The 115,306-nt window shown below is 48.9% G+C and overlaps 2 protein-coding genes across 4 annotated transcripts; one reads left to right on the top strand and one right to left on the bottom strand.

Moving 5' to 3' along the window:
* Positions 1 to 2,971: 2,971 nt before the first annotated feature.
* Positions 2,972 to 111,713, top strand: DLG5 (discs large MAGUK scaffold protein 5). 3 transcript variants are annotated; one of them, XM_037497071.2, is made up of 32 exons: positions 2,972 to 3,302; positions 50,178 to 50,237; positions 55,908 to 56,058; positions 58,228 to 58,371; positions 59,060 to 59,243; positions 71,631 to 71,890; positions 73,796 to 74,108; positions 78,806 to 78,990; positions 80,189 to 80,314; positions 83,467 to 83,599; positions 84,046 to 84,173; positions 85,107 to 85,282; positions 85,616 to 85,719; positions 86,722 to 86,814; positions 87,016 to 88,035; positions 88,826 to 88,949; positions 89,349 to 89,493; positions 90,397 to 90,509; positions 91,097 to 91,186; positions 91,463 to 91,613; positions 92,963 to 93,125; positions 93,252 to 93,385; positions 94,025 to 94,171; positions 95,455 to 95,638; positions 96,154 to 96,302; positions 97,661 to 97,831; positions 98,708 to 98,904; positions 105,299 to 105,442; positions 105,628 to 105,755; positions 107,003 to 107,112; positions 107,824 to 107,933; positions 109,270 to 111,713. In XM_037497071.2, exons 1-32 carry the CDS (start codon positions 2,999 to 3,001, stop codon positions 109,371 to 109,373), a joined length of 5,745 nt encoding a protein of 1,914 aa, XP_037352968.1. In that variant the 5' UTR covers positions 2,972 to 2,998; the 3' UTR covers positions 109,374 to 111,713. The 3 variants fall into 3 exon arrangements, with proteins under 3 accessions (XP_037352968.1, XP_037352969.1, XP_054546530.1); XM_037497072.2 differs by having other exon boundaries at positions 87,028 to 88,035; XM_054690555.1 differs by lacking the exon at positions 94,025 to 94,171.
* LOC119234063 (60S ribosomal protein L11-like) lies at positions 17,174 to 17,733 on the bottom strand. The gene has a single exon (XM_037496830.2). The coding sequence runs from the start codon at positions 17,726 to 17,728 to the stop codon at positions 17,174 to 17,176; it is 555 nt and encodes a 184-aa protein (XP_037352727.1). The 5' UTR covers positions 17,729 to 17,733.
* Positions 111,714 to 115,306: the final 3,593 nt, after the last annotated feature.

A 115,306-nucleotide genomic window follows, 5' to 3' on the forward strand; every position in this document is an offset into this window, starting at 1 on the left:
GTGTCAGCAAGACTGGTTCCTCCTGGAAGCTCTAAGAGAGACTCTGCTCCAGGCGTCTTTCCCTAGTTTCTCATGGATGCCGGCCATCCCGGGTGTTCCTCGATTTCTGGACACATCACTGAAGTCTCTGCTTCCATCTTCACACTATCGTCTCTTCTGCGTGTATGTCTGTGTCCAAATTTCCCTCTTTTTATAAGACCATCAGTCAATGGATCAGGGCCCACTTTATTCCAGGATGACCTCATTTTAATTTGATAACATCTACAAAAGATCTTAGTTCCAAATAAGGTCCTATTCACAGGTGCTGGGAGTTAGGACTTGAAACATGGCTTTTAGGGGGACACTATTCAACCTAGAAGAGGGTACACAGGAATAGTGTGTAGGGAGGTGCCCCGAAGGGTATAAAATGCTATAATCATACAGGATTATACCAAGGTCATTGAATCCTAAAATTGAGTATGTTTATAGAATACACTGTCTCCTTCAGAATCTGTTTTGCATATAACCCCAGAGTTTCCAATAAAGGGTTTGCTGAAGGTAGTGTCCATCCCTGCCCAGCTCCTGGGAGAAAGTGCTCTTAGCAAATGGGCTTCCTCACTGTTTCCCGGGAAGTTTTCCAAGAACAGACACACATGTTTCCCACTAGCCTTTTAGGGGTTACTGAGAGATGGTGCCTCCCTCTGTGTCAGGCACCCTTTGAAATTGGGATTTACTCACAGTTGGTTCTAATCGTAAACCTAATTAGTCTCCAACTTCTCTTCCCCCCACTTCTACCTTCCTCCCACCCCCTAGATTTCTAGTTAATCAAGCTAAGAATAGAAGTCCATCTCTCGGATGTATCCTGAAGGCCTTTGTGGATGATTTAGGCTCCGCAGTTACTATAAGGGAAGCGATGCCCAAAAGCGGGAGCCATCTCTCAGGGGCAAGAGGGGGAGTGATTATCAGGGATCCTGTCTAGAACCTGGCACTCTACAACAGCCAGTCTTCCCCTCCCTTAGAAGCTTGCTGAGCCACAGAAGCCCAGACTAGCTCAGAAGGCCAGCTTCTTTACACTTTACTCTTGCCATTTTGGGTCACGGAGACCGTAAAGAGTTTGATTAAAGCTACAGGACCTCTGTCCCAGAAAAACACGCACATGTTCACAAAAAAAGTTCAGATATTTTCAAAACTTTACTGTTACCCTCAAACTTATTCATGAACCCAAGGCTAGTTAATAACCCCGAATAGAACATGCTCTCCCAGCCTATTTTCCTGAAGAGAAAACTGAGTTCAGCTCGGGTAATTGATTTACTCCCACATTGTACAGCTATTTAAAGGGAAATCCAAAACTAAAGTGCAAATTCTGTCTGGTGCTCTTGTTCTACCACTATATTTAGGTTTTGTTTCCATTAAATAAAAGTGACTCCTCCCTTTAAAGAAGCAGACTCTTAAAGCAAATTTTGCCTTCTGGGGGAGGAGAGGAAGTGGTATGGGTGGGAGTGACAATGCCAGTTAAAAAAAAAGCATCTGTGGCCCCCCAGTGTTTGCAAATGAGGTTCAGTCATTCCAACACTGACTTGGGAACCCCACCCTAGGAGGGTGAGGTTTCTGAGAGCAATCAGCAGAGATTCCAGCGTTTAAAGGTCCTCATCCTATAGTCAGGACCTAAGTGGTGTGTGTCCACAGAAGGTTGCAATGGAAGGCGAATGTTCCTGAACTTGAAGCCTGACTGTCAGTCCTCATGGAGGGCATCAGGGTGGGTACAAGGCTATTAGAGCCCATTGATTTGCCTCCTCCTGAGACTCCTGGAAATCTGGAGGAGACACCTAGTAGGAAGAGCATCTTTCTTGTCAGAAAAGATAAACAGCTCCCGCGCAGACCCCCCGCCCCCCACTCCCCCGGCAGCACATCCCCTCCTCCTCCCAACATTCAAATCCCTTGAGGACTCTGGACACTAACCCGTCTCAAAAGGGGCCTAGGGCAAAGATCCTGATTAAACGAAGTCCCAGAGGATTATATTGGGAAATCCTCTATTTAAGAACTCCTGGGGTGGGGAAGTCTTTAGTAGAGATGTCTAAGTTGAGGGGACTCCCCTTTCCATTGTCTCTGGGTCTGGTTGTGGAGTGCGCATATTAGGAGGCTCTGGATCGGCGCCAGGGTTTTGTTAGGGGGGGGTCCCCCATAGCTTGGGGGCTGGCTGGCAGGGTGCCCAGGCGAGGGGGGGCTGAGGTTCCGGGCCGTTTCCCGCGGGGCCCCTAACTCAGCAGCCCTCATCCTCGGCGGCGCCTGGGCCTCGGGGACCGGGAGGGCGAGCGAGCGAGCGCGGCGTCCCCGCCTCGCAGGCGGGCCGGGCGCGGGGACCCCTCCCCTTCTCCATCCCCTCGGGGCCGGCCGCCCGGGCGCCCGGAGGGACGCCGGGGGGAGGGGAGCGGGCGCAGGGGCGGGCCGGCGGCGGGGCTCTGGCCGTGGCGGGGCGCGGGGCCCCGGGGAGCCGGACCGGGGCGCACGAGCCAGGCCGGACCGAGGCGGCCGCGGCGCGGGGCCTGAGCCGTCGGGGCCGGGCGAGCACCGCCCGGGCTCTTTCCCCGCGGACTCGCGCTCCTCCCCGGGGGGCGGCGCGGGGGTCGGGGCGCGCGCTCGCTCGGGGCCCCGCGAGGGAGCGGCGGGCGGCGCGCGCGGGCGGGGGGAGCATGCCCGGCTGGAGCCGGGCCTCGGGGCGCGCCCCGGCCGCCGTCCCCACTCCGCCTCCTCCTCCTCCGTCTCCTCCTCCTCCTTTTCCAGTCCCGCCGCCGCCGCAGCCAACATGGCTGCGCTCCTGAGCCCGGGAGGCGGCCGCTGCTGAGCGCCGCCGGCCGCCGGGCCCCCAGCGCGCCCAGGCGCCGGCCCATGGCCCCCGCGGCGTCGCGCTTCCCGGCGCGCTAGGGCCCCCGGCGCCCGCAGCCCCTCGCCCCGATCGCGCGCCCGCCGGCCTCGGGGAGTCCGGAGCCGTCCGGCGGGGCGGGGCGGGGCGGCCGCCACCATGGAGCCCCAGCGTCGGGAGCTGCTCGCCCAGTGTCAGCAGAGCCTGGCCCAGGCCATGACGGAGGTGGAGGCCGTGCTCGGGCTGCTCGAGGCCGCGGGAGCGCTGAGTCCCGGCGAGCGGCGGCAGCTGGACGAGGAGGCGGGAGGCGCCAAGGCGGAGCTGCTGCTCAAGCTGCTCCTGGCCAAGGAGCGGGACCACTTCCAGGATCTGCGCGCGGCGCTGGAGAAGACGCAGCCTCACCTGCTCCCCTTTCTCTACCTGAACGGCGTCGTCGGGCCACCGCAGCCCGCCGAGGGCGCCGGTGAGTGTCAGATCCCTGGCCGGGCCTCTCGACCCTGCCTGCTAGGACTCCGCTCGCTCTCCAGCTCCCCGAGGGGCTCGAGAGAGCCACTGCTCTACCCGCGCTGGCCTGGGGTACACTCTTTTTTTTCTCCTCGAGCCCGCCTGGGGAGGGAGGGTGCGTAGACCCCTCTGCACACCTCCTCCCCCAGCCCCGTCGAGGCTGTCAGCAGTGCAGGGCACGAAGGCCTGGATCCAGGTGCCACAGCCGCAGGTCCTCTGGAGGGATGGCCTCCAGCCCCTTTTCTAAGGCTCTTCATCTTCCCCCAGTTCTTTAGGAGTCTTGGCTAACCTTTCATCAGTTTCGCCAGTTGCAGTCTGGAAGAGTGGAACCTGGACCAGGACCTGCACTCTTGAATTTTGGTGCCTGCCACCGCGTTTTGGGACCACTGGTGCCTTTTCACTTTCTGACTTTTTAAGCTCCCTCTGCCCAGAGCTCAATCTGCTCGCCCTTGTGGTTGATTATGCACAATGCCTGCTAGGTTTCTTTGGAAACTGTGGGCCTGGAAAAGTTGGGGAAGTTGCATTGCACCATGGGAAAATCCTAGTAGTGGCTGCTGGGGCTCAGAGCCCTCTCTGCCTTTGCTGAGTCGACTGAGGAGGAAAGACTGGTTCCCTGGGGTGGTGGGTCACAGATTTGTGTGTGAGGTGCTGCTGGAAGTTTGTGACAAGTGGTAGACTTGACCTGGCCTGGCTGGGGAATGCGGAAAACGAGCCTTTTAGACATGGGAGCTGGAGGAAGAAGGCACAGCACAGAGGAAAAGCACCAGCGTTTATTAGGTACCTGCTGTTGCAGCAGACACTCTGCGTTATTGCTTTTAATTGTTACCCACGAAGTAAGCTATTATTTCTGCTTTGCTTTAGAAGAAGCACCAGCTCAGTGGTTAAAATCCTCAAAGTATCGGGCTCCAGGAATTGTGAATTATGATTTGTTTCATGTCAGAGCCAGGGACCACCTCGTTTCAGTCTTGTCCTTGTTTTGAGGGTGAATGGAGAAGGCTGAGAAATGCCTTTAGCAACTTGTAGGCCAAAGGCTGATGAGACCCGTTTATTTGGTTGTTAAAAGCCTCACTTGTTAAGGGCGTGATTTTATAAGCTGTTCCTGGTAACAGCTCCCCATGTATATTGGCCATCTCAACCTCGCTTTTTATGATGAAGGAAACTTACATATAGAAACTAAACTGATGGCCACACAACAAATCATTCATTGGTGGCCCTTCTGTCTCCACTTTGGATTTCCAACTCTAGCCTCCACATTCTTCAAACCTGCATTCTGTCCCCACTTTATGATTTTATCTGAGTTGCTGGGCAAACACAGTCCTGGAATGGTGCTTTGGAAGATGCAAAGAAGGACATCAGATGTGGCTTTGGGGATAAGGACCGAGTGAAATCTCATCAGGGTGTTTTTTCTTTTGAATTGCTTTTATCTATCCATTTTTGGAAGGAGAAAGTTTGTCAAGGAAGTGCAGAAGTTCCAGTGTGGACTCAGTTCCCCACTGGAATGTGTTTGAATCAGCACTGGCTTTAATCTCTGAAATAGATGGATAGATGATCCTTAATTAGGTCTCCTACCCCCTCTTTCTCCTCCACACCATTTTGTATCCCTAGTAGAAAAGGTGAGGCCTGAAGTTCTGGGAGGAGGTCCCTAAGCAAGAAATAGAATAGGGTTAGATTTTATCCTCTAACAGTGATTTTAGAACCTAGTTTTACTTACCGCATTGTGGAAGTTAATCTCATTTTAGTTAATACTTTAGGAAAAAATTAGGACGACATTTACTATGACAAATTAGTGCTTCTGGAGGAGGTGTGCAGGTAAAATAGTAGCTTGTTGGAGTCTTTGTGCAGTGGTTTTCCAACTTTTTTACTTTCATTTTTTTTAAAGATTTATTTATTTATGCATACAAGAACTGGGGTACAGGCCAGAGTGTGTGTGGGGTGTGTGTGAGAGGATTCACCAGAGACAGAGTGAGGAACAGAACAAACAGGCAGACTGACTGAAATACACTGCTGAGGGGAGCAGCGGGCAGGACAGGAGAGGTCTGCTGCTCTATGTGGGTTGCTCCCTGCCCAGCCGGGAATCGAATTTGTACTGTAGAGGCTCCGGATAGCTTCATAATGCTGTGCTTAACCCCTTGTGACACTAGGGAGGCCCCCGACTTTTTTACTTTTAGCCAAGGGAGATCTTCTTTTGAGACCAAGCTCAGTGCATGAAAGAGCTATTCTAGCTGCAGAGTTAGAGACAGCTGTCCCATCCCTGAGAAGCCAATGCCAGGGAGACTAAGCATTGGGTCCTCCCTGCTTGCTCTCCCCAGTATTTTGCGCCTTGCACACAGGTCCACAGATCTACCGTAAGCTGGCTTTTGTGCGATGCTCTTGTGGGAGTCTGAGAGAGCAGCCATGTGGCTTCCCAAGGCAGGCCCATTTGCCACCCTCTCTACATTGGAGATACTGCCATCACTCAGGGGCTTCTTTGATAGATTTCACACATGGTGTGAACCCCTGTCCAGAATGCCCACCCTCTGGCTGACAATTGTGTATTGTGCTACAGGTAAATGATAACCAGCAACCCCACCTCCTGGGTCCTGGGACTGGGAGAAGTTGGCCTGGGTGGTTATGGGCAGGTGAGCAAAGCAAACTTACCTGTTCTGCTCATGCTCACTTATAACCCCAGACATTTGCAATCTACTATGTTAAGGTTTGGGCTGTGCAGGTAACTAAGAAATAAATTGTGTTGTTTTATTTGGGACTGTGAGGGGACTCCTGAGTCTGTGTCTCTTCAGCACATTGTATTTTACAACATATTTCATATCTTACTTAATTCTATGACAGCCCCAGTGAGATGAGTGAGCTCTTTCTCTGTGTTACATTGGGTAAAGTGTGAGGACATGCCTGTAAAGTGAGGACAGCCAGAATTTGCAGAGCAGAAAGGAGCAGAGATGAGGCTCCGTCCTTATTCTGAGTTTTACCTGTTACCTGATTAATCCCTCCCACTATAGTTTCAGGTCATTTCCTGAATTGGGGAACTCTGTGGAATTCTGTAGTCTTTCTTTGTCCCTATACATGGATCTGTAAGGAAGAAGTGATCCCCTATACCCCCACTGAGAGAGACAGTTTTTTCCTGCTCTGAGCAAATCAGGCCTCTCCAGTTTTTCTGCGGTTGTACCAGACTCTTATTGCTCGAAACCCAGGCAGTCCTTTGTTAATCCTCATGGATTTGGTTACTAATACCTGATTTTGCTCACTTGAAGACCCTTGACTGCCTCTCCCTGGAGTGAGGCCCCTTCCTTGCCGTGAACCTCAGTCTCTTTATCTGTGAGATGGGACTAAAGGTGGCTGCTGGGCAAATGTGATCAGGGAAGAATGGAGTGCTGGTCTGTGCTTTGCCCAGGACAGGCTGGGGTGTAGACAAAGATGGGTGTGCAGGATGAAATTCCAGCCCGCAGCTTGCTGCCTGGTTGGGGGAATGGGACATTCCAGAGAGTGACATTATAAAACAGATCAATTAAGTGATATAGATATAAGCAGACTTTTTCCTTCATTTAAAACTATATATGGAAGCCTCCCTGGTGGCGCAAGGGGTTAAGACACAACCTATGAAGCTATCAGCAGCCACTGTAGCACGAGTTCAATCCCCAGCCAGGGAGGAGACCCACATGGCTCAGCAGACCTCTCTTGACTTGCCCGCTGCACTGCTCAGCAGTGTATTTCAGTCAGTCTGCCTGTTCTGCTCCCCACTCTGTCTCTGGTGGATCCTCTCACCCTCTACACCTCTGGCCTGTACCCCAGTTCTTGCATGCATAAATAAATAAATAGATCTTTTAAAAAAAAATAAAACTGTATATGATATGCTTTTCCCAGATGTATTTCCCCACCTCTGGAGGCTCTATTACCATCTAAATGTGGAGGCTTCCCAAATCATTTCACACCAGGCCTCACTTGTGAGGCGGAAGTGACAGAACTTGGTGATTGCCTGCAGGCCCTGTCCTCTCGGTGCTCAGACCTGCGTGTCCTTCTCGTCCCACCCTGTGTCCTCTTAGTTTCTCCCAGGCTGGCTGACTTGGCTTTACAGTAACAGAATAGAGGTAGCGGTGGCTGCTGGAGAAGGGTGCCTGGACCTGGGGCTGGGTATTGAAAGGGTGCTGTCAACTCAACAGAGGGAAAGTTCTGGGCAGGAGACACAACAGCAGCAGAAGCCTACCATGAGAGAAGCAATGTGTTTTCTGGTTGCAGAAATTAGACTAGTAGAGCAGGGAACTGGCCTTGGCTCTGTGTGGAGCAATAGCTGGAGAGCTGTGGTGGCTGATCTGAGCGGGGGGTTCAGATGCCCCTGGAAATTTAGGTATAAATATTTGACAGAAGTTTCAGTTGGAGGATTTCTTTATTAAGGGAATCCCCCTGCCAGGCTTTTTAGTAGGACAAGTAGAATTGGTTGCTGAATACTAAGTATGGATTATTTATTATTCATTAGAGGTTACCTGGGCCTTTTGTTCTCTGCCTACTCTCTTCAGGTACCAGCCATCTTTTCGTCATCCACTCAGCCCTAAAGGGTTAGCAGAGACAGTGATATAAATAAAACTTCATTTCCATTTTTCTTTTGGTTGTTTTTTTTTTTTTTTTTTTTTAAAGATTTATTTATTTATTTATACAAGCACTGGGTACAGTCAGAAGCACGGGAGGGTGAGAGAATTCACCAGAGCCAGAGCGGGGAGCAGAGCAGGCAGAAGGACCGAAGTACACTGCTGAGGGGAGCAGCGGGCGGCAGGAGAGGTCTGCGCACCATGCAGGACCCTCCTCCGGTGGCCGGGAAGCAGCTGGGAATCGAACTGGCGCTGCAGAGGCTGCGGGCAGCTTTGCAACCCAGCGCTCAACCGCTGCGCCACCGGGAGGCCTTCTTTTGTTTTTTTTTTTTTTTTTTAAAGATTTATTTATTTATGCACACAAGATCTGGGGTACAGGCCAGAGATGCAGGGGGTGAGAGGATCCACTCTGGGGAGCAGAACAGGCAGATCTACTGAAACACACTGCTGAGGGGAGCAGCAGGCGAGATAGGCGAGGTCTGCTGCGCCATGTGGGGTAGCTCCGTGGCTGGGGATTGAACTTGTGCTGCAGTGGCTGCCGATGACTTTAGTGCTGCGACTTAACCCCTTACTCCACCAGGGAGCCCCAGTTAACCTTTCTGAGCTTATCTCCTACTCTACAAAAATAATTAAAACTATAACTACTTAATTGTGCTATTTGGCAGTCAGTGGTAGAAAGTCAGAGTATTTTCTTTTTTTTTAAACTTTCTTTTTTTGATTTATTTATTATTTATTTATACATGCACTGGGTACAGTCCGAAGTGCGGGAGGGTGAGAGAATCCACCAGAGCCAGAGCGCAGCGCAGAACAGGCAGACGGACGAAGTACACTGCTGAGGGGAGCAGCGGGCGGCAAGAGAGGTCTGCACGCCATGTGGGACCCTCACCCAGTGTCCGGGGATTGAACTGGCGCTGCGGAGGCTGCGGGCAGCTTCGCAACCGAGTGCCCAACCGCTGCGCCACTGGGGAGGCCCGAAATTCAGAGTATTTTCTTAGTGTTGGGGGCAATGCATTGCTGGACCCAGCAACCTGGGGTTCTCCTGATGTTTCTGAAGGTTATGTGAGAGTCCTCGTAAACTATGCTGAACAGATGTCAGGTTGCTTTTACTTTGAGTATAGGTTCTTGGAAGTAGAACATAATCTTCAAAAGCTGAGCTTGCTACTATATTCCTAATGCCTAGAATAGAGGAATGCTGTCCCAGGACATATGTTCAGTAAATTTCTATGAAGTGAATGAATAGTCATCTGTTTGTAGAGTGAGTGGTGTCTCCCTGTTTAAGTCCAGCTCCCCTTCAGAAATACATGCAGATTCCTAAGTGGTGACTCCACAGTGGCAGATGGCTGTGGGAGTACAGGAAGTCTAAGGGAGTCCCAGATGTCTATATAGATGTCGCCACCCACAGCATGTCTGCTATGGAAGCAGGTGATTTGACATTGGTGTCTGAAGTTCCCAAGGTCACCCATCAGGTACCGGCACTGTGAGGCTGGCTGCCAGCAGCCCTGTGGAATGCTCACATGGCCTGTTACAGGATTGGAGTTTTTCCCTTTCTGCACTTAGAATTTGAATGTTAGCTGGTTGTCCTCGAAAGAGTCTTGGGTGGGCATCTGCTCTCAGCTGTGCAACTTCCTGACCTTGGATGAGCCTCTTAACTACCTGAGGTTTGACGTTTTTTCTGTACAGCAGTCAGAGTAGCAGAAATTTAGCATTGACTGAGGACTTGCTCAGTCCTATGGGATTCTCAGCACTTCCAAAGTAGCATTAAGTCCAGAGAAACTTGATAGGGTTGGACTAGATTTCTGAGACATTATTTCAGCTCTGTGCCATGATTACTGTTTTTTGATTAAGGGTTAGCATTGAGTAACTTCTTAATACTCTGGCTTTCTAATTTCCTGAAAAAGTAAGCAGTGTAGGCGAATTATTTTGTCTTAGTTTTTGTTCTGCTTCATTCCCACCATACTCTGCAGACCAGCGGAGGGGTTCTTCATTAATTTCCAATAACCTTGGGAAGACGGGAACCACAGTCATAACAGGAGGGCTGAGCTGCTTATCAGTCTGTGCACTTAGGGATGCGACGTGTTCAGTAGAGGAGACTTAAATGAGATTCAGCAGGAATATTGTATCCTTTTTCACTTTCGCTTGGGGCAGATTGCATATCTCTAAATTATAAGGCTCTATTGATCTTTCTGAGACAGAGTTCCATGTAAGTGCTATAGAAACTTTTAAAACTAAAGGAGCTGTCTGGAGTATCTCTTGTTCACCATTCAGCTCTAATCCCCTGGTGGATAATTGCAGAGGTTACTGTTGACCTTGATGCTCATTTCACACTAAGGGTTATGATTTGTTTGCTTTGAGTTTATTTTTATTGTGGTAAAATATGCATAACATAATATTTATCACTTGAACCATTCTGCTTTTTCAAGTGGTGGCAAAATCATGCATAACACAAAATGTGCTACTTTAAAGTATATAGTTCAGTGTGAAGTAGCTTCATATTGTTGTGCAAACATCACTGCCATCCATCTCCAGGATTTTTTTTTTTTTAAGATTTATTTATTTATGCATACAGGAACTGGGGTACAGGCCAGAGGTGTGGGGGTGAGAGGATTCATGAGAGATAGCATGGGGAACAGAACTGGAGGATTGACCTGAAGTACACTACTGAGGGGAGCAGCGGCAAGACAGAAGGGGTCTGCCTCGCCATGTGGGTTGCTCCCTGGCTGGCTGGGGATCGAACTCGTTGCAGAGGCTGCGGATTGCTTCATAGTGCTGTGCTTAATCCCATGCGTCACCAGGGAGGCCCCCTAAGTCCCTCATTTAAGCAGAATCACAGTCTTTGTTTTTTCGCCCCTGCTGACTTCACTTAGCATAATGTCTTCAAGATTTGTCTGTGTTACAGTTTGTGTCAACATTTCCTTCCTTCTTTAAAATTTTTATTTGATTAAAACATTTGAATTGTAAAGAACACGTAATATAAAATGTCTCACCTTAACCATGAGTGTGTGGTTCAGTGGTGTTAAGTATATTCACTTTGTGGCATAAGAGACTTCCGCAACTTTTTCATCTTACAGAACTGACGTGCTACACCCATTAAACAACTCCTGTCTTCCCCTGTCCCCATTTTTTAACCACCGTTCTGCCATTCTCCTTTGTGCTTATACGATCTTGACTACTTTAGATCCTCGTATAAGTGGAATCATATGGTGTTTGTTTTGTTGTGACTGTCTTTTTTTTTTTTTTTTAAGATTTATTTATTTATTTATACAAGCACTGGGTACAGTCAGAAGCGCGGGAGGGTGAGAATTCACCAGAGCCAGAGCAGGGAGCAGAACAGGCAGATTGACGAAGTACACTGCTGAGGGGAGCAGCGGGCGGCAGGAGAGGTCTGCGCGCCATGTGGGACCCTCCTCCAGTGGTTTGGGAGCAGCCGGGGATCAAACCAGCGCTGCAGAGGCTGCGGGCAGCTTCGCAACCCAGCGCTCAACCGCTGCACCACCGGGGAGGCCCTATTGTGACTGTCTTATTTCACTTGCCATAATGTCCTAGGGTTCATCTCTGTTTTAGTATGTGACAGGGTTGCCTTTCTTTTTAAACATGAAGGATAATCCCTTGTCTGTATAGACCATACTTTGTCGATCCATTCTTTTTCCAGTGACACTTGGCTCTCTTCCACCTGTTAGCTGCTGTGAATAATGCCACTATGACCATGGGAGTGCAGATGTTACTTGGAGACCCTGCTTTCAGTTCTTTTGGGTATATATCCGGGAGTCGAATTACTGGTGATTTTATGTTTAAATTTTTGGGGGGAGCCACTGTGCTGTTTGCTTTGAGTGCTCACTAAGGAAATCTCTGCTGTCTACAGCATCTTGACTTGGGAGTGAGTAGCCTGACTGGAGTCCTCGTTCTAGCATTTCCTTTTCTTTTTTTCATCTACAAATTGTGTACTTTTTCCTCAAACCTGTTTTGGAAAGCCTCAGGAGCGTACCATTGGATTTTAAAGAGGGATTTTAGTTTAAAGAGTCATGTGTGCCTCTTTTGAGGCCAGAGTTGCTAAGCGTACAGTCCTGGCAGCTTTCATATCTGGAAGGGCAGGGGGGGTTCACATGTTTCCTGTGTGTTTTCCGTACTAATATCTTCATCCCCAAAGGCCTGGAAGTATGTTAGTTATTTCTGCTTTGTAGAGCCTTCCCCCATCTTTCATTCAGGCTTGGTTTTTCAATCTTGAATCCGGGGTAATTGGCTATCTAGGTTTTCTTTCAAAAAGTGTGGATCGGGGCCTCCCCGGTGGCACAGCCGTTGAGCGCTGGGTTGCGAAGCTGCCTGCAGCCTCTGCAGCGCTGGTTCGATCCCTGGCTACCCGGTGAGGGTCCCACATGGCGCGCAGACCTCTCCTGTTGCGCCAGCTGCTCCCCTCAGCAGTGTACTTCAGTCTGCCTGCTCTGTTCCCCGCTCTGGCTCTGGTGAATTCTCTCACCCTCCCGCGCTTCTGACTGTACCCAGTGCTTGTATAAATAAATAAAAATAAATCTTAAAAAAAAAAAAAAGTGTGGATCGGTGTTTCCCAAGGAAAACCCTTCCCGACACTAGCTAGGGGGATGTCGGTGCTGGAGCTCACTGAGAGGGTTCTGTGGTCAAGTGCGTAGGAGCAGGGCTGGTTTGAGCGGTCACACAGGCCCCTTTATTGGGAGCCTCTCGAGGGCTCTTAGACGTCGTTTTGCTTTGGGACTTCACTAGAGTGGGTTTACTATGCAGCATTTCCCAAACTGATTTGACCACAAAATCCCTTTCCATTGAGTATCTTGCGACATCTGTGTTCTGAGAAGTGTACTTTCGGGAAGCCTAAGTGCACTAAACTGGAACATCAGTGTATGCCACCATTTTTTGAGTTTTCCCCAGGATACCAAAACTTTCATGCAACCATTCTTTTAAATTCTGGTATCAGCTGAACTAGGCACATGCAATTCTGAGGTCAGTAGATTTTTACAATGTGTTGGTTATTTAGGTATATAGTTGATTCAGATGTGTAGTAGATTCTGGGGCCAGGAGTTTTTGGTTGTGTGACCTTGGGTAAGGTATGTGACTTCGGTGCTTTGGTTTCCCCATCTGTCTCAACAATGATGATGTCTGGTTTTGTAAACATCATTTTTTGACAGAGTTAAACCTCTTTTCATCATAATTGAGTATGGCCAAGCTCTACTTCATGAAAAGGGTTTCTGGGGATGTTTGGAGACTTGTCAAGGTGATTTGCCTACTACTGGGGTTAGTTAACTGATGGGCAGGTCTTCCTGAGTATGGGGAGGTTCTGGGCTGGGGAACAGAATGATTGTCTCTGTCTTGAGAGTGTTAAGTTACATCTGGGAAGATGGGTAGCATGGGTGAATGACCAGGTGACCTGCACATTGGTGTTTTTGGAGCCAGGGAGTGAGGCCACAAGATCAGAGACAACTTGAGTGTCGTGAACACAATCTTGGGGACCCCTAGAAACTGGATTTTATATCTTGGCTCTTCTACCTTAAGCTGTATGACTTCAGCAAGTCGCTTAAGCTTTCTGGGCTTCATTTTTCCTCATTTGTAAGGAAAATCTCTTCCTAGGGCTTTGTTGAGTGTTGAAATCATTTATGTAAGGCATGGGCAGGCTGCTGGCGCCACAGAAACTGTTGGGGTGGCCTGCCCTTGAGTAGCGAGTCAGTACCTTGCCTGTGCTTGAAATGAGGAGGTGTCCCAGGGCACAGGCTATACCAGGAGTTAGAGAGATGCCCCAGGGAGAGTCTAGGGTGTGTGTGGACAAGGAGCCCACATTCGCGGAGCTGCTCACAGCTTTGAGCACTTTTACAATGCTTTGATCCTGGAGTCCGTGTTTTAAAGAAGGCATTTCCTTGTGTGGTCAGGAGGTTCCTAAAGGATCTTGGGAAGTTTGTTTTGGAAGAAAGGAGACTTAGAGGGACACAGGTACCTGTTTTCTAATGGATATAGGGCGGTGATGAGACCTGATTCTCTTTGATCCCAGATGATGAACATGCAGAGACTGGTGGAAGATACAGGTGGTAGAATTGAGCTCAACTTACGACATATCTTCCTCTTTCCCTTTATTTTCTTTTATAATTTTTTCAAACATAGGCAGAGATGGATAGGATAATAGAAAAAATACACAGTTCCCCAGCAACTTCTATTTTCTGTAGTATTTTAAAACAAATCCCAGACAGCATATCACTTCTTCCATAAATGCTTAAGGGTATGTCCCTAAGAGATATTTATAGAACACCATTTTTACAACCAACAATATTAACAACTTTAAAAAGAATTTTTTTGTGCATACAAGAACTGGGGTATAGACCAGAGGTAGAGGGGGGGGTGAGAGGATTCACCAGAGACACACTGGGGAACAGAACAGGTGGATCTACTGAAATACACTGCTGAGGGGAGCAGTGGGTGAGACAGGAGAGGTCTGCTGCACCATGGGGGTCAGCTCCCTGGCCTGAATGGAGCTCATGTCACAGTGGCTGGCAATAGCTCTGAGACTTTAATCCCTCTGCCACCAGGGAGGCCCAATATTAACATCCCATACCTAGTTGATACTCAGCTTTACTTGCCTAGAAATGTGTTTTTATAGATGGTTTATTCAGATCAGGATTTTAATCAGTTCTTTCTTCATGTTGTGTTTAGTTAATATGGAATTCTGAGTCTCTGCTAATTCACAGCAATCCCCCTTCCTATGCCTTTTGTTTAAAAGTAAGAACTTGTCTTCAATAATCGGTGCCATCTAATGATGGAATAGACTGTTCTGTCCTGGTAGATGTTCTGTCCTGTTCTGTCCACATCACCCCTTGCCTGAGAGTCCGCAGATTCACTGGGAAAGCACAGGGTGGTTGCTGAGACAATGGGTGCAGGAGTGTGGCTATAAATCTCTTCAGCTTCAGTTTCTTCACAGAGCAGCAAACATTTAAATGAAATAACTTGTGAAGTATAAATATCCTTTATGATTTATTGATTTAATTAAAAAAAATTTTAAACTGTGGCACCCTTTTTATTTACTGGACTCTTACATAGAGCCAGATGTGTAAAATAGGCAAACAGGCACTATGGTGTTATGGGAGGGGAGGTGTGGAGCTTGTCCCTTGTAACCTGCCTGAGGCATTTCACAGTGTTCTCCAGGGTTCCACAGAACACAGTTTGAAAACCATAGGCTTGGGTGCTTTTGTTTTAAAATCCTTCCAGACAGAGAGAGCAAAGGTACCTGAAAGATTCACCTTCCTTTGCTTGAGCTGAGCTGTGAGTGATGTGGTGAGACACAGCTGAACCCAGAGTCTGCATTGGTGCTTGCTGTGTTTCCACGGGATACTCCTATCTTCATCTGCTTCCTCTGTTTACCTTTGTAGGTTTCCATTCAGGGTGAGCCAAGCTTTTAAAAATGACAAGTGGTCACAGTGTGGCTGATTAAAAAAATCTACTCCCTGGGCCTCCCCTGGTGGTGCAGGCGATTGAGTGCAGCGCTGTGAAGCTGTCCACAGCCTCTGCAGTGCGGGTTCGGGTTGGATCCCTGCTGGCCAGCAAGAATCCCACATGGCGTGGCAGACCTCTCCTCTCTCGCCCGCTGCTCCCCTCAGCAGTGTATTTCAGTCAGTCTGCCTGTTCTGTTCCCTACTCTGTCTCTGGTGAATCCTCTCACCCTCCCACGCATCTGGCTTGTACCCTGGTTGTTGTATAAAAATAAATAAATCTTAAAAAAAAAAAAAACTACTCCCTGCTGCCCAAGACAGTGAGTTGGAGGAACAGAGTGAATCTGCATCCGATTGTCCATTGCATTGAGAAGTGGTTACCTTTTTTTAAGTTATTTGTTTATTTTTTAAAAGATTTATTTATTTATATAAGCACTGGGGTACAGGCCACAGTTGCGGGAGGGCGAGAGAATTCACCCGAGACAGCAGGGAACAGAACAGGCAGACTGACTGAAACACACTGCTGAGGGGAGCAGCGGGTGAGACAGGAGAGGTCTGCTGCCCCATGTGGGAATCTCCCTGGTGGGCCAGGAATTGAACCGGCACTGCAGAGGCTGTGGACAGCTTCACAGTGTGGCACTCAACTGGCTGCGCCACCAGGGAGGCCCAAAAGTTATTCTTTAAAAACAGGTTTTGGGGGCCTCCCCTGGTGGCGCAGCAGTTGAGCGCTGGGCTGCGAAGCTGCCCGCAGTCTCTGCAGCACAGGTTCGATCCCTGGCCGCTGGTAAGGGTCCCACATGGTGCGACAGACCTCTTCTGCTGTGCCCGCTGCTCCCCTCGGCAGTGTATTTCGTCAGTCTGCCTGTTCTGTTCCCTGCTCTGGCTCTGGTGAATCCTCTCACCCTCTCGTGCTTCTGACTGTACCCAGTGCTTGTATAAATAAATAAACAAATCTTAAAAAAAAATTAAAAAACCAACCAACAAACAAAAAAACCCATATTTTTGGTAGTTGGCCCTCTTATTTGCATAAGAGAACTCTTCACCATTGATGTGTAAATAAGCGCTTGTGTATGGGCAACCTGTATGTGGGGTCTGTGGAGCTCCTGTGAGGGGAGCAGTGGTCTTCGAGGTAACTCCTGAGACTCAGTTCTGCTGCTTTGGTGACTGGCTCTAAACAGGGTGTTTTCTCTGCCCACCATATTTTTCCATATGTGGCATGTTTCACTGAGGCAGCTTGCAGGCTCCTTTCTGAATCAGCTTCAGGTTACTTGTCTGAATGGCATAAGACAAGTTCCTTAAAAGGTTACTTTCTGACTCCTTGAGATGGTGCTGGGACCAAATGAATTTCCTGTACATCATTTTGACCATTGCAAACCTGCTGTCCAAAGGGTGGTAGAAATCTCTCTGGTAGGTGGCAGATGCTGTGATAATAAAACAATGGGGGGCCTCCCCGGTGGCGCAGCGGTTGAGCGCTGGGTTGCGAAGCTGCCCGCGGCCTCTGCGGCGCCGGTTCGATCCCCGGCTGCTCCCTGGCCACCAGAGGAGGGTCCCACATGGCGCGCAGACCTCTCCTGCCGCCCGCTGCACCCCTCAGCAGTGTACTTCGGTCCTTCTGCCTGCTCTGCTCCCCGCTCTGGCTCTGGTGAATTCTCTCACCCTTCTGCGCTTCTGACTGTACCCAGTGCATGTATAAACAAAACAAACAAACCAGCAAACAAATAAATAAAGCATGCCTCTATAAAAAAAAAAAAAAAAAAAATGGGAAGAAACTTCATTTTATTTATATATACGTATATTTTATTTTATTATTATTTTTTTACATTTCACTGAACAGACTTTATTAGTCTTTTTGGATATTTGCCAGGAAGGATGATCCCATCATACTTCTGCTGGAACCAGTGCATGGCCTCCTCTTTACTGATTCTGTGTTTGGCCCCAATGCAGCCTGTCCTGTGTTCCTTGTCTGCGATGCTGAAACCCAGCGCCTCATAGAAGTCCAGGCCGTAGATACCAATGCTTGGATCATATTTGATTCCCAGATTGATGTGTTCCTGGATCCCAAAACCAAAGTTTCCAGTATCTGAGAAGTTATTTTTTCGTAACTCGTATTCTCGCACCTTTAGATCTTTTTCCAAGATTTCTTCTGCCTTGGCTCCACGGACTGTGCAATGAACAGCAATTTTTTTATTTCTCCTGATGCCAAAGGATCTGACGGTGTATCTAGCTTTGGAGAACATGGGGATCTGACCTGTGAGCTTCTCCAGCACCTTGGCTGCCCGGGTCAGTCTGTCTCCACTTTCCCCCACACAGATGTTGAGGCAGAGCTTGCGGATGCGAAGTTCCCGCATGGGGTTCTCCTTTTCACCCTGATCCGCCATGATGGAGAACAGAAAGAGCTATATACATATATTTTAAAGATTTATTTATGTATGCATACAAGGACTGGGGTACAGGCCAGAGGTGCTGAGGGGGGAAGGGGGTGGTGAGAGGATTCACCAGAGACAGAGTGGGGAACAGAACAGGCTGAGGGGAGCAGCGGGCCAGTCAGGAGAGGTCTGCTGCGCCATGTGGGTTGCTCCCTTGCTGGCTGGGCATCGAACTCATGCTGCAGTGGCTGGGGACAGCTTCATAGGTTGCGTCTTAACCCCTTGCGCCACCAGGGAGTCGCTATTTCTGTATTTTAAATGTAAGAAATAATACTTTAAAAAATACTTTAAAAAATATAATGACTTTTTCAGTTCTCATGGTAACCTCTGTTTTCTCCTCATTCAAGGTAACCTCTATTTCTTATCTGTCCAGAACTTTGTTTTCCTGTTTATGTTTCTTCGGCAACTTAAGATTCTTGAGTATCAGGATGGAGACATTCTAGACTAATTTGGCCCAAACTGCTTATTTTACAAATGAGAAACAGCAGTCCAGACACCCTGAGGACTCAGCCAGAGTAATGCATGCCACTGGCAGAGCTGGATACAAGGCCCAGGTTTCTTCCCAGGCTGGGATTCCTGTCAAGGCTTCTCTGCCAGCCCCAGGCTGGGTGGGGAGCCTTGGGAACTTTGGCTGGTTTTTTCTGATCTGGGCCTCACTTTGCAGGCATTGACCTTTCCGGGGAAGGTGCACAAGAAGCAGTGCATCGCAGCTCACCAGTCGTTGCTGATCCTTGGAAGAAATCTTATCTACCCATGCAATTGGCATTTTCCTTTATAGAAGGGAAAACTGGGGCAACAGAGGTTCAGCAGCTTGCTTGGAGTGTCAGCTGCGGAGAGGCTGGGCCAGCCTTGGAGTCCTTGTCAGTTTCTTTATGAAGACAGCATTTGTTCTGCACACTGGGCCATCCAGTTAAGGTTCCTGTTGAGATGTGTGTCCTGAGCCTCCGATGCCCTCTACCCTCTCGTGGTCACAGCACTCATTCAGCAGACATGTTCAGAGTGCCTGTGACATAGGAGGGACCCTTTGGAGGCATACATAGGACATGACTTCTAAGTTTAGTGCCAGGCCGGGGAATGGGTCTGATGTTGGCAGGCAGTACCTCTGTGTCTCATTCTTTTTGTGACACAGCAAAAACTTCCAGTTCTGACTACCGTGGCTTCTTGCTTAGTCACAGGACAGAGTTCAAGCAGGAAATTGACGCTATTGAGCCTCTGGTCCCATAGGAAAATGTTTTTAATAAAAATAATAGGGTAAAGACCCTGGGGACACTCAGTTGGGGCCCACCCCCACAGCCAACCTCAGTGGGAACTTGATCCAGGGAAAAGCAAGAGAGTAAACAAAACCAAAATGTGCCGGTCCTGAGTCCTTCCCCTGGAAAAAAAAATAGCTGAAATAGCTGCAGCTCAGACAGCTTAGAGTTTAGGAGTGTGTGTGTGAGTACCTATATGCCTGTGTATTCTAACTCATCATCTGATAGAAAATGGGAGACCATCTTTGTAAATCCTGCAGTATTTTCTCCCCCAATTTATGAGGCCAGGAGAGGAAATAAACAATGTCCAGCAGCTCTTCCTTTCTGTGGGAAGTTGTGAAATTTCATGTAAGCTTATTTTTCTGCTCCTGACCACCTTCATATTAAGAGTTCTCGTGGAAACTCGAGGGAGGGGTCACAGTGTCTTCTTGCATGAGATCACACAACCCTTGGATTGGAGCCCACACAGGTTTGCCTCACATTTTATCTGTCCTTCTGTCTGTCCATCCACCCGTCCATCCAGCATGTTCAGAGTCAGTGCTGTGCACCAGGGTCCGCTGTGCTGAGCTTGCAGAGGTGAAAACAACAGCATGAACACACTATAGACCCACCTCAAATACCTGATTTCCACCTTTTCTTTAGATGTGCCTTATATCCTTTTGTCACCCATCAAAAGTTTTCCTTTTCAGTTGCTCTGTTTTTTCTGGAGCTTTAAAAAATGCCAAAAAGTAGTCATTCTCACTGACTTCCTACTCTTTACTTTCCATCTTGTAATTTATGGTAAATAGCAAGTGTTTTTGATGCAAAATCAAGAGTTTCAGAAGGGTGACAGAGATGATAGCTCCCACCCCTTAGGAGTTTATTGTCTCAATGGAAAGCCCGAACCTAAAGGAGCAGGTGTCCCTGGTAGATTGTGCAGGACATATGAGGCCTTTTGAATGTAAAGTGCCTAAAGTCAAGTCTACAATGGGCTGGGTGTAGGCAGGCTGCTGGGAGGCTGGTGAGTGCTGGAGATGGGCAAGGCTGGGTGGGCAGGCCCAGTGAAGGCAGTGTGTGCAGGTAAGGCAGATTATTAGGGGACATTTGGATGAAAATCAATGCGTGAATAGTGAATCTTCATTGGAGTCCTATGTTTCTGTTTGGTGGTGTGCTCAGTAAGCACTGGGAAAATTAGGCCAGGCTCCTAAGACTCTGGAAGGCACAGGGTGCGTCTGGCTGCTGCTTCCAGTCAGTTCTTTGTGACACTTCTTAAGCCTAGGGCTGGAGAGAGGAATGGGTAGAGTTGGCATGGGTAGGAGGGTGGTCTGCAGGGAGGACAATATGGCCAGAGCTGGGCGAATGTGAGGGCTGTTGCCAGAGGCGTCTGACTGACTTTCTGTGAGTTTTTCGATGGATTGGAACGCCGTTTTAACTGGGGTGTTTAGAAACCAGAGTCTGAATTTTCTGTTAGCCGTTCCCACCTGCTGATCTCTTTGGGAAGGAGAAGGGGATGGTTGAAAGGGGATGGTTGACGAATGAGATAGCTTGAGGGGCGATGAGTGACACTGATCTCTAGTAAGTAGTATCCTTGTGGCCACCTCTCCGAGTCGCTCCAAGTCCTACTCTCTCTGATGGGTCCGTGACACTACACCATTCCCAGAGTTGTGAAAAATAGGTAAGTAGGGCCTCCCTGGTGGCGCAAAGGGTTAAGCACAGCACTATAAAGCTGTCTGCAGCCTCTGCAGCACGAGTTCGGTCCCCGGCTAGCCAGGGAGCTATCTACATGGCGCAGCAGTCCTCTCCTGTCTTGCTCGCTGCTTCCCTCAGCAGTGTATTTCGGTCAGTCTGCCTGATCTGTTCCCCGCTCTGTCTCTGGTGAAGCCTCTCACCCTTCTGCACCTCTGGCCTGTACCCCAGTCCTGTATGCATAAATAAATAAATCTTAAAAAAAAAAAAAAAGAAAAATAGGTAAGTAGGGCCTCCCTGGTGGCACAGGCTGTTGAGTGTAGCTCTGAAGCTGTCCGCAGCCTCTGCAGCACAGTTTCGATCCCAGCCAACCAGGGAGCAACCCACATGGTGCGGCAGACCTCTCCTGCCTCACCCGCTGCTCCCTTCAACAGTATATTTCAGTCAATCTGCCTGTTCTGTTACCCTCTCTGTTCCCCCTCTGCACATCTGGCCCAGTTCTTGTATGCATGAATAAAATAAATCTTTAAAAAAAAAAAGGAAAAGAAAAATAGGTAAGTAGAGCAGGGAAGCGATTGTGTGCACCTGGATGGCTGTGTGCTGTGCAGTGGCAGGCCTTTTGTAGTGCACAGTATACTTTGTCTGCTCTTTTTTTCATCTCATTAACAACCTTGGAGGGGAGGGTTCCTTACTCAACTTTACAAGTGAAGGAACAGGTCAGGGAGACTAGGTCACTTGGCAGTTAGCTTAGTACAGTGGATAACTTTTGTTGGGTTCGAATTCTGGATCTGCAATTTACTGTGACCCTAGGCAAGTCACTTTCTTTCTTTTTTTTTTTTTTTAATAAAAGATTTATTCATGCACACAAGAACTGGGGTACAGGCCAGAGGTGTGGGGGGTGAGAATTCACCAGAGACAGAGTGGGGAACAGAACAGGCAGACTGACTGAAATACACTGCTGAGGGGAGCAGCAGGCAAGGCAGGAAAGGTCTGTGCTCCATGTGGGTCTCTCCCCGCTTGGCTGGGATCGAACCTGTGCTGCAGAGGCTGCAGACAGCTTCACAGAGCTACGCTCAACTGCCTGCGCCACCAGGGAGGCCCGGCAAGTCACTTTCTCTGTGCCTCAAATTCCTCATCTGTGAAATGGGGATTATAGTAGGACAGGTATCATGAGGATTAAAGGAGTTATTGTTTATAAAGAGTTCAGACACAGCAGGACCTGGCACACAGTGAACACTCAGTGAGTAAACATAGCTGTTATTTATATTGTTATCAGTCAAGTACCCCTTTAACTGTGACTCCCAGGCAGACTCGTTGGCTTTTTCCCCCACAGACTAGTGCTGGTCTGCAGGTCCCTTGGTTCCTGATCTGTGATGAAGCAAGCACAGGGGTTGAGAGTAAGCATTAGCAACCTTTAGAGCAACTTGACCTTGTTGGGACTCATTGAACAGGTATAGACCGCTTCAGGTGCTGTCAGATCACATGGGAGTCACATGTGTGAGCTGAGAGTAGCAGTCATCGGGAATGAAAAATTGGAGTGGCCTGAGAGCTCTGCTGTCCACCTCCCCCCAGCCACCCTCCCCAGTCTGCTTCCTTGGGAGGAGGCTCCCCTGACTGACTGACTGACGCAGGGGAGATCTACAGCGTTTTATGAGCCAGTGTGTGATGTTTGTGCCTCAGCTGTCTGTCACAACTCAAGGCATTTTGGTCCCCTGATGGGATTTTATTAAAGAACAATTGTTTGCATTTAACGCCACTGACGCTTAAGGTGGCACATGCCTTTCTTGCTATTCTCCTAGAAGGTGTGGTTCTGGCAAGTTTGGTAAGAATCTACAATGAACTCTATCTTTTTCCACTTCTTAGGCTGGCAGAAACTAGAAAGGGTGATGTCAGTGGGCTGCAGGGTGTGGACATGCGGGAATTCACTCCTGCTGGTGCAGCCATCCAGGAGCCTCTGGCTGGCCGCCAGCAAAGCCCTGACCCTGAGGTCCCTTTCCTGCATGTGAATCCCCCAGGCTCTATGCTGTATGCAGGGGTCTGTCCTTGGAGAGCTGGGGGCTGCAGTGATGGAGATGTGCCCCGGCAACTGTTCAAGTAACTGGTGACATACAGAGACACACATGGCCATGGGGCAGATCATACAGTGTAGTGCTCAATGGAAACTAAAGAGCTGAGTGAGGTGGTAATGTAGTGCTATTGCATAAATTAATTATATAAAAATTGTTCATTTTGCAAAAACACAAGGAAATATAAACACAAAGGGATGGTTGCTCTAGGTTTGGGGAGGTGAATGGAATGAGAAGTGGAATTAAAGGGAAAGGCAACAAGAGAGCGAGGAAAGATATGTCACTTTTCTGTCACTCTGCTGTCCTTGGAAAGGTATCTCATCTGCTAGGCTGTGCCTGATTGTGCAGCCCCTGGTGGTGTGACAGCTCTGTTGCCTGGCTGAGCTGGTAACCTCAGGCAGATTGTTTGCCTCCAAAGGGCATCTGTAGAGTTACCCATGCTGCTGCAGGCCATGGAGTCACTGGTGGAGCAGGGGCTTCTGTAGTTCAGGGAACACTGGGTGATTGTGGCAACAGGAGGTGAACAAGGCTTGACTTAAGTGTGGTGTTGTGAGTGTCCATTAGCAAGACTAGCAAAAACCCACATTCTATCTTGACTGTCATGGAAGAGTATGGTGGTCATCCTTTAAGTCAATTAAAAAAAAAAAAAACCAACCACAAAACAGCTCTGCTGAATGAAAAAAAAAAAAACAACAAAAAAGTCAATTAAAAAAAAAAAACCAAAACAGCTCTGCTGAAGCCTATGATGCCATGTACTGCAAGCTGTATTATGAGATGGGGGTTTTAGCTTCAGGAAGGTAGACACCTGCTCTGGATAAGGAGTACCTTTTTAATTGCCAGAAGGTACAGTGGGTCCTCAAATAATGTTATTTGGTTTGTCCAGTGTGGTTATACTTCCTTAACAGTGAGGAGAGAAAACAATCCCTGGTGAGGACAAACAATCCTGCTATTCCAAAGGGACTGTTTGGTGATGGGTCTTTTCTCTTAAAGTTGCAGCTTCTGAGCACTTGTCCATGGTGTTCAGTGAGGGCTTACTGTGCCGCTTGAGGAAGGCAGTGGGCTCCTTTCTGCTGGAGTTATTCAAGCAGAACCTTATGCATGGCACAAAGGCGTGCTGTCGTGTTCAAGGTCCAAGTAAATGTCATCTGCAATCCTTCCTGCTCTAAGTGAACCAGGCTTCAAGTTTTGATTTGATGCTGGTAATTTAAACAAAAAAGTAACTTGGTTTAAAAAAGTAATATATAGCTATGTTTTTGCATAGAGGGTGTAGAAAAGGCAGATCATCCAAATAAGCTACCTGTCATCTAACTAACGGCAGATAACCATTCTAAAGTGTGAACAAGTGCTCTAAACCCTTTTCTTTTTTTTTTTTTTTTTTTTTTTTATAGAGGCATGCTTTATTTATTTGTTTGCTGGTTTGTTTTTTTTGTTTTGTTTTTTGTTTATACATGCACTGGGTACAGTCAGAAGCGCGGGAGGGTGAGAGAATTCACCAGAGCCAGAGCGGGGAGCAGAGCAGGCAGAAGGACCGAAGTACACTGCTGAGGGGAGCAGCGGGCGGCAGGAGAGGTCTGCACGCCATGTGGGACCCTCCTCTGGTGGCCGGGGAGCAGCCGGGGATCGAACCGGCGCCGCAGAGGCTGCGGGCAGCTTCGCAACCCAGCGCTCAACTGCTGCGCCACCGGGGAGGCCCTCTAAACCCTTTTCAAAGAGTGAAAATGGGGCCCCCCTGGTGGTGCAAGGGGTTAAGCACCGCAGTATGAAGCTATCCGCAGCCTCTGCAGCACTAGTTCAATCCCGGGCCAGACAGGGAACTACACACATGGCACAGCAGACCTCTCCTGACTCGCCTGCTGCTCCCCTCAGCAGTGTATTTCAGTCAGTCCACCTGTTCTGCTCCCCACTCTGTTTCTGGTGACTTCTGTCACCACCCCCCTGCACCTCTGACCTGTACCTCAGTTCTTATATGCACAAATAAATCTTTAAAAAAAAAAAAGTAAAAATGGGGGGGGAGCTATTGAAAAAAGAATAATTTTTTAAAAAGATTTATTCATTTATGCATTTATGCATGTGGGTATCTCCCTGGCCGGGGATCGAACTTGTGCTGCAGTGGCTGCGGACAGTTTTATAGGTTGCGTCTTAACCCCTTGTGCCACCAGGGAGCCCCAAAAGGAATACTTTTTAATGGGTGCCTACTACCGCCCAATCATAATACATGTTGTGGAAGAAAATAAGTGGAAGTCGGCATTGTTAGGACATAGAAAAAGCTCCCCGAGGCCCCCCGCCCGCCCCCCATCACCTAATGCCGAGCAGTCTGTGAAGAAGCCCTGTAGGCTGCCCCAAAGACCCAGCTTGTTGTGATTCCACATCCCTGCTCTGTGCTGCTGCTGTGGGAAGGTTAACAACAAGGCAGTGTCTGACCAGACCCACTTAGCCACAGGACACCCTTTCAGATAAAGATTTTATGACCTAGTTCTTGCATTGTGCACACAAATTGCATCTGATTACAGAGATGATGACCCTCTAAGTGTATACAAAGTGCTCCCCACCTCTTGTCTTTACCAAGGGATGCTAGAAAATTGCTAGGTACCAGATTCCAAAGCAAATACTTAATTGAAAGGATAATACTGATAGAATTAATGAATAGAATAAAACAATTAGTGTTGTCTTTCTACTGCACCCCGATTTCCACAGTGGTGTATAAGCTGTAACCTACCTAGGAGAGGGAGCAAGCTAAGCAGACACTTCTGGCTCTGCTCCCTGGGCTGGCCCTCTCTTTGACTCTGAAAAAAAAAAAAGCCCCTTCACTAGCCTTTTCACGGTGGTGATTATTTCACTCAGTACTGTCCACTTTTCAGTTTAAATCGTGTTGCAGTGAAGATCCTTATGACTCAATCTCTGCAAGTCTTTGTTTTCTTAGATTAAATTCCTGGAAGTGTTACTGTTGAGTCAAAGGGTGTGGATTTTTAAGGTCCTTGATACAAATTTCCAGGCCGATGGCATTCCCTCTGAGTCACTCCTAGGTTTCTTCAGGTGTGATTTTTGGACAGGCATCTTCAGAATCACCTGGGAAGCTTCTCCAAAGTGAAGACCCATGCAGGGTCTCCTGAGAGAGAACGTGGGCTGGGCTGTTTTCACCAGTGTCCAGGAGCTCTGGGGAACTGGGAACCAGGAGCGGGAAGTGGAGAAGTGTGTCTGTGGTGTCTCATTTGAGGGAGAATGATGTTCATGCCAGGGAGCAAATAGAGAGAGAGGAGCACAGTGCAGGACCTACTTCTGGGTGCCGCTGTCCTCGCTAGCAGAGAGTCTGTGGGTTTGATGACCTCAAAGCCATCTCTGTATGAACAGGTATGCGAGGAGTTCTCTGATGTCATAAGGTGGTGAGAAGGATCTTTATTGCTGGACTGGGCCAGATCTGGGAAGGGAACTTTGGGAAAAGTGGGTCAGGACAGAGAGCTCATTTTTCTGCCTCTCCCCAAGGGGACCTTCAACTGATAAACTGTTGGAGCCAATGCTCTTGTGGCTGAGGTCCCTTCGAGGCCCTGGTGTCTCACTGGATAGTATCTGCTTTTGCTCCTGAATTGCTGCTTCCTGTGTCTAGGGTGAGAGTGCCAGAATCCAGGGGCTAAGCCCTATGTGGCCTCCCAGCCTTGCTGAGGGGTGTGGAGAAGCCCACGGTCCCTCCCCAGCAGCATGGCACCCTGAGGTCACTCATGTTGCCCCTTACCACAGCTTTGCCACTTGGACGTGCCACTGCCTAACACTGGCGTTAGGCGTCCCAAGGGGTTGCTCAGCTGTCTCCGGCCAAAGATGAACTGTTTGCCAGGTGTAACCTTCAGGAGGCTATTCTAGAAGGGCTGTTTACCAATTGTTTCTACAAAGGTCAAGTCTGCCTCTGACTGTCCTGTTTCCTGGTCTGTAAGTCTAGAAGGGAGATCATTCATTCACTTAGATGAACAAACATACTGACAATTTCTGTTCTGGAGCTGCTGGCCGGGACTGATAGGTTGTGTTGTGGTATGGGTAGGGATGAGGCGCCTGGGCAGCACATCTAAGGAAGCTGCTGGTTTTGTCTTGCGCAAGGCTGAATCAGGCTGAAGGTTAGCCTCATGGAAGAGGTAACTTGAGAGCTGGGCTTTGAGGGCTGAGTCAAAAGTCATCAGGTCGTGGATGGGTGTGTTTCAGGTGGGTAGAACCAAGGAAGAGTTGTGAGGCAGGAAGGAGCCAGGTATGCTGGGTGACTGTGGGCACCGTGGTGACCGAACAGTGACCTGATCAGAGAGAGGCTTAGAGGAGAACTGGGGAAGGAGTTGGAGTCTGGGCTGTTTGCTTCTGAGGCCTATGAGTGGTGTGACTTTAGGTAAGGTGCTTAATGTTTCGGAGCCTCTGCTCCCTGCCCTGCGAGATGCACTAGTAAGACCAGCCTTAGTGGGAATTAAATGGTGTAATATTTGGGGTATGCAGCCGAGATCTTGGCATGGCATCAGATGCTCAGTCAATGTTTGTTTCCCTCCTTAAATGCTCGGGTGAGACTGACTTTATCCTAATAGACCAAAGGGAGCCATGGAAGAGCATGGAATTGATCAAATTCTATTTGCTGTTGTGCTTGGGTGTTTGTGTGTCCCCCCCCCCCAATATTTATTTATTTATTTATACAAGCACTGGGTACAGACAGAAGCGCGGGAGGGTGAGAGAATTCACCAGAGCCAGAGCGGGGAGCAGAGCAGGCAGAAGGACCGAAGTACACTGCTGAGGGGAGCAGCGGGCGGCAGGAGAGGTCTGCGCGCCATGTGGGACCCTCCTCTGGTGGCCGGGGAGCAGCCGGGGATCGAACCAGTGCTGCAGAGGCTGCGGGCAGCTTGGCAACCCAGCGCTCAACCGCTGCGCCACCTGGGAGGCCTGGTGTTTGCGTGTTTTTAAGACCACTGGTGGTCTGGTGGAGGATACTTTTGGCGTATAGTGTGGTGAGGCTAGAGACATGGGCCCAGACCAGGATGGGTGAGAAGACTCCTCCTGGCATGGTTTTCTACAGCATTTCTTGTCTGCCAGCACTGGTGGGCTGCTGGGATGGCAAGATTTGAATTGGGTCCCCAGCAAGCCAGCTACCCCTAAGGGAGGCTACAATGTGGACACTTGCCAAGAGCAAGTCTGGTCGTGAGGGGCAGGAGTATAGGAGAGCTGCACAAGGCTATGGAAACAGGCCTGTAGACAGTCATGTGGTGCAGTAAGCGTCTACTGCATGCTGCACACGCCAGGGAGCTTGCACGGCAAGCTTCATCCCAGCAACATCAAGATAAAGGGATATTATTCTCCCATTTTACAGATGAGGGAACTGAGGCACAGAGAGTCACTTGCCCAGAGCCCCAGTTGGTGAGCCAGGATTTCAGTGCTGGTGGTTAGAATCCAGAGGGCACACACTTTTTGAGCTGTGCTGGGAAATTGGAGCTGCCAGATTTGCAGTTTTGGCTACCAGTTTCTGCTGGCAGATTTCAGTTGCCCACAAGGAAGAGCACTGGGCACAGAGAACTGGTCAGTGATGGGACAGCTGCCTTGACAGGTGGTGAGCTCTTAGGTCTGGGATGGACTGCATGACTGCCCGTCAGTGGTGTTTGCAAGAACAGGAAGAGGAGTCAACACCTCCTACTAAGAAGACGGGTTACATATTGCCCATCCCTGCCAGTCTTGAGACGTCTTGGCCTCTCTCCTACACCTTCTCTCTACATCCTCTACAAGCAGTTTTTGTATTGGTGCCAGAGATGTGGGTGGGATACAGATGTTTTCAGAGGCAGGCACGTAAGGTCCCTTGCTTAGAGGAGGAACAAACTCACTGAGCCTTACGGAATGTTGCTGTTATATCCTGGGTGACTGCAGGAACTTCAGAAATCAGCCATATGGGTGGGCACATAACTCTCCTGCTGGCCTGTGTGCTGTCAGCATGTGTGGCAGGGTGCCAATGTAGGGCAGTGCCCATTTTCTTTCCTTACCGATCAGGATGCTCTTGCCTGCCAAGCCTGCCCAGGGCCTAGAATCTCAGGCAGCCTGCCATGGCCAGTTGATAACAGCTGTTGTTGAGCTATAGACTTCTTTGCTGCATCTGGGTGGAAGGAAGCTCCTAGGACTGCTGCCTCATGCCGGGGCCTTGTCAGCTTGCTCTGTGCCCTGGGTCAGTCAGGGCCTTCCCTTGTCGGGTCTTCGCATCTAGTGCTTGGTGACCTTGCACAGCATGGCAGCTTCCTCCATTTCCTCATCCACTGCCTTGTCCTCCCAGGCATGCACAGGCCTGTCACAGGCCAGGCCTTGGAGGGGCAGGGGCCCCTTCTCTTCCTTCAGAGCACAGGGCAAGCCCCAGCCTGAAGGGACAGACCCAGGGCGCAGCCTCGTGATTTGTGTGCCCTCAGGAGCTGCTCTGGTGCAGGGGCCAGATGGTGTCATCTGGGGTTGGATTAAAAGATAACTATTGGCAGGAGGAGCAGCATTTTCCTGGCTTTAATAACCAGGCCCATGGCAAGCTCTGTGCTGACTCCCCTCTCCTTCCCCTCCAGTCTTTCTCTCCTGCTCCCCCACCCCTGGAACCCAGCCAGGATAACCCTCATCAGATGGTGCCTCACCTCTCTTTCCCTCACCTTGTCAGCCAGCCTCTCCGCTGCACAGATGTTAAAATGCTCATGAACAACTCAGCTAGATTTGCTTTCCTTTTTCCTCCTCCCAGGAACTGCAAATTGAAGGGTGGTGGGACAAGGTGGAGATGAAGAAACTGAATCTAGGGCATGGGGTGGGATGGGCGGGGAGGGCAGGTTGTTGGGGGAAGTGCAGGGTCACCTTTGGGCTAGCTCTGAGCCATGTGTCACTTTGCCTTGTATGGAGGAGGGTGTTCTGGCACCTTGGGAAGCTGTAGAGACCTGGGAGGAAGCTGGGGTGGTCAGGAGTTGTCTTTGGTGCTGGGCCCTGAATTGGTGATCACAGGACTTCAGGGTTTCTGGGCAGCTCGAGTACTCCTGTGGGCAGTAGAGCTGGAGGGGAGAACCCCTCCTGGAAACTCTACCACTGTCAATGCCCACAGGCTAAGGCACAAAACATTTTGATAGACTGTTTCCAAGCTTCTTTCCCAAGTCTCCTGTCTTTGCTCAGGCCTCCTTTTGGAAGTGCATTTTCTTTTCTTTGTTTTTTTCAATTCATTCTAACACTAAGAAATGGTCCAGTTGACTCCTTTATATATTTGCTTAAACATTACTTTTTATTGAGGTTATATGGTTTACAAGACTGAACAGGTTTCACTTGTGCATTTTCTCATCACAGCAACTGTATATGTCACCCCATGCCCAACACCGCTCCCTCCCCTCTAGTCACCACTCTATCATTGTCAGAGTCTAAGCTTTTTTTCTGTTTTATTTATTTGGTTTGTTTCTTCATCTTTCACAAATGAAATGAAATCATATGGTATTTGTCCTTATCCGGCATAAACTTTAGTTTCTTTAGAGTAAGTTCCCTTACGGTATTTTCCCTTTTGGGTAGATAAAAGGTGATGGCACACACATAACATGACTCATCTATTTTTTATTTTATTTTTAAAAAAGGTTTTTATATAAGGGGCCTCCCCAGTGGCGCAGCGGTTGAGCGCTGGGTTACGAAGCTGCCCGCAGCCTCTGCAGCGCTGGTTCAATCCCCTGTTGCTCCCCGGCCACCGGAGGAGGGTTCCACATGGTGTGCAGACCTCTCCTGCCACCCACTGCTGCCCTCAGCAGTGTATCTCAGTCCTTCTGCCTGCTCTGCTCCCCGCTCTGGTGAATTCTCTCACCCTCCCACGCTTCTGACTATATCCAGTGCTTGTATAAATAAATAAATAAATAAATAATATATCCAGTGCTTGTATAAATCAATCAATCAATCAATCAATCAATCAATCAATCAATCTTTAAAAAAAAAAACAACCAAAAAAAGGTTTTTATATATTTATGCATGCAAAAACTGGGGTGTAGGCCAGAGGTGTGGGTGGTGAGAGGATTCACCAGAGACAGAGTAGGGAGCAGAACAGGTGGGTCTCCTGAAATTTACTGCTGAGGGGAGCAGTGGGTGAGACAGGAGAGGTCTGCTGAACCATGCGGGCTAGCTCCCTGGCCGGGGATCGAACTCAGGCCGTGATGGTGATAACACTGAGACTTAACCTCTAGGCCACCGGTGAGGCCCAAAATATCAACAATTTTAAAGAAATTATCTTGGCAGTGGGATTATGAGCCACTTTATTTTTCCTCAAAATTCTCTATTTTATTTTTCTAAAAATAAAACAACAAACTGAGGGTTCTTGATAATCAGTGATTGGCATACCTTCTTAGAACACATTGTTATAATATAGATGCATATGCACACAACTGATGGACAGCCCCTAGGCTGTCTTTAAAGAATCTGAGCTCAGAATGATTGAGAGACCTTCCCAGTGTCCTAGCATTAAGTCTGCATATGTGTTCTGAATTTCTTTGGCTTATGAAACCTACACCTCTAGGTTTGGACCTTTTAAACTACCCTGCTAAATTCTTTTAAGTATCCAGGGCTCAAATATACCATTGCCCAGAGTGTTATAAGTCATTTAACATAAAACCGAGAAAAGCCAATAGCTTCTTCTTCTTTTTTTTTTTTTTTAAAGATTTATTTATTTATTTATACTGTACACTGGGTACAGTCAGAAGCGCGGGAGGGTGAGAGAATTCACCAGAGCAGGAGCAGAACAGGCAGAAGGACCAAAGTACACTGCTGAGGGGAGCAGCGGGCGGCAGGAGAGGTCTGTGCGCCATGTGGGACCCTCGCCCGGCGGCCGGGGATAGAACCAGCGCTGCAGAGGCTGCGGGCAGCTTCGCAACCCAGCACTCAACTGCTGCGCCACCGGGGAGCCCGAGCCAATAGCTTCTTTTATAAAACTCAAATCCTCCTTCTCTGCCTTTTCTTAGTGTGGGGCTGCTGGCCTCCTTGCTCTGTATACCCTCAAAAGGACTGGTTGTCGCATTGGGGCCACTGAGGTCCAAAGTCCAGGCAGGGGAGGAGGAAAATCCTGGCGGGGAAGGTGGAATGGGTATGAGCAGTGAAGTAGGAGTGGAAGGCAGAGGTCAGAGAGGTGCTTGTGCAGCTGTGCCCTTCTGGAGGCAGGCGCTCAGTTGGTGGAAGTCCTGAAGTACACCTCCTTGGGGAAGCAGCATGAGGAATGACCTCTCGATTGGAACTGGTCAGACTGGCTTTAAGTTCAGCTATGGGACTAGTTCATCACTTCCCTGGACCTCTTGTCCCTGCATAGGGCTGCAGTGAGGCTTTAAGAGAGAAGTGGCATGGGTGTTTTGAAATTCAGAGGAAGGGAAGTGGCCCTGCCTTCAAGACTATCCATCTGGAGGGTTGGCAAGCTTGGTCAACCCTAGAACTGTCAGAGACATAGTGCAAGATTGGTTGGCTCTAAGGGAGACTGGTGCCAAGTAGCAATGGCAGAAGTAAGGAAAAGAGGTGTCCTAAGGAAGAAAGTTGCAGGGTAGGCTCCTGGGAGAGGTCAGGCTTGAGTCTGACCGGGTGGCTAGGGTTGCAGAAAGTGGGTCAGGGAGCAGAAAAGTCTGGGACTGCCCTGGACGGTGGAGCCCCCTGCCTCAAGGTCGAGAGTCCCCCAAAACCAACCCCAGAAGAGAGAGCTACTTTAACACTGTGTTTGGAGGAAAGGGTTACGTGGGACTCTGTGGTGTTCTTCCTACCCTATCAAAAAAAAAAAAAGAAAAAAGCTTTATTCTTTGGTGACAATAAAGCATGTACATTCATGTAGAAAATTCAATTAATGAAGAAGAAAAAAGAAAAGCATACAATATCCCAGCAGCAACCCTATTAACATTGTGCTAGGGGAAAACGGAGCTTTCATTGTATGCCAGCCTTGAGCCAAGTGTTATCTCATTTCATCCTCCAAAAAACCCTGGGAGCTGGATACTTTCTCCTGTTTTATGGGTGAGGAAGGTGAGGCACAGCGCCAGGCAGAGAGAGGTAAAGGACTGCGCCCCTCACTGGAACTCGCATGAGCAGGCTGGCTCCAGATCTCACACAGGTAACCCCTCTGGAATACTGTCCACTCCTGACGCCAGCTGACCATTTTTGTAAGTGCACTTGGCCTTACACACGCTCACAGGCTAGGGTTCAGATCTCGATGGCTGATAGAGACTTTCACCACCAGGCAGTGAACTGGGCAGACAACATCTTCCACCTACCGCTCCCAGCGAGGAGACCTTTGGTTGCTGGAGTTAGAAATAGGTTTTGCTTGCTTGCTCTGCCTGAGGAACACAGCGGTCAGCCCATCTATGGAATTGACCCAAAATGGCTATGTTGGTAAAGGAGTAAAGGAGAGGATGTCCTCAGCTCGGGTCCAGGGGGATTGGTGGGGTCTAAAACCCTCCTACTGCCCTCATCCGCTGTCAGTGTTTCCTCCAAGGAGAATTGGAAAACCAGGTAATAGTGTCTGTGGTGACTTCTAGGTCACAGGGTGTGATTATTCTTTGGTTATTTTTTGCTGGGTGACTTGAGCTTCCTTGGACTTCCGTCCTGCCCGAAGCATGAGGTGGCCCAGTGACTGACTGACTTGGCAGGTCACAGCCAGGATTTGCTGCTCATTGAGACGTGGTGTTGGTGAGTGTTGCTGTCTAAGGGGCAGGCATGCCTGGAGCCTTCCTTGGTCCCCCCCAAGCCCTGACCAAACGTGTGGTTAGAGCAGGAGTGGCGCTGGGTTGTTGGGGCACTGGGGCACTGGCATCTGCACAGTGGGGCTGACCTGTTCTCACTACTGGGAGGGTATGGGAGCAATAAATGAGCCTGGGACAAGGGAACATGCGGAGTTATGGGGAGCTCTACCCGCTCATATTGTCTTCAGTGCTCTCCTCACTCTGATACTGACTGGGAGGCAGGGTGTTGTTTATTTAACCTCCATTTGAGAAGAGAAGGAACCGAAGTTCAGGGAGGGCAGCTTCTGTCCATGACCCGCATATGTGTCCAAGAAGCAGGTCTGAGCAGGTCTGGCCCCAGGCCAGTGCCCTAAGCCTGCAGCACTCAGCGTCCTGGTCTTGCCATCCTGAGGTTTAGTGTTCTTTCACTCAGTTTCCCAGCACCTCCTGTATTCAGCTTGAGAGGAGAGCAGGAAGTCAGAGCTCCAGAGGCAGCTTTGTCCCTACCTGTGGCTTCAGGAAGCCCCTGGGGGTTTTGCTTGTTCATCAGTTGTTTATCAAGCGCTGACCTATGCAAGGTGCTAGGGCTGCAGAGATGAAAGAGGTAACACTCTGTGCTCAGAGAACTCAAGTCTGGTATGGGGAGGAATTTGTAAACAGTCAGTGCCAATACAGTGCACAGGTGCAGTGCCATTTGGGAGGATGGGGTGGAGCTCTAGGAGCACAGATGTGCAGTCCTGATTCTGCTGAAGCCTCAGTTTCCCTCTGTCGAAAGAGGGTATTGGGCTCCTTGATATTTGGAGTCTCTTCAGTCTTTCACATTTTGAGTCTTTATGAAAAATGTTACCTTGGGGGTTAAAACTTATCTAGCCTCACCCAAAATCTATGTTTAAAGTGCTCACAAATTAGATGGAGAAAAAGTCGTCGTTATGTTCTGTAGATTTATCGTTTTGCAAGCAATTACTTTCTCTGATGGGCTAAGTACATTTGTTTTGTACGCCCAGGGAGTGTTTTTCTCACAAGTTGGCTTGGCTCATGGCTGTGTGCTGGTGCCAGCAGGCTGCTTAGGGGTCACGGGGAAGGGAGGGATTGAGGGCACGTGTCAGATGTGCTGCTGCAGATGTGAGCCAGGATTAAGTGTGATTCCATTAGCTGGGGCATCTGAAGCACCTTGGTTTCGAGGGCCACTTCTGGCCTGTGGGGGTTTCCCTACTAGCCTGGGACTTGTGGGCACCACACATGGGCTGCGTGCCAGGTCACTGAGCAGCAGGAGGGGATTGCGCTGGGCCAGGTCTTAGGAGGGGTGGAGGGAGGGGGAAGGTTGGAGTGTGTTCCTGTATGGAGGGCTCCCCCTTTATGGGCTTGGTGGGGGTCAGTGTTCTGTAACCAACAAGTGGCAGAGTTCTCTGACTCTGGAGTCAGTGCTCTTGCATCCTGAAGTTCTGTAGGGAGTGAATAAAACATTGTTTCATTAGGATAAAGCACCAGTACCCTTCCTCTTGGTAACCACCATGGTTCTTACAGGGTCTAAGAGTTCTTGCTATCTTTGCCTGTTTCCTTTGGTTATTTCTTTTCTTACATGAGTGAGATCACTGGTTATTGTCTTTCACTTTCTGACTGATATCACTTGCTATAATGACTTCAAGTGCATCCATATTGTTGCAAAAGGAAGCTTTCATCTTTTTAAATAGCGGAGTATTTCATTGAGTATGTGCCAATAACTTCTGGATAACTTCTTTATCCAGTCCTCCATCAAATGGCATTTAGGTTGATTCCCTGTCTTGGCTATTGTGACTAGTGCTGCTGTGAGCAGAGTGGTGCATATATTTGTGTTAGTGTCGTCTTCTTCATATTCAGATAAATATCTAGGAGTAGAATTGGTGAAGGGAAAGGGGTGATTCAGTGGGTGGAGGGTCACTTTGATAGCATGATGGCAATGGAACCTTGCTGGCAGGTGAATGAGACATACACATATGAAGGTGTGAGGTGTGGTCCTTGAGTTACAGTTTTGTAAATGAATGCTAGATCAATAAATTGTGGGGGTAACAAATGAGGAGGCACCAAAATGCATTTTCAGTAGGGCTCAAGTATTTTTTTCATGGTGTCTTTTGCAGTGCTGTGTTGTGGGGAGTGGGGGTGGATGTGGGTATAGGGCATGATCTGAGGTGAATTGTGTGTGTGTGTACACATGAGTATGTGTTTTGGGGGGAGGTAAGGTTGCCACATGAATGCTGGTCAAGGTGGCAGTGACTTTTATTAACTTCACATGTAGGGCCTTCCTGGGGGCGCGAGGGGTTGGGATGCAGCCTATGAAGCTGTCCACTGCCTCTATAGCACGAGTTTGATCCCCAGCTGGGCAGGGAGCAACCCAATGGTGCAGCAGACCTCTCCTGACTGGCCAGCTGCTCCCCCCAGCAGTGTACTTTGGTCCATCTGCCTGTTCTGTTTCCCACTCTGTCTCTGGTGAATCCTCTCACCCTGCACGCCTCTGGCCTGTACCCCAGCTCTTGTATGCAGAAATAAATAAATATTAAAAAAAAATACTTCACATGGAGCAGAGACATTCATACTCTCATCTCCCTCCCTCCTTCATTTAATCCCTACTATGTGCTGTGGAGAATACAGATTTAAATAAAATTTTCTTCCTTGAAAGATTGATTGGTCCTCAACAGGACTTAATCTGTGGCCCAGTGCTAAGTGAATGTGTTTGTAAATCACTGAGAGTTTCAAAACTGCAACAACAGACAGTGAAGAGCCAGGTGTGGGGCCTTGTGAGCATGTAGAGCCTGTGCACCCAGCCGGGGCTGAGCCCTGGGTCCAGTCTCATAGGTGAAGTGTTTCTGGTATAAATCAGTTAGAACCATAGGCAGGTACAAGAAGGATAATAGTAGAACAGGTAATTTCTGGAAGGTTCCTTGGAGAAGTCCAATTTAAAGCTGGGCCTGGAGGGACGGATCAGGTGTTGGGAAGAGGAAGTGCTGATGGTAGACACAGGAACACAGGGGCATGGGCAGGGAGTGATGAACAAGTAGTGCTTCAGCTTGGCCGGAGGCCCTGGTGATAGGCAAGTAGTGGAAGAGTGTGCACAGGTTGGGCCCAGCTCCTGCAGTCCCTCAAAGGAGTACCTTAAAGGCAGGCCTTATTCTGCAGGTAGGGACTCCAAGGATCTTGGAGATGGTGCAGAGCTGGGCTCTGGAAAGTGCTCTCAGGGGGTGATGACTTTGATGTGGAGACCCTTTAAACTTGATATTCAAAGAATCATTGTAGATAAAGGAAGCAGAGGTGCAGATGTACCTGGCCCACAGTGGTGGGTGGCAGAGCTGGTACGCTAGTGACCCAAGGTGAAGAGGAGGTGGATGAAATAGTTGAACTTTGAGAGGCGTTTCCAAGGTGGTGGTAAGGGAGAGAAAGTAGGAGAGTGGGAGGGGGTGTGGAGGTAGGACAGGTGGGTATGGGCACCTGAGAGTGTCGTGAAGTTGAGTTGCTGCCAGTCCCGGTGGGTGGTCATTTGCTGTGGCTCTGTGTCAGGAATAGTGTGGGGCCACCCTGCTCTGAGAAGCTGCTTACCTTTATCATCTGTAAATCCCACCAGTTGTTAGCCCTTGTTTTGTTTTGTTTTTTTAAACTTCAGTCTCTAAATTTCTCCTTTTCCTCTGTATGCTTTTCCCACCTCTCTCTGCCCTTGGACATGTAAAGACTGTTTCATCTGGCCTTTTCCTTTTTTTTCTTTTTGCAAATCCTGGTTCTTCCCCACCTCCAACTTTTATTGTGGTTTTGTGCTTATAAAGTGGTTCAGGTTTGATTAGAACCACTAATAGATGGGATAGATGGAACTAACTTTCAGTTTGTCTCCAGCCAATGTTATAGGTTTTGGATCTTCCTGTACTTTTTAAAGATCGAATTGGCTCTATTAAATTTGTTTTTTTTTTTTTTTAAATTTATTTATACAAGCACTGGGTACAGTGAGAAGCATTGGGTACAGTGAGAAGCGCGGGAGGGTGAGAGAATTCACCAGAGCCAGAGTGGGGAGCAGAACAGGCAGACTGACGAAGTACACTGCTGAGGGGAGCAGCGGGCGGCAGGAGAGGTCTGCGCGCCATGTGGGACCCTCCTCTGGTGGCCGGGGAGCAGCCGGGGATCGAACCGGCACTGCAGAGGCTGCGGGCAGCTTCGCAACCCAGCGCTCAACCGCTGCGCCACCGGGGAGGCCCTGGCTCTATTAAATTTGAATTGGACAACATCTTGCCTAGCAAGTAGAAAGGAACTTATGCAAAATGGGAGACTTTTACCTGTCAGCCTATACTTTTAAGATATTTGTTATCTCTGACTTCTCAGGGGCCAGTAGTGCCACTCCCGCCCCATCATGTGTCAGCTGAATTATGTCCCCATTTATCTTCAAACATCTCCTCACAGGGCTAAACCCCCCTACACCCACCTCAGCACCTGCCAGGTAACTCATGTGACAATATCGAGCCTCCTCATCACCACCTTTCTTCTCCTCCTGCCCTCCTGAAGCCAGTGGATACAGTACTTAGTGTAGATGGACAGGGACAGACATGAAATAGCCTACACCGGACTCTGCCTGACCCCTCTCCTGGTTTGGACACCAAATCCTACACAGGCTCCCAGTCAGGCAGGTGACACTGGTAATTTGACACTGTTTTGCTGATTGTGAAGTCTCAGTGAACCCTTGTCACCACCCACCCACCAGGACCACAGTCCTCAACTTGGCTAACTGGTTGAGCCACTGCTCTGGCTGCTCCTGGGAAGCAGGTGTTTAGCCAATGGACAGAGACCAATGGATGTTTAGCCAATGGATGAGGTGGCTTTCTGGCCTCTTTTGATTGTTTTCTAATGTTTTTATGGTACCTGATTCAAGAGACTCCATGGTTCTTCAGCCAGTTTGGGCTTTCTTCATGGCCAGATTATTACTGTGTCTCCTTGAAATGCAAATACAAAGTGAGGGAGCCAAGACTTGGAGAACTGAATGTTTTCAGTTTTGACAGTTCTTCTGCAGTTATCAGAGGGAATCAATCACTTGCCCCAAACACAAACCCCAAACACACCATGTCTGTGCAAGTATCAGAGGAACTTAGTAAATATTAGGTGACCTGAGGAAGTGGGAATCTATACCCCTAAATCATACACAGTTATAAATCACTCTTACCTAAATAAAATAAAAGAATTACTAATACCAAGAAGAATTTTGCACATAGTTCTGGCTGATGATACTGATTCTTCTACAGCCACTTTAAAGGGTCAGTCACTTTTTCATTCTGCGATCCTTCACTGGACTCAGAAAAGAGTCTCTCCTTTCTCATACAGGTCTTCTGTTTTCCTGTGAAATAGTGTTGTTATGTTACTCTTCCCACCCATACTTTTTTTGTTGCTTTTATTCCCCTACCATTTCCCCCTCCAATATCACAAAGGTCATCTGGAGGGGAGATGTGCTAACACAGACTGGGACGCCCATGCACAAGCTGTGGGAGAAGCACGGAGCTGCCTCTTCCCATGTGAAAGGGGTCATTTTTCTGTGACTGGCTCTGAGGGGCTGAGCAAATAAGCTCCCTTTGCATTTTGCCTCCTAGTGTTTCTTTCTGTTCTTCCTGCACTTTGTATTTGCTCTGTTCTCTGGTGCTCCTCACAGCCCTCCCCACCCACCTTTCTCATCTTTGATGTAGTTGCCATGGACAAAAAACTCAGAAAATGAAAGAACAAGTTGTGGACACAGAATGTTTGCCCCTGAGGAAAACGCATGTTTGCACAAAATCCTGCCTGACAGTTTCCATTTAAACTAAGAAGTTGAAGGCCCAGCAGGCCCTAGGAAATACGAAAATTGCCACTTTGTTGGTCTGCATGCTGATGGTAGCTCCGTGTCTGAGTCCCGTCTGTCATCAGAGATCTGGATTTTCAGATGAGAACCCCTGACTGGCCTTGGGCGACTTTGCTGCAAGCTCACACACTTGATGTCGCTTTGTCTGCTTGTCTGCCCCTTAAGGTCTCCCCTTTGTTTTCCTGAAATGTGATGAAATGGAACGTGCTTTTAAAAATAGGTATTTTCTAGGATTGACCTACCTGGCTGGTATTATTGGCTATGGCAGTATTTCTGCCTCATGAGCCCCTTATCTCAGCTGATGGGACACTGTCAAGGGACACTGCTTATATTCCTTTTTCTTCTTTTTTTTTTTTTTTTAGATTTATTTTATTTATACAAGAACCGGGGTACAGGCCAGATGCACGGGAGGGTGAGAGGATTCACCAGAGACAGAGCAGGGAACAGAACAGGCAGACTGACGAATACACTGCTGAGGGGAGCAGCGGGCGAGACAGGAAAGGTCTGCTCACTATGTGGGTTGCTCTGAGGCCGGTGGGGATCCAGCTGGCACTGCAGAGGCTGCGGACAGCTTCACAGTGCTACACTCAACTGCCTGCGCCACCAGGGAGGCCCTTTTCTTTTTATTCTTAATGTTCTTTCCAAATATATTCCTTTTGATTATTGCACACAGGCAGAAGTTTCTAACAGAATTCCTTAATCATGTAACCTTCTTTTTTTTAAAGATTTATTTTTATACAAGAGCTGGGGTACAGGCTAGAGGCATGGGAGGGTGAGAAGATTCACCAGAGACAGCAGGGAGCAGAACAGGGAGACGACTGAAATAAACTGCTGAGGGGAGCAGCAGGCGCGACAGGGAATCTCCCTGGCCGGCTGGGAATCGAACCGGCACTGCAAATGCTGCAGACAGCTTCACAGCACTGCGCTCAACCCGCTGCGCCACTGAAGAGATCCCTAAACTTCTTTTTTAAGAATGCTTTTTTTAATTAAACAAATGCTCATTAAAAAGCAAAAAAATGAAGGAAAAGGTTTCTAGGGAGCTCAGATTTCCTTAAGTATCTGCTGGGGGCCTGATGCTAGGGAAGGAGGCACAGTGGTCTCAGGCAGTCATCATCTCAGTGGGGTGGTGTTGGAGGCTCATACTATAGCTGCATGTACATGTTCCCTACCCCCAAGTACATGCAGCTATCTTGGACTAGCTACGGGGAACTTGAGGAGGAGGGTTGCTGAGCAGGCAGGTGAACCTTTATAACACACAGGTGGGCTCGGGGGCTCTTGCCTCTTGGGCTTTGACTTGTACCCAGGGACTTCACACTAAGAGCTGCTTCCTTTATTTGGCAGATGACAAGTCCCTATTTTATTTTATTTTTTAAGATTTTATTTATTTATGCATACAAGAACTGGGGTACAGGCCAGAGGTGCGGGGGAGGGGGTGAGAGGATTCGCCAGAGACAGAGTGGGGAACAGAACAGGCAGATTGACTGAAAACACTGCTGAGGGGAGTAGCGGGTGAGTCAGAAGAAGTCTGCTGTGCCACGTGGGTTGCTCCCTGGCCAGGGATTGAACTCATACTGTACTGGCTGCGGATAGCCTCATAGGGTGCGTCTTAACCCCTTGCGCCACCAGGGAGGCCCCCCGTTTTATTTTTTATAAAATATTTATTTTTATTTATGAATATAAGAACTGGGGTGTAGGCCAAAGGTGAGGGGCGGGGGGTGAAAGGATTCACCAGAGACAAAGTGGGGAGCAGAACAGGTGGATCTACTGAAATACACTGCTGAGGGGAGCAATGGCTGAGACAGGAGAGGTCTGCTGTACCATGTAGGTTGCTCCTGACCTGTGGGGGATTGAACTAGTGCTGCAGTGGCTGGCAATAGCTTGATGGTGCTGTCTTTAACCCCTGCGCCACCAGGGAGGCCCCTATATGAATTTCAGAGGCGACACAATTTAGAGCTTCACAGCAGTCGTTTCTGGTAGGCACATCTGTGCAGTGATGAGAGGCCCTGAGGCTGGCGCTATCACTGTTCCAGCTTGTGCTGTAGCCCAGTTCAGCGGTGCCTCCTCTGGACATCTGCAGAACGTCAGGCCTGGGCGATATAGGGGTCATCTTAAGCTCTGAGGAAGCTGAAGTATAACTAGAAAATGTGGCTCCAGCACTCTTCAGGCTTCAGCTAAGTGTTCATCTAGTGCTGGGCTGGGAGCTGCCAGCACAGGCAAACAGGCTTTGGGGGCTTGTGATGCGGGGAGGAGCCCACACGTGTTGGCTGTCAGGGCTACCTGCAGATGGCGCTGGGTGAGGACTGGGAGGAGACTGGAATCTGCAGGGGCTGGTGCACTTTGGTTTCATTTGCTATACTTTGTGGTTGTGGGTGTGGATTTTGGGTTTGTTTCACTTTACAAAATAGTGAAATATTTTCTCTTATTACTGAAGATTAACTTTCTCTCTTGAGGATTGCCTGTGTGTGAAAGATAACCCACATCCCCTTGGCATTTGAAATTGCTTCTCTAATCTCCTCTCCCATTTCCTGGGGTTGACTTGGGGCACGTTGAAGACTTTGTCTGACTAGGTTTTGCCTGGGGTACGGGTGGGGGAGCTCTTCTCTCTGCATTTGGGGAAAAATGTCCCTATGCCTGTTTTCTCAGTCTTGGAGTAGAAGATTGGTTATACCCTCAAATTGAAGCTGGGCTTGCTGAAATAATAGGTGTGACACTGGAGTAGATGAAAGACTGTGTTCTGGTTTTAGTGAGGACACTTGCTAACCTCACTTGATTTTTATTTGGCGGGGACGTGGAGGATGACAGGTAAAAGGATCACTCACTTGAGTGTGTTCGTCTCCCCAACCCCAAATCCAGAACTGTTACCCTGCCCTACCAGGAGATGACACCCAGAGCAGGGTTTGCTTTTGGCGATGGAAAGTCAGACTGAGAAGTATTCCCACCTGGTGCTGGGTTGATGGACAGACCCCCAAACTGGATCTCCTCTTGGAACTCAGTCATCCCTGATAGAGGGAGATAGAACAAGGAGGGGTGATTTTTATCAGGCACAGCTTTGTGCTTCTCCCAAAGCCTCCTAAATCTTTCCAGCCAGCGGAGGTGATGAAGGGAAGCAAGTTTTCTGACTGCTGACTTTTTATCTCTGGAAATCCAGCAGTCTTCCTCTTTCCTTAGGTGCCAGGAGGGCAGACCAGACCAGCAGTGAGTGAGAGAAGGATTTTTATTGACTGATTAATTCTAGGCATGCATGTATTGTTTTTCCTTTTTTTCATATTTTTGCCTTGGGACATTTTGTGAAGTGGGGGAGGGGAAGGCATCACAGATGGCAGTGCTGACTTGCAAAGTGTTTCCTCCGGATCGGGTAGTTCAGGTCCTTAGATGGTCCCAGGTCCAGCGATAAGGCAGCAAGTAGTGAGTGTAGAAGTCAGCAGGCTTTTTCGTCATGCTAACCCCACGCAGATTTCATGTGCAGGCTTGTGAGGTTAGTGCTCTAGTAACCTGGGAAATGAACCCCATTCACCTTTGAAAGATGGATTGCCGGTCCTTATGATGACCAAAACAAACCTCGTTACTATATTTTATTTATTTATTTATTTATTTATTTGTTTGTTTGTTTATTTATTTATTTATACAAGCACTGGGTACAGTCAGAAGCGCGGGAGGGTGAGAGAATTCACCAGAGCCAGAGCGGGGAGCAGAGCAGGCAGAAGGACCGAAGTACACTGCTGAGGGGAGCAGCGGGCGGCAGGAGAGGTCTGCGCGCCGTGTGGGACCCTCCTCCGGTGGCCGGGGAGCAGCCGGGGATCGAACCGGCGCCACAGAGGCCGGGGCAGCTTCGCAACCCAGCGCTCAACCGCTGCGCCATCCGGGAGGCCCTCGTTACTATATTTTAGCAACTCATTTTTGCTCTAAGACTTTGCAGCTCAATGGCTTTATCTCAGTGGGGAAAGAATACAATGAAGTTTTTTTTTTTTTGGGAAGATTTATTTATTTATACATACAAGAACTGGGGTATGGGCCAGAGGTGGGTGGGGGGGAGGGTGAGAGGATTCACTGGAGACAGGGTGGGGAACAGAACAGGCAGATTGAAATACACTGTTGAGGGGAGAAGTGGGCGAGTCAGGAGAGTCTGCTGCACCATGTGGGTAGCTCCCTTGCCAAGGATCGAACTTGTGCTGCAGTGGCTGGGAATAGCTTTATAGGTTGTATCTGTAACTCCTTGTGCCACCAGGGAGGCCCATAATGAAGTTTTAACTTAACAAACATAATATTTGGGGAAGGGAGTGGATCTTCACCTCATCTAAGGTTAACAACAAGACTCTTATTACCAGCCTCCCTGTGCAAATCAGGGAGGAGGTGATTTTCCCATCTAACGTGGCTGTGCAGGATACATGAAGGCAGGGCTTCCTTATTTGATGTGCCAGTCTCCTTTGATGTGCCAGGCTCCAAGACTGCTCCATGCCAGGCCCATGGTCTCTCCATACCTCTCTGAAATATTGGGGCATCTCAGCCTCCAAGTTTGGGTCTCAATGTCCATAGCCTTTGGCCCTGTAGAGAAAAGGAGGAGGGATGTGGCTGCATTGAACCCTGGTTCTGGGAGGGGGTTGCTCAGCAGCCAAAGAAACCCACCCTATCAGCTCCTGTATGCCGGTCTTAAAAAGCAGGGAGGTGGGCTCTGTGCAAGGTGGCCAGTGCACCACACTTTTACCCTCTCACCTTCCTCATCTCTGGGCTCATGGAGTCAGTTGCCTCCTGAGTGAAGGTGCCCACATTCTGGGACCTACCTCTGCATCCAGTGTGGGCGTGGGATGGGCAGCGGGTGGCCTTGGCACTTCTACCTTTCTTAATTCTCACTTCTAGTCTCCACGCCCAGCTCAGCTCACAGTGCCTGTTGAATGTCCTCTTGAATGAGGATGGAGGGGAGGGGGCAAACCCACCTGTCAGGAGATCCAGGCTAGGAGGCCTTGAACAGACCGGCCTTGCTCTGGGACTTACTTTCACAGGGGGCAGATTCTGCCTGTGCTTCCTTTAGGTTGATCTGGCTGTTGGGGTGCCTGTCCGAGTCCACCATCTTCCAGGCCCTACACCAGGCCTCTTCCTCTGTGAAGTCTCCCTTGACTGCTCTTGTATCTTTAGAGGCAGGCAGCAGCATTGTATTTTAGGGAACAGGAGCTGCAGGCTTTGGATTAGACTGCCTGGGTTTGTATCGAGTGTGTTCCCCGAGTGAGACTCTACCATGACCTGAATTAATTTTTCTACCATGACTGACTTTTTCTAACCCATAGTTTCCTCCTCTGTAAAATGGGCCTAATGACAACCTCGAGGTTGATGTGGAAATTAACTGGGACAGTGTATGCAGAGTGCTGAGCACATCCCGCACTTAACAGTACTCAGCACCAATTAGCAGCTATTATTATTATTATAGTGAATGCCTCACAGTTGAGCAGTTTGTCACTGTGGACTGTTTCAGCTCTTTATTCCAGTTCAGCTTTTAATTTAGATAATCACAGGATTGACAATTGATTGGAAGGTCTGGTTTTAACGTGATAGCAGAGCTAACAGAGCACTCGCCAGCCAGTTGTTTCAAGCTCTTATTAACTGAGTTGACCCTCTGTGAAATAAGGACTCCCATTATCCCACTGAACAGATAAACCCATGGAGACAGGGGAAGGCCGAGTGACTTCTTAAAGGCACATAGCTGCTAAATAACAGAGTTGGAGTTGGACCTAGACAGGCCGGTGCTGGTGTTAGAGTTGTCGTTGCCACTGCCACCATCTGCAGATGGAGCCCCAGACTCAGAGGGGAAGAGCTTCTGCAGAGCATCATGGCTGGTGCACCTTCAAAGCCCCTGCCTTGTTCTACCAAAGCTGGCCCAGGACCTCCCAGGGCCCATGCACGTTTTGGGAACCTGAGGGACAAGTGCAAGTATGAGAGTGATTGGCCCTCGGTCACCTGTGTTTCAGCTGTGGCAACTCAGGTGTGAATGAGGGGTGGGCACAGACTGGGGCAGACCTGATGTGCCTCCCTCCGGAATAGAGCCCTCAGGGAAGAGCAGTTTACTTTTGCCTTTACCCTTACTTTGAGGGGGTGCATGTCTTCACGATGATCCAGGTCAGTATGGCAGGCCAGCTTCTTCTGGTCCTTTGAGAGCACAGGGAGGACTCTGCGTGCTGGCTCAAGACAGGAACAAGTCCCTTCACATGGTGCAGGTGTCATGGGAGGAAGCGTGAGTCACTGTGGCCTTTCCAGCCCCAGGTGAATGGAGGGTGTGTTAGGGAACATACTCCTGTCTGTCTGGGGCCCCACAGTGTGCTGGAGGGGGCAGGAGAGGACCTGGGAGCGCCAGGGTGTTCCGTTAAGTTATCGCTAGGGTGATTGTACTGGAAGTTCTTTTGAAGTGGTCTCTGTGACCCAGTGGGGCTGAGTCACAGAGTAAACACAATTAGCAGAGGCTGGCTGGGCTCTTGGGAAGGAGGCAAACAATGCTTGTTGCCCAGCTGGTCCCAGAGAATTTGCTGCTCTCCCAGGGCTTCTGTCATACCTTCATTTGCATCCTACCTGCTGGCTCTGGTCAGCTTTGGTGCCCTACATACATTCCACCTGGAGACCCTGGGGCCCTGATAGAATGCAGAGTCCCAGGCCCATTCTACCCACTTAGACGCTGCACTTTGACCAGAGCGATTTCCCTTTCCCATCTCACTCTCCCATCCACATATCCATGAAAACCCAGTCCATGCTTTCCTTTTCTTACTCTGTTCCCAGTTTTTTGACTTTCTTGGGTCCTCTCAGGCCCTCTGCACAGGTTTGCCTGAGTTTATGGGGAACGTTCTGAGCTGGCAGTGCCCTGCTGCTGTGTGTGTGTGTTGGGGGGAGGTGGGGGGGAATCAATGTCTGTTGGGGAGCCTGGCAAACTGGACAGCCCTCCCGGTCTGGGCTACTCTGGGAGGTGGAGGGCTGTGCCTTATGTTTAGGGCTGGTGTAGGTGCCTTCAGGCCTGCTCCTGGGGGAATCTCAGCAACCTTGACTGGACCAGGTGAAGGCCAGAGAGGGGGCCTCCTTTTGGACTCCAGATTGGGCTGTGAAACTCCAGAGGTGGTGGTGACTGCCACCGCCCTTCAGAAGCCACAGGCTTTGTTTGAAAAGACACTTTAGTGGAGAGTAATGTCTTTTGCCTTTTCCCGATGGTCTTGCCCACACAGACTTTTTAAGACTGCAATAGCCACAGAGGCAAAGGATGACCGAGAAGACATCTACTTTGGGCCTTTTTTCCCTCTGAATGACGTGTGAGGCTCTGGGAACATTGTAGAAACTGGGCTCTGTCTAACCTGAATCACTCCCTGCCGGCCCCTACCACCAGCTCCCAGGAGCCCTGCCAGCTGGCTTGGGGAGCAGTGATGCCCAGAGGTGCAGAAGGAGATGCCGTGCTGCCCGAGTCAGCTTTCATCAGGACTTTGGGGACCGGGAAGAGGAACAAATGTGTTTGGTTGGCCAGTGGCTTCCCCAGCTGTGGAGGGAGATGGGTGGAGAGAGAGAAGGGTGTCTGCCAAGTTTAATTAACAGTGGAAATTCGCCGTGGGGGAGAAGAGAGACAATTTGAAGGGGAGGGGCGTCTTACTGGCAGTTGCGCACTGATGATGCCAATACTGGGAAAGAAGTGAGCTTTGCGGGGAGCGTTGATTAGAGCAGCCGAGGTGTTGCAAGCAGGACTGGGCTGAGCTCAGAGACGCTGGAGGTGTGAGTGGGAGAGTTTATTTGTGCCTGCTTTTCTGAGTAGGTGTCTTTTCAAAACAGTCCATCAACGTACCAGCCGACTAGTCTTCCTTGTCCTATAAAGAAAAGAAAATTAAAGAAATGGCAGTGACTTTGATGTTAGGCTGCTGTCTTGGTCTTAGTTGAGATCAGATCAGCGGTTACTTATAACTTTATTTCAGAGATCTTGTTTTTTTTTTAAAGATTTATTTATTTATACAAGAACCTGGGTATGGGCCAGATGCATGGGAGGTTGAGAGGATTCACCAGAGACAGAGCAGGGAACAGAACAGGCAGACCGACGAAATACATGGCTGAAGGGAGCAGTGGGCAAGGCAGGAGAGGTCTGCCGCACCCTGTGGGATTCTCACCGGCTGGCTGGGATCGAACCCACGCTGCAGAGGCTGTGGAGAGCTTCACAGTGCAGCGCTCAACCGCCTGCGCCACCAGGGAGGCCCTATTTCACAGATCTTTAAGCAACACTAAATGTTGATGATGTGGGAGGAGACATGATTGGAAGAGTTTGTGATGCTCATTGTTGAGACAAAAATGAAGAGGTGGTCAGTGGATCACAGAACAAATAGTATGGGTTGAACTTGAAATCCAGGAGGCATCTCTTTGAAGTTTGCTTATTTATTTTTTAAGAGGGTCAGGGAATTTCAGGCTGAATGGGGTTTTCTGGTTCCCTCGTCCTTCAAATGATGTGCAGATCCCCCCTGTGATATCCCTGCCAGGTATGCAAAGGGCATCCCATGAAATGTGTTGTAAACTCCCCCCACATGCCCCCTGGGGATGTTTCAGATCTGGGCTATGCTGTTTGGTAGACCCTCCTGACCTGCATCTCCAGCATCTACCCACTGTTCCCAGTTCTGCTGCCGGAAGCCATATCCAACAGATTGAATCCCTCCTGACAGTCCTATTTGAAGACAAACACTGCCCCCTCCCCTAGTCATCCTCTTCAGTACACACAACACACCTGCCAACTTTTTCTGGATTTCAGAAAACATGGTGTTGAGGCACTAGTCATTCCTGTCCTAGTTCTTGACGTCACCAATGTCCCTTTTCTCTTGTTTTCTTGTGTCTCTCCATATCATCACCTTTTCTGCCAGCTCACCTGTATGCTGTTACGCTGAGGCTGTTTCTCTGTCCATGTGAAGCCTTCATCTCCTTCCTGCAAGTCTTCCCCTTCCATAGGGGGCTTGCCTGTCCCCTGGTGATGTTTCCTCCCCTTCCCATGTGTTTATATCCTCTCCTCCCTTTCTCTGCTCTTTACCCCCATCTGTTCATCTCTTTTCCTTTCCTTTTGAGAGTATGCAGATAGGCTAGTTGAGAGTTGAGGTGGGGGGGGGGGCCTCCCTGGTGGCTCAAGCACTATGAAGCTATCAGTTCAATCCCCAGCCAGGGAGGTGACCCACATGGTGCAGCAGACCTCTCCTGTCCCGCCCGCTGCTCCCCTCAGCAGTGTATTTCAGTAGATCTGCCTGTTCTTCTCCCTGCTCTTTCTCTGGTGAATCCTCCCCCACACCTCTGTACCCCAGCTCTTGTATGCATAAATAAATAAAATAAATCTTAAAAAAAAAAAGAGTTGAGGTGGGTGTGAGTATTTTGTGGTGATATTCATCTGAGGAGGTGGGAACCTGTTCTCCTAAATCATAGTGTTGTCAACCAGTGTTACCTCAATAAAGAAAAATATGTATTTTCTTTACATTTGGCCCCTACATTTCTGTCTTGGAACCCAAGATCTCTTTCCCCCTTTGCAGTTTTCTGACACTAAACCCTTAAGGGACTTGTTCAGGGACTTACTCCAAAAATCCCACCCCTGTCTTACCTGCTCTGCCCACAACACACACCTCTCCATTGTAGTCGTTCTTATGGTTTCAAGAATAAAGCATTGCTTTCCTCCCATTATCCTGTTTTATTTGCCCCATCACCTTTGCACGTTGTACTTCTTGTTGCCCAATGTAGCCTCTGAGTCTGTTTGCCTTCCCTTTCAATTTCGTGTTGCCTCTCATCTTGATAAACAAAGCAGCCCTTCTGTTATCACTAATCATTGACATGGGATGGGAAAATTATCTTACAAACCATCCGGTCCAACCCCTTCCTTTTACACACGAGGAAACAGAGTTCAAAAAAACTGAAGCAACTTGCTCATCCACTGGGTTCAGAAACTAGATTTATTGACGTGAGAGGTGTTTTTTTTTTAATTTATTTTTATTTTATGCATACAAGAGCTGAGGTACAGGCCAGAAGTGTGTGTGTGTGTGTGGGGGGGGGGGGGGGAGGATTCACCAGAGACAGAGTGGGGAACAGAGCAGGCAGATCAACCGAAGTACACTGCTGAGGGGAGCAGTGGAGTCAGGAGAGGTCTGTTGCGCCATGTGGGTTGCTCCCCCACCAGCCTGGGATTGAGCTGCTGCAGAGGCTGCAGACAGCTTCACAGGCTGCGTCTTAACCCCTTGTGCGACCAAGGAGGCCCAACTTGAGAGTTTTTTCTGATGCAAGACAGGTGACATCCTGACTTTTGAGGATATTTGTATTCAGACCAAACCATGGTGGTTGTTTCTACAACCAGGAGTTAATGTTAAGTGTTGCCCCCCCAAAAAAAGCAGGTGCTGCTCTCCAACTTCAGTGACTGTAATTGCTCATAATTTTATGAGTAACTTTTAATAAGGGGGCAGTCACTGACTAAATTATTAGGGACTGACCTTGAATACAGTTAGAACCTAAGAGCAGAACAATCAGGCAAAAAGGAGAAATAGTTCAAGATGTTTAACTTATGTAATGTTATTACCTGCATGGAAGCCAGAACCATCTTGATAAAAATCTAAGGGAAATCCCCAGACCCCATTTTAAGGGGTTGCTCTGATGTTGCTCCGATGCTGAGTCTTTCCCCAGATATTCCAACAACACACCAGCATATTGACTCCAGGTTCTCCTCTGCCCTGTGTAGGTCAGTCTCAGAGCAAGAGGTTGCAGAAAGGTGAGGTGGAAGAGGGGCAGAAACACCAAAGACTAGAGCCTGCTGATCTTGCTCCCCTGTTTAGGGCTCCTTGGTCAGGTGCAGTGTTAGTTTTCAGCCTGGCAGTGACTGAAGATTAGTTGGCCTAATGGTGGTTTGTGGTATAGACAAGAGACCCTTTGGGGTTAGTAACAAATGGTCTGTCCTTCTGTCCCCAGGCTCCTGCTTGTCCATCATGCCATCAGACTCAGGAAGCAGCAGCTCCCTCAGCAGTGTGGGTGAGTACACTCTCCCTGGAAACCCCTCCTTCCAGGAGGATACCAGGTGGGTTAGGGGTTTGGGTGTGAGCTGGGGCAGCCCTGGCTTCAGGGGATGTCAGATTATCTGCTGTTGAATCCATTCACGTTTTTTCTCATCGCCGATATGTCCTCTCAGCAGAGGAGGGTAGAAATCTGGCCCTGCTCTTGGGAGGCAGCTGGATGCTGGTGGCAAGCACGCATTTTGCCATTGCTTTCCTTTGTCGGGACATAGGACTTCTCAGTGAGCCTGTTGTTCTACTTTACCAGGGTCATAGTGACCACTCTCCATAAGACTGGCTCCTTTTGGGACTGTGCTTTGTGAGCAGGAGCAGGCATTGGGCATTATTTTGCCTTGGGCATGGGAGTAGCCAGGCAGGCTGAGATGGATGTGTTTCTTTGAAGCACATAGTGTGAGGCCCAGCTGCTTGCACTTGACTGATGATGCCCTGCAGAAAGGTTGTAATAGTCTCCTAGCCTGCCCAAGCACTGGGACCCATCCAACATGCTCCATCACCTCCATGTGACACCCCTAGTGCAGTTTCTGATGTCCTGATCTGACCTAGTGGTGAATTGTTGGGACAGGAACTTTGTTGCCACTTTGCAGCTGGAACATGATGAGGGACACAGCAGTCGTAGAGCAGGTTTGCAAGGCAAGACTCTCTTATTTGAGCAGAAGTTCTTGTGCCATTTATTGAAAGCATACAGGCTAGTAAAAGCTGATCATGCGACAATGGTATGAGAAATAAGGCCTGGAGGGTGAGGGGCTAGGAATGGAGGACAAAATTTTACGAGGGACAGGGAAGGGGACATCGTGACCACACGTCAATAGACATTTGCGTCAGCAAAGTATTTGATGTTATCACAGGTAGAGTTATCCCGAGACCACCATGCACATAGCCACGTAATCAGGTAAACAGTGGCCTAGGTATCCCTGAGCCTGCCTTGTGATATGGGTTATACGCCATAGGTAGTCAAGGAATTCTCTGCTGTGATTTCTAGATAGCAAATAGGTCACAGTTGCCCATGAGTGGCCAGTTAGTAGCCAGCTCATAGAACCCACTGTGAATGGAGAGGTTTTGAGTTGGAAGGACTCACAGAGATCATCAGGCTCAATTACTTTGTTTTCTTCCATCTAACTCCCAGAGAGAGCAGGTCTCCAGCCTGAGACTCCAGAACTACCCAGGTGCGGAGTTTGCTGTGTTAAGTTGGCTAAAGCTTACAGAGCAGCCCCAGAGTGCCGGCAGTGCTTGGGACACAGCAGAGAACAGGCAGATGTCCCTGTGCTTGTGGATCCTAAGGTCTAGTGGGGGACAGTAAATAAGTAATTATAACATGTGGTCAGACAGTGATGGGGGAAGACAGGTACCACTTAGAAGGACCCCGTTAATTTGTTGGGACTGCCAGTACAAAACACCAGGCTGAGTGCCTCACACAATAGACGTTCTTTCAGAGTTTTGGAGGCCAGAAGGCTGAGATGGAGTTGTCAACAAGTCCGTGCTCCCTCTGAAGGCTCTCTGTATGCACATATCCAGGCCTTTCTCCTTCCTTCTGGTGCTGTGCTGGCCATCGTTGGCATTCCTTGACTTGTGGATGTTTCATCTTAGTCTCTACCTTTATCTTCACATGGTGTTCTCCAATTGTGATCCAAATTTACCCTTTTAAATAGGACACCGGTCACACTGGTTTAGGAGTCTGTCCTTTGTCCCCTGACTGGAGGGCCTGATTGGCTTCCCTGGTTATCATTAGATCCTCAGGTGGTTTGTCCTGTTTCAGCTCCAGCTTGACTCTCCCTGCTTACTGTGCCTTTGCTCCCCAAACCCCATGCTGTTGCTAACCAACAGTCTTGAAGGTTGCAGTGTGTGTGTGCTGAAACATCTCCAGGCAGTTTTCATTGGCTAAGCCATGTGGTTTCCTTGAGGCTGTCCCCCACTCCTTGCAGCCTGTTACTAAGTAACCTGCCCCATGGGTAGGCCCTGTGGATCTGCTCTGGGTATGCTGCTCCTTACAGGCAATTGATACTTTCTCCTCCCCAGTCATCCTGATTTAATTTCTCAGTTGCTTTTTATTTCTCACCCTGGGTAACTGGGGACGTTCACAGAAGGAGAGGAGACAGTTCTGGGCAGCTTTTATAAAATGGGGCTTAAATTTCATGTAAATTGAAGTAACAGGAGAAATTTATTTAAAGAGAGGCCTCCTGATTCATTGGCAGGAGAAGGAACTGGAGTGCTTCTTCTGTCCTGGTGACGATTCCTGGAATGTGCAGCCCCCGGTTGATAGGGCATGTGGGGTAGTCACCAAGCAGGCAAGGCAGGGACCTGGCTCCTGGGGCCTGCTCAGGCTCCCTCCTATGGGCCTTTACTGTTAGGGGCCTGTTTCCTCTGCTTATCAGACGAGTGGGACCATCTCCCCTCTTGGAGCACATGCTCATGCTCACAGGGGTCCCAGTGCAGCCTGAGCCCCATCTTACTGTCTATCCAACTATCTCAGTCTGTCTGGGCTACTTCAACAATACCACTGATGGGGTGGCTTAGGGAAAAAGACTTCTTTCTCATGGTTCTGAGACTGGGAGGCTCTCACTCAAGAGAGATGGAGTATTTAGTGAGGGCTTTCTTCCTATCTCACAGGTGGTATCTGAGCACTGAATGTTTATATGGCAGAAGAGCAAGAGAACTCTCTGGGACCTTATCTATTAAATAATTAAATTTTAATTTAACTTTTTTGGGTAAGATTTATTTATTTATGCATACAAGAATAGGGATCTAGGCCAGAGGTGCAAGGAGTGAGAGGATTCGCCAGAGACAGTGGGGAGCAGAACAGGCAGATTGACTGAAGTACATTGCTAAGGGGAGCAGTGGGCGAGTCAGGAGAGGTCTGCTGCGCCATGTGGGTCCTCCCTGGCTGGGGATCGAACTCGTGCTGCAATAGCTGCGGAGAGCTTCGTAGGTTGTATCTTAACTCCTAGCGCCACCAGGAAGGCCCTAATTTAACATTTTAAAAACTAGAATGATGTGAAGGTTCATGAAGGTGTATCCTGTTTGTTGCTACATTCTTAGAACTAGGACCGTGCCTGGTACAAGGAAACTCCTCATATATTAAATAAATAAAACATAAACAATTGGATAGAAAAATGGGCAAAGGAAAATTACATACAAACAGAAAATGGCTAATTAATGGATAAGATGTTCAAACTTTAAACTTAAATATGCAAATGAAAAAAATAACTCACATGATAAACAAGATAGGCAAAATTTAGCTAGTGTAAACTGGTTCAACTTTTTGCAGGTTAATTTAACAGTTCTCTCGATATTTTATGAGTTCTTTCAGTAGGAATTATTCTACTGGGAATTTAACCTACAGAAACAATTGTATAGATAGAAAGAAATTGTTTCATGACACCATTGTTAATAGAAGGAAATAATCGGAAGCAACACATAATGCTCCATCAATCAAGAATTAGGTTATGGAACATATATAGAACACAACAATATAAAAGTTTTCAAGAAGAATGACTCATTGCTTAATGGGTAATTCACAGCAGGAGTGGGCTGGAGGTTGGGAGAGAATAAAGAAAGAACAAATACCAGAAAGGTGGATTGACAGCTGTTGATCATCTGCTGGAGGTGGTTGTTGGCTGTTCTGGTAGATAGCTTTAGAAGAGATTACCCATATAAATAAAGGGTCTTTGGAATCTTCAGTCATTTTTAAGTGTGTAAAGAGGCCCTAAGATCAAAAAGTTGAACTTTTTTAGGACCTTGTGCTCTGGGACAGGCAGAGGAAGAAAATCTCAGTGTTGACATTTACTGACTGTGACCTGGACGAGGTACTGAACCTTGTTAAGAGTTTGTTTCCTAACCTTTGAATTGTCAATAACAACAGTATCTTCCTTGATTGGCTGGAATGAGATAATGTATGGAAAGCACATGGAAACCTCAGAGGTGCACTGGGGATTCTTGTGGTGGTCGCCTTTGCGGCTGCAGAGCACACTGGGGAGCCTAAGCTGCAAATCCAGGCCTGGCTCTCATCCCAGGACACCATTGTGTGAGTGGCTGTTTGTGTGAGTCTGAGTTGATGACCTAACCTTGCAGTGCCTCAGTTTCCTCTTCTATAAATTGGGGGTGATAATTTTCCTACTTTTCTGGGATAGTTGTGAGATTAATTGATGCCTGGGACATCTGTACTCACTGCTGTGGGCTGGTCGTACCTTATAAACATTGAAATCCCCCCTCTCTGGGTGCTTATTGAGGCTTTTCATGCCACTATCTTGGGTTTGTTCCCTCAGGAGTGGGTTAGAGGGGCAATAGTAGGTATCTCTGGAAGGGGCTTTGGGCATGTGTCCAGAGGAAGCCCAGTTGTCAGAGAGAACATCTAACCCGGAGGTCTGGCCTGGAGCACAGGAATCTCAGTTGTTATGGTGGTGGTGGTTTTGAAGTCACCCATTTTTCAGAGGGTACTAGATTCAGGTGGGTGAAGTGCCAACTTTGCTTAACTTAAGACTTGATCTCAGACTGAGGTCTGTCTAGCTTGTCACCCTCTCCAGTGTCCCTGGCACAACAGGGAGAAACAAGGCAACCCCGAGTGTCTAACTTTTGTTTTGGGAACCCTTGTTTTGCATGAGTAGCCAGCCAGTAAGGCTCAGTTGGTCAAAGTTTAGTCTTGGCATTGGTGCATTCTGGGCCTCATAGGGAGATAAATACTGTGCCTCTGGGGTGAGGCAGCCTCCCAAATCATATCCATAAAGTAATGACTGAGGGAGTTCCTGTGATCCCACTGAGGATCTCTGAAGGCTAGAGATATAATGTGACCTTTTGGTGTTAATAATATATTCCGAGTTAATTATAGAAGCGTCATGGATTCACCAATTTCCAGGACATTTGAAGGAATTATTTTCTTAGAAACAGATTTGGATTTTGTCAGAGGTGCTGCTCTGGAACAGTGTAAGACATGGGATTTCTTTCAAGACATTTTAGTCTCAGTGCAGGTGTTGTGGGCCTGGTGTGGCCTGGGCAGCGTGAGGCCCTCAACTAACCTACATTATGTCATGCACACCTTGGCCATGGGTGGCTCTCCTGAGTCTCCTCCAAGCCTGCACACCTGGGCTGGATAGGGAGGTCCTTCAGGCAATTGGAAAACTGCCTGAAAACTGCTCCTGAGCATGCCCAGCGTTGATGAGGGAAGAGCAGGACACAGCCCATGACCCTAGCTTTGGAGCCACTGCCTCCAGTCCTCAAGACTTTCTCTGGGTTCCAGCTGTGTCCTTTTCCTCAGGCTGCATCTTTTTGGCAGTTCTGCTCAGGGATCAGGTTGGCCTTCCCATGCCCAGGGTGGATGGTAACTACTATTTCCAGACCAGGCAAGGATGTGAGGATTAAGGCCCAAACACTTCCATCCCGGACGTGTCAGAGCCAGGTTGGGTAGAGGGGGTTTCTTAGGGTTCTGCGCCAGGACTGGGGTAGAGGTTGGATGAGCGCTTGGATGCTGGAGCCAAGCTCTCCTGACTCAGTGATGCCATCTGTGAAAGGGGGATGTTAACAGGACCCCCTGGTAGGGCTGTTGTAAGTCACTAGCACAAGCCAAGAGCTCAGAACAGTGACTGGCTGGTGAGTGAGGGCTGTAGAAATTACAGCTCACTTTATTCTTTTCCTCCTCCAGGAAAGGTGCCTTCCCCACCCCTCCTCACGGACCAGCAAGTGAACCAGAAGTTGGAGAACCTCTCCATTCAGCTGCGACTGATGACCCGGGAGAGGAATGAGCTGCGGAAGCGCCTGGCCTTCGCGAGTCACAGTGGGACCTTTGACAAGAGGTAGTGATGGTGCCCACCCCCTGTCCAGACCCAGCAGGCAGAGGTGGCTGTCCTGATGCCATCACCATCCCCCAGGTCCTTCCCTTTAGCTCACGGGGGCCCCTTCCCCTTGCTCTTACCTCATGTTGAAATGCTCTCTCTATAGGCAGTGTCTACAAGCCTGGAGAGGTGGGTGGGCCACTGGCTGTTTCCACTTCACTGAACCAAAATTGGAGCCCATGGCCTGAATCACATATACAACTCGGGAATTGAGGGGTGTGGGGTGTGTGTTCATCACACATGGTGACCCCTGACAGTGCAGTGTGTATGTGTGTGTGTCAGGAGGGCCAGGGGCCAGTCTCTCTGCCTTCCTGTTGGCCTTGCAGGTGATTGGTGAGTGGTCTTGGAGGCAGCTGAGGAACCTGGTCCTACTTTGGCGTCTCCTCTTTGATTAAATGTTAGTCACGACTTCTCTCTAGGCCTCTGATTTCCATCCCTGAGGCAGCCCATTTCCTCTTTATACTGTTTGCTCCTATGTTTACTCCTTTCCCTGACAGAGAGAACAGCCCCATGGCCGACCCTCACAGGTCCATCTGCACATGTGCACGTGCATACACCACTGTCTCTAAGGAGACCCCAGCCTGCTCATTGTTGAGTGGATCTTTCTGTGTCTTGTAAATACTAATGATTGCCTGCCACATACATTTTAGGAGGGGTATATTCTATTTGGCTTTTTTGTGGTTTTGAGGAGAATCTTTGATTGCTTCTTTTGTTAGAACTTAGAGGTAGACACTAGGGAAGGGGGTGTGGCATGTGGAGTGAGGTAGAGGGAGAGTCTTTACCATCCAGGAAGGCTTCATGTAAGGTGGAAGAGAAGGCCTACAAAGTGGTTTATTCTTTTTTTTTTTTTAACATTTTATTTATTTATGCATACAAGAGCTAGGGTGTAGGTGCAGGGGGTAAGAGGATTCACCAGAGACAGAGTGGGGAGCAGAACAGGCAGATCTGCTGAGATACACTGCTCAGGGGAGCAGCGGGCGAGGCAGAAGAGGTCTGCTGAGCCATGTGGGCAGCTCCCTGGCTGAGGATCAAACTCAGGCCTCAGTGACTGGCAATAGCTTGACAGCACAGAGACTTTAACCCCTGCACCACCAGGGAGGCCCAGAGTGGTTTATTCTTCTGGGAGATGCTGGGGATGGGAATTGGTATAACTTCTTTCTTTTAGGAGCATCAGGGGTGTGAACCTTGTCTTGAGAAGAGTCCCTCGGTTGATGTCAGGGCTTGAGGTTGCTCTTAGGAGGCAATGCCCCTCAGTTAGAGAGCACAAAGGCAGGGGGAATGAAGACACAGTGCGCTAGAGTGCATGTTGTCTGTGACCCTTTTCACACTTTCAGGGTAGAGTGGGTGATTACATAGACTGATCAGCAAGGCCTTAAATATTAACTCTCTGGCCCTTTTCAGAAAAATTGTGCTGACCTCTGCTCTAGAGTAGAGATTCTTAAATTTGAGCATGCACTGGAACCAGAGGCCTTGTTAAAGCATGGGTTATTTGTTTTCCCTCCCTTCTTCTTACTCCTTCCCTCTCCAGTATCAGAAGGTCTGGGGGCAGGCCCAAGAATTTGTATGTCTAAACAGTTCCCAGGTGATACCAATACCACAGGTCCAGGACCCCACTTTGACAACCACACTTCTAGAATCACTTACTGTTCTCCACCTTGGCTGCCCATGGGATGGGAATCCTCTGGGGAGTTAAAAAGAAATCTTGATTTCTGACTCTGCTTTCAGGGATGCTGAAGAAGTTGGTCTGGGCCTCAGTATTTCACATTGTACCCAAGATTTAGAATTACTGCTTTAAAGAGCGAGTTCATCACGGGGGCCCACCGTGTGTAAAGGTCTGTCACGTGCCCTCCAGAAGCTCCTGCAGAACGAGAGGACACTTCGTTAGATCTCCAGGCCCAGGCAGGGAGGGAGCACTGGCAACCAAGACTCCTTTCCTTTCAGGGATTGTTTCTGTCCATCTGTGTGAGGCCAAGACAACTGGTTTAACAAGCACACAGGTGGTTGCAGTATGTAGGCTAGTGTTTGGAAACCTCTGGGTTGGACTGACCCGGGACATGGTTTCTCGGGGACAGTATTACTGCTAACATGATCCCAGGGCCTATGTTCATTGCTGTTTCCTGTCTGTACCAGGCCCTACCACAGGCTGAACCCTGATTACGAGAGGCTGAAGATCCAGTGTGTGCGGGCCATGTCAGACCTGCAGAGCCTGCAGACCCAGCATGCCAGTGCCTTGAAGAGATGCGAGGAGGTGGCCAAGGAGACCGACTTCTACCAGTGAGTGGGAACTACCTGGCAAGGACGCCTAGCATTACTAGAACAACCACCTCTCGTTGGTCTTTTTTTCTGGACTTTGAGTCAGAGATTCTAGATGTAGTTCTGTCTCTGCCACATAACACGCAGTGGACCTTCAACCCTTGGGTTTGTCTTTGGGCCTCAGTTTTGCTAAGTGCAAAGTTGAGGCTATTAGCCCTTCATACCATCATCCTTTGCCTGCTTGCAGAGTCACAGTGTGGGGAAAGTGATTTAGAGCATGAGGCAGTAGGCCAGAGAGGTCACTGGGCTTCTGGGTAACTGTCCAGGGGCTTTGCTGCAGCTTCTGCTCCAGGTGAAGCAGACAGGACAGGGCATCTTTCCCCTTGATCTCCTGGTGCCCCTCTAATGGTATTTACCTGCCCACCTCCTGATGTTTGCACAACAGGCCTTAGTATGGTGCCAGGTCTATTCCGGGTATGGGCTTGTCTCTTCTCCTTGGCCTTCATACATACAGGTGTCCTTTTTGGTGTCAGGTTTTTAAAAAGTGGTGTGTGTTGTATCTCCCTGGAATGTGGCCCATATCAAGCCGGCCCTGGAGTACCGCTTAGCAGCTTACTATTGACTCCTGTCTGGTTTGGAGGGAGGGACTGGTGGCTCCTTGGGTGGGGGTCGGAGGCTGCTGAAGCTCACTCTCTGTGTGGGATGCCAGCACACTCCACAGCCGGCTCCTGAGCGACCAGACACAGCTGAAGGACGATGTGGACGTGCTGAGGCGGGAGAACGGTCAGCTGCTGCGGGAGCGAAACCTGCTGCAGCAGTCATGGGAGGACATGAAGCGGCTCCGTGAGGAGGACCAGAAGGAGATTGGAGACCTCCGGGCCCAGCAGCAGCAGGTAGAGTGGGCAGCTGGGGGCAGACCGAGGTCCGTCGCCCACCCTCTTCCCCTCCATCCACCCACCCACCTGCCCGTGCCCCACATCAGCTCATCATCCATGCATCCATTCACCGTTCACCCACCCATGTGCCCACCGGCCACCCACCACCCTTGTGATCATTTATTTATGGAGTGTCTGTCTGGTGAGGCATTGGGATACGTGTGAGGAAATACTAAGTCTTCGCTTTTCCGGATTCTGCAGTCCCATGGAGGAGATGAATGGTGATAAAATGATTGATCACACATATCTGTGACTCACTGCAAACATGAAGTGCTGCCAAGGAGGAGGTGCTGAGCAGTGCCATGCAGTTTATAACAGGAATTCAGCAATCTGGGGACTTGGGGGTTTGTAGCTGCTTTTCTTTATATGGATCCTGTAGGACTGCAGATGGAGAGAAACTTGGAAATACCAAAACCCTGTGAAAATGGGATGGAACAGTTATTATTTTGGGGTGGGAGTGTGGTCTTGCTCTTGCTGCTCTCTGCTCTTGTTTCACACTGACAGAGTCACGTGGAGCAGACCAGTCAGGACATTGTCTCCTTGTGACTGATGTTGGCCAGTTGTAGTTTTCTAGCTTATAGACTGGAATGGCCTGGGCTACCCAGGGATGAGGCAGGGGCTGATGGTCTACTTCTGCAAATGGTTACATGTTTAGGGTTGGAAGGCAGTTCTAGGAGGGACAGTGTGTCCTTTGAGCACTGCAGCACAGGTCTGGTTAAACAGAGAACCTCTTGCCCATCGGGAACACTTATGGTTCCCCAAGTTAATGTAGGGCATTGGGGCTTGCTCATAAAGCTGTTTGCTATGTGTCAGTCTGAACTCATTTGATAACTTAGCTTGGTATTGTCTTCATTGCTTTGTTTTCATTTACAATAAAAAAAAAATCCCCTTTAACTATGAAACTATTGCAAACTAATAGAATAGTTGCAAGTATATTACAAAAAAATTTTCCCCTCTATCATCCAAGAGTAAGTTGCCAACTGACATCCCCTCACTCCCAACATGCTAATGTGTATGTTTACAAACATGGGTTTTCACCTGTATAACATAACACAAAATCAGGAAGTTAGTGTTCATGATACACTACTGTCTAATCAACAGGCCCCATTGGAGTTTACCTGTTGTCTTACTAGTGTCTTCAGTAGGAGAAGGATCCAGGTCAGAATCACTTCATTTAGTTTTCATGTCTCTGGTCTTCTCCAATTAGAACAGTTCCTTTGGCTTTGACCTGTATTACCTTGATGCTTTGGATAACTTTGAACAGTTATTTTGTAGGCTGTCCTTCAGTCTGGATTTGTCTCATCCTCACAGTTTAATTCTGCTCATCCATCTGGGGCAGGACTGTTACAAAAGCGTCTTTCCTTTCATTGCATCCTGTTGATTAGGACATGGTCTGACATGCCACTGGTATTAATGACTCGACTAAGGTGGTGTCTCCAGGCATCTCATTGCAAAGCAACTTGTTTTCCCTTTGCTTATCTCTCTCTCTCTCTCTCTCTCTCTCTCTCTCTTTTTTTTTTTTTTTTTTTTGTGGGACCCTTGCCGGCGGCCAGGGAACGAACCGGCACTGCAGAGGCTGCGGGCAGCTTCGCAGCCCAATGCTCAACCGCTGTGCCACCAGGGGAGGCCCGCTTATCTATGTCTTTATGGGCTCATGATTTCCTGTTGTTATTCAGTGTGTTATCATCTATTTTTGCCAGTGGCAGACCCTTCAAGCTTGCTTCCCTTTTTGACTTGTCCGCTTCACTCTTTGTGCACTTACTTTATCTCCATGTAGTGGAGAATGGTATTTAGAGGCAAAATCTGCAACTTGGTTGTGCTCAGAGCTATTGGGGTACTCCCAGACCCTCTCTGTGGACACACACGCATGCATGCACATACACATACATGTATCTCTATGTCCTTCTCTCTCCCTCCCCTTATGTGTCTGCCTCTGTGGAGATCCTTATCCACATCCACATATGTAGTATGAAGTATATATGTTGAAGACCATGAGTTCACACTAACACTTCCAATTCCAGTCCAGGGTTTATACTAGTTTTTCCTTCCCCTTTTTTTGTAACTCCCTTCTACCATGGTGAGGTACTGATTTCTATTAGTCTTAATGTGTTAACTTGGGTGGTCCCCATGCACTCTTCCCAACTTCTTCCCTCAGCCACACCCCGTTCTCGCCCTTTGTGGTCCCTCATGCCCCTTAATTTTCCATTATTTTTTATTGCAAAATTAATACACATTTTGTTACTTAATCAGAGAGTTCTTTACTTACAGTCTCATGGCACAGGAATAGCTACCAGGAGTGCATTACCAGTGAAAAGTTTGAGATTTTTATCTGCACATATAAAACCCTTTATATCTTACTGATTTATTTCACAAAATGGAATCTTGCAATACTTTTTGTTGTTGACATTGTGTTTTCTTTCCTGATTATGTCATGTGCATCTATTTTGGTATGAATTCTACTTCCTTGTTTTTAACTGCTGCAGAACGTTGAGTGACGTATAAGCACCATAATTGATTTAGCCAATCTGTTTACCAACCCTTGCATAGTTTTCAGTATTTTCCCATTGTAAACTATATTGCATTGACATACTTGCTGCTGTTGTTTATGTTCATTCTCTGATATTTGTTGAGGTCTTATATGCTGAGGTGAAGGCTGCATGGGGGGGGGGGCAAGATGGATATACTTGAGATATCAGAAGTCTTTTCCTGAGTCCTCCGATGAGAGGACTTGGTTGTGGAGGGTAGTTCTGGGGTGGGATTGGCAGGCCTTCACCAGGCCATACTATCATGGGGAGGGTTCCTAGGTGTGGAAGGTATCTGCAGTTCCGGGCAGCAGGAGTCCAGCTGAGCAGAATGGCCTGCAGCACAGCCAGGAGACATCACAGTGATCTCAGAGAAGCTGCTGTGTTCCTGCAGGAGTTACGACATCGGGCTGGGATGAGTTTCCGAGGAGAAACTGCGCCCCTGTGTATTGTCAGTACCATCCGGGGACCCTCCCTCCTCTGTGTCCTTCCTAGAATAAATGGTTAGGATTACAGATTTTCCATTGTTTAGAGGCAGGACATTTTTGCCTCAAAAGAAATCTGTTGGAAAAGTCGTGTATGTGAAACAAGTAAGGATGGCACTGCTGTGGTGAGTCAGGGCATGTGTGGCAGGGACAGCCCAGCAGAAGTTTTGCCCCTTCTCTCACTGGCACTCTGAGTGGTGAATGCCCCCACCTGCCCACCTGAGAGCAGGTGCCGCTCCCTGTTTCCATTGTCACCCCACTTTGTTTCCCTGTTCATTTGTTTGCAGACATTTTTTTCATCCTGGTCTAAACTTGGCTCAGTTATCCTCCTTTAGTCGGGTTTTTATTCTTCCTTGTGAGGTGGATCATTTTAGATGAGTCTGGGGCTCCATTGTAGTCTAAGGCAAGTGCCCCAGAGAGGCAGCAGCAGCAGCTTGGAGCTTTCATAGCGTGGCAGGATTGGTCTCATGCGCTTGTCCTGGAGATGAAAGGTACCTGCTAGGAAGCAGTGCCATGTGTGTGATGTGCCATGTGTGTGATGCTTTCTAAGTGTTTGCTGTCACCACTGCGTGTATTCTGCTCTGACCAAGTCTGGGTTGTAGTCTGCCCTGTAGAGCAGTCAGAGCTCTCACTGATGCTGGGGTTGTAGAATGTGTGATCATTTTGGAAAATAGTCTGGCAGTTCCTCAAGTTAGGCATGGTTACCAAGTGACCTGGCAGTGCCACTTCCAGGTATATACCCAAGAGAACTGAAAACTTATGTCCACACATAACTCATCCAGTGAAGGATCCTGGCAACCTTATTCATCACAGCCAGAGAGTGAGACAATCAGATGCCCATCAACTGATGGCTGGATAAATAAAGTGTGGCATAGCTGTGCCATGGATGTACTCAGCACCGGGGCAGGAGGTACTGCTATGTGCTAGAGTGGGTGAACCTGTGGGCCTGCCTAGTGAAAGCGGCTGGTTACACAGGCCACGTATTGTCTGAGTCCATTCATATGAAGTGTCCTTTAAAATCCACAAAGTAGATGAGCAGTTGTCTGGGGCAGGGGGCTGAAGGTAGGGAATGACTGCTCATGGGTATGGATTTTTTGGGGGGTGATCAAAATGTCCTGGAATTAGACTGGTAGTTGTACAACTCTGTGAATATACCCCAAACCACTGGACCACGCACTTAAAGGGTGAACAGTATGGTATATGAATTACATATATCTTATGTGTATATGTAAATAAAGATTCCAGTTACTACTCAGTCATTTTGTGCAAACATCGGGACAGAGCTTCTCTCCCATGCCCCCCATCTTATTCTCCCCACCCCTCCATCCGATTCCTTGTTCTCCTTTTTCTATAACTATGAGCTGGGGTGAGGGGTAGTTTATCAACAATGGTCATTGAGTTTCCCAGTTTCCCTTAGGTGCCACCTTAGGACTTCTCCTGGTGGGGGGAGGGCACCTGCTCTGCCTGCCAGGCAGCCACCATCACTGGGCTATGAAAAGCCCAAACCTTGGGTCTGCCAGCAGCAGAGGAAGCAGGAATGGGGAGGGGGCCCTCAGGTTTCCTCCCCACTGGGCCTGAGGGCAAAGGTTGACCTCCCCAGACAAAGCTGGTTTTGTTGCCTGGTTCCTCCCACACCTTGTTAACTTGAAGAGCCCTTGCGGAGTAAATGGGGCTGTTTGACTTGCATGTTTGCTTGAGGGATTTGTGGGGCTCCCCATCCCTCTGCATGATTTCTCTCCCAGGAAATGAAGCGGGCATGGCTGGGAGGGGCTCTGCAGGCCAGGGGCCTTGCCTCGCTTCCAAGACAACAGCAGGCAGGTGGGTTTCTGTGCTTGTATGCGTGCCTGTGTGGGTTCTCAGCCTGGCTGCTCCATCTCTGGAATCCAGAATGTGCCATCTGGATTTTTCTGGAGTGTGTCAAAAATGACCAAGAGATCCTAGCAGAGATTGCTGATCTTTGATTGGGGGAGTGACATAGAGGGTGCTGTGGGTCTTCTTTCTTCCCTATAATAACGTATAGTCTTTGGTTAAAAAAAGAAAAAAAAAACTTAAACACTAGTGAGGTCACCCACCCACCTCAGCCCCATTGTCACCCCTAGAGATGATTAACCTCTCTGAACCCACTTGGGATGTGTTTTTGTACCCATTATCTATGTCATATTAACAAAGTTTCTTTTTTTAATATATAAAATTGTGTTTTTCATTGAGGTAGCATTGTTTCCCACACTGTGATTTAGGGGTACAGGTTCACACTCTCCAGACGTATGTTACCACACCCACCACCAAAGCACCAGTAATCCTCTACAACATTATCTGATACCTACCTATTTTTCATTCTTACCTTACTATATATCATGGGTCTGCTTATATTTTCTCTTATTTTGGCATAATCATTCATACTTCATTTGTCAGTAGTTTATTAATTCCTTTCTCTGTGTGTTGAGAGTCTTGGTTAACTCTGCACTTTCCTATGATAAATACATTTCTTGGCATGCTTTCAAATGTCCTGTATCCCCGTGTGCGTAGTTTCTAAAGCTTGATTTTTAGAGGTGAATTTCAGGGTATAGAGCAATGCTTTCCTTTTTTGTAGGTTCTTTCAATTTATTTGGGAGATTTATTTTTAAAGATTTATTTATTTATACATACAAGAATTGGGGTACAGGCCAGAGGTGTGGGAGTGAGAGGATTCACTAGAGATAGAGTGGGGAACAGAACAGGCAGACTGACTGAAATACACTGCTGAGGGGAGCAGCGGGCGAGTCAGGAGAGGTCTGCTGCGCCATGTGGGCAGCTCCCTGGTGGGGGATTGAACTCATGCTGCAGTGGTTGCGGATTGCTTCATAGGTTGCACCTTAACCCCTTGCGCCACCAGGGAGGCCCTATTTGGGAGATTTTTAAAGCCTCAAAAGACTTCTCTCTTCCTTCCACTCTTTATATACAGCTTTTTTTGTTGCTGTTGAGTCATGATATTTGACTTCTTTTTCTAGGTATCTCAGAATAATGCCCTTTCATGAACCTGGTGGAAGAAGGCAGGAAGGGGTTTCTTAGTCTCTGCAGGACTTGCCTCACTGAGAAGCCCAGTGCTGAGTAGGGATGGGAGGCCTCCCAGTGGGAGCAGATTGTGGCCACCTTGCCCTGAGGATGGGACCAGACCCTCATGTTTTGCTTCCCCTGGATCATTTTCAGCTCCTCCTCACATGCAGGAGGTGAGCACATCACCTCTAAAGACTGCAGCCTGCTCAAGACTAGAAGTCAACTACTTTTCTCATTGTGGAAATCTGGGCCAAGTTCAAATACTCTCTCTCTCTCACTCAGACTTCTTTAACCTTACTTGGAAGCCAAGCATTTGCCTGTTGGGTATGCATGCATGCGCCCAGCCTGTGAGGAACTATCTAAGAACATAATCTTTTCCTGATAGAAGGACACATTCTAGACTCACAGCTAGTACAGTCTTCACTTCTCTGGAGCTGTGTGTGGTGTGTTTCTTCCGAATTTCTTCAGAGGCTACTAATTACATTGCACAGTGTCACTGAGTCCTGCATGTGGAGCAGAGTTGGGGGTGCTGGGGCTGTGAACCTCTTTGGATGTCTCGTCACAGTGCTTTGGGCAAGGGATGTATCTGCATGACCCCAGGCTGGAATGAGAATAGTGACTAGAAGTGGAGGAAGGTGATTTCAGCACATAGGAAAGTGAGCAGTTCTTACAGTTTTCCCCTGGGGACTGGGTAGCGTTGTGGTCAAAACAGTACCTGCTGCCCCCAGGGCCCCTCTGACTCCAGATACCACCACGAATGGTGTGAGCATCTGGAGTGAACATCCGGAAGCATCCGTGGGTCTGCTCTGGGATTTTCCCCAACTGACCCTGTCTTGCTGGGAACTTGTTACCCACTCTGACTGTCGGATTAATTCGCCCAGAATTGTCCCTTTATTGTCATGTAGTGCCCATCTTAGGTCCTCACAGTTAGGGCATTTTGGATGAAAAAAGGCCAAGTCATGGTGTAAAGACAGGTTCTGCTGGGCCAACGACCACAAGGAGGTCTTTGTGTCCTTTCAAGACCACCTTTAAAATTGGCGTCTTACTGACGTTTGCGAGGCTGGCCAACAGTAGCAGTGCATTTGGCTGGCTTACTGTGGAGGCCACCTTGTGGGAGGCTGAGGAATGGCAGCAGTGCCTTTTTTCTGCTGTAAACCCGACTCAACTCCTTTGGAGCCAGTGGTGTTCTCACCTGGCTTAGGTGTGCGTAGAGAGTAAAACATTCAAAATGATTTTTACTTGGAATTTTTGAGGTACTGCCCACAAATTAGGCAATCTAGTCTCGAAGCTGGCCCTTTTCCAGATGTGAGCGCAAGGCCTTGATTGACGGAGAAGTCAGGAGAGCTCTTATTGATTTTGTGCCTCTGAGGAAGCTCTTCCTTCTTGTGGGACGTCCTTGGGCCTCCCAGTGGTGGGCACTGCATTAGGTGATGCTCCTGTGTCCTCACCCTCATGGATTCAGGTGTCCTCAGTTTATGTCCTGTACTCAAGCACCCAATTCTGATTTGTCTAGTCATTTATAGAAAAATAATTACATTTGTGGTCTCAAGATAGAGTGGAAAACATTTTTCAAAACAACCCCAAACATAAAAGAAATGATTGATAGATTTTACCAAATTAAAATATGAAAGTTTAGTATAACAAGACCTTGAAAGAACATTTCAGGGCCTCCCCTGGTGGCACAGCGGTTGAGTGCTCGGTGCTTGTTTGATCCCCGGCCACTGGCGAGGGTCCCACAAAAAAAAAAAAAAAAGAACATTTCAAAGTCACATATAAATATAAGTGAGAAAATTATAGTACTTGGAATTTAAAAATAAGTCCTGGGGTGGGGGAAGGGGAAGTCAGTTGTAGAAAAGAAAATGTGTACAATCAATAACCAGAAGGAGAGTTATTCTCTTTCTAGTAATTGGTAATGCAAGTTTAAAAATATCTCTTTGTCCACAATGTTAACAACACTAAAAAAATCTGCTTCACAATTGCCAAGAGGTAGAAAGAAATGGTGTTCTTTGAAGAATGAATGGGTAGACAAAATGAGCTATGCACACAAAACAGAATATTTTCATCCTTAGAAAGGAAGGAAATTCTTTCACATACTGCAACATAGATGAACCTTCAGGACATTACGCTAAATGGAAAAAGATATTTAGGGTCTATTGAACCTCTAGGCTCCTAGGCAACAACTTGAACAGAAAGTTCAAGGGTAGTTGCCAGTGGCTTGGGGGAGGGAGGAAGAATTGTTTCAGTTTTGCAAGATGAAAAGGTTCTAGAGATCTGAGGCACAGCAATCTCAATACACCTAACAGCAATGAAACATACACTTAAAAATGTTTAAAATGGTTAAGGCAGTTTTTGTGCATTTTAGCTTTGGAGAGCAATTGTCCTAACACTTAACCACTCTGCTTCGAGGGATTCACCCTAGATAAAAATCTCAAGAGTTGTGGGAGAGGAGATATGTGCAGCAGTGTTCGCAGCAGTGTTATTAATAATAGTAAAAAGGGCCTCCCTGGTGGTTCAAGGGGTTAAGCGTCAGCAGTATGAAGCTATCTGAAACTACTGCAGCACGAGTTCAATCCCTGGCCAGGGAGGTGACCCACATGGTGCGGCAGACCTCTCCTGTCTCTCCTGCTGCTCCCCTCAGCAGTGTATTTCAGTCAGTAATCTGCCTGTTCTGTTCCCCACTCTGTCTCTGGTGAGTCCTCTCACCTCCTGCACCTCTGGGCTGTACCCCAGTTCAGCATAAATAAATAAATAAATCTTTTAAATAAAATAATAGCAACAAATGGAGACAGCGTAAATGTCCATCTTGGAAGAATAAATGATGTGCTTATACTACTGTGTTGCTGGACTAAAGCTCAAAAGCAGCATTGACTGAAAAGCAGCACACATGTACCATTAGCAAATTGTAGAAATACATAATTAGTACAACACTGTGCATGGCGATGGTTAGCAAGGAATTTAGGAGAGTGATTAATTATGAAGGGGTACAGGACATGAGGAGAGTGTGCTGGGGCCTCTAGCAACACCTGTACTGTTTTGTTTCTTTGGAGAGCAATTTGAAACATAGGACTGTTAAGGGGCAGGGAGAGGAGCACCCCAGAACCCCAAACCTGTCTAAATATGTTCTGCCATCTGCTGCATCAAGACAAATATACTCTATTAGGGAAAACTTTTAATGGAAAGGAACTTTAATACAATTAATGTATAATACAGAAAAGGGGAAGAATAAAGTTTCCAAATCAAGCACCCAAAGTTACCTGTCCCCTGGTGGGTAAATGCCCAGCCAAACATGGTTGGTCCCAGGTGGAGCTGAAAACCTGCCACAAGCCTACGGCATCTTCCTCTGGGGACCCAAAGAAAAGGGTCAGAAGCAACCACACAAGTCTGGAAGGAAAAAAGCAAAATCAAAATTAAGATAAACGCTGCCATTATTAACCAACCCATGACTCTCACCCACGTCTGTTTCAACCAGTCCAAGATCAAGAGGCAACTGCAGCTTCTTCATGTCTCTCTACTCCATGTGTCTCCACCAGGTCTCCTCCTTGCTCTCCATCCTGCATCCTTCCTTCTCCCTGTCTCCTCTCCAGCTTCTCCTCCCTGCTCAGCTCCATCCTCCCTTGGGTGTGACAGGGAACCTGGAACCTCCCATTTTCCAGGGGCCCACCCTATTACAGAACAAGATATTTCAATTAGAGCTAGGTGGTGGATACTTTAATGTTTCTTTTACTATATATTTTTTTGTACCTTTGGAAGCTATTCCATTGTTGCTGTTGTTTTTGAAAAATCTTAAATGTTAGGTTGGGGCTCAGTCAGTGATTTCTCGGACTGTTTCTCCAGGGTGGTCCTGATCAACAATGAAGCACCTTTACGAAACAGTGAACACTTTAACTGCCGGAGGAACCTGTGCCCAGTTTTCTAAAATGAATTTTGTGTTTTGGTGTCCTTGTAAGATTTCCATTGAAGGAAAGAGTTTTGCTTTAAAACTAAGGAAACCAAAGAAAGAAAAAAAGAAAAAGTTGAAAAGCCCCAGAATGAGTTGATTTCTGAGATTTCCCTCTTTTTTTTTTTTTAAAGGTTTATTTATTTATGTATACAAAACTGGGGTGTAAGCCAGAGGTGGTGGAGGGGGTGGTGGGAGGATTCACCAGAGACAGAGCGGAGAACAGAACAGGCAGAATGACTGAAATAAACTGCAGAGGGGAGAAGAGGGCGAGACAGGAGAGGTCTGTTGCGCCATGTGGGTTGCTTCATGGCTGGCTGGGGATCGAACTTGTGCTGCAAAGGCTGCGGAGTGCTTCATAGTGCTGTGCTTAACCCCATGCGCCACCAGGGAGGCCCAGAGATTCCCCTCTTCTCCTTAGCCTGCAGTAAGTAGTAGGTCTTAAAGGAATTAACTCCTTGCTTATGATTTTTTTTTTCCCCTAAAGATTTATTTATTTGTTTGTTTGTTTGTTTGTTTGTTTTTATTTATACAAGCACTGGGTACAGTAAGAAGTGCGGGAGGGTGAGAGAATTCACCAGAGCCAGAGCAGGGAGCAGAACAGGCAGACTGAAGTACACTGCTGAGGGGAGCAGCGGGCGGCAGGAGAGGTCTGCGCGCCATGTGGGACCCTCCTCCGGTGGCCAGGGAGCAGCCAGGGATCAAACCGGTGCTGCAGAGGCTGCGGGCAGCTTCGCAACCCAGCGCTCAACTGCTGCACCACCAGGGAGGACCCTTGTTTATGATTTTTATATTGGTGTTTCTTTTGCATTTTGGGTTAATCATATTTACTCTCTCCAGAGGGAATATTCAGTCCCAGGTTCTGGTTCTCTAAGCTGCAAAGATCTGATTACTGGTTTTCTGCTGAATAAGTCTGGTGGTTCCTAGACTGTTTGGGCTGGGATAGCTAAGCCAGCTTTTCTGGTTTAGCCCTATCTTTTGAGGAATAAGGAAATTGAAATCCAGAGATGGTGGAATGGAGTGACTTGCATCTCTTGGGGTGCTTAGCTGAAGTTGACAGGTCCCTGACAACTCATCCAGTTTTTATTGTCTGGGATAGCACCCCCGTGCTCAAGGTGAACTTTAGTAGCTGTAATTCAGAGTAGCATGCTTTCTCTTAGGCACAGTCTCTGCGGGATAATGCCTACTTCCCCATCTGTCTTGTGAGCCCACTCCTCCTAGTTCTCTGGGCTCCAGCCATTCTGACCTGATCTTCTCTTTGTCTGGTGGCTCCTGCCTCAGGGCTTTTGCACTTGCTTTCCCCTCTGCCAGGACTGCTCCAGGCTATTCATGTTCATTCCCATCCAAGCCCAGGTATTATCCTATCTCACAACCTTATACTCTGCTGCTCAAAAATACTTCTCCAGTCCATTATCCTATTTTATTTTATTTTTCCTGATAGCCTGTGTTAGACTCTTAAGTTGTTTATTTGATCTGTCTTATCTATTTCCCTACCTGTGTCTGTTCATCTGTGTCTTTGTTTCCTGCCGTCTGGATAAAATGACCACAACCCCCAGTCCTTATGTGTCCATCCAGCATCACCAGTATCTAGAACAGTACAGACCCTCTAGCTACTTGTGTTGTGGGCCTTTGGCACATCCCCAGGTTTGATGATTTACTCATGAGGCTTAGCATGTAATCATACTCACGACTGAAATGTACCACAGTGGGAGGACACCGAATCGGCCAAGAAAAGGGGCGGGGTGAATGGAACCAGGTCCAGAGAAAGCCAGGCGTAAATTTCCAAGAGCATTTCTGCTGTGGAGCCACACAGGACAGGCTTGGTTTCCCAGCTTTGAATCATGACAATGTGTATGGAGTGTTGTCTGCCCTCAGGTCCCCTGTGGCCTGTTTTTATAGGGGCCACCCTCTGCTGAAGGCAGGAAAATTACAGTTTCCCAGAATAAAGCAGTTGTTCACCTTAAGCTACACTGTTCACCTTAAGCTACCGTGTACGATCCAGCCTCTGGGAGCCCCTGTCGTCACTTGGGGAAAGTTTTAGATCAGTGTTTATCATTTTATCCCTGTTTACCATTCATGATCCCAGATGGCAGCCCAGGGTCAGCTTGCAAGCAGGCCTTTCTAAGGATAGAAATCTCAGGCCTGCTACAGTAACTGCTCTGCACATGCCTTGTAAATGAACCAATCCAAATGAATGGACCCAGTGTGACTGCAGGGCCTGCAGAACTGGACTGAGATTGCTAAAGGCCAGAGGGTGTGGCCTCCCCGCCCTCCTGAGCAGTCCTGCTCCCCCATGGACAGCTGCAGGGTGTGTCTGTCCTCCTTCCCTCCCTCAACCCCTTGGTAAGTGCCATTCTCTGGTTCTCAGGTGCTGAAGCACAACGGTTCCTCAGAGATTCTTAATAAGCTGTACGACACGGCCCTGGACAAACTGGAGGTGGTTAAGAAGGACTACGACGCTCTGCGGAAGAGGTACAGTGAGAAGGTCGCCATCCACAACTCGGACCTGAGCCGTCTGGAGCAGCTGGAGGAAGAGAACCAGCGCCTGCTGAAGCAGACGGAGATGCTGACCCAGCAGAGGGACACAGCCATCCACCTCCAGCACCAGTGCGCTGTCTCCCTGAGGAGGTAGGACCGGGTAGGAGTGGGCGAGGCAGGAGGGAGCAGAGTCCTGTAGTGCTCTAGGGGACTCACCGGAGGGCACAGGGACCTTGGCGGGGCCACTCTCCTTTGTGGGCCGGGGCTGATTCAGGCTCCCAGCCACTTCCCAGGGAGAGAAACAGCACAAGCTGGTGTCATTTTTCAATCAAAAAATACTTCAGGAAACATTTTCTTGACACTTGGGAAATTGTGCTGCTTTCTTTCTTTCTTTCTTTTTTTTTTTTTTTAAATTATTTATTTATTTACACAAGCACTGGGTACAGTCAGAAGCGCAGGAGGGTGAGAGAATTCACCAGAACCAGAGGGCAGAGCAGAGCAGGCAGACTGACGAAGTACACTGCTTAGGGGAGCAGCGGGCGGCAGGAGAGGTCTGCGCGCCATGTGGGACCCTTGCCCCGTGGCCGGGGATTGAACCAGTGCTGCAGAGGCTGCGGGCAGCTTCGCAACCCAGTGCTCAACCGCTGCGCCACCGGGGAGGCCCTCTTTCTTTTTTTTTTTTTTTTTTTTTTTCACTTTTTATTTTTATTTTTTTATAATAAATTTTATTTTTATATTCCTCATACAATTGCAACCCCCTTATTTTGACCCCAATCCCTCCCCTCCCGCCCCCTACCCCCCATGTGCTGCTTTCTTTTATGGGAACAAATTCGGTGTGTCCTGACCATCCTGCTTCTTAGGTCTCCCCACAAGCCTCTCCCCTGTGTCCATCACTGACTTGTCAACTGGAAAGTTCATAATCTTAAGCATTGTTTCTCCTAAAATTTCATTTTTTATTAAGACATGATCTGTGGTGATATGACCCCTGCCCTCAGTGTTTCATAAGGTAGATTCCTATGGAACTCCAGCTCCCCAGAGCTTTCCACCAGTTTCATAGGAAATATCTTTTCTGGATATAAACAGGTTTGGGATATAAGCAGGACTCTCAGGGCCTTTGCGGTGGTAGTGTTGCCTAGACTCCCCGAGAGCAGGACACAGGATGAGGCATTTCCCTGCGTGTGATCGGAGAGCCCTCGATTGTTGACTGGAACTCTGTGCAGGGCTGGTGTTGTAGGACCACACCTTTATTTATTTATTTATTTTAAAAAAGATTTATTTACTTATGCATACAAGAGCTGGGATATAGTCCAGAGATGCGGGGGGGTGAGAGGATTCTCCAGTGACAGAGTGGGGAACAGAACAGGCAGACTGACTGAAATACACTGCTGAGGGGAGCAACGGGCAAGACAGGAGAGGTCTGCTGTGCCATGTGGGTTGCTCCCTGGACGGCGGGGGGATCGAACCCGTGCTGCAGAGGCTGTGGATTGCATCATAGTGAGGTGCTTAACCCCTTGCGCCACCAGGGAGGCCCATGTAGGACCACACCTTTATAAGCCTGTTCTCAGGCTACTGGCTGCCGTGAGCAGGGTGGGCTGTGTGGGTGGTGCCGCCTGGCCCGGCAGGACTGAGCTGTGCTCTCCAGCTTCCCTATGACTTTGAGCCAGTCGCCTGTGTCTTACACACACCCCTTGTCGTCTGTGTCTTTAAGTGAAGGAGGTGGTCAGGCTAGCTAATTGTTAAGGCCACTTTTATCTCTCACATGCTGTCATTCTAGGATGGTTTTGTTTATATATTTTTAAAAGAGTGCTCTTGGCTGTGGAAGAAACACTGTTGTTCCTAGTGGAGCACAGGGCATGAAGTCCTCAGTTCAACTTCTGGTATTTGCAAAAGGCTGAGAAAAATTCCAGGTCCAGGGGCACTGGTGCTCCGTGACTTTTCTCTCTTGGGGGTGTGGAGAATGACCTAACTCGAAACTTCATGCTTGACTGTCCGGCACACGGAGCTGACCGGGCAGGTCCCCACCCCCCACGTCCTGGCTGCCTTTTTTTCCCCTAGGGTTGAGGCAATCCACCATGAGCTGAACAAGGCCACGGCCCAGAACAAGGACCTGCAGTGGGAGATGGAGCTGCTGCAGTCGGAGCTGGCTGAGCTGAGGGGCTTGCAGGAGAAAACCACCAAAGAGTCGGAGAAGTACAAGGAGGAGCGGGACGCCGTGTACAGGGAGTACAAGCTCATCATGAGCGAGCGCGACCAGGTCATCTCTGAGCTGGACAAACTGCAGACCGAGGTAGAGCTGGCTGAGTCGAAGCTCAAGAGCAGCACTTCCGAGAAGAAGGCAGCCAGTGAGGAGATGGAGGCACTGCGACAGGTAGGGGCTGTACCCCTGACTTTCCAGCCTGTGGGAAAGTGGGGACAGAGGGAGGATGGGCTGCACAGCAACCGGAGTCCTGGGCCGGACTCCAAGCTGCCCGGGTTACAGGACGCAGCCCGGGTCACTGCTGAGCCCACATTCAGTGTTCAGCTCCCTCTGGGCCTCAGTGGATTCAAGAAGAGGTCCAGCCACAGTCCTGAACATCCAGAGCTTACAGTGTAGGCCGTAAGATGACATATGCACATTCAGACCTGGGGCTCAGTGATTGTAGACCTGTCTTATGTTGAAAGTCAGCAGATAGCTCAAGGATTTGCCCATGAAGAAGTAAGATTCCAAGGCCAAGTTCCCAAAGGTATAGATACACACCTTTGGCCTTGTGAATTTGGAAGAACATCCTGAGGGACTCTTTTCCCCAAGCTGCTTGCTTTGGAGTTTGCTCTTTATTTATTTATTTTAAAAAGATATATTTATTTATGCATACAATAACTGGGGTACAGGCCAGAGGTTCGGGGGTGAAAGGAGTCACCAGAGACAAAGTGGGGAACAGAACAGGCAGATTGACTGAAACACACTGCTGAGGGGAACAATGGGAGAGACAGGAGAGGTCTGCTGTGCTATGTGGGTTTCTCCCTGGCCGGGGATCGAACTTGTGCTGCAGTGGCTGCAGATTGCCTCATAGGTTATGTCTTAATCCCTTGTGCCACCAGGGAGGCCTGAGAGTTTGCTCTTTAAAGGGGCAATCTAAACGCCTGCTGAGATGTTATGGTAGGTTGAACCCAAGGCCTTTCTGAAACCTTGCTCCCTGGAGGTCATGCCTCCAGTCAGGAGGTTGGGGTTCAGCAGCATGAGGATGGGGCCACTCAGCTTGATTCTGGAGTGATCAGTGTGGGTTCTGTTATCCTTCCTACCTGTCCAGCTCAGGCTCATCACTGACACTCTCCTTCCCCAAGTCCAGGTGTGCCCTGCTGGGGCCCCTATGTGAGATTTCCCTTCCTATCCCATCAGTCAGTGTTGGGCTTCGTATGGAGCTGCCAAATTTGATGAGAACAGACCTTTCCCCACTGAAATAATTCTCTATGCATACCTTCTCATTCTCCTTTTTTTTTTTTTTTCCCAGATCAGATTGTAGGCTTTAAAATTGGTCAGTGAGAATTGAAAAGCAAGATGTTAAACGTCAGGCAAATAGGCAGGGGATGGCATGCATTGGGCTGCTGTTGCCAAGCCCTCTGGACTGAGCACAAGGCAGGCTGATGCCCTGGGGGTGGCCAGGCCTGTGAGTCCCTCCATGGGCACTGGTGTCCCCTTATGCTGTGGCACTGGTAGGAGCCGTGGGGAATGCAAGGGACATGGCCCAGCTCTTGGAGAGTGGACCTCCTCAGTCATGTGACTTACCTTTCCAAGCCTGTTTTTCATCTATGAAATGTAAATAATAGCATCTGTCTCACAGGGTGGTTAATGATCAAACAGTTAATATCGAAAACATTTATTTATTTATTTATTTTTTAAGATTTATTTATTTATTTATACAAGCACTGGGTACAGTCAGGAGTGCGGGAGGGTGAGAGAATTCACCAGAGCCAGAACGGGGAGCAGGGCAGGCAGAAGGACCGAAGTACACTGCTGAGGGGAGCAGCGGGTGGCAGGAGAGGTCTGCGCGCCATGTGGGACCCTCCTCCGGTGGCCGGGGAGCAGCCGGGGATTGAACTGGCTGGAGAGGCTGCGGGCAGCTTCGCAACCCAGCGCTCAACTGCTGCGCCACCGGGGAGGCCCCCGAAAACACATTTAGAGTCGTGCCTGCCCCACGGGCACGACTTGAATCTTTGTTATTAAGATGATGATTATGTCCATCTAAGGTTACTAATCTGTTAGGATTAGTATGAACCCTATGAAATTGTTCTTCTGTGCAAAAAAGGGCCAAATAATCACAATTTCATGCAAAAGGGGTGAGACCTCTTTAGATCATCATTGTGAAAAGTATTTACTTGATGACATTTTTCAGAGACTAGGATGAAGGAATTTTTAATAAGCAAAGATAATGCATTAGAATGGTAACTGTCCTGGAAAAATCATCAGCTCATTTCCACATCCTGGTATCTGAGATCCTAATTGTTAGGGACAGTGTTAACAATTAAGGAAAACAAGAGGAAGAGGGAGATTTTGAAAATGACTGTCTTGGTAAGTAAACCAAAAAGTTGAGAAATGTCAAGCACATAGAAGGTGAGCCTGTGAGAGGGTTTGGCCCACTTGGGGAGTTTTTGGGATAATGGAGGTTAACTGTGCTCTTTGTAGGATTGTAGGAAGCATAGAGGTGTGTGAAGAACCCCGTGTCTCTGGGGCCTGTCACCTGGCTCACAGCACTCAGGCGTGCCTTTCAGCCTGGAGCCCAGGCCTTCGAAGGGGCATTGGCTGGGTGTCAAGTCTGCCTGTCAGCTGAGGCAGGAATCTTTTCTAGGCACTGTTCCAGTCCGCAGGCAGGAGAGAACCTCCATCCTACCCCAGCAGCTTCTAGAGCAGAATCCCCTATTCCTTCTCTGCTGTGTCTGCCTTTGCAGACAAGATCGCACCACACCAGCACAGAGTGTCGTGGGCCATCCTGGTTCTGTGGTGACCCTGGGCATTGAACCCACTCTTCCCAGGGCCTCTTCATGGAGGACTCAGCTGAGGTGACCTCCAGCCAGTCTCGCTTCCCAACCTCAGGATCATTCTGCTTCCTCCAGGGACTGTTTTTTTTTTTTTTTTTTTTTTTGTGTTTCTGACAAACTGTGCCTCTCCTGCACTCTGCCCTTCTCTCTGTTTCTCCTTTCTTTACCCCCTTCCTTCTCTTTGCATTCTTCTTTTGTACCCCCTTCTTCAGAGTGGGTTGTGAGAAAGAGAGGACAACTGGCAGCATTGAGGGGTCCAGGGGACTGTAAGGGTCTTTGCCTCATCTGGGTCGTGGGTCATGAGTCGTGGGTCGGCTGTGCCCTTTCTCTCGAGTCCCACTTCCCAGAGTGGGCATGTCCACTGGCATGTCCATCAGAAGGACGGAGCCATCTCGGCGGGGGGGCATCTCCAACTTCCAATACTGTTTGAATAGCTAAGTGTGGTGGACAGAGAGGCACAGCATGTGAGGGGGGAGTCTGTTGAAGGTAGATGCTCAGGCAAAGAAGCAGTAGGGCCTTTCAAGAAATTAGAGGGCGATGCTACCCAAATGCTAGACAGTTGGTCAGGGAGCACAGCCCATCCCTGGGATTCTCCAGGGGGCGCTGGGGGTCCTGCTGGGGGCTGAGTTGCAGTCCTTGTGCCTGAAGTCTGGACCAGGTAATTGTCGCTTGTGTTTCTCAGCAGGAAGCAGTCTTTGGTGGTGAATTCATTTTGGAGCCCAACAATGACAGGGCCCACGAAGAAGGAACAGGAGATGGAGGAGTGGGTGGGAGCTTCCAATTCCCCAGTGCTGCATCCCTGCTGAGATGATTTTCTAGGGTCGAATGGAAGGACCTTGCAATGAAACGCTATGTTCCCATGCTTAAAATATAAACTTGTATTAGTGTATTACAAAACACTCAGTAAAATGTAAACTGCAAACATGCAGTTGTTAAGCCTATTACTTATAATAAATTCTTGATAGAATACTCTAAAAAACTTAATTATTTAAAAAAAAAGCAAGACAAACAAATAGCATTGTGTAGAAAGAAGGGGAAAAAGTCAAAAAACTGCTGTGATTTGAAATGATCTTGGGAGACACGGGGTCTGAGCAGGTGTCGCTCTGCCTCTCCCCACTCACGGCATATTTAGCGCATAGATATTTTTTCATCTCTTTCTGACCCTGTTTGAGTGTTTGAGTCTTGGAGAGTATTTTAGAAGCTGATTCCAAGAGTTTTCCTCTGTCTCCCCATTCCTGGTTTCTTTTTGAGACCTTTTTGCAGCAGAGGCTGTACCTCTAAGTCTGGCGAGTAAGCCTGACCATGCCTGTTTATCTTGCTTATTGTTGGCAGAGGTGGAGTTTCCTGGTGCAGAGACACCAGCGTCTGCTTTGAGCTAGGGTAGGAGTTTCTACTGTGTTTTCTAAGGATTGTAGAATCACAGAAGGGAAGGGGCTTTCTGCTTCTTCTAGGAGTTTGCTTTAAAATTTTAATGGAGCATAGAATTCTTTCAGAAGATGTCATGATGCAAATGCTTCAGGTTTCAGTGTATCAAATGAACTGAGAGACACAGGACTTTACCAGCAAAAATACTAGTGCTTTCGAGATTTAAAAATAATGCAGTGTGCCAAGAGTATAAGATCCAGTATTGCAGATGCATAGGGCAGGATGATATCAAGTCCGTGTCTGCACCCTTCCCTGCCTTGGGCTTCATCCCTGCAGTTCCTCATGCTTATTGTAAGGTATCAACCAAGTTCGTGGCAGGGCAGAACCTGAACAAAGCATGCCAGGGAGACATTCCACCTAGCCACTGACATCCGTGGCTGAGGGGGGACTGGGGCTTGGGTCCAGGCTTTTGTTGGGGGGCCCTTTCAAAGCCATTCTGGATGTCTGGAATGACTGTGGGCATGTAGTCACTGTGGTGCAGGTGCGGCGGGGCTGGGTTGGGTCTGGCTAGGTTCCCAGTGTTTCCCAGCTCCCCAGAGCTCTCCCGCAACCCCTGCACCAGTCAGAGGAACTTCTAGACCAGAAGGCCCGTCACCTCCTTCTCTACTTGCCTCTTACCCCCACCAGATCAAAGACACAGTGACAATGGATGCTGGGAGAGCCAACAAGGAGGCTGAAATGCTTCGAAAGCAGTGCAAGACTCTGTGCCAGGAGCTGAAGGAAGCCCTCCAGGAGGCGGATGTGGCCAAGTGCCGGCGGGACTGGGCGTTCCAGGAACGGGACAAAATTGTAGCAGAGCGGGACAGCATCCGGTATGCAGTGCCCGGGACTAGCACTGTCTCAGACACCCCACGATGCACTGGGTCTGTGGGAGGGTCCGAATCATTTGCCACATGTCCACATAAGGTGGGGGTGAGCTTTATAGCCTCGCCTCATAGTCTTAGAATTTTCCATGATGTTTCCACTTCCCATTTCAGGTCATCTGGGAATGTAAATCTATTCAAGTGAGACCACAGTGAACTGGCATTTTCTTTTGTGACTTCCCATAAAACAGACATAGCAGGAATGCATTGCTTCTGCTGGGATTCTTTGGTGCCTACTATGTGTCAGCATCTTAGATCCCTTGAATAAGGAGGCACTAGGAGAAAAACAGCCTTTGAGGCTCCCAGGCATATGTGATACCATGCTTTGGGTGCTTTGGGGTCCCAGGCAGCTTCATCCTACGGGATAGAGGAGGAAGAAGATTCATGATCGAGTTCAAGGACTTAGAGCTGTGATTGGGTCATGCAGGGCACTGGGGGAAATGGGTGGAGCAGTCTCCCTGGAAAGTCTAACATCTGAGCTAGGTCTTGAAGCACAAGTGGGATTTTGCAGAACAAGAGGGGCACAGGCACTGGGTTTCAGGGAGCATCATGAGCACAGGTGTGGGTGTGCTGAGGGCAGGGCACTTGGGGCACTAAAGAGGGGTCAAGATTTCTGAGGGCAGGTGGTTAGGGAAAGGGAAACTGGAAGGACAGACTTGATCCTTGGATGGGGTAGACCCAGGCGAGACCGTGATGATGGCTAGTAAGGACTTGGTCACTGAGAGTTTCTGAAAGATCCCCCTGGCCTTTTGGAGGAGAGACTGGTCTTCAGTAGAGCCGGTGAGGAGATGAGCGACAGCCACACTTGGAGTGGCGAGACTGCTGATGGACTGCAGCTAGGGGTCAGTGTAGGGGAAAGGAGAGGCCGTGCATTGGATGAACTTAGCCAGGAGGCCCTGATAGAGGGGAGGCTTTGTGGGTGCTCCCTGTTTGTGTCCTCTCTGACCCTCTGTGCAGGTTTCTCCATAGTATGGTCCTGAGCTGGACTGTGATCCAGGTGTGGGGTTGGCCTGGATGGTCTTACCATCAGATTCTCTAGTATTCCTGGGCATCTGGGGGCACGGCGGATACCTAGGTGTTTGGTACTGGGGACTGTGAGTCCTCTGTCCCCTGTCCCTCATGAAGACCTTGTCCTTGCCCCCATCAGGACGCTCTGTGACAACCTGAGGCGCGAGCGGGACCGGGCTGTGAGCGAGCTGGCCGAGACCCTGCGCAGCCTGGACGATACTCGGAAACAGAAGAACGACATCAGCCGGGAACTCAAGGAGCTCAAGTACGCTGGGTGGGCGCGCTGGGAGTGCAGTGCCCCCTCTGTCCCGGGGGAAGCAGCCCCATGTTCAGGCCTGGCCATGGCTCCTACATTCTGCCTTCCTCTGTCAATGTTGAATGGGCCCGAAGGCCTCCCTCTGAGTTCATTAGAAACTTTTAAGCCAGCACAGAAGACATCAGTGGCCCTTTTGAGAGCATGTGGAGGTGGGCAGGCCTGTGAGCAAAGGCACTTAAGAAGGAAGGTCCCTGTTCCCAGGTGGTCCACTTGGGGGCAGGCAAGCATGTATTGTCCACCCACCCATTCCCTCCCTTTCTTGTTCATTCATTCATTCACCAACAAGGATTTAGCGAGCCCTTTTTCTGTTTGGGCCTCTGTGAGAGGCACTGGGGATGCTCCTGGACAAGCAAACCCAGAAAACACACAGGAGACACACCAGTGTAGCTCTACCAGAGAGATGAGTATGTGCACAGACAATGATGGCACATAGGCACGTTGAAGATACTGGTGACCTCCGCTCGGCAAGCTGTTGCATTGGCGTTGCTTGCAAGAGATGGCTTGAGGTGTCAGGCAACTTCCCCTTGGTTACAGTGTGTTGTTTAAGACCTGGTAGCCATTAGTACTGGATTGAAAATGCAAAGATCAAAGTTTAGAAGGAAATTGGCAAAGCCATCGCGATGTTCTGTCCATGTTCTGGAACAAGCTGAGAGGCAGTCACACTCTTTATCTTCACTGAAACTTCCTAAGCAGGTGGAGAGGAAAAAGGGCAGTGGGAAGCTCATGATCATGAGTGTGCAAGCCTTGCACACTTGAGTGACCGAGAGAGTGATAGCTTCCCCATCCTCCCTATTCAAAGCATCTAACCTGAGACATGCAGCTTAAATTCTAAAATAAAAACAGCAGTGCTTGAGTGCACTGAAGAAAGTCTTGGTGGTTCAGAGGTAAAGCAGCAGACTCTCTCCAAGGGCACACCTTGGGTCTGGCAAGTAATGTAATCAAATTAAGGGGAAGTCTAGATCCTCAGGGACTTAAATATGGGAGGTTTTGCATTTTATTTATTTACTTATTTTTAAAAGATTTTATTTATTTTTATACAAGAGCTGGGGTACAGGCCAGAGGTGCGGGAGGGTGAGAGGATTCACCAGAGACAGAGCAGGGAGTAGAACAGGCAGACAACAGATATACACTGCTGAGGGGAGCAGCGGGCATGACAGGAGAGGTCTGCCGCGCCATGTGGGATTCTCGCCAGTTGGCGGGGATCGAACCCACACTGCAGAGGCTGCAGACAGCTTCACAGCTCTGCGCTCAACCCACTGCGCCACCAGGGAGGCCCAGGTTCTGCATTTTAATTGAGGAATTCCCTGGAAATTCTAAGAAAGGCCATGCTCCATTAGTTTATTAGCACATTTGTGCTTGTACCTACTCTGCTAAGTTCTGAAATGAGTGGGATGCTGGTGAGGAAGCTCATGCAGCTGCTCAGGAAGCTCTCACTCTACAGAAGGAACAGACATGCCCTGTGGGAGAGACAATAGTGCAGTGAGGTTACGGGCAAAGCTTCAGGGGTGGGTGGGGCTCCGGTTGTGTCCTGGGGATGGGGCTTGGGTGGAGCTCTGTCCTGGAGGCCAGTGAGAGCACAGCCCAGCAAAGGTGTGGGCCTGGGAGGTGTCCTCTTGAGCAGGCAACAAAAATAGGTCAGTGTGTGCCAGGAACCAGCGGGCATTGCTGGTGAGTTGTAAATATCCGGACCCAGGCTTTAGGAAGAAGAGTGTTCTGTGCAAGTCCCTGGGGGAAATTACAGGGTTTCTGAGTCTTTCTTCATCCTCATAATTGTCTTTTTTTTTTTTTTTAAAGATTTATTTATTTATTTATACAAGCACTGGGTACAGTCAGAAGCGTGGGAGGGTGAGAGAATTCACCAGAGCCAGAGCGGGGAGCAGAGCAGGCAGAAGGACCGAAGTACACTGCTGAGGGGAGCAGCCGGCGGCAGGAGAGGTCTGCGCGCCATGTGGGACCCTCGCCAGTGGCCGGGGATCGAACCGGTGTTGCAGAGGCTGCAGGCAGCTTCGCAACCCAGCGCTCAACCGCTGCGCCACCAGAGGAGGCCCATCATAATTGTGTCTTACTGAGAGCTAAAGTTTTTTATTTTTTTTAAAATTTTTTAAAAAAAGATGTATTTATTTATTTATACAAGCACTGGGTACAGTCAGAAGCATGGGAGGGTGAGAGAATTCACCAGAGCCAGAGCAGGGAGCAGAGCAGGCAGAAGGACCAAAATACACTGCTGAGGGGGGCAGCAGGCGGCAGGAGAGGTCTGTCCCGCCATGTGGGACCCTTGCCAGAGGCCAGGGACCGAACCTGTGCTGCAGAGACTGCGGGCAGCTTCGCAGCCCAGTGCTCAACCACTGCGCCACCCGGGGAGGCTCAGTTTTTTATTTTAATTAAGTTCAATTTTATTTTTTTTAACTTTTAGTTGATTGTGCCATTTTTAAGAACCCTTAACTTAGTCCTAGATCTCTAAGACTTTCTTTATTTACTTCCTAAAAGTTTAATGATTTTATGTTTTGTTTTTAAATCTGTGATACATTTTGGATTAACTTTTATGTAAGGTAGGAGTTTAAGGTCAAGATTTATTGTTTGATGTGGCTGTCCAGTTGTTCCATCACTGTTGAAGTCTGTCCTGTTGAAATACTACTGCAACTTTTGTTCTTTAGGGGACCATTTCTGGGTCAGTTCCCTTTATCTGTGTGTCCATCTCCTGACAATTCCAGTCTTGATTACTCTAGCTATATAATGTCTTTAAAATAGAGTCATTTTGAAAATTGTTTTAGCTATTCTAATTCCCTTGCCTTTCTACATATACTTAAGAATAGTTTTATCTGTGTCTGCAAAAAGTCTTGCTGACATGTCAGTAGGGATTCCATTAATCCCCTAGATAAATTTGGGTAAATTTTCTGAGTTCTTAAAAAAAAAAAAAAATCACACTGTAAAAACCCACTCTCAAGAGTCCTTGACCTGACCCTTTGTATTTATTGGGAAGCTGGTAAGAAGTATTCAGGGAAAGAAGCCCCAGTTAGGTTCCATGAGTGGTCCAAGCTATGATTTGGGTGGGATGTCTCCCTCCCACAGGGCTGTTGCCATGGCTCCCTCTCTATCCACAGAGAGCAGATGGAATCCCATTTGGAAAAGGAGGCCCGGTTCCGGCAGCTGATGGCCCACAGCTCCCACGACTCGGCCATTGACACTGATTCCATGGAATGGGAAACAGAGGTGGTAGAGTTTGAAAGAGAGACGGTGAGCTGGCATCATGTCTTCTCTGCTCTTGTCAACAGGAAGAGCTACTAGTGGGGGACAGGGTGCTCTCTGCAGTGTTCCCACTGTCATGGCTGCTAGTTTGCGGCACAGCTTTCCCATCTGGAGTGCAGATGCACCCTTTCCCTGCACTTGTCCAGGCTGAGTTGTGGCAGGTTGGTCCTCTCTGTCCTCCCCAGTGGTGAACAGGAGCAGTGTGCCAGGTGGTGATGCTGGTGGGACTGTGCGTCTGCAGTTGTGGTGGGCGGTGGGGGGCTCAGGGGAATGGGGCACACAGATAACAGTTTTATCCTGGGGACTCAGAGCCCCTTCAGTCACAATGAAGGGAGATTCTCCACCACGTTGCAGTGAGTGGCCTGCGGTTTAAGATACAAAAACTTTTCCTCCTGGCTTTGTCAAATGCGCTTCTGCTGCTGCTGTTTTGACAGGAGGATATTGACTTGAAGGCACTTGGGTTTGATATGGCGGAAGGTGTGAATGAGCCTTGTTTGCCGGGGGACTGCGGCATATTTGTCACTAAAGTGGACAAAGGAAGCATTGCTGATGGCCGCTTACGGTAAGAGCGGAGGAGACCCAGGCCCTGGAAGGAAGGTGGGATCCTTGACCCAGGGGCGAGGACTTGGAGAACCAGGTGGCAGTTAAGAATGTCCCCCAACCTCTAAGGAACCCAGAGAGTGTCTGAAACCTGCAGGATTGACTGTTGCATCTGCCTCTCAGTCTGATTTTTCTCTAGTCACCGGATGCTGCATTCTGCTTCTCTAGGAAAGGACCCAGGTGGTATGTGAGAGAGCCTAGGACAATCATTGCATGCTCATTCTGTAAACTAGTTTTTATTTTAAAAGATTTATTTATTTATGTGGTACAAGCCAGAGGCGTGGGGAGGTGAGAGGATTCACCAGAGACAGAGGGGGGAATAGAACAGGCAGACTGACTGAAATACACTGCTGAGGGGAGCAGCGGATGAGACAGGAGAGGTCTGCTGCGCCATGTGGGTTGCTCTCTGGCTGGCTGGGGATCGAACTCGTGCTGCAGAGGCTGCGGATTGCTTCATAGTGCGGTCCTTAACCCCTTGCGCCACCAGGGAGGCCCATCATTCTATAAACTAGTAATGACAATACAGTAATGAAAAGCTTCTTAGTGCTTACTATTTGCCAGGGTCTGATTTCAGCACCTTCTGTAATTAATTCTTTAATCTTTATAATCCTTTGAGGTGTGTGCTATTATTGCCCCTGTATTAAAGATGAGGACTCTGAGGCACAGGGGAGTGAGGTCACCTAGCTAGCAAGTGGTAGACCCGGGATTTGAACCTAGGTGATTTAGAGCCAAAATCAGCAAGTTTATCTGCTCCCCCTCCCAGAGGAGGCCCTGTGCGTGCGTGCGTGCGTGCATGCACTGCATTCTGTCATTCTTCCCTGAATGGTGGTGGCAGGGAATTGCCTGCTGGTCCCAGGGCCTGTATGGACACTGAACTGCTTGTGCCCCTCCTCAGGGTCAATGACTGGCTGCTGAGAATCAACGATGTGGACCTCATCAACAAGGACAAGAAGCAGGCCCTCAGGGCCCTCCTCACAGGGGAGGGGGCCATCAACATGGTTGTGCGGCGGAGGAAGTCGCTGGGCGGGAAGGTTGTTACACCACTACACATCAACCTGAGTGGACAGAAAGGTAGTGGCCGCAGAAGTGGGCAGAGTGTCCCTTTCTTGTGCCAGGGAGATGGATGTGTGTGTTTCAGGCTACCTCTTTTCCAGGTGTGGGGTGCAGGTGCCATTTCAGCCCTGCCCACGGGTCTGGCTTGCCCTGGTGTGAGTGCTTGATTCACCAGATGTGAGCTTGGCCCTGGGTGGTCTGATCCGTGTGGGTGCCGGGATGGGCAGGCCGAGGTCCACCAGCATTCCTTTTTATAATTTATTTCACAAAGTGGAGGTGGGATGCCCGCTGGGCCCCACACCTGGCCAGGGTGGTCACCGGGACCACCTGTGGTCTGCCCTATGTTCACAGACAGTGGAATCAGTCTGGAGAATGGCGTATACGCTGCTGCCGTGGTGCCTGGAAGTCCCGCCGCCAAAGAGGGGTCTCTTGCTGTGGGAGACAGGATTGTCGCGGTGAGTCTCCAGGATGAGCCAGGGCCCCTGTCCTGCAGACAGATTGCTTTTGGGTCTGAACAAGGTGTAATGAACAGAGATATAGTCACCTTATTCTTGGGGATTATTCCTGGTGAACATTTAAGTGTGAATTTCCCCCCCTAGTGGTATGTTTCTATTCACTCTAAAAAATTAGGAATTAGAAAGATAGTACAAGGGGCTGTTGGCTCCCCCTACTGGTTACATCTTAGAATCATAATAACAGAACCGTTAGGCCATGGACATGAGTACACCGTGTGTGTGCATTTGGTTCCGTATCATTTCGTCATGTTACCGCCACCACAGTCAAGACACAGACTTTTCCACCACTGCAGAGCTCTCCCTCGTGTCACTCCGACACACACCCATACCCATTCATAACCCTTGACAACTCATTTCTTCTCCTCCACCTCCACAGTTTTATTATTTCGAGATTGTTATATAATTACACATAGGCAGAACATGACTTTTTAAGATTGGCTTTTTCACTCCAGTGTGCTGAGATCTCCATCCTGTGTCATCTGTAGTGACAGTGTGCTCCTCCTTGTGGCTGGGTAGGAAGCAGTCCACGGTATGGGTACATCCCTGTCAAGCCAGTCACCTGCTGTACATGCACTTTTGTAAAAGTTTGGAACATACAAAGGCCTCTCATACCATGATCTCTCTCAGTCTCTTGTACCCGGGAGTAGAAGGGCTCATCTCCCACTTGTGCCTGAAGGAGTCCTGAGTCGTGGCCCAGCATCACGTAGTAGGAAGGGGCAATGCTGGGCTGTTTCACCGGGGCCATCGGTGTTCTGGGCCCAGAATGATTGAAGGCTGTGTGCTGTACCTCTGCCTCAGGAACCACTTCACTGGACTCCTTGGGTCTTACTGGGAAAGGGCTGTCTCTCCTTTGCCAGCTCTGGATGTGGGTACCTACAGAACCAGGCCCTGTGTTCAGCATGGGCTGGCAGTGGGCCTGACAGGCTCTCCGTTTGCCCCTAGATTAACGGGATAGCTCTGGACAACAAGTCTTTGAATGAGTGTGAATCTCTGTTGCGTAGTTGCCAGGACTCCCTGACTCTTTCTCTCCTGAAGGTAAGGACTCCCACTCTGCATCAACTCTGCCTTCCTGCGGGGCAGGCACAACCTCGGTTCCCTGTACCTGGCCTGCTAGAGTTCCTTGGGAAAGTGGTGTTGATTTACAAAGTGCAGGGCGTGTGCACTGCAGGGTATTTCCAGTGGCAGTCCTGGGCTCTCACCCTCTCGCTTTCTCACTTCTGTGCAATGCTTACTCAGGTCTTCCCCCAGAGCACCTCGTGGAGTGGGCAGAACATCTTTGAAAATATGAAGGACTCTGATAAGATGTTGAGTTTCCGAGCGCACGGTCCAGAAGTCCAGTCTCAGAACAAACGGCACTTGATGCAGCACAATAACTCCACACAGACGGACATCTTCTATGCGGACAGGCTGGAGGACAGGAAGGATCCAGGCCCCCCAGGAGGCAGCAGCTCATTCCTGCACAAGCCATTCCCTGGGGGGTCCTTCCAGGTCTCCCCACAGGCCTGTCCTAGTGCCTCAGAGCGCAGCCTAAGCTCCTTCCGCTCGGATACCTCTGGGGAGCGTGGCTATGGGCTGGTGGAGGTGCGCAGCCGGCGGCCGCTGCTGCCCTTTGAGACTGAGGCGGGTCCCTGTGGGGTAGCAGAGGCCCCCCTGGATAAGGCAGAGCCTGAGAGCTCCAACAGTGGAGGCACCTGGCCCAAGGCCGTGCTTAGCTCCACAGCAGGGCCTGAGAAACTCTCTGTTTATAAGAAGCCAAAGCAAAGAAAGTCTATCTTTGACCCTAATACTTTCAAACGTCCCCAGACACCCCCCAAAATAGATTATCTGCTCCCAGTGCATGGACCTGCTCACTCCCCCCAGCCCTCCAAGAGGGTGGGGCCTCTGACCCCCCCAAAACCTCCCAGACGGAGTGACTCCATTAAGTTCCAGCACCGGCTAGAGACCAGTTCAGAGTCAGAGGCCACATTGGTGGGCAGCTCCCCATCCACCAGCCCCCCCAGTGCCCTGCCCCCTGATGTGAACCCCGAGGAGCCCATGCACGCCTCACCCCCTCGCAAGGCCAGGGTCCGCATTGCTTCCAGCTACTACCCTGAAGGGGATGGGGACTCCTCCTACCTGCCGGCCAAGAAATCCTGTGATGAGGACCTCACCTCTCAGAAGATGGATGAGCTGGGGCAGAAGCGCCGTCGGCCAAAGTCTGCTCCCAGTTTCCGGCCCAAGCTTGCACCAGTAGTGATTCCGACTCAGTTCCTAGAGGTAGAGCTCAGCCCTGGGGTTGGGGGTTGGAGGCTGGGAGAAAGGTGGGAGCAATGAGGGTGCCATGGAGTGGCCCTGTACTTGGGTCCCTAAATCCTGCTCAGCACCGGCTCCTTTGCCTTTGCTCTTTATACCAACCCAGGCAAGGGGGGTGGTAGTTGGAGTATGCCAGTGGGAAGCAGCCTCCCCAGGAGACTGGAAAGTAATATGGGGTGTTCACATTGGTGAGAGTATGACACCAAGAGGGGACAACTTTCTTGGTATAGCATTTGATTCATTTATGAAACAAAGTTTTTGAAATCCTACAACAAAACCAGGTGACATGGATCTGCCATGAGGGCTTGGGAGGGTAAGACAGCATGTGTGATACTGTTCGCCTGCAGCACAACAGTTGACTTGTTTTTGAGTGTGCGGTCGTTGTTTCCAGGAGGGAGAGGTGGTTGTGCGCAAATCATGTCACTCTCCGCAGACTAAGAGCATACACAGCCATGCAAGTTGGTGTGGAGTTGTTACATCTCTGTGCCTGAGGCACACACACCTTCCACCTTCTACACACACAGTGTGTGTGCTTGAAAGATTCCTTCCCTGTGGTTTTCTTCCATAGTCTATGTGTGTAAGGATACTCTTCCCTTTTTTGTGTGTAAGGCAACACGTGAGTAGTGACCACTCCTGACCCGGCTTCCTTTGTCCGAGTGAGAGGAGTTAGTGTGTAAGGGACAGAAGCTGCTTGTTGATGTCTGTGCAGCTCCCTGTGTCCAGCCACTCACGCCTGTTGCTTTTGCTTGTGTAGGAGCAGAAGTGCATCCCGGGCAGTGGAGAATTCTCCCTAGAACTCCAGGAGTGGTCCCCATACTCGCCAGGGCATTCAGGCCGCCACAGCAACCCCCCACTCTACCCCAGCAGGGCGTCTGTGGGTGAGTTGGCAGGGTGGGGGTGGAAGGAGGGTTGGTGTGGGCTCTGGGCTGCAAGGCCTGGGGAGGGTGGAGTAGTCATTTCAGGAAGCAGCAGTGTGTCCTCACCCCAGAGTCCAAAGAACCAGCAGTTGCTGCCCTGTCTAGGATGCAGAGTCTTGCATCAGTGGCATTGCTTAGCTGTTCAGAGCATTTTTTCCCCAGAGCCACCTGGGACACATTAAAGAGAGTTCTCCCATTTTACAGATGGAGAAAGGCCAGTAGCAAACTGGTGGGGAGAAGTGCAGTCTCCAAAGTTCTCTTCCCAAAAGAATCCATGGATGCTTTTCTGGGATACAGGAACCGGGCTTGCACAGGCCCCGGATGCTTTGGGGAAACTGTTCTCACCTAGTCCATTTCTAGGCACTGTTCCCCGGAATATGACCCCAAGTACCACCGTGAGCTCCATCCTGAGGAACCCCATCTACACTGTGCGTAGCCACAGGGTTGGCCCCTGCAACTCTCCACCCATCCCCAGAGAGGGCGGACCCCAGAGTTTGCATCCCAGGTATGTGAGCCCCACTCCTGACACCTCCCTGCATCCTACCTGGACGTAAGCCCTCTGGTTCATGAAGAGGCTTACAGGCGGAGAAGTTTCTTTGCCAGCTGGGAGGGCTGGGTAGAGCACTGCTGCAACCCCGGGGGCCTGGAATCATGACAGTGATGACAGCTGACACTTGAGTGCTCCTGGGGAGGGGGTTGCTGTGCCGAGACCTTAGTAAACATCTCAGTCTCTGCACAGCAACCTGTGGTTCAGGATTCTTCTGTCACTGGCTTAGAGATGGGGAAGTGGCCTTCAGAAGTGAGGTGGAGGGATTGGGTCAAGGTGACTTACTCTCATCCAGTCACTTCACTAGTTTTTAGTGAGTGCCCACTGCGTACCATGAGACTGTTCTAGTTCTGGGGGCGAGGGCGGGGTATATGGTGGAGAACTAAACAGACAAACTTTCTGTTATGTGGCATTCAAGTTTGGGAGGCAGACAGGAAAAGAAATTTGATAGCAGGTGGTTTCCAAGACTCTGAAGACTATAAAACTGGGTGACAAATTGGGCTATGACCTGAAGAGGGAGGCTGGGAGGGTCCCGTGGTCGGGGGCATGCTGCTGTGACCAGAGGATGGGTAGAGGCCAGCGGCACGAAACCCCAGGCGGGCCCTCCAGGCAGGAGGGCATAAGTGCTGCAGCCCAGGCACCTAGGAACAGTGTGGCGGGCTCCAGGGTCAGAGCAGGGGGGTTTGGCAAGGTTTGGTAAGTCCAGAGAATAAGTCAGGTCTCAGGACACGTCCTGTAAGTCGGGAGGAGATGCTGTCTCAGTACACAGGTCCGGGAGGCCTTGGCCCATCTCTGGTGCTCTCCCTTGCGTCCAGTCCTGCCCTTTGACCTGAGCGCCTCACTGTTCTGGTTCTCCTGCAGCGTCCAGCACCAGGGGCGCCGGAGCCTGGACCTGAGTAACAGGGCCTGCAGTGACTACTCTGAGATGAGAACCTCCCACGGGTCCAACTCACTGCCCTCCAGCGCCCGTCTCGGTAACTGCCACTAGAACCTTCTTGTCATGAGGGGGACCAGCCCTTTCTCCATCTCCTCCAGCAGCCTCCTGCCCAGCCCTCCGGGCCACCTGTTCAAAGGGACCCCAATCCCCTCCTGGATAGGGTTGGCTCCTCACTGCACCAGGAGACATTTCCTGTGGCATTTGTGTCCCTTTAGCTTTCCTTAGTGGTCCTGGGGTTTTTGAAAATGACCCAGGAACTTTGCTCATCATCCTTAGCCTGGGAAACCACAACCCAGAGTCAAATCTACTAGTCACCTCAGAGACTTAGGGAGCTGCTTCACATGTGGGGAGAAGGCGAGCAGTCACCTTTGTCACTTGGACCACTGTTCCTGTCCTGGGGCTGGGATGACCTGTGTGCTCCTGGCTGGAGCACTCGAAGCCTGCACAATTTATTTACATACCTGCTTTTCTAAAGCAGGTTCCTGTTTAGGACTCCCTGGGTGACCCCCGCTTTGCATTTTTTGGCAATTGTGTGTATTTTCTGCTTCTTGGAGGTGGTGGTGAGGGAGCGGGGGGTGGCGTGCAATCAAAGCGCTAGAGTTTTGTCCCTTTATGCAACGGCAGGGTCTTCGAGCAATTTGCAGTTCAAGACTGAGCGCATTAAAATCCCATCAACGCCAAGATATCCTCGGTCTGTCGTGGGCTCTGACAGAGGTGAGAACTCGGCTCTGCCCTCCCCTCCTGCTGTCTCCTCTCTTCTCGTGGTGGGGTGTCAGGGATCAGTTTTCTCATCTTCTCAGCAGTCAGAAGGCACTGGTCCGGCCTCAGGCCTGGTGATGTGGGGCAGAGAGAGGCCATGCAAGGCCCCACACCCGGACATGGGGCCCTGAGATGTGGCCGTGGCCTGGAGCCATGTGTCTGGATGATCTCCCTTGTGGTCCTGTTGGCTAAGAACCGAGCCGCCTGAATGACCCTGCGCTTCTCTTGCAGGTTCACTGTCGCATTCTGAGTGCAGCACCCCTCCGCAGTCACCCCTGAACCTGGACACCCTGTCCTCTTGTAGCCAGTCCCAGACCTCAGCCTCTACCTTGCCCAGAATTGCCATCAACCCTGCGTCCCTTGGGGAGCGGAGAAAGGACAGGTGAGTATGATGTGGCATTGGCGCCATGGGCACACTGGCGGGCCACACGCAGTGCAGCAGATGGCTCAGTTGAGGGAAGGGCTTGCAGATAGGAGTGCATATGTGATCCAGGGGAGAGGTTCCTCTAATTGAGTCTCTAGAATGTTCTAGCACCTTGCCCTAGCATTAGCATGTCACCAGTGGTCCTGTGGGCACATGGGGCAGGAGGTGGGGCACTTCCAGATGGCAAGGTAAGGAGCAGGGTGGGCTCCTCCCACTGAAATCCTGTAGGAGGGGTGGGCTGCAGCAGCTGGTGCCGAAGATGGCCTAACAGTGACGATGACGATGTAGGGCGCCATTCACCACTTCCCAGGCCCTTGTTGAAGCACTTTTCATGTATTCATGAAACCCTCACGGTGACCCTCCAGCACCAGTGTCATCAGCATCAACATCATCATCATTATTATTGACCCCATTTTGCAGATAAGGAAACTGCGACCAGAAAGTTGGAGTGATCTGTTAGTGGTTACAAGGCTAGCAACTGACTGACCTTCATTAGGACCTGGACTCATGTTTTATTTTTGGCTTCAGAATGCAGCTGCATTTCTTACTCCTCCCCCGGAAGCTTAAATACATTTTATGTCATTCTTCATTTTTGTGCAGTGTATGCTTTCTCCTCTCAGGTGTTGTCCCCGTAGAATTCTCACCACCAGCTCACCCGTGCACCATCACCATCATCCCTTGTGCTCTTCCCTGCCCTATTTTGATCCCTCTCCCTTCCCCTCCCCAGCAGAATGTCTCTGATTTATAGTTGCCTATTAATTTTTTAAATTTATTATAATTATTATTTTTTTCCTGATCCCTTATTTGTTTCCCCTACATTCCTCCTGTAAGTGAAACTAGATGAGCATCTTTAAATGCATGTTTTGTTATTTTGTTATGTCCATGATTATTTCCTTCTCAACATTATTTTAAGTAACCATATGAGGCAAAATGTATAAACATTTTTTTACAAAGCATCCTAATTGTTCTGAGGAAACTTCAGTGATGTTATAAAAAATTTAGATCATTCAAATGATTAGAAAGTAAGGATAACGTTACTCAAATCATCGCCTTACTAAGAGGTACCATTGTTACTGTTTTGCTAAGGTCCTCCACAGAAACCTCCTTATAAATAGGCATGTAAATCGGAATCCAGATTTATGTAAATGGGATTGCTGGCTTGTCTTCTCACGCCACAGTGTGCCCACTGTGTCTTTCCGTGTCAGTCATTTCCAGTTTACATCATTCATAATGGCTTTGCATGCCTGACCTCCCACTGTTTCCCAAACCTTTCTTTTGGGTCCCCAAAACCATGTCTCTCTTCCAAGACCCTACATGGAGGAGCCGCGCCATGTCAAGTTGCAGAAGGGCTCAGAACCTCTGGGTATCTCCATCGTGAGTGGAGAGAAGGGCGGTGTGTACGTCTCCAAGGTGACTGGGGGGAGCATTGCTCACCAGGCCGGCCTGGAGTATGGGGACCAGTTACTTGAGGTAAGGGGAACTCCCTTCTGCACTGTCGTCTTCTCGCTCTCCTGCCCTCTTCCCATCACAGAGGAGCAGTGCTCCCCACGCCCCCAGCCCCGCCACATCACTGAGCCCACTTTGGTTGTTTCCTAGTTCAATGGCATAAACCTGCGGAGCGCTACTGAGCAGCAGGCCCGGCTCATCATTGGGCAGCAGTGTGACACCATCACCATCCTGGCCCAGTACAACCCACACATGCACCAGCTCAGCAGCCACTCCCGTTCCAGGTGAGGCCTGGGCCTCTACAGGGGGAGATAAGATGGATGTGGCAGGTGTGTAACTTGCCTCTGGGAGGTCCTGGGTACTGGCTGCAAATTCTGGGGAGAGAATTGTTGACTAGCTCTGAATTTGGGGACAAGGGTATATAAAGGGAGGATGTCTCCTCCTGAAGTAGGGTTTGGGTGGAGACAGGTGAGCCCTCTGTGCAGCAGGGAGCCCCATGCATGCATACCCAGGAGTTGAGGTCCTGGGAGCAGGATTCTTCATACAGTAGCCCGGCCCCCTGTCTACCAGCAGACAGTGGACACACACCTAGATCTGCGTCTATGCTGTAGTGTAAGGCAGATAAGGGAAGGGCAGTAAGGCATGGCAAACCTACAGGGGCACGGGGAGGAGAGATGCACAAACCAAGGAAAAGGGGCAGTGAATTCATGTGCCACATAGGCCAAAACCTTTGAGGAAAGGCCAGGCAGATCTTGCAGGATGAACAACCTGAGTCCAAGCTTTCGTGCGATCTGTTTTTTGAGTACAGTGCCCGTGTGATCTGGTCTGTTGACAACCCAGACCTGGTCATCACCTGAGGAGGCCTGGCTCTGGGCAACTGAGGCTACATGCTGCTCCTTATTGTTCCTGTCCTGTACCCCCAGCTCCCACCTGGACCCTGCCGGCATCCACTCCACTCTGCAGGGCAGCGGTGCCACTACCCCAGAGCATCTCTCTGTCATTGACCCACTGATGGAGCAGGATGAGAGCCCTGGCACCCCTCCAGCCAAGCAGAGCACCACCAGCTGCAGGTCAGCAAATGTGTGAGCCTCCTGCTGTCACCTTAGCCCTGGGCCACCTTATGACACACCCTCCAAGGGGATGGCCAGTGTCTGTCAGCCTGTGCGGCAGACTGAGCAGCTGGTTGCCAGGATTTGGGTGGGAAGCACACTCTTCCTTTTTTCTCTCTCTTTTGGTCTTGTTTTCCTATTGATTCATTTTAGCTCTTCCTCTATTCTTTCTCCTTTTCTCCTTTACTCATTATCTGATTCTGTCTTTACACACAGTACCACAGTCCTGCCAGGCCCTGGGCTCTGTCATCACTAGCAATATCGCCAACCTGGAGCTCTGGGCTTAGAGGGTGACAAACCACCACCCTGGCATGTGCAGCCCACCTAAGTGCTGGGAGCACAGCAGGCCACTTGGGAGCAGGTGCAGGAGTATGGCAGGGGGTGGTGGGAGCTCAGTCTGATGTTCAGGAGGAGCAGAGAGTAGCTGTGCCAAGTGTGGGCCCAGAGCAGTCCAGGCACAGAGACCACATTCGTGGGGGCAGGCATATGTAGAAGCTGAGAGCATGGACCAGGGCATGAAGCAGTCACTGCACTCAGGGACAGGGCCACTTCCCCGCACGGTGCCACTTCCCTGCCCCAGGGGAGCCTGGACCAAGCCCCAGCCTCACTTGGAAGTGAGTAGCCCCCTCCATGTTCTTTGTTGGAGGATCAGTCCCTCTGGAATTTACCTGCAGTATTGGAACAGGCTTTTCCTCTGAGGTCCTCTTCTTCAGCCTCTATTGCTGACCCTCTCCTCCCCTCAGTTTGTTTGCGGGCTTTTTCATTTCCTGAGCTCCTTGACTGTGGGGGTCCGCTCTTCGTGTTAGCATAGTCCCTGGCCTGCAGAAGCTGCTCAGTAAACAACTGCTGAATGACTTGTCGAACTCTGGGCAGAAATAAGCTTTAACTTTTCTTGGGCAGAACAAGGTCAGGAAAACAAGTGCGGTCCAGGTGGGAGTGGTGCGGCCTAAGGCTTGTGACTGGCAGCTGGTCAGAAAGCCGGGGCATTGATTTCCAATCTGTCCCCAATGGACTCTGTGGCCTGAGGCCATGTTTTCATTCCTGCCAAACCTCAGTCTTTGGCCTGTAAGCTAACTCACTAAAACCAGAGCCGTGAGCGGGGCACCTCTCAGCACTCTGTGGTTCCAAGACCTCTTGAGGCCTGTGCTGCAAGCCTAAAATGGTTAGGGCATTAGTCACTCTTTTGTCTCTTTTGTGCCCTTCTCCTGGATATTGTTGAGAAACTTCATTTTCTTTCCCTAAAGGGTGCTGGGAGATGCCAGTAAGAAGACCCCTGAACCACGAGTTGTCTTTATCAAAAAGTCCCAGATGGAGCTTGGAGTGCATTTATGTGGTGGGAACCTGCATGGGGTGTTTGTGGCTGAGGTGGAGGATGACAGTCCTGCCAAGGGGCCTGATGGCCTCGTGCCAGGGGACCTCATCCTTGAGGTGAGTTCTGAGCTGCAGAGCCAGCCTTCCTTCATCTGCATGTCTCAGGGGGCACAGCCTCTCTCCTGGTGACCATATGTCTTTATTTTTAATCCTTACAAATCGCAGAATGCTGCCACACTGCTCTGGCAGATCACTGGGAAGTGGGCAGGGTCAGGCTTGGGCACTGGCATTTGGAGGGAGCGTGCAGTGATGAAGAGTGTCAGTTCCCTCTTGGAGGGTCTCCTGTTGGATGGAGGAGGTAGGTTGTAGGTCTTGAAATGCACACAGAGTGTATTGAGGTGCCGTGTTTTGAATAACTCTTACTTGCTGGAGTCCAAAACAGGTACTCCTGGGAGAAGCTGTCCAGGGCAGAGCAGCCACTCAGCAGAGAACTAGGCCTATCTAAAGAGGGAAGCAATAATTACCATTAAAGGGCATGTTGAGTCTGTCCTTAACCCACAACTAGCCCTTCTTTGGTGCCCAAGTCATCCTGGCTTCTGCCTTTCTGATCTCATTCTTCTGTTCCTGGACAGTACGGCAGCCTGGACATGCGCAACAAGACGGTGGAGGAGGTCTACGTGGAGCTGCTGAAGCCCAAGGACAACATCCGCCTGAAAGTGCAGCACCGCCCCGAGGAGTTTGCCAAGGTCAAGGGTCTGCCCGGTGACAGCTTCTATATCAGGTGCCTTTGGCCAGGGGTTCTGGCGATGCGGGGGCAAGGTGGGACGGTTGCTGGAGACTGTTCCTAGTGAATCTGTGGTTTTTTTTTTTTTTTAAAAAGATTTATTTATTTATTTATATAAGCACTGGGTACAGTCAGAAGCGCAGGAGGGTGAGAGAATTCACCAGAGCCAGAACAGGGAATAGAATAGGCAGACTGATGAAATACACTGCTGAGGGGAGCAGCGGGCGCAGGAGAGGTCTGTCGCGCCATGTGGGACCTTCACCCGGCGGCTGGGGATCGAACCGGTGCTGCAGAGGCTGCGGGCAGCTTTGCAGGTCAGCATTCAACTGCTGCGCCACCAGGGGAGGCCCGAATCTGTGTTTCTTATTCCCAGAGGGTTGAGACTTAAAAAACCCTTGAGGGCCACGTGGGCAGTTTCTTTAGGATTTGGAGCCTGGGGAGCTTTGAGGCTACAGAGTCATATTTTTCTGTGGACTGTTTTCCTCTCCTGCTTTCCCCCTGTCCCAGGACTGCACACCTCTTGGTGTATGTGGATGTAAAGGCATCCAGTGCCTGAAATACTGTTGTGAGGTGTGTGGGGCAGAGATTTCCTAGGAGAGGTTCCTGGTGTTGTTCATTTTCCTTAAGATTGAGGCCAAGAGAAGAATTAAAGCACTGATCAGGGCCTCCCTCGTGGCGCAAGAGGTTAAGCACAGCACTGTGAAGCTGTCCGCAGCCACTGCCACATGAGTTCGATCTCTGGCCAGCCGGGGAGCTACCCACATGGCGCAGCAGACCTCTCCTGTCTTGCCCACTGCTCCCCTCAGCATTGTAATTCAATAGATCTGCCTGTTATGTTCCCCACTCTCTGGTGAATTCTCTCACCACTCCCCCCCCCCCCCCCCCCGCTTATACCCCATCTTGCATGCATAAATAAATAGAATAAATAAATAAATAATTTTTTTTTTTTTTTAAAGCACTGATCAACTGTACCAAGAGGTACAGGTCCTTGTCTCTAGGGACTGCCTCCTCAGTGGAGGGTGGCTCGTTTCCATCCTGGGGAAGTTCTAATCTGTAGGAACTCTCAGCCTTCATTTGGGGGAGAGAGACAAATTAGAAAGGTCCATCTGGAAGGGGAGCTATGACTTTGGTCCTTGGCAAGAAGTTGTCTTTTGTGCCCGGGGAATTCTTGGGCCCAGGGAACCTTTGCTCTCGGGGGGTCTCTATCCTGGTGTGTAAAGCCTGGACTCCCTCCTTTGAGACCATCGCCAGGATGGGGGAAGGCGGGTCCTGGCTGTGGTTTGGGGGAAACCTTAGAGCAGGGAGTAGCCCTTGGGACCACCTGATTCATTCTCTTCCCTCTATCCCTGGACCAGGGCCCTGTATGACCGGCTGGCAGATGTGGAGCATGAGCTGAGCTTTAAGAAAGATGACATCCTCTATGTGGATGACACCCTGCCCCAGGGTGCATTTGGGTCTTGGATGGCTTGGCAGCTGGATGAGAATGCCCAGAAGATCCAGCGTGGGCAGATTCCCAACAAATACTTGTAAGTGTTCTTTGGGTACAGGCTCAGTGAGGCAGGGGGTGTCAGGGCGGGCGGTGGTGGCACACACAGGATGTGGGCGGGGGACCTGGGCTCCTGGAAGACTCTCCTCCTGCTGCTCATTTCAGCTTCTGCTCGGTGTCTTTTGTGAAAACCTCACGTCTGAAAAGCTGCTAATTTTAGGCCAATGCTGTCAGTCAGTGCTAAATAGAAGCATCATGGCAACTTGGGAGGCATAACTTTCTTGCTAAACAGGTTTATTGAGATATAAACTCGCATATCATCCGATTTACCCAAAGTATTCAGTTCAGTGGTTTTTGCCGACTTGTGCAACCATCACCATACTGTTTCAGAACAGTTTTTTTCACCTTTAGCCGTCTTCCTTGCCCTGTCCTTCCGTCTTTCCTCTCCAACCCTCAGCCCTGGCAGTCACTAATTTTTCTGTATCTATAGATTTCCCTGTTCTGGACTTTAGTATGGATGGACTCATTTAGTATGTGGCCTTTTGTGATTGAGTTTTTTTTTTTTTTTTTTTTTTTACTTGGCATGAAATTGCATGACATTTTCAAGGTCTGTTCATGTTGTAGCTTATATCACTGCTTCCATTTTTATGTCAGGAAGCATAACTTGTAATGACACCAAGTAAAGGCTGTCTTGGCAGTTCCTTCTAATGCTCCTCTGACTGTAAAACCTGGCCTGCTCTGAGAGCTTGCCCCCACACCAGTGGTATCCCCTACACCAAGGTCCCTGCTGCTGGGGTGGGTGCAGTGGCCTTGAAACCTGCAGAAGAGTGTTGGAGGAGCCTGGAGACCCAGCTCTTTGCTGGGTGGTAGACGGTCCGGGGACCCCTCCCAGCACTGCCATTCCCCATGACAACAGGATGGACCAAGAATTCACCCGGAGGCTCAGCATATCTGAAGTCAAAGATGACAACAATGCCGCAAAGACACTATCAGCAGCTGCACGCAGATCCTTCTTTCGAAGGAAACACAAGCACAAACGCAGTGGGTCCAAAGATGGCAAAGACCTCCTCGCCTTGGACACCTTTTCCAATGATTCCATTCCACTTTTTGAAGGCAAGTGGCTGAGCTCGCTTTCCTGATGGGCTCTCAGGGTTAGGTTGGTGGTTGGCACAGAAGCCTCACAGCAGGGACTCAGACAAGGTAGAGCTGACTTGACTTTTACACAGAAGCAGTCTAGAGATAGGTGTCCAAGTTGGCTACTGTCCCTCCCTCTGGTCAGCATGTGATTGCAGTTCCAGCCATCACATCCATGTTCAGGCAACAGGAAAGGGGAAGGAGCAAGACAGAAGTGTGCCTTGGCTCAATGTACCTCTTTAAACAACTTAACTGGACCTGGAAGCCCCCCACTCCCACAAGTTCCACTTAAATTTTATTGATTGATATCTGCAAGGGAGGTAGAAAGTCAGACCTTTAGCTGTGGAGTTGCCAGCCTCAATAATGCAGGTTCTGTTAGGAAGGAGAAAGGGAAGTTTGAGTATTAGGTGGGCAAAAAGCAGTCTCTGCTCAATGGCTTGCTTCTGGTTTGTTTTCAGACTATTATAGGCTGCTTGGTGGTGTCCAAGGGCCATCAATCCCTGCAGATCTTTGGTCTCTCTGGCCTGGACTCCTGTGTCTATTAATAAGATCCTCCCAGGGCTGGGCACTGACTCAGGCCCAGGTGTCAGACATCCCCTGGCAGATGACCCTGTGGAAAGGGTGCATTTGTCCTATAAAGCAGGAGGTTCTTGGGAATGTTGGTCCCAAGACATGTGTCCACATCCTAGAACACATGACCTAGAGGGCAGGCAGGGTGTGGAGGTTGCAGTGAGCAGAAGTGCAGTGGCAGGACCAGGAAGTTAGTCTCCTCTGTCCCTGTCTTCTTCCCTTTCTGCCTTTATTTATTTATTTATTTCTAAAGATTCATTCATTCATTCATTCATTCATTTATTTATTTATTCAAGCACTGGGTACAGTCAGAAGCGCGGGAGGGTGAGAGAATTCACCAGAGTCAGAGCGGGGATCAGAGCAGGCAGAAGGACCGAAGTACACTGCTGAGGGGAGCAGCGGGTGGCAGGAGAGGTCTGCGCCATGTGGGACCCTCCTCCGGTGGCCGGGGAGCAGCTGGGGATCGAACCGGTGCTGCAGAGGCTGCGGGCAGCTTTGCAACCCAGCGCTCAACCGCTGCGCCAACCGGGAGGCCCTCTGCCTTTGTTTTTTAACAATAAAGTTAAGGCCTGAAGCACAGCTAGTTGGGTGAACCCCACCCCTACTAGTGGCCCACTGTCAGTCATGATGGGGGTTGGCAAGCTGCAGCCCATGGGCCAGCCTAGTTTTCTGTGGCCTGTGATCTAGGACTGGGGTTCTTACATTTTTATTTTATTTATTTATTATTAAAAAAAATATTTTTATTTATGCATACAAGAGCTGGGGTATAGGCTCGGGGGTGAGAGGATTCGCTAGAGACAGAGCGGGGAACAGAACAGGCAGACTAACTGAAATACACTGCTGAGGGGAGTAGCAGGCAAGACAGGAGTGGTCTGTTGCGCCATGTAGGTTGCTCCCCGGCCATTGCTTCATAGGGTGTGTCTTAACGCCTGGCGCCACCAGGGAGGCCCCTCTTAGATTTTTAAACGTAAAGAAGACTGTTACCCTTTTGTGATAACAGTTGTTTGATTTTGCCTCTTGGCCTTCAAAGCCTAAAATATTTACTACATTGACTTTACAGGAAAAGTTTGCCCACCCCTTAAGGCAAGGCTGCTCTCATTTTGGTTTTTGCTATGCTCCCCTTTCATCAGGTTACTTTCACTCTGATCTCCCTTCCCCTTTTTGCATAGATACCACCTTGGTATATTTGGTGTGCTCTGGTGGGTATGTTTGTAGCTTTGAAAAAGTAGCTACCTGTCTGTCCTTCCTTTTAGCTCTTCAGGTTTTTGAGGTTTTCTTTCTGTGTTTTTTTTTGTTTTTGGGCGGGGTTTTTTTTTATTTTTATTTTTTCATTTTGTATTTCGAAGTTGTCATTAGGTACTTACATCATTTGAATTGTTGTATCATCTTGGCAATTGGTTCCTTATTGTGAAATATCCTCCGACTCCAGTAATGTTTCTTGCTTTAAAGGATTATTTTGTCTGATATTAGTATTGTCATTCCAGTTTCCTTTTGGTTAGGGTTTGTATAGTTCCCCTTTTTCTATCCTCTTTTTAAACTTTTCTGTAACTCTATAGTTAAATATCTCTTAAGTAACATATGGGTTTTCAAAATCCACTGTGAAAATGTAGCTGCATTTATTTTATTAGTGTATAATATGTGTATAGAAAAGTGTACAGAACAAATTTTCTCACTTTGAACACATCTGATGACAGTGTCATTCCATCATTTCTTTTTTTTAAGATTTATTTATTTATGCACACAAGAACTGGGGTGTAGACCAGAGGTGCAAGGGGTGAGAGGATTCACCAGAGACAGAGTGGGGAGCAGAACAGATAGATTGACTAAATACACTGCTGAGGGGAACAGGGGGTGAGATAGGAGAGGTCTGCTTCACCATGTGGGTAGTGCCCTGGCCGGCTAGGTATCGAACTCGTGCTGCAGTGGCTGGCGAGAGTTTGACGGCATTCTCTTTAACCCCTGCTCCACTAGAGAGGTCCTCATCAGTTTTTAATCCATCACATATATTGTAATTACCTATATATTTGGACTTACATTTACCTTCTTATTGTTTGCTTTCCATTGTCCTACTTGTTTTTATTTATTTCCTCACCTTTCCTTTTTTTTTTTTTTTGATAATCAAGTGATTTTATTTTGTCCCCTGCACCTATCAGTTTTTAGTTATTTTATTTTATTCTTTGGAGGCTTAAAGTAGACTTCACATCTGTGACTTACAACTAACATAAAACGTTACACTGATCACTCCCTTAATGATTACAAAACATCAGAACATTATAATTCCATTTTTCTCCTATCTGCCTTTTGTCTCATTATCATCTTCACTTTCATCTAAACACTGGGACAGTATTATTGATTTGCACATCGTTATTCATTTTTATTTGCCTATTACATTGCTCTTCATCCTTCCTACAATTCTGTTTCCTTCTTTTTTTTTCCCCTACTAAACAAATTTCCTTCAGCATTTATTTTCTGCTAGCTTCAGTGATATATAATTGATAAATAACATCATGTAAATTTAAGGTGTACAGTGTGATGATTTGATACGCACATATATTATAAAATGATTACTGCATCCTTCACTTCATTTTGTTGTTAGGGTGACTTCCAGCATTTCTTATAATGCAGGTTTTTTGGTGACAAATTCTAATCTTGTTTGCCTGAAAACATCTATTTTCCCATAATTTTTTTGAGGTTTTTCACTGGATATAGAATGTTAGATTGGTTGATATTTTATTTATGCATTTACAAAATAGTGTCTTCTGGCTTTCATTACATCTGAGAATGATGTAGGCTGTAGGCCTTTCAAATATGGCTTTTAATTATGTTGAAGTTGTTTCCTTCTATTTTTAGTTTGAGTGTTTCTTTTTTTTATTAGATTTTGTATTAGATTTTGTCAAATGCTTTTTCTGCATCAATTGAGATGATCGTTTGATTTGTGACCTTCATTTTGTTGATGTGGTGTATAAAATCGTCCTTGCTTTCCACATCATCCTTACTTTCTAGATAGAAATCCCACTTAGTCATTGTTTGGTTCTCTTGTATCTTGTTGAGGATTTTTGCATCAGCATTCACCAGGGATATTGTAGTTTTCTTTTTTTCTTTGTCTGAATGTGTTTGGAAGTGTTCCTCTTGAGTTTGTTGGAAGAGTTTGAGGAGGGCTAGTGTTAATTCTGTAAGTGTTCCATAAAAGACTCTAGAGTAGTCATTTGATTCTGGGCTTTTATTTTTGGGCAAGTTATTCCATTACTGTTACAATCTCCTTGTTTATTATAGTCTGTTGAGATTTTTTTTATCTCCTATATTCTATTATAGAAATGTTTCTAGTTTGTAATAGTTACTGATTTCTCTGAAATCAAATATAAGATCATCTCTTCCATTCATATTGATTTTAGTTATTGAAGCCTTCTCCTTTTTTCTTAGTGTAGTTAAGGGTTTGTCATTTTTATCAGTCATCTAAAAAAAAAAAACAACCAGGGCCTCCCTGGTGGCGCAGTGGTTGAGTGCTGGGCTGCGAAGCTGCCTGCAGCCTCTGCAGCGCCGGTTTGATCCCTGGCTGCTGGTGAGGGTCCCACATGGCGTGCAGACTCTCCTGCTGTGCCCACTGCTCCCCTCAGCAGTGTACTTTGTCAGTCTGCCTGTTCTGCTCCCTGCTCTGGCTCTGGTGAATTCTCTCACCCTCCCATGCTTCCAACAGTACCCAGTGCTTGTATAAATAAATAAATAAATAAATCTTTTTAAAAAAAAAAAAATAAAGTAATTACTGACACAGAAGGACTTACTATTGCCATTTTGTTCATTGTTTTCTGTATATTTTATAGCTTTTTTTGTCCATCTTTTCATCCTTTGCTATCTTCTTTTGTATTTCATTGAATTTTTTGCAGTGACATGCCTTGATTCCTTTCTCAGTCTTTTCATACATTTTATACGTATTTTCTTTGTGGTTATCTTTTATTTATTTATTTTTAAAGATTTATTTATTTTTGTACAAGAGCTGGGGTACAGGCCAGAGGCACGGGAGGGTGAGAGAATTCACCAGAGACAGAGTGGGGAGCAGAGCAGGCAGAAGGACCAAAGACACTGCAGAGAGGAGCAGTGGGCGAGGCAGGAGAGGGCTGCTGTGCCATGTGGGAATCTCCCTGGCTGGTCGGGAATTGAACCCGCGCTGCAGAGGCTACGTTCAGCTTCACAGTGCTGCGCTCAACCCGCTATGCCACCGGGAGGCCCTGTGGTTATCTTTTAAATTACACAAAACGTATTAGAATTATAGCAATGCATTTGATAACTTACTTTCAGTCTATACAGAACTCTTCTCCTTTATATCTCTGCCATGTCCACTCTCATTGATGAAACCAATTCTGTCTCTTTAAGTTGTATATGTATTAGCATAGTTTATTTTTCTTTTCACGCTTTCAGTTTTTTAATATCTATACCTGTTTTGAGAGTGATTTATGCACCGATACTATATTCCTCCCAGATTCTCTGTTTGTTTGTATTTACCCTTCCAAGGGAGTTTTATGTTATCTTTGAACTTCTGACTTTGGTTGGATTCAGTAACTTTAGAGTCTCTCTTGCCATATAATTTTGTAGTAAAAGGATTCCCCAATAGCAGATTATTCGGGGAAGAATAGGAATCTCTTCATTGGTACCCTCCAGTATGAAATGTTAATTATCATTACAGGAGAATGTGAGTTTTGTTTAGGTGTACTGAGGTAATAGTCACTTTAATGTCCATAACCAAGGAGGTAGATAAATAGATGCAATATATCCATGTGTGGGATGTTCAGAGGAATAAAGATCAATATGAATCATCTTGGAAGCATTTCAGAAACATAACACTGAGTGAAAGAATTGCAGAATATTTATAGTATCGTTTTTGTTGAACACACAAATTTTCTAGTTTATGAGCATACAAGAATCAACATGCAAATAAAGCCATCATCTGGAAGGATATACTTCCAGTTTGTAGTAGTGGCTACCTCCAAGGAAGCTGCTGGGCACCAGGACTGGCGAGACATGTCATATGGGATGTTTGGCTTTATCGGTAATGTTCTAATTTTTAAGAGAGCTCATGTTAATCTCCTCTTGGAAGAAGTTCTTTGCCCCCAGCACTCCTCAGAGCCTTGAGTCAGAAATTTTGGGGAGTTCATAGATGGTAAATGTGGCCACCAATCTGTTTCCCCCAGCTTTGTTAACACATTAGCAGGTCACCAGACCGGAAAATGCTACACAGAAAGTCATCTAGATGTACAAAGATAATCATCAATCTTAAAAAATACATGCACAAGGCTGGGGCAAAGAAAGAGGAGAGACTGTTCACTTCTCCCTCAGTGCTGCCCTTGAACTTGTTCTTTATGAAACTGAGGCTGCACTTGACACTGCACTTCACCTCTGCCAGCCCCTCAGAGCAGGTCGGAGTCATTGCCTGCTTGTAATGGAGCTTGTATCTGCCAAACTTCACAAGATCACATCCCTAAAGAACAGAGAAGGGATACTGGTGTTAGGGAAGCAGATATGAGACACATAAAGAAGAATTTGAGCCAGAGAAAGTGCTGAAATGACAGGGGTGTTCATGGAGCAAGGGACTCTTGTGCTGGTTTTTAGGAATGAACATGCCCTGGTGTGCCTAGGTTGTGGGACTCTCAGTGCTAAGATTGGGCAAACTGATCACCACACCTGACTCTGGATTTGGAGTGAAGAGGGTGAATCTTCCTGGGGTGAGCAAGGTCAGGGGAACAGTGGGCCCGCAGCCACCTTCCTCTTTTCCTTCCAGGCCAGTGTCATGATACTGCCCCTTTTCCCCCAGATTCTGTGAGCCTTGCATATCAGCAGGTACAGAAGGTGGACTGTACCTCCCCTAGGCCCGTCCTGATCCTGGGGCCTTTACTGGATGTGGTGAAGGAAATGCTGGTGAACGAGGCTCCTGGCAAGTTCTGCAGATGCCCCCTTGGTAAGGGATGCCTTCTGTGCTTGCTGGGTTGGGTCTGTCCCTCTCTGTGTGAACGGGTCTCCTGGGGCCGGACCCCAGGGTTCTTTCTCTAGAAGAGGACGGTAGGACCAGGTTCCTCACAGCTCTTGTGCACAGTGTTCTTTCCCCAAACCTGGCATCCTGATTCCTGTGTCTGTGCTTTGCAGAGGTGATGAAGGCCTCCCAGCAGGCAATTGAGCGTGGAGTCAAAGACTGCCTGTTTGTCGACTATAAGCGGAGGAGTGGCCATTTTGACGTGACCACGGTGGCTTCCATAAAGGAGGTCACGGAAAAGGTAGTTATTGCTGTAGACTGCGGCTTGGTGCTTGTTCCAGCACTGGCCTGGCCCCATGTTGGGGGGCCCTTTGCCTTTAATCTTCTGCCCTGTATGTGTCTTGTACCGTCAGTGAGTGCACCTGTGCCTTTTGCTTCCAGTTGTCCCACTTGGGGCTTGCTACCATTGCTCTGAGAACTTCTGCCTTCATGAATGAGAAGCTAGTCCTGGGCAAGTATGTAGCAGTCATCCTGTGACATGTCAGCTCCTCCTCTGAGGGGATCTGTGGAGAGCTTTGGACTCTAGCAAAGGCATCTCATAGGGAATTCTACAACAGGTCCCGGAGGGCATATGGGGAGCTTGGTGCAGAAGTTTGTTATGTGGGCTTTATTCTAGGGACAGGGTGCATAGCTTCCATTAGGGGTCCTGACTGAAAGTGTTCAGAACCATTGTTGTGTCTTTAGACTTTTAAATATAGTGGGGTCTATTTGTCAGGCAGTCAGAGGAAAAGTGGGGAAATCTTGAGGGTAATATGGAAAGGCAACGAGACTGAGCAGGCGGGTACTCCCTGGCTCCTTCCTTCTTGCTTTTGGCTTTGATTTCCTCCTCTATTAACGGAGGAGTTGCCTGCTTACAGCTATCAGTATGGAATGCCCTGTTGAAGTGGACGAGTTCCGGTCCGGTGTCCAAGGAAGTTAGAGAGCCTGCCAGTGTTGGGGATCCTCAGTGTGGCTTTTGGGAAGCGGGGAGAGCCATAGGCAGAACACCCTGGCCTGCCTTTGGCTCGCGCTACCCGGAGCCAGGAGATGTATTTCAGTCACAGCCACGCAGACACACTCCCCTCCCCTGCTGCAGGCCCCATGAGAGTCTCCAGTTCTTCATTTGCTCATCTAGCACAAGTAAGGTTTCTGAGGCCGGACTAGGTATAGGGCTTTCAGAAGTTCCCTCTTCCTGGGCAATGGGAAGAAAAAAAGTTTGGTCTGTCCAGTCTGGCTCCAAGCTTCAGTCATCGTAGCTGGCAGCTGGTGGGGATCCTGGGTCAGATTCCCTCCATTCATCATTTGTGGTCTTCTTGCAAGTCTGGTTTAGCTGCCTCACTCATGGGTCGAACCTAAGGTGTTTGTGCATGGAGAAAGGGAGAGCTATATGAAGTGAGGGGTGCGGCCCACAGTGTAGAGAAAGGGGGGGGGTGTCCTTATAAGGGCTCCAGTGTTCCTGAGTCCTGGCCCCTGCGCCTGTCCCCTGGGCTCACGCTCTGTCTCCTGCAGAACCGTCACTGTCTCCTGGACATCGCCCCTCATGCCATTGAGCGGCTACACCACATGCACATCTATCCCATCGTGATTTTCATCCACTACAAGAGCGCAAAGCATATCAAGTAAGTGACTGGCTCTGTGGGGCTGTGTCTTGGGACTTATGCATGGGGCTGCTGGCTCCTGCCGCCAGAGTGGTTGGGGTATGGGGTGGGGTGGAAGAGTCAGAAATATGCAGGACATGGAGGAACCACCTTTTCTCTCTTGAGCACCCACCTGACATTCTGGATCAGGCAGTGGCAACCGAGCACCGTCCTACCCTCCTCACTGCCCCCACCCCGGCCTTTGCTCATTGGGAATGAGTGTAGAGGTTCTTGTGTCCACCTTTGTCTGCATACCTCTCCTCCCTCCTTTCCCCTTCTCCTACCTCTGGGTTTGGTACTCACAAGCACCCAGGAACTAGGTGCCCTGTCCCAGGTCTAGTTCAGCCAGGAGGTGGTATGTGACTTAGTTGAGCCTTTGCTCTCACTGAGCTTCAGTCTCCAGGCTGGTTGTGTTAACAACACCCCTCTCCATCATGCCTTTTTGGGCTTCCAAGCTTTTAGTACCTGCGCTGTGGACAACTGGTGTGTCTGCTCTGTGTGTATGCACTGGGGCGCTCAGACACCCCTGTTTCTCCTGCCCCCAACCAGGATTCCCATTGGGCCTCTAGGCGGTTGATGTGCTTTTGAGGGATGCAGATGGGGACCCTGTGGTGATGGGAGATCCTTGTCACTCTGGGAAAGAGGAGGACTTGGGGAGGTGGAGGCTCAGCCTTTTCCCTATTATCCTGTTAGGGAGCAGAGAGACCCCATCTACCTGAAGGACAAGGTGACTCAGAGGCATTCCAAAGAGCAGTTTGAGACAGCTCAGAAGATTGAGCAGGAGTACAGCAGGTACTTCACAGGTAGGTGTGCATCTGGCCTGGAGAGGAGCAGCAGGCAGTGCGGGAGGGAACAGGCTTCCCAAAGCCACTGTTCTCTTAAGAGGTGATCCTTCATGATGAGCTTTTCATTGTAAGTGTTCTCAGTGCGGGTGCACAGGTCAACCGCAGCTGTCTTACAGGCTGAAAGGTAAAGATCAGGTCACCGTCTGGCCTCATCTGCCCCTGTGTTCACATGTGTGGTAGCAGGTCTGTCTCCCGTGTAGCACAGCTTGGCTGTGGTGGTCGTGATGGTCTCTTCCCCAGCAGTCTTCAAGGCAGGATAGTTTTGCTGTGAGGTTTGGTATGGAAAAACTGCACCCTTACTACCTTTGGACTTTGAAGCAAAGCAAACCCAAAGCAGCATGGCTCCAATTTACTGGCTGCCATATTTGTGATTTTCAACCTCTTCTATAAAATCAGTTGTTTGTAGGGAGGTTAGTCAATGTACTGATCATAGAGTGACAGGGATAGTGATTTAAACCAAATTGCAGAGGAGATTGAGTTTCTTATGTGTGTTTTAATTTTCACCCCATCACACACCACTCTTAGTACGATACACTAACAACTATTAGAGAAATAAAATTTTAACACTTCAAAGCTTACAAAATAGAAGTCTTTTTTATGCAGTCACTTTTCCATAGCAGTTTTTGGACACTCTCTGTCAGTTCTGTACGTACCCCGTGGTGAGCAGCCGAGACGGAGCTGTTCTGCAGAGCATGCTGAGCGCCCACTCAGGTGTCTGCTGGGCTCCTGGTGCTGAAGCCTGTAAAATAGAGCTGGGCCAGAGCTGAAAACGTGTTGTCATCTTTTCTGGGAATCTTCTGTGGGTCATGGGATGCTGCTTCCGATTCCTAAAACCCATCCTTGTGTTCCGTAAATTCCTACAGCTGATTGCACCCCAATGACCTCTCTCGCCCCAAATAGCTTTCTGATATGCTGGGACACTGTGGCAAGGCCAGGCAAACCTGCCCTGGGCGGCATTGTGGTAGTGGTGGGAGGCTTATGGGAGTGGCCAAGTCCTGATTATCCGTGTCACAGGGGCTGGGGAGCCTGGCAGCATTTGACACCAAGTTTCCCCTGAACCCATATTCAGCATTCTGCTCAACAGCTGACAGCAGAGACAGATGAAAAGGGGAAGTGATTTGTATTCAACTCTTCATTTTCTTTTTCTTCCTGGATTTCTTGCCGATGGGTGTAGAAAATAGGGTCAGGTAATGCAAAACAGGCAGAAAAACAAACAGTAAAAGGTATACTTATTTGCCTCCAATCCAGGGTCTCACTCCAGCTCAGTGATGTGTTTCTGGGGGCTCTTTTGCAGGGGTCGTCCAGGGAGGAACTTTGTCCAGCGTGTGCACTCAGATCTCGGCGATGGTTCACCAAGAGCAGAACAAAGTCCTGTGGATTCCCGCCTGCCCACTGTAGCGGAGCCGCCCTGGGGAGTGACCATGGCTCGTCCATTAGTGTAGACACCCGGCCTAGATCTTTTTCAGTGACAAAAATTAAATATCCATTTGTATATAAGCGCGAAGGAGAGTGACCCAAGGACAAGGGCTTCGGAAGCACCTCCTTTACAGACAGAGGGCCACGGACAGAAGGGTCTGGGCCCAGGCCAGAAGACTGTTCCTCTCACATGTGTGCTTTAAGACAAAAAACACGAAAGACTTTTGATAGACGGGGTCAACACCAACCTTTCTTTAGCCAGCTCCTCGGAGATGCTGCAAAGAGAACCTTTCAAATCACACGTTTACAAGCCTTTTCTAAGTATTTGGTTGTTTATGTTTACTTGAACGGCTCCACATTGTCGGTGCCCAGCCCTTTGCCCCTTTATCAACTCCCCGGTGTTGCTTTGATGTTGGTTTTGTTCCTGTTTTCAGCAAAACGACTCTGGAACCTCACTCGGGGCTGCTTTGCCTTGGGAGGTTCTTGTCGGTGGGACCAGAGCTTTGACCAATGTCCTGCTCCTCAGTGGCACCTCTCCTGGAAGGACATCTGTCTCGGCTGCAGTTGGCCAACCCCCCCCCCCCCCCCCAGCCTGTGGTCCAGAGCCAGCGCCGCGTGGGGCTGACTGCCATGGGCAGTGTTTCCCCTCCTGTTTCAAGGAAGGCGACCTTGCCAGTCTTACTCGTTTCTCAGACTTTCTCTCCTGCCTTCCACGTCCACTCGCCTCTTCTCCACCTGTGTGTATCGTCTCTGCATTCTCTCTGGTCTGCCGGGGCCCCATGGGTTTACGAGGACACAGCTAGTTTCAGGCAGGGTGTGAGGTAGGCCGATGGGTTCTCTTTAGGGTCTGTAAATAGTGACGACCTTGACAGTGCAATTTTGGCAGGGTAATTCTTAAAATCTGAAGTGGGACAGACGCATCAGCTCTTCTTGACATGGAAACATTCATGTTTCAGACTTTGAGTTGAGAACGCTTAGGGGAAGCAAATGACTAGTGTTGTCACTGTCAGAAAGCTAAGAAGAGAAAATGGATCTTTTTCATTTTGGCTGCAGTGCTGGCGGCATGAGTACTCCATGAGGATGTCTTCATTTGGGGAATTCTTTTTTTTTTTTTTTTTTTTTTTTTTGCACTTCTGACAGCTGGATGTCTCTGGCTGAAGATTTGATGTGGTTCCTCCTTAAACTGTGTGTCCTGTTAATAGGTACTGTACTGGCTCCGTGTGTCAGTGGAGGAGGACCTATATTTTAATACTGTTCCTAACATTTCATTTTACTAGCAGGAAATCCTTGATTTCATTTTATTCTTTGTAATTCTAGACACTAGATTGTAGTTTAGCCATACTGACATTTTTAAAAAAGGGATATATTTTCTTGTACAGTCGTTCAAAAAGAAACATGTTTCAGTCCTCAATGCTGCCCTTTGTTTTGCAGGTACAAGTTTTCTAGCTCAGACAACTAAAAAACTGTAGTCTGTCTGGAGGGCTTACACGCCCTCTGGGGCTGTTTCTCTGAGTTGCAGACACATGGGACTGTGATGGTACAGTGTGCACAGGTACTGTTCTGACAGACTGGGATTTCTGTACTAAAACCTTACTTTGTATCCAAAGTTAAACAGACTTTAGTACAATAAATAAAGGTCAATTTCTGTAACTTGTTGTGATGAAGATACCTGTATTTCCCTTGTTTTCCACCTTTCATTCCCACTGCTTCCTTTATTCCTAGAATTGTGCCAGCTCCCCTTCCCTGCAATGTGTCACTAGAACTGGCTGATGTGTGAGCTTTCCAGAAGCTCTGTGGTTATCCTCTTGGGGTCACCCTGAGCCTTTACTGGCTGCATAGTGCCCCTCTGACTCCTCCTCCCTCCTGTCCGTCTGTCCAGCATGTGGTGGGTGATGGTTGCAGCCAGTTTGTACAGGCCTCAGTGCTCACATTCCGGCCTGTGCTCACATTTGGGTGTGAAATGTTGTAAAGTAAATATTTGTCAGGCGTTTCTGCCCTCCTGCCATCAGGATTGATGATGGACCGCTGCAGTCCTGAATGCATGCCTGATGGTGGACACCTGAAGGAGGGTGTGGGCATATGTAGATGGGTACACCTGGGCTGAGAGACCGGGCTTATAAGAGCGGCGTCACAGGGAACGGAACTACCAGAAGGGGAACCAGCGAGAGAGCAGCACCAGCAGAGAAGCAGAGACCTTGAGAGAACACTGGAGAGCCCAGAAAGAGTGAAGATTCGTGGGGGGGCTGGGAGGCCTGCCAGGCTCCCGGCCCCGCCACACTCCTGCCTGCCGTGTACCTGGTGAATGGCAATAAAAGCCTGAAAAAGCCACCGAGGGCTCCAGGACTCCTCTTTCACTCGTCTGCATCGGGTCATAGAGATCCTGCCCTGTGGTCCTCCTGCCACTACAAACGTAAAAAGAAAACCGGGGTTCCCTAATATTTTCAATCAGCATCCTGTCTCCTGGCGTCAGTGCCCAGACCAGGCCCTAGATGGGAGGCCCAGTCTGGCCTGTGCCTGCACCGACACTCTGGGCCCCAGGGGCTCACCAAAGCAGCCTGCTTGGGCTGGAAAGCCCCTCTACCAGGGTGGTGGGAAAAGTAGCCCTGAGGCCTGGGTCTGAGCAGCGGAGAGATTACTTGAAGGGAGAGGTTGAGGGTAGAATGTTCTGGAAAAGCCTCTTGCTGCTGCAGTGACCAGGCCAGGGAAGATGTGGTGTTGGTGCCTCCCTGGTCTATGCCTGCTGGGTAATGTTCCGCTGCGGATCTGCAGTCTTGGCCTCACCCGTGGCCATAGGATTCACAGAGCTGTGTGGGTTTTGGCAGTTAAGATGAGGTGGGGCTAATGCCACTGGCGGGGGCCCAGGATACACCCCTCATATCCACATTTGCATCAGGCACTACTGCACTGTCAAAGAAATGGGAGTCGTGGATCAGGCTGTTATGGCAGGATGCTGGTGAGAAGGCAAAACTTGGCCTTTTTTTGAATGATTTTACAGAGCCAATTACTTGGGGCAGGAGAACAAAGAAAAAATTTAGAAGGAGGCTAATATATCTTAGGTTATCTAGGCTTTTTGGGGAGATGAGTCTGCAGATCTGGATTAGTTTTATGGCCCATGTTTGAAGATAGAAATCAAGCTTCCTACCCCCACCTGTGGTTCTGATAGTATTAACAACAAGGCATTCCGCTGATGAGTCTCTGGGACGCAAAGTTTCATATCAGTTGCCGGCACCCCAGGCATTCCTGGTCGTGCCTCGTGATGTATGCTCATTGTCCTATGGGATTAAGCATCCTGCTCTTGTTTAACCAACCCTTTGCAGAGTCGGTGGTTTGCATTCTTTTAAGTTTAGGTAATTGACTGAGCTAAATGGACTTGGTCCTGGAGAGGCAGAACTGCATAGCCAGAACACCGCTAAGAAGCCATTTAAAGCTCGCAGACACACGGCTCACACGCACCCAGTCACAGGGCTGCCCACCCTTCCTTCACAGCCCAGACCCAGCAGCTTCTGTGAAGGGGTGGGGAGCAACTGCTGTGTAGATTTTGACCCCCACTTGGCAAATGGGGGTGGGGCTTCTTGTTTTAGGAATGTTTCTTTCGAGGAGGAGTTCAATTATGATGCCCACACCTTAGCAGTTCATCCTTGTGGCATTATGAGGGATTTTGTTTGTGTCTTTAGACTTTCCTGTATTTCCAAAGTTCCTACAGGAAACTTGGTTTTCTTTTATAATTTCAAGGAAAACACTTAACCTTTTAAAAAAGGGGCCAGTTTATCTTTTTGGATTGCTGAGTCATATTCCATTGTGTATATGGACCACACATCTTGATCCAGTCATCTGTTTTGGGGCATTTGGGTTGTTTCCATAGCTGAGCTATTGTAAAGAGTGCTGCTATAAACATAGGGGTGCAGGTGCCCTAGGAGTGGAATTGCTGGGTCATATGGAAGCTCCATCTTTAGCAGGTTGAGGAATCTCCACACAGCTCTCCATAGTGGTTGGACCAGTTTGCATTGCAGCAACATGGATGGAGCTGGAAGGGATCATGCCCAGCGAAATAAGCCAGAAAGAAAAAAAAATACCGGGTGGTCTCACTCATAACAGGAATTTAGAAAACCTAAATAAGGGACCAGGAAAAAGACTAATTATAATAAAGTAAAAATCGAAATCAATGAGTAACTGTAAACCAGAAACACACTACGGGGGGTGGGTAGGGGAGGAGGGATTGGGGTTGGGATAAGGGGTTGGGAACTATATGGGGAATATAACCAAGATGAAAATGCATACATTGTGCAAAATTGAAAAATGATGTAAAATATATAAAATAAATACAATTAAAAAAAAAAGACCAGTTAAGTCACTGAGATCATAAGAGATTTGATTCTGGAGGCACTAAGTCCTGCAGGATGGGGCCCAGGATAGACCCCCAGGCAGCACTGAGGGGCTGTGCTGGTCTCTAGATGTGGGGTGAGGGCGGGGAGGGCCCTGCCATATGGGTCTCTGCCTCAAGTTGGTGTCTGTCTCATGCAGGCTCAGATCATTCTGGAAAGGCAGAGCTGACTTTCCAGTGCAGTCCTGACGCCTTACACAAATTGCTCTCTCGGCCTTGGCGTCCAGACCTTCAGAGACAGTGCAGGCTGGATGGTCTCTGGGCCCCTGCTCGTGCTGACATCTGAGATCCTGGGACCCAAAAGGACTGAGCGTGATTCCCCTCCTGGCCTTACAGAGGCTGAGCAAAGCCCCTTCTCGGAAACCTTGACGTGTGGTAACTTTCAGAGGCTGGAGTGGGCCACTGGACACCTGATGCTCAGGAGCCAAAACCCAAAGGATTTGGACGAAGAGCCAAGCACTGACCCAAAACCTTGTCCTCTCCTTGGCTGAGGCAAAACTCCAAGGTCTCCCATAGCAGCTGACCTACCAGAGCTGGGCACTGGGAAACTGAATGACTGCCCTTTTGGGGATTGGCAGGAGAGAGGGCCGCTAGGGTGAATGGTGCCAAGGATGGAGTATGCTCAAGGTGGTACACAGAGCAAACTTAGCTCAAGATGGTCCTATCACCAGGGATGGGGCTCTCAGGCTGGACCCTGGGTAGGCAGCACCCTCTCCACTGCTGCCTTCTGATGTTCTAGGCTATGGGTTTTTTTTTTAATATTTTATATAATTCTTACATCATTTTTCATCTTTGCACAATATATGCATTTTCATTTTGGTTATATTCCCCATAAAATTGCCCCCCCCCTTATTTTGACTCTAGTTCTTCCTGTCTCAGCCCGTCCCTCCCCGCCCCCCCCCCCCCCCCACCCCCTGCCATAGTGTGTCTCTGGTTTTAGTTGCTTGTTGATTTTGTTTATTACTTTGTATGGATTAGTCTTTTTCCTGGTCTCTTATTTAGGTTTTCTAAATTCGATAAACACATGCAGTTAGCAGCAACATGGATGGAGCTAGAAGGGATCATGCTCAGTGAACTTAGTTAGAAAGAAAAATACCTAATGGTCTCGCTCATAGTAGGCTGTGGGTTTCTTCAACCTTATTTCATCTGTCCATACTCTTACCTGCTTATGCCTTACAGATTAAGGTCTCTGACTCTTCATGCTCCCCCCTTCAGTTCTTCTTGCCATTATGGACTTGCATCTTTTTTTTCCAACTGAAATTTATTATACAGAAGAGCATATGCAATATAAACTTACACTCTAACAGACAGCTTATCTTCAAGGAATGCAATGCTACTGTGCTGAGCATTGAGGACTCTCATTGTGGGCTCCCCTTTGGACTTTCTCTGGGAGTTGGTCACATTTCCCAGTAAGAGCTCTCCCTCCCAGCTGGGAGGACCAGCCTGGAAGCATCTGTGAGACCAATGAGGGGTGCAGGCTGGGGCTCTAGACTTTCAGCATCCAGTGTGTTTGTGTGCAGTCAGCCTTTCTGTG

The sequence above is a fragment of the Talpa occidentalis genome, unplaced genomic scaffold (genome assembly GCF_014898055.3).
Source record: "Talpa occidentalis isolate TD23 unplaced genomic scaffold, MPIMG_talOcc4v2.1 talOcc4.8, whole genome shotgun sequence".
NCBI lineage: Eukaryota > Metazoa > Chordata > Mammalia > Eulipotyphla > Talpidae > Talpa > Talpa occidentalis.

Excerpts from the sequence above, each read along its gene's own strand:
- DLG5 (XM_037497071.2), top strand. The coding sequence starts at position 2,999 with ATGGAGCCCCAGCGTCGGGAGCTGCTCGCCCAGTGTCAGCAGAGCCTG. Across the intron at positions 84,174-85,106 it reads ATTGCTGATGGCCGCTTACG|GGTCAATGACTGGCTGCTGA; the intron begins GTAAGAGCGGAG and ends GCCCCTCCTCAG. Across the intron at positions 88,950-89,348 it reads CCCCAGCAGGGCGTCTGTGG|GCACTGTTCCCCGGAATATG; the intron begins GTGAGTTGGCAG and ends GTCCATTTCTAG.
- LOC119234063 (XM_037496830.2), bottom strand. The coding sequence starts at position 17,728 with ATGGCGGATCAGGGTGAAAAGGAGAACCCCATGCGGGAACTTCGCATC.